General features: G+C 34.8%; 3 protein-coding genes and 1 pseudogene across 3 annotated transcripts; 2 read left to right on the top strand and 2 right to left on the bottom strand.

Moving 5' to 3' along the window:
* Positions 1-60,474: 60,474 nt before the first annotated feature.
* LOC125837663 (myosin-15) lies at positions 60,475-110,425 on the top strand. The gene is made up of 38 exons (XM_049516744.1): positions 60,475-60,839; positions 60,927-61,070; positions 61,983-62,128; positions 62,217-62,373; positions 64,221-64,279; positions 64,578-64,734; positions 64,958-65,107; positions 65,211-65,347; positions 66,166-66,312; positions 66,406-66,507; positions 77,124-77,181; positions 77,333-77,434; positions 82,208-82,245; positions 82,339-82,465; positions 82,560-82,733; positions 83,561-83,692; positions 84,542-84,651; positions 87,480-87,540; positions 87,662-87,839; positions 91,586-91,791; positions 91,983-92,102; positions 93,270-93,368; positions 93,490-93,711; positions 94,986-95,125; positions 95,367-95,478; positions 95,582-95,632; positions 95,723-95,812; positions 96,169-96,339; positions 97,489-97,641; positions 98,906-99,082; positions 105,638-105,775; positions 108,623-108,693; positions 108,789-108,888; positions 108,974-109,030; positions 109,116-109,172; positions 109,255-109,335; positions 109,417-109,499; positions 109,913-110,425. Exons 1-38 carry the CDS (start codon positions 60,720-60,722, stop codon positions 110,034-110,036), a joined length of 4,551 nt encoding a protein of 1,516 aa, XP_049372701.1. The 5' UTR covers positions 60,475-60,719; the 3' UTR covers positions 110,037-110,425.
* On the top strand, positions 99,621-100,742 carry LOC125837671 (transcription factor MYB10-like; annotated as a pseudogene).
* Positions 110,426-110,949: 524 nt separating the features above from the next.
* Positions 110,950-111,909, bottom strand: LOC125837682 (protein OXIDATIVE STRESS 3 LIKE 2-like). Its single transcript, XM_049516764.1, has 2 exons — positions 111,429-111,909; positions 110,950-111,295 (listed from the first exon to the last, which is right to left on the bottom strand). The coding sequence occupies exons 1-2, from the start codon at positions 111,695-111,697 to the stop codon at positions 110,962-110,964; spliced, it is 603 nt and encodes a 200-aa protein (XP_049372721.1). The 5' UTR covers positions 111,698-111,909; the 3' UTR covers positions 110,950-110,961.
* Positions 111,910-128,869: 16,960 nt separating this feature from the next.
* On the bottom strand, positions 128,870-134,974 carry LOC125837670 (fatty-acid-binding protein 2). The gene is made up of 10 exons (XM_049516754.1): positions 134,412-134,974; positions 133,999-134,221; positions 132,100-132,175; positions 131,905-132,007; positions 130,630-130,698; positions 129,912-129,948; positions 129,730-129,804; positions 129,587-129,638; positions 129,440-129,484; positions 128,870-129,285 (listed from the first exon to the last, which is right to left on the bottom strand). Exons 1-10 carry the CDS (start codon positions 134,906-134,908, stop codon positions 129,188-129,190), a joined length of 1,275 nt encoding a protein of 424 aa, XP_049372711.1. The 5' UTR covers positions 134,909-134,974; the 3' UTR covers positions 128,870-129,187.
* Positions 134,975-144,179: the final 9,205 nt, after the last annotated feature.

The raw sequence follows: 144,179 nt of genomic DNA, 5'->3' as shown, positions 1-144,179 counted from the left end.
TTGTTGCTAACTTTAGAGGGCCACCGATAGGTTCGGCCTTCTGTATATATATATATATATATATGTGCTTACTATGTTGTGATTGATCGTTGTATATTGTGCTTATGGGAGTAGTCGTGTGATCCTACCAGTACAGTGTGAATGTGTACTGATACTACACTTACTTTTTCTTTGTTGAGTACAGGGAATCTTCAAGCGGCTACTGACATACCTCAGATCGAGATCGAATTCAAGGGTGAGCCAGTTCTTCTAGGCTGCCATGAGTTCTCATTCTGGTTAGTCCATTTCCTTCGAACTTAGATTAGTACTTTAGATATTTGTTTGTTAGTTTCGCGGTTGTTCACTTGTTCTTAGACTTATTGTTAGTAGAGTTTTGGTACATTGACTTTCAGGTTCTAGGCGTTGTTTACCACAAATGTTTTGGTAATTGTTTTGTTAAACTTCAGAGTTTATGGTAACTCTATGTTTCTTTAGACATTTAAACATGTTTCCATATCTTTAAATGCCTATCTTTTCGTTAAGTTGTGTAGTTGTGTTGTAGTAGTGGTTCTCCCATCGGAGGATTAGTATGCGTGTCAATCACAACGGTCTGGGTCATGACAAAGTTGGTATCAGAGCCCTAGATTCATTGATCTCGATGTACCAAAATGAGTCTAGTAGAGTCTTTCAGAACGGTACAAAGACGTCTGTACTTTCTTTGAGAGGCTATAGGACTTTAGGAAATCTCTTTATTTTCGCTTGTCTCCTTTCGTGCAATAACTTAATTTCAATTGGTAACTGGTGATCCAAATTGGTGTCTAATCTCCTTCACTATTTTGTCCTCAGATAGTTTACACTAGATTCAATGGCGTTAGGCTTGTAACCCCCACCAATGAGCCAACAGAGGGGTCCACAGCCAGTAGTCGTGGTCGACGTAGGGTACGGGAAGAGCAAGAGGCAAGGGCAGAGGAAGAGTGTCACCCACCAGGGGTGGACCCCAGCTGAGAATGTTCCAAGGGAAAAGGCCCCTCATACACCGCAATAAGAGGTAGAAAAGAATGTGGAGATTAAGGATGAGGAGGATGTTGGAAAGGAAGAGAATGCACCGACTGGGAATACCGATGTTCCTCCCTTAGACCAAGTGTTAACTAAGCAGATCATGTATTTCTTGAATGGGTTGGTCATCCCTGGAGTCCTATCCGCAGTGCAAACTGCTCAACCTCCTATCAACCGCCTCGTTATTGCTACTATTCCCAAGGTAGATAGAGTGTTCGGCACTGATGCCTTCTTCCGTCCCTTGTTGGGCCCCGTGATGACTGATAATGAGCATAAGATATTGACTAAATTTCTGAAATTGAAGCCGCATGTGTTTCATGGTTCTGAGAGTGAGGACGCCTATGAGTTCATCTTGGATTGTTATGAGAGGCTTCATAAGTTTGGTATTGTACATCAGCATAGGGTAGAGTTTGTGACCTTCCAGCTTCAAGGTGAGGCTAAGCAGTGGTGGAGGGCCTATGTGGAATGTAGATCATCAGCCATTCCCCCACTCACTTGGACGTAATTTCATGTTTTGTTTCTGGAAAAGTATATGCCCCGGACTTTGAAGGATCCAAAGAATGATGAGTTCATGGCTTTGGAATAGGGTGGTATGTATGTAGCTACTTATGAGGCTAAGTTTCATGCTTTATCTAGATATGCTACATAATTGGTGACTACTAAGGAAGAGAGGATTCATCTATTCGTCAAGGGACTGAGCCCCGAACTACAGGTATTGTCTGTTCACATGACCTCTAAAAGGAAAAGTTTTAATGAGGTGACAGATTTTGTGAAAAAAGTGGAAGGAGTTATATGTAATGGGCAGGCCAAAGCTTTGCCTACCTCCATAGGTTCAGGTAAGTCGACACTTGTAGCCCAGCCAATTCAGTCAGTCTTGCCCGTGTCTATAGGTAGTTACTCGGGAACTCCACAGCAGAATTTTATTCAGGATAGCCAGGGAGTCTCCCTTTCAGTGGGCAGCAGGCCATCTTTTGACCGCACTTGTTATAATTATGGAGAAGATGGGCATATAAGGAGATATTGTCCCCACCCATGCATGTTTGAATTCGCGCAGCAGCAGACTAGAACAGTGGTACCCATGGGCAACGGTAATAATGGTAGAGGGCATCCACAAGATGGGCGACGAGGAAATCAGCAAGGTTCATGAAGGTCGGGAAAATGGTAATATAGGTAGAGGAGCAGTGTAACCAGGCAAGGAGGTTGCCCGTTAAGATGACAGGGCTTTTCGGGCAAGACCAAGGTTGAGGCGTCTGATGTAGTGATCACAAGTACTATTCTTATCTGTGACCGGATGGCTACTGTCTTGTTTGATCCAGGTTCTACTTATTTATATGTGTTAGTTCATTTTGCCTTGGGATTCGATATGGTTTGTGATATACTTGATGCCTCCATCCATGTTTCTACCCCAGTTCGAGAGTTTGTCATAGTCACCCATGTGTATCATGTTTGCCCTGTCTTGTTTATTGGTTTTTAGACTTGGGCTGATTTGGTTATGTTGGATATGACTGACTTTCATATAATCTTAGGCATGACTTGGTTGTCCCCCCTATTATGTTGTGTTAAATTATAATGCTAAGGTTGTGACTCTAGAGATCTCGGGTAGGGAAAAATTAGCGTGGGAAGAGGTGTACAAGCCTAAGCCAGGTAAAGTCATATCTTTCATTTGAGCTAGGAAACTGGTGGGGCAGGAATGTTTGTCTTATTTGGCTCATATTCGGGATGTTGAGGTGGAGTCTCCCTCTATTAAGTCTATTTTTGTAGTGTCTAAATTTAAGGAAGTGTTTCCTATCGATTTGCCTGGTATGTCTCCGGATAGAGATATAGATTTCTGCATTGATTTGGAACCGGGTACTCGCCGTATTTTCATCCCTCTGTATCACATGGCTTTGGTAGAATTGAGAGAGCCTAAGACTCAAACCCAGGAGCTTCTTGATAAAGGGTTCATTCGTCCTAGTGCTTTCCTATAGGGTGATCATGTCTTGTTTGTTAAGAAAAAGAATGGTAGTATGAGAATGTGTATAGACTACCGGCAGTTGAATAGGGTCACCATTCGAAATAAGTATTTGTTGTCTCGAATAGATGATAATTTTAACCAGTTGCAGGGTGTGTCAGTTTTCTCTAAGATTGATCTGAGGTTTGGTTACCATCAGTTAAAGATTAGGCTTGAGGATATACCCAAAACGGCATTCAGGACCCGTTATGGGAACTATGAGTTTTTAGTGATGTCGTTTGGATTGACCAATGCGTCTGCAGCTTTCATGAGTTTGATGAATGGTGTGTTCAAACCATTTCTGGATTCTTTTGTTAGTGTCTTCATTGATGACATTTTGGTGTATTCAAAGAGTAAGGAAGAGCATGTTGACCATCTTCGCATTGTTTTGGGTGTCCTTGGGAAACAAAAGTTGTATGCCAAATTTTCTAAGTGTGAGTTCTGGTTGGATTCAGTTGCCTTTTTGGGGCATGTATTTTCAATGGAAGGGGTAATGGTAGATCCCTAAAATATTGAAGCGGTTAAGAATTGGATTTAGCCTAGCTCTGTAACTAAGATTATAAGTTTTGTAGGGCTCGCTAGTTACTATCGTCAATTTGTGAAAAACTTTAATTCTATTGCTACGTATCTGACAAGACTGACCAAAAAGGATGTACCTTTCGAATGGAGAGAAAAATGTGAAGAGAGCTTTCAAAAGCTCAAGACTCTCCTGACCACAGCACATATTCTAGCACTGCCGGTGGAAGGTAAAGACTTTATCATTTCTTGTGATGTTTCACATTCGGGTTTGGGTGATGGGTTAATGAAGGATAAGAATGTCATCGCCTATGCATCGCGGTAGCTGAAGTTGCATGAGAGAAATTACCCAATGAATGATTTGGAGTTGGCAGCGGTAGTGTTTGCTCTCAAGATCTGGTGGCATTACCTTTATGGTGTCAAGTGTGATATGTTTAGTGATCATCATAGTCTACAACATGTATTCACTCAAAAGGACCTAAATTTGAGACAACGAAGGTGGATGGAGTTACTTAAGGATTATGATGTCACCATCCAGTATCATCTGGGTAAGGCTAATGTGGTGGCAGACGCACTAAATCGAAAGGCGGTAAGCATGGGTAGTATATCTTGTTTGGGTGTATCCAACCGACCTTTGGCCAAAGAGACTCAAACCTTGGAGTCTAACTTCATAGAGTTGGGCATCTCAAAGAAAGGTGGGGTGTTAGCTAGCATTGAGGTTAGACCCACGTTCATTGAGGAGATCAAGGCCAAACAGTTTGAGGATGAGAAATTGAATGAGCTTAGAAAGAAGATAGTGTCTAGTAAGGCACAAGATATGGTTCTTGATGCGGAAGGTGTGCTTAGTTTTAATGGGAGAATTTGTGTTCCCTAAGTGGATGACTTGATTCAAAAAATGTAGACAGAACCCCATGGTTCGCGGTATTCCATTCATCTGGGTGTGACCAAGATGTACCAAGATTTGAAACGGCTTTATTGGTGGTCTGTCATGAAGAAAGACATAGCCGAGTTTGTTGCTAAGTATCAAAACTGTCAACAGGTAAAGTATGAGCATCAAAGGCCTGCAAGTCTTCTTCAGAGAATGCCAATTCTGGAATGGAAGTGGGAATGGATAGCTATGGATTTTGTGGTTGGTGTCCCCAAGACTTTAGGGATGTTTGATTCTATTTGGGTAGTGGTTGACAGATTGACTAAGTCAGCCCATTTTATTCCAGTGAAAATAGACTATAATGCTCAACAGTTGGCTAAGGTTTATGTGAAAGAGATAAAGAGGCAGCATGAGGTGCCCCTTTCTATCATCTCAGACAGTGGTACGCAGTTCACATCCAAGTTCTGGAGGAAATTACATGATGAGTTGGGCAGTCAACTCACTTTTAGTATAGCTTTCCATCCACAGACGGATGGGCACTCAGAGAGAACAATTCAATTGTTAGAGGACATATTAAGGGCATATATGATTGATTTTGGGGGACATTGGGATAAATTCCTACCGTTGTGTGAGTTCTCATATAATAATAGTTACCACTCCAGCATTGACATGGCACCGTTCGAGGCACTTTATAGGAGTGGATTAGATCACTCATAGGGTGGTTTGAGGCAGGAGATGTGAAACCTTTAGGGGTTGATTTGGTGAAGGATGCTCAGGATAAAGTGAGAAGTATACAAGCTAAGCTTCTAGCAGCACAGAGTTGATAGAAAAAGTATGCGGACCGTAATGTAAGGGACATGGCATTTCAGGCTGGTGAGCAAGTTCTTCTAAAAGTGTCACCCATAAACGAAGTAATAATATTCGGTAATAAGGGCAAGCTTAGTCCTCGATACATTGGTCCATTTGAGATTCTTGATTTTGTAGGGCCAGTGGCATATAGATTGGCCTTACCCCCTAGCTTATCTGGAGTTCATCCAGTGTTTCATGTGTCCATGTTGAAGAAGTGTCATGGTGACGGAGATTACATCATTAAGTAAGACTAAGTTTTGTTAAACAATGATCTTCAGTATAAAGAGGAACCGATTGCAATTCTTGATCGTGATGTCGAGAAGCTGAGGACCAAGGAGATAAAGTCTATGAAAGTTAAATGGAAGCATCGTCCGGTTGAGGAAGCTACTTGGGAAACCAAGAAAGACATCAGAGACAAGTATCCCCAGTTGTTCGACGACTCAGGTACTAATCTCCTCTTACTTTAGTCAGTTTTCCTAGTTTATCACCCGGGGACGAGTGATGGGTAAATTAGTATCTATTGTAACGACATGTTCCCGTCGTAATGGAAAAGCCAATGGAGAAAGAAATTGGGTCAGAAAAACTTTTAAGTAGTGACTTGAAAAATTGTAGCCTAGTCCAGATTTGGACGAAATCTGAGTCAGTTGAGGTCTAGGGAAATCTGTAATGAATGGGGGTATAATTATTAATTTGATCACATTAGTAGATAGCTAAGATGTTAAGTATCATGTACGACTTTACGGAATCGAATTCGGGTGAGATCTTAGCTTGAAAGGGTAGTTTTCAAACGTCAAGGGTTGAAGGTGTGCTATGAAATAGGGATTTGGAACTCAAATTTGAAATCTCTATCTCCGTGCAAGCCGCCAGGGTGGGCCACGCGACTTAAGTTGGTGAAAAATCCCAATTTCGTTATTTTTCTCCAAACTTCATTCTTAAGAGTTAGGAGACAACCCAGGGCAATTTCTTGACAGTTTTCCATGACTTTTGGTGCTAAAGGAAAGGATTTTACTCTCGTAATCCATTTTTTGATCCGTAGAACTTAGATTCATGGGTAATTATCAATGGGGGAGGGTTTTGGCCTGAAGTTAATGGTGGGAAAAAGCACTAGCTACACATTAGGATCATAGGTTGGTCTTCGGTTATTGAGTTTGTTATAATCTGGATAAATTAGACCTTAATTATTTATCTGTGCATTAAATTACTTATTTGTAGACCACGAACAACCGGAAAGAATCCGTAAAGGGAAGGCTCAAGTGTCTTAGGAGGATTCAAGCTTGGTTTCGAGGTAGGTGATGCTTTGACTTCCAATTTGTGTGATATATGTCGGTTAATTGCTTCGTTGTATGCATGCTTGTATGTGGATAGGGAAATGTGAATCGAAACTAATGCAAATGAGTATATGTCTATAAATAATTACATGCCATGAACCATTGCTTGATTGTATGACTATGAGCATTGTTGATTATGGGTCTGATTGTGATTGTGATTGTGATTGTGATTGTGATTGTGGTTGTGGTGACTGGATCGGGTGTCACATTCCGATACACGAACAGTTTGGGTATGGTTTCTTTGAGAGAATTACTTGTGATGGTTATGTTTATGTCTAGTTGTCATTGATAATGGAAGAATGTATGTTGCTATGAAATGATAACTAAACTGTATTTTGTATATGTGTGCTTACTATGCTATTATTGACCATTGTATATTATGCTTATGGGAGTAGTCGTGTGATCCTACCAGTACATTGTGGTTGTGTACTGATACTGCACTTGCTCTTTCTTTGTTGAGTACAAGGTATCTTCAGGCGGCTACTGACAGACCTCATTTAGGAAATAACTCATCGAGATCGAATTCAAGGGTGAGCCAGTTCTTCCAGGCTGCCATGAGTTCTCAGTTTGTTTAGTCCATTTCCTTCGGACTTAGACTAGTACTTTAGATATTCGTTTGTTAGTTTCGGGGTTGTACCCCTTATTTTTATACTTGTCGTTAGTAGAGTTTTGGTACCTTGACTTTCAGATTCTAGGTGTTGTTTTTCGCAAATGTTTTGGTAATTTTTTTGTTAAACTTCGAAGTTTATGGGAACTCTATGTTTCTTTACACATTTAAACCTTCTCTCGTATCTTTAAGTGCCTATTTTTTCGTTAAGTTGTGTAGTTGGATTGTAGTAGTGGTTCTCCCACCGGAGGGTTAGTATGGGTGTCAATCACGACAGTCTGAGTCGTGACAAAAAATCAACGAGTCACATTGAAGGGTGGACCATTCAAATTTTAAAAATGCGAAAAAAATCTTCTTTTAATGGAATGTAAAAGAAATAAAATCAAAAATATACAATGAATATAATATCATGTACAAAAAATGAATGCAATGGTTGAAACCAACTCGGAGTGATGCCATATAAATCTAAGTCTGAGTACAACTTGGGTGAAATTTTTTAGGGCATTTCTTAGAAATTTTGCCCCTATTTCAGCTTTAACAACCTCTGTTATTCAATCTTGTAGCAACTATCTCCTTTGTGAATATTTTGGAGACTTCCTCAAAAAAATTTACTCCAGTTTACGCTGTAAAAATATGGAAATCTTACGGAGAACATGACCGAGCCGTTATGGCGCCTACGTATCCCGTAGAAGCAGGAATCAGGTCAAACGTAGTTCCAACAGATTGTGACTTGAATGGAAAATGAACTCAGACTATGAATGCTCTAGTGAGAGGTGACTAAGAGTGGATATTAGAGGCGAGGGTGAGTATTTGGCCTCCTAGATCAGCCAGCCATCTTATGTAGATATGTTAACTTTTCATTTACCTTTGAGACGGCTTGTTGTGGTCCACTTTTGGGACTTGTATTTGTTCATCTTAGACAACTTTATACTCGTTGCGCTATGCAGGTTCTAGTACCAGCTACCAGCGATGACCGTTCGTGCCATCTTTTGCAGCTTGTGGATATCGGAGGTGAAGTGAGCCTTTGTCCTCCTAGATCAACCTATCATCTTAAGTATATATGTTAGCTTCAATATTGCCTTTGAGACGGCTTGTTGTTGTCTACTTTTGGGACTTGTATTTTATCATCTTAGATAACTCAATACTCGTCAATTCTAGGTTCTAAGAGGGTTTCTATCGTATATAATTTTGGTTAGCTTTAATTTATGCATTTTCTTATTATTCGTATGATTTTTTATTTGGTTCCACTATTGTACTCACTACTTGTCGTTCTGAGTACGGGTTGGCTTACCTACTATTGGGTTTTAATAGGTACCATCATGACTCATGAAGTCGGGTAATGACACTTTCATAGTATTTTGGCTTGTTCTTGGTCAAAAATAAGCAAATGCAAACAATAATCAATCATGAATGGCCTATTTATTTACCTTGATTACTAACAAATCTCAAACCCGACCAAAATGTGATCATCTTCCCCAACTTAGCCCTCCTTCCCATCATGAATTTTTGCTCAAAACTTTCCCCCAATGTTAATTTCAATCCCCGAGCCTACACCCTGGGCGAGACTGGCACTCGAAAACCATTGTTGGCCCCAAGCGAACCCTTGGCCTAGCTTAACACTTAGTGGAAGACTTACTCACAATAAAAGCTTTTTAAAAGTAAATTGTAACACAAAGATAACTCATAATGTTTTATAAATAAGCATTCAACTTAGCTGAAGTGGCAACTCAACCCTCAACATAGCAATTGAAAATGAAAGACTATTGAACTATAACTATTCGTCTATGAAGCCTCTAAAACTAAAAAGGATGTCGGGAAAAGACCCATGATCATCCTAACAACTGAAATAATAAAACAATATAAAAAGGGATCCTCCTGAAAGTTAAAAGGCTCACCAACTGACTCTGAATGCTCAATTGGATCAACAAAGCACTGGATGCTGATCATGGATACCTGTATCTGCATCATAAAACAATGCAGGCTAAATGGCATCAGTACATTGAATGTACGAGCATGCGAGGGGAATTCTAAGAAACACATAAGCTTGAATTGGAATCTGAAAGAAGCACTTACATTAGCTTTACTCAACTCATAATAGATACTCAACTCAATACATAAATAAACATCAGTAAAGATGCAGTTTACACAAAGCATTTAAAGCACTAGATAACATCTCAAAGTATTGAAAATACAATAATATCTCGGTTGTATATAAGAATACAAAAATAAACTCTGTTTGGGAGATTCTCTAACCGACAATCATCACTATGAGTTATGTTATGATACAGCATCTCGCCCACGCTACCAGAACTATCCTATAACTTGTCGGGATGTAGAACACCTCAACTAAGTGGATCTACTAGTCTATGCTAAAAAGCATTAAGGAATCATCTAAAAAGTATGACCCTTTCTACCCCGTTAGCTACATGATTTATGGAGATTGATGTGTCGTGAAATCGTGGCACATTTAACACTTAACAACTATGAACTAACACTGGAATTAAGTGAAATTTTGTATTATTTGATAGGTTTGTTAAATGTGTAGGCAAAGTTTGGTTGGTATAGAAAATGGAAAAGAAGCTGCAAAATGATGATGATTCAAAGTAAAGTTCACGGTCAACTTCACGAACTGTGACCTTCATTACGGTCCGTGGTTGAGCTCGTCAAAGTGAAATAGTGTTGGCATTGAGAAGATGAAGAGGAGTAATAACTAAGTGACAACCACGGAGGGTTCCACGGGTCGTAGCTCTTACCACGGACCATGGTACCTACCGTGGAGTTGAACCATTGTGAAAGCAAGAAAGAGTTGGAAGAATGCTGGAATCAAGTGAAGACCACGGATGCCATCACGGGCCATGGTCATCACTACGAACCGTGGTGCAGTCCGTAGTCCTTGTTCCAGTAGGTAGCATTGAAGACCCAAACTTTGGGAAGTCCAAGGGAAGACCACGGAGGGCTTCACGGATCGTGAAGCCCTTGACGGGTCGTGGTAGTGGTCGTGAAAAGTCCTGACAATTCAGTCATAGTTCAATTAGGACTCACTTTTAACATTGTATTTTGAACTACTTTAGGTCATTTTTGAATGATCATTCAGGATCTGACATTTTACGACTAAGAACAAGAGTATTACTGGAAGTTTTCGATTGTTAGATTTTAGGGATTATTGTTGTTAGTTTGAAACTTGGATTCAGACTAACAGGTTATCAAAGTGATTGTTGATTTGCTAATTATTTTCGTAAGTCTTTCTCAATATGTCTTCATTCCTAATTACAGATTGTTTATGTGAAAGCGTGAGTGGCTAAATACCACGACTGGGGTTGTGGGATCTATGACGATATTCTAGTTGCGATTCCATAAAACGAGTTAAAGGCAGTATGTGTTTACAACCTGTAGTTTTTAGCTTTCAATATCATTTTTGTCTAGTGAGTGCACACATTAGACGAACCTATATTTGGTATTTGTTCGAGAGAAAAATACATGTTAGGAAAAAGCTAAATCAAATTAACAAATTGGAGTTAAAGCTTGAGTTCGAGAGAAAAGATCTTTAACACCATATCATTTTAAGTGAGGTTCAATGTTGGTAACACTCTAAGGTCGAGAGAATATGAGTAGTCATTATCTGATTAGGCTGAGAAGCATTAGATAAATTTAACTCGCAAAGATTTTGTAAACATTGATTTGCCTGACACTCAAATTACGGGGGAATACAAGCACTAATGTTATGGTGAACATAATCTTGGTTTCTCTTAATTAACTGAATTAACTTTACAACGAGATAGTCTGTTAACCGTAATTCTGGATTTTGAGGGCAAGTGTTGGTAATTAGAATAATTCAACCAAACCCAATTTACTTTCTGTTGTTATTTATTTAGGAGATAATAACAACATTCGGATAATTGAGACAGTAAAACCTAATCTACAATGAAATTCTCTGTGGGATCGACCTTAACTCTAGTTGAGTTCTCTAAATTAACAATGACGTTTACACTTCTTGTTCGAAGTGTAAGTTTGGACGTATCAAATTTTGGCGCCGCTGCCGGGGAATATCAATTCAGAAATGTTTTACTAGCTTTTATTCAATTGTAGTTATATTTCCTAATTTTAATTTTTGTTTGGTGCTTGTGTCTTTTTCAGGAGAGTCAGACTGTGCATGCCCAACACTAGAAGCAAATGAGCCCCATTACTTCCTTACGACCCTGAATTTCATAGAACTCTTCGAAAGATAGTTAATACACAAGAACTAGAGTCTCAGAGACACAGACTGGGACTAAAAGCTGAGATTGATGTTGCAAGGAATATACATCAAACCGCAAGAATCATTCAACCTAGGCCAGGTTTCCAGCAAAATGCTGGAATCAATCAACCTAAGGTAATATAGAAGAATAAAGGGGAGGAAGGAGTAGTCCATCCCCAGCGCCAACCAATATCCCCAAGGGGTAGAGCTCAGCATCCAAATCATACGATGTATGAAGAAGATGATGTTGACTTGGATGGAGCTGGAGCCACCGGAGACATAGTGTTACCTGTACTACCCCTAGGTGTTAAGTTCATAATCACCAGCACCATGATCCAATTGTTGAACTTGAAAGGTATGTTTAGAGGTGCAGCTGGTGATGATGCAAATCAGCACTTGATGAATTTTGTGGCAATCTGTAAGGCACAAGATATTCCTTGGGTCAACCAAACAACAATGAGATTGAGGTTGTTTCCATTGTCTCTTACTGTAGAGGCAACTAACTGGTTGAATGAGATGTCAAATGACTCCATCAGAACTTGGAATGAGCTGAAGGAAGCTTTCCTAGAACGATTCTTCCCAAAATCAAAAGAGCTACAAATGAAGGACGAGATTAGTACACACAAGAACCTACCAGGAGAGGCAATGCATGATACTTGGTGGAGGTTCAGCCAAAAGCTGAAGAAATTCCCCAACCATGATCTTACCGAAAGGCATCTTAAACAGGGCTTTTATAGTGCTCTCAATTTGCATAAAGCATGCAGCTATTGGACGAGGTCTCAAAGAACAACAGAGCATGGAACACTAGAGATGCAGAGGTAGGAGAGCTTGGGTATACATTTGAGATTTTGGCTGAACAGATGAAGAGAGAAGAAGAAAGGGACCAAGACATGGCACATATGAGAACTCAAATAGATCTACTCACAAAGCACATTGTCGCCAATTCTGAAAAGGTGAACGTTGTGGGACAGCAAAAAAGGTATGAGGATCAGGATCTTGACCATGATGAGGAAGTTAACTACTTGGGGAACCAAGGGGGTTTTCAGAATTATTACTCTGGAAATCAGGGTTACAATTCTGCAAAACGCATATTAGAACTATGCTAGCGATGGTCAGTATGATAGGCCATCAAAATAGAGATCAAGGAAACTGGAAAAACATAGATGAGTATAGGAATGACTGCAGTGGTGTTTATGTGCCCCCAGGCAATAGAGATCGGGCAGGTGGTAATTCCAGTGGATCTAAGCTGGAAGATATGATGGCAAAAGTACCCTAGAAGGTTGAATCAACTGATGCAGGGGTGAGAGAAATGAGAGGTCATTTCTCAAGCATGAGTCAGTTGGTGGACTCTCACACCACCTCTATAAAACAAATTGAGCAACAGTCGGGGCAACCCTCAGCCTCACCAAATCAGAGGAAGAATGGATCACTACCAAGTGACACCATTCAGAATCCCAAGAAGGACGAACACTGCATGGCCATCGCCACTAGGAGTGGTAAAGTTCTTTCTGACCCTATGTCTACAGGTACCAAACATGAACATGTAGTGGAGCAAGTTGGCAGAGATGAAGATGAAATCGTATAGGTAGATGACTCGAAGGAGGTTCAGCACAAATCATAACCCCCGAGAGGAAAATAGAAAGAGGTCGAGGAAAACTTGCCTCTACAGCAGATTCCCAGACCACCTCCTCCTTTCCCTCAAAGGCTTAGAAAGAAAGCTGAAGATGGGAAGTTTACAAAATTCATTACCATGTTGAAGCAGCTTTTAGTAAACATTCCACTGGTGGAAGCTCTGGAGCAGATGCCAGGATATGCCAAGTTTATGAATGACTTGGTTACAAAGAAAAGAGTTTTAAGTCTTGATTTTACTAATGATGTTCACCATTGCAGCGCCATTGCTACCAGATCTCTGGTTCAAAAAAAAGACCTAGGTGCATTCACTATTCCATACACCATCGGGTCAATCAGCTTTGCAAAACCATTGTGTGATCTAGGAGCCAGCATCAACTTGATGCCACTAGCCATCTACAAGAAACTGGGATTGGGAGTTCCAAGACCCACAACAATGAGGTTGATGATGGCTGACAGGTCAGTTAAGCGGCCTGTGGGAGTCGTATGTGATGTACTTGTGAAGGTGGATACCTTCATTTTTTCGATTGACTTCGTGATCTTGGATTGCGAGGTGGACTTTAAGGTCCCCATCATTTAGGGAAGACCATTTTGGCAATAGGGAGAGCCTTGGTAGATGTTGAGAGAGGTGAGCTGAAGTTCAAACATAAGAAGGATGAGGTAAAGTTCAATATTTGCAGGTCAATGAAGCAACCCAATGATATGAATGTGGTATCTGCAATAGAGGTGGTTGCTAAATGAAGACATGAGGGTACCCATAGAAGAGAGGATGGTTGTTGAAACCTTAGCAGCAGTGCTAATTAACTTTGTTGTAGATTTCTGGTTTGACTATGTAGAGACCGTGAATACTCTGCAGGGTATGGGAGAACACTCATATGCTCCAAAGAAATTGGACCTGGACTTGAAAAACAGGCCAAGCCCTCCAGCAAAACCATCCAACAAGGATCCACCGGTGCTGGAACTGAAACAGTTACCCAGTCACCTCAAGTATGTATTTTTGGGCTCTAATAACACTTCACCTGTGATCTTGGCTGCAGATTTAAACAAAGAGCAAGTGAAGGAGGTGATCACGGTGTTGAGAAGGTACAAAAAGACCATAGGGTGGCCATTGCTGATAAAATTGGAATACCTCCGGGTATATGCACCCACAAGATTCAGCTTGAGGAGGATTGCAGGCCAAGCATTGAACACCAGCAGAGGCTAAACCCGCATATGCAAGAGGTGGTTAAGAAGGAGATAATTAAGTGGTTATATGTTGGGGTGTTGTATCCCATTTATGACATTCAGTGGGTCAGTCCAATGCAATGTATGCCTAAAAAGGGGGTATGACTGTGGTGACAAATGCAAAAAATGAATTAGTCCCACAAAGACCAGTCACTAGATGGAGAGTGTGTATGGACTACAGGAAGCTCAACAAGTGGACTTTGACGGATCATTTCCCAATGTCTTTCATAGATCAGATGCTTGATAGGTTGGCAGGTAAATGGTGGTATTATTTCTTAGATGGATAGTCTGGCTACAACCAGATATCCATCCTCGTAAAGATCATGAAAAGACCACATTCACATGTCCTTATGGCACATTTGCGTTTAAACGCATGCCATTTGGATTGTGTAACGCACCAGCAACATTCCAAAGGTGTATGATGTCCTTTTTCTCTGACATGGTGGAAAACACTTTAGAGGTATTTATGGACAATTTCTCTGTAGTAGGTGATACTTTCGATAATTGTTTGTTGAATCTTAGTAGGGTTTTACAGAGATGTGAAGAGGCAAACCTGGTGTTGAATTGGGAGATGTGTCATTCCATGGTGAAAGAGGGAATAGTTCTTGGACACAAGGTATCACAGAAAGGGATCGAGGTCGACAAGGCCAAGATTGAAGTAATTGAAAGGTTACCTCCGCCGATCTGTGTGAAGGTTGTTCGAAGCTTCCTAGGATATGTTGGATTCTATAGGCATTTCATCAAGGACTACTCCAAAATTGCACACCCTATGTGCAAGCTTTTGGAGAATGAGGTGAAATTTGTCTTTGATGGCTGATTTCTGTACCAGTGATTATTGGCCCAGACTGGGCGGAGCCATTTGAGGTGATGTGTGATGCTAGCAGGACTACGTTAAGAGTTGTGTTGGGACAGAAGTGCAATAAGATGTTCCATCCGATTTACTATGCTAGTAAGTCGTTGAATGGGGCACAGCAAAACTACACAGTCACTAAGCAGGAACTATTGGCTGTAGTGTATGCGTTTGAAAAGTTCAGAGCTTACCTGTTTGACACTAAGGTGATAGTTCATACAGATCATGTTGCCTTGAGATATCTCATGGCAAAGAAAGATGTCAAACCCAGGCTAATCCTATGGGTACTGCCTATCCAAGAGTTTGACTTTGAAGTGAATGACAGGAGAGGTTGTGAGAACCAAGTAGCTGATCACATGTCTATGTTCGAGGCTGCAAAGAAGGAAGAAATTGAGCTTGAGATAGATGATACATTCCCGGATGAACATGTATTAGCTGCTACTCTTACCTTATTCCTTGGTTTGCTGACTATGCTAATTTTCTGGTTAGCGATGTGTTGCATGAGGGGCAGACATATCAGCAAAGGAAAAGGTTCTTGCATGATGTGGGCAATTACTTTTAAGATGAACCATATATGTACAGGGTTTGCGCTGACAACATAATTAGGCAATGTATTCCAGAAGCTGAAATATTGCACATTTTGGAGGCCTATCACTCATCCCCAGTTGGTGGTCCTCATGGAGGTGCTAGAACAGCCCACAAGATACTTCATTGTGGGTACTATTGGCAAACAATGCATCAAGATGTAGTGGACATAGTAAAGAGTTATGATGTGTGCCAGCGGTAATGAGCCATCTCTCGGTGCCATGAGTTACCCATGACACCTATCCTAGAGGTGGAATTGTTTGATGTGTGGGGTATTGATTTCATGGGCCCCTTTGTGAGTTCATATGGGCAGAAATACATACTTGTTGTGGTTGACTATGTGTCCAAATGGGTTGAAGTTGTTGCTTTACCTGAGAACGATGGAAAGAGTGTTGTTGGTTTCCCGAAAAAGAACATTTTCTCAAGGTTTAGAACACCCAGAGCCATTATCAGTAATTGTGGTTCTCACTTCTGCAACAAGGTATTCAGTGCGCTTCTGACCAAGTATGGGGTAACATAACACAAGGTGGCAACCCCTTATAACCCACAAACCAGTGGACAAGTTGAGGTTTCCAACATAGAGATTAAAGCAATCTTGACCAAGACAGTTAATACCAATAGGATAGTTTGGGCAAGGAAGCTGGATGATACTCTATGGGCATATCGGACAGCTTTCAAGACACTTATTGGTATGTCTCCATATCAACTGGTGTTTGGTAAGGCATGCCATTTTCCAGTTAAACTTGGGCATAGAGCACTCTAGGCATTGAAAAAGCTAAACCTAAGTTGGAGCGAAACTGCGAACTTGAGGTTGGACCAGATCAATGAGATGGATGAGTTTCGTCGGAGAGCTTATGAAAGATCAGCACTGTATAAGGAGAGGATGAAGCTATATCACGACAAGCATATTGAGAAAATAAGCTTCACTCCTGGTGACTTGGTGTTACTTTTCAACTCCATACTTCGTCTGTTCCCAGGAAAGCTGAGATCTAAATGGTCTAGACCTTTTAAGGTCACACAAGTTTTTCAATCTGGTGCTATTGAACTGGAAAATGAGAAAGGCGAGAAGTTCAAGGCTAATGTTCAACGAGTCAAGGCATATCTGGGTGCTCCTGAGGATGTTAAGATTGTATAGGAATACAAACTTGATAAAGTCTGAGTAATCAAGTAACATGTGTCGCGCCGCGACGTTAAATTGTGCGTTACTTTGGAGGCAACCCAAAATATAATTATATTAGGTATGTTCCATTTTGCCTTATTTTTCTTTGTTTTTATAGAGTCACTCTATGCTGATGTGTGCATGAGAGAATAGGTGGAAAATGCAAGACCTGGTGCAAACTGAACTTCACAGACCGTGGTGCTCTTCACAAGCACTTTCACGGTACGCCAAATTGAAAACCAAGTTTGAAAGCTACTGGAAATTACATAAACTATGGTTCACGGAAGGGTTCACGGTCCGTTAAGGTGTGTATGGACCGTCTAGCCTCTCATGAACCTCAGGTATGAATGTTAAGTTTCAAGTCGCAGACACGGACAGGTTCACGGACCGTGATTCCCTTCACGAGTAACTTCACGATCTGTGGTCTTCCGTAGTCTAGTGTTAGATCTAAGTTAGAATCACAGATGGTCTTACAGACCGTGACACTCTTCACAGGTAACTTCACGGTCCATAGTCTACAACCCAGTGTTACCCATACCTGACCCGACCCGTGCGTAACCCAACTTACAATGAAATGTATTTATTCGATTCCAAAGGCATAATAGTTAGTATCTTCCTATTTTTCTCCTCCATAACGGCTAACTAAGGGTCGAATCGATTAACATTCATCAACAAATCCTATATCCACCCAAGAATCGAAATCCTAAGTGTTCAGTTCCACAAGTGTGTCAAGTTACTTCCAGATTTCGATTGTGGCACTATTTCCAAGTAAGTTAATTTTCAATAGCCTGCAACGTTAATCTTGTCTACGCCAATGTATGATGACTTCGATTTTCTTCACTTCAGGATGCCTTTGTGATGATTAATTGATAACTGATACTGAATTGTAGTAGGTAAGTCGAATTGGGAAGTTTTAGTTGTTCTTGTGTGTTGGTCTATCACAGAGGATCAAATTTATTGGTAGGTGATAAACTTTAGGTTAATTAATTTAGTTGAGTAAGGAGTAGGGTAAAGCTTAGGTTATAGGAAGATCTTGTATTTGTACAAAAATGGGGGTTAAATGCTAAAATTCAAGGTTGGGAAGAAGGTGACTGCATATTGCCCAAAGTGTCAGACTACGACAAGTTGTACGGACCGTGGAAGATATCACGGGTCGTGCAATTTGTCGTAGACCACACTTGAAATCAAACCAGCCCTCAGTTAAAGTTCACGGGCAGTACCACGGACCATGGTGCACTTCACGGGCCGTGAACATCCCTTGATAAAATGGTCAAAGACACTTTGTGCACATGCTCTTGTTTCAACTCCACGAGGGATTTCACGATCCGTGGTTCATACCACGGCCCGTAAAAGCTCTTGTAGAGTTTCTTTTTTTGTAATTTTTATTTTTATTTTGTACTTAATTTGTGTTCGTCTTTTGATTCTGTGGCCTTTCTCGATGATAGATTGGGTGACGGCATTCGTAAAGCAAGGCGTCACGATGATATTACACAGGGGAAGTCTGAGTACCCGATAGTGCGTCATTTGATTGTGTTGATTACTAATGTGCTCTCTATTTCTCAGGTACAATGGGTCTTAGAAGAAAAAATGCTAACAAACGTGCCCCCGTCACCACTTCACAATCAGGAGGTCATGACGACTCCGAAGAGAGTGGGTATGAGGTACAAATAAATTTTACACCTAAAGATCACTCGCATCGGGCTACTAGATCACTGGCTAGAAGAGTTATTCTCCAGGACTCTCCTACTCAGTCTGAAGAAGGAGGTAGTAGTTTTGATAAATGGGAAAGCTCGAGAAGTCCATCTGATGATGTTGTTGGTAGCCAATCTACGGATGACTCATGGGGCAGTGTTGAATCTGAAAGCGGTTCTCAGAACAACACAAATACCTCTCCACATGTGGCTAATAAAGAAGTTAAAACTGGAGTACGAGAGGAAGCAGTTAATAGAAAGGATGAGGAGGAAATCACCGATGATGATACCTTGGTGATGTATGTGAACGCTCAGGAACCTAACCCTGCATTGAGACCACAGTTGATTGCCCGTTAACGTTCCATGTGGACTGTCAACCGATCTAAAGAGTTCTTCGACAATTGCATTGTGAACAAAATTGGAGGTTTCAAAAATCAAGCAATCATGCCTGAGACTAGGGTGGTGGTAGCTGATATCAAAGCATTCTCGGACATCTATCAGATATTTCAACTCCATCAGTTCTACTGGATGGACAATGCACCTAGCGAATACTCTAGCCACCTTACTAGAGAATTTTATTCCTCTTATGCAACTACATTGATGAATTTTGTTGTGGATACAAAGACCACGAAACGTGGACAGAAAGACATGGCTATTACATGGGGTCCACTCAACTCAATCATAGTTAGGGCAAATTCACTAGATATTTCTGAGGCTTCGATTAACAGAATGTTGTACGGCCCAGAATACTCTAAACCAGCTTCAATTGGCCTTTTCGAAGGCAAACATCATGAGATCACCAGTGATCCTACGATGGAAGATCAGACTTCTCAAGAAAGGGTTTTATGCTGGATTGCGATGCCGATTGCCGTAGATGGGGAAAATTCAGTTTGGGTCACCACAACTCCAACACTCATCACTAAAGCTTCGCTGTCTTTTCCAGCCAAGATTTGATGGGCTGTTGTCCGAGCACAATTGCGACCAACAGCCAATGATAACACTTTGTCACTTTCCCTGGCCTCGTTGGTAGCATGTCGTATGGTTAGTTACCCGATTAATGCGGGACGGATAATAGCAATCAAGATGAGAGACAGGGGGCTAAATGAGAGAGTTGCACTTCATTTTCCCTGTCTGATAGGGAAATTATATTGAGAAGCGAACATTCCTCCGAACAACTTGGTTGACAGATGGGGTGAGGCATTCAGACTAACCCTGCTTTCTAAAATCAAGGATGTCACGAACCATCTATTTGGCGCGAAGTCTGCCACTGTGAGTACTTTAGTTGTTGTTCCACATGTCCAAATTGATACTCCACATACAGATAAAGGTCGAGAACATAGAGAGTCATCACAGCCTTCCACAGAGGCACCACCACCTCCAGCTTTGGCCTCCCAGGTTCCAGGTACCTTTATCACTATCCCTGTGCTATTTCTTGAGAAATTGGTTGCAGATAAGCGCCAGACCAGGACATTGGTTGACCAAATTGTGATCCGGATGCCTCAGCTGATAGAGACAAAGGTGTTAGCTGCGAAAAAAGATATCAAAGATGAGATGAGGACAGAGCTATCGATCTTAAAGGACAAAATGGATGGTTTGGAGAACCTTGTTCAGGATCGATTTCAGGCTGCCGATTCAGCAGATACTGAAGAATTCAGAGCCCAGTTGAATAAGATGTGCACTCAGATTGCTAAGCTGGCTGAAAAGCCAGTACATGTGCCCACTCTGGGAATGTCAGAATCATTGATGCAAATGTTAAATCAGGCACCCTCCACTCAATCAATTGATGATCTTTGGGGAGAACCCCCCACAAGTAAGTCCGACAAAAGAAAACACAAACCTGGATAACTTGATGAGGAAACCCCTACTAACCCAGCCAGAGAGGCAAGAAGGCAAGAAAAGAGAGCTCGTCAAGCATCAAAGAGGGAAGCTCGGGAAAAGGAAGCCCTTGAACAGCAACAGCGCGATGCAACTTTAGTTGGAGCTTCTAGTAGTGGAGCACTTGCTCCGACTAGTGACGACCAAACTAATCAGGTCCCGAGTTTTGAGAGTGCACCCAATGATAAGGGTGCCAATGCTGATCCGATGACCGGCGCCTAGAGCGCCGTAGGTAAGACCCCTCCTCATACCCTATGTGTTTCATTTTTCTGTAACGACTTTATGGGCAAAGTCCTTTTTATTTGGGGAGGGGGTGATCAGCAACCTGTCATAGCTGTTAGAAAAATGGAGGTTGTCTCTGTGTATTACTGTTTTAGGTGTTTTGTGTGTTGAGTTGTGCAACAAATAATCTATGAAAACTGAGGACCTAAATTTGAGTTTGACTATTAGGATCTTTAGATGACATCTTAGATACTGATATGTTGACCATGGCTAATCTAACCAATTAATTGGTGAACCAAGAAACTAAAAAATGCAATCATGTGTAGTGTGTGTAAGTTTTGATTGAAGTCAAACACTAGGAGCAGAAACTAGGACTTTCCTAAGTAGTTTTGCTTGAATCTGAGAATAATCGATAAGAAAGGATCAGTAGGCCATTTTTGTTTAACCAGTAAAAAAAGCCAAAAATAAAAGAACCAAATGAAAAGCTTATCACTTGAACCCAATTTAAGCCCTAAATCAGTCTTTGTTCTTACCCAACATATATCATATCCTCGGTTCTCCGATGGTACACGATATCACAACTCAGGCCAAAAGCCAAAGTTGAGGGTGATTGCAATTTGAACAGAAAGAAAAAGGAAAAAAGAAGGTTCAACCAGTGAGCTGAGTGCATATCAAAATTGCATATAAAAAAAATAGAAAAATAAGAAAAGAAAAAATAAAAAGAAAACAATAGCTACTGGGTCATGCTGAAATAAAGAAAAGAGGGAATCACTCAAAAAAGAGTATTTGAAAACGAAAATTTGGGAAACTAATGGATTAGTCACTCACAAAACCAAATATCCATTCCCTAGCCCCGAGCCTATGTTACAAGCCAATAAAGTCCTACAGTGATCCTATTCCAGGTGTTTGAAAGATAAAGCGTAGAAAGCAAGGGCAAGCCTATGGTAGTTTGTTGTTAGTGTTAGAAGTTCATTGAGAGCGTGAACGTAGTACTCAGTCCCTACCATTAAGAGCGAGGGACAAGTCTTTGGTGTTAGGACACAGTAGTTGCATTTGAAAGTAGATTGTGTGAGCTGATAATTTGCAGGTATAAGCATGATTGACTGAGAGTAATGAGATGTCATGTATTGATCCTTACATGTTAGATTCAGAGGTTTGGGATACAAATTGTGCTTGAAATAGTTGTTGCGTAGTGTCATAAGTATGTAAATGATTTTAGGGTTGATTGTATTTGTTTTGCTCATCACTGAGGACAAGTAATGGTTCTAAGTTGAGGGTGTTGATGTGCCGTGAAATCGTGGCACATTTGACGCTTAAGAAATATGAACTAACACTAGAATTAAGTGAAATTTTGTATTATTTGATAGGTTTGTTGAATGTGTAGGCAAAATCTGGTTGGTATAGAAAATGGAAAAGAACCTGCAAAATGATGATGATTCAAAGTAAAGTTCACGGTCAACTTCACGGACCGTGACCTTAATTACGGTATGTAGTTAATTTTGTGAAAGTGAAGCAGTGGTGGCCTTGAGAAGATGAAGAGGAGTAATACCTAAGTGACAACCACGGAGGGTTCCACGGGCCGTAGGTCTTACCACAAACCGTGGTACCTACCGTGGAGTTGAACCAGTGTGAAAGAAAGGAAGAGTTGGGAGAATGTTGGAATTAAGTGAAGACCACGGACGCCATCATGGGTCGTGGTCCTCAATATGAACCGTGGTGCAGTCCCTAGTCCTTGTTCCTATGGGTGGCATTGAAGACAAAAACTTTGGCAAGTCAACGGGAAGACCACGGAGGGCTTTACAGACCGTGAAGCCCTTACCGGGTAGTGGTAGTGGCCGTGAAAAGGCCCGACAATTCAGTCCTAGTTCAATTAGGACTAACTTTTAACATTCTATTTTGAACTAATTTAGGTCGTTTTTGAATGATCATTCAGGATCTGACATTTTACGACTAAGAACAAGAGTATTACTGGTAGCTTTCGATTGTTAGATTTTGGGGATTATTGTTATCAGTTTGAAACTCAGATTCAAACTAACAGGTTATCAAAGTGATTGTTGATTGGCTAATTATTTTTGTAAGTTTTTCTCAATATGTCTTCATTCCTAATTACAGATTGTTTATGTGAAAGCATGAGTGGCTAAAAACCACGACTGGGGTTGTGGGATCTATGACGATATTCTAGTTGTGATTCTGTAAAATGAGTTAAAGGTAGTCTGTGTTTATAACCTATAGTATTTAGCTTTTAATATCATTTTAGTTTAGTGAGTGCATGCATTAGACAAACCTGTATCTGGTATTTGTTCGAGAGTAAAATACCAGTTAGGAAAAAGCTAAATGAAATTAACAAATTGGAGTTAAAGCTTGAGTTCGAGAGAAAAGATCTTTAACACCACATCATTTTAAGCGAGGTTCAATGTTGGTAACACTCTAAGGTCGAGATAATATGAGTAGTCATTATCTGATTAGGCTGAGAAGCATTAGATAAATTTAACTCACAAAGATTTTGTAAACATTGATTTGCCTGACAATCAAATTAGGGGGGAATACTAGAGCTAATGTTATGGTGAACACAATCCTGGTTTCTCTTAATTAACTGAATTAACTTTACAACGAGGTAGTCTGTTAATCGTAATTCTGGATTTTGACGGCAAGTGTTGGTAATTAGAACAATTCAACCAAACCCAATTTACTTTCTGTTGTTATTTGTTTAGGAGATAATAACAACATTTGGATAATCTAGATAGTAAAACCTTATCTATAAAGAAATTCTCAGTGGGATCGACTTCAACTCTAGTTGAGCTCTCTAAATTGACAACGACTGTTTACACTTCATGTTCGAAGTGTAAGTTTGGACGTATCAGAGACTTGAGTTTTCTGAACTCGTTCCCATATCGTTACTCAATACTACTCCCAAATATACTCAGCTCATATGTTTAAAAACATAACTCTTTCTGTGGTTTGAGATTTTTACTCAAAAACTAGCTCAAAACTCTCTTCGAAATCGATGTTTCCTTTCTTCTTTAAATGTGAAAACATTTGCTCTTTGGGAATACTTAGTTCCCATATAATATTTTAAAGAAAAGGAACTTCGCTCTTACTCTTACTCTTACTCAACTCGATGATCAAGTTTTAAAACATTTGTAAAAGTCTTTCTGAAAAGACTCTAAGAACTCTCTAGACTTGGCTCTTAACTTTCCTTAAATTTGAATTTATGGATTCAAGGTTATGATTTATAAATGATTTCCAGATGTTTAGAAGTCATTTCGAGTAGTTTGAATCGATAGAAATGTTAGTACTCATTAGAAAGATTCAGACGAGCTAAACGATAAAAAATGGGTGGGGGCAGGCGACCCTGACGCACTACTGGCACGGCGCGCCATCCCCCAAAGTTCAGAGATTGGTTTCTGGCGCACTGCTGATGCGCCGCCCCAGCCTCCTTGGCGCATCTGGGGTGCACCGAGCAAGCCCCTTCCCAAGTGACCCCGACGAATTTTTCAACTCATTTTCTGATCTCGATTCGATTAAATTCGATTTCTTTTCTCAACATCACCTTAGATTCAGATACCCAAAACATGTACACAAGAATCTACTCATAAACGACTCAAAAATCCACACCAACTCCTCAAGAAACTCAAACATCCCATTACATCTCAAGAACGAAAGCCAATTTCAAGAACACAATCCAAGATCATCAACTTTCAACTTTCTAGAACGAATTTCACTTAAATAAACATAGTTGGCGCGTGGGTGAACGACCTCAATGCTATGAAAGTCTCACATACCTCGTAGGGATTAACCCATGGTGAAATTTGCAACCAAAATCGCAAGAACTTGACGAATCTTGACCTTCCTCCTCTTTTCTCCTCTTGAGTTCTTTCTCTAAAAACCCTAGCATGAAATTTGAGTGCATAAACTGAACCAATTCAGTTTAAACCCGAAATAACTTACTAAAAATGAATTAAGCTAATTAGGTAATGAAAAGACCAAAATAAACCACTAAAATCCGGGTGACTTTCCTTATTCAGACAGCCCAACTTCAAACGGGTATATCTCCCTCATACGAACTCAAAAGTTAGCAAACTCGATGGCGTCAGAAATATAATTCAAAGACCTTTCATTTGATATCTTGTAGCTCACCTAAATCATCACATACTAAGAGTTATGGTTGTGTGAAGTTGACCCAAAACTCATACTTAACATAACTTGCCAAATTTCAGATTTTCATTATTTCCAAAAATGGTACTTTCTAATTCTAGCTCTTTCAAATAGTGGGATGTTACAGTTAACCACCTAGTTTCTAAGGCTTAACAGACTATTAAAAAGACCAGGGAGTAAAATTCTTACAATTACATGTGATTTTCATGGGAAAACAAATACAAGATGCCCAAAAATGCCCCTATGTGCTTTCAAGAACTCAAATACAGAAAAAGAGGTTTTGGGCCATTTTATGCATAAAATTCCGATGGGAATTTCATCAGTGCGGTTGGCTCTAGAATGTTGAGTTTCGCCTAGAACGACCCTTCATTTGGATCCCAAGGTTTCCTGGTTAATTCTGAGTCTCCTAGTGAATTTTCACTCAAATGAAGTTTTGTTGTGGGACCTAATTTTTACCGAGATGATCTTGTATGGGAATTTTGACTACTTCACAAAGTCCGGATTATTGAATTTAGTAAGGTTGTATATCTTGTGTGAGTGCATGGGGTTTTGACCGAATTTGGAACACCCTATTGGAGATTCCCAACTTACCAAAACCAACAGATGTGCATCAGCTGGTGCAGAATGATTTTTTCTTCGCGGTCGTGTGCCCCTTGGTCGAGATCGTGAAGGCCTAGGCCTAAGTTGTCACAACTCAAGCCTACACCTTGGACGTGGCCAGCAATCAAGAACCATTGATGGCCCTCAAAAAAACCCTCATCCTGACTGACTACAAACGGAAGACTAACTCAAGCATACATAAGCATCAAATTGAAAGAAAAGTTTAAAAACAGTTACTGAATCTCACAACTTCGCTGAATATACTGAGTATGAAACATAAGTTTTAAATAAAATATCTAAAACTGAAAAACTCTCCAAAATGATCTATCTATGAAGCCTCTACTATGTATAAACGGGTGTCGGGACAAGACCCACGCCTACTCAAAATGTTACTAATACTAACAACTTATAAAACTGGAGTCATCTGAAAGAAATGAGGTCTTACTCAAAAGCAGACGAGCGGATAAAGTGATCTCAACATACTCTTGTTGAGAATCCTAAGAACCTGTATATGCATTATTAAAAGATGCATGTCGAATAACATCAGTACATTAAATGTGCCTTTCTTTCATATTTCCTTGACCTCTGTTTGTGTCTAGATTATATATTATCATATTGTTTTTACCTTTCTTTCTCGTTCGGCCTATGATGCCTATTGAGTACCTTTGCTTTGGTACTTATGCTACACTCTACATCTCTTCGTGATGAAGGTCCTAGTACCAACTACCAACGGTAATTTCTCGGTTGTCTTTTGCAACTTATGGATATCGGAGACGAGAGTGAGCACTTGGCATCGTGGATTAGCATGTCTCTTTTTGTATATATGTTAGCTTGTATTTTGCCTATGAGACGGCTTGTTCTCATCCACTTTTAGGACTTGTATTTCTTCTTGTTAGACAAATATGTACTCGTGAGTTCCAGGTTCTAGGAAGGTTTCCTTTTTGTAGTGTTTTTAGTTTGCTTCCGTTCCTATATTTTCTTATTGCTAGTGTTATGTTCTGTATAGTTCTACCCTTGTACTCATTACCTGTCGTTCTAGGTCGTGATACTTGTTGGGAAGAATGATCACGGGGATGGCATGGGAGTTTGGATTTTGATATATTCAGGGTTTAGTTAGGCCATTATTCATTGATTATTCTATTTCATTACTTTTTTTACTTAAATAAGTAAAAATTTATAACAAGGGGAAATATATGTTCTTAAGAGCATTCATGCATATTTTGAGATAGGTGATAGGTGATAGTTGTTGTTTCAGATTTATGATATATGTTCTTCTTAAAAGATTCGTTAGTAATGCATGCATAATGTATGATTAGATAACTTGGAAAGATATAATATTTAATGAATGTTGTTGTTAATCGCATGCAATGGATATTTTGCATGAATATACATGTGTGATTGTGATTAATTATGTTGTGATTGTGCTATGTGTTGATGATTATAATCAGGTACCACGCTGATATAATGACATTTGGAACGAATGTCACGTCTGTACACTAACATCTGGAATGGGTACCACACTGGTACAATGGGAACGGGTACCACGTTTGTACCCTAACTTTCTTACAAAATACTATGCTGATACATGAAGTTAGGAATAGACACCATGTTGGTACACTCAAAGTTTATATATGTGGGTACCAAGAGAGACCCAAACTAAATTGTTGTGTTTTGAAGATTCACAATGTTATGCATATTATTTAAGGGTCAGGACTGTAAGTTTAGGCTATGTTCTACTTATGTTTGTAATTGGTTATTATGTTCTTTACTAAGTTATGGTTGCCTGTTCATATTTCATATACTGGAACTAGATGATGATCCTATCAGTACATTGTGATTGTGTATTGGTATAACACTTTCTCAGTTTGATGCTTGTGTATGTTTTAGTTAGTCTGCCACTTGTTGTCAGCTAGGTGAGGCTTCTCCTGGGGCCAACAATGATTCTTGATTATCGGTCATGTCCAGTCTATAGGCTCCGGTCATCAGACAATCAAATAACTTTTAAATGCTCTTAATGAAAAGCAGTGTAACTTTATAAATTTTTCCTTTTATTTTTTTCCTTTCGATTATATATACATATGTGATAAAAAAAATTCAATGAAGCCATGTCATATAACAGCCTAAGCCTAATATAAATCAGCCACACAAAAAGAATAATAAGTGCAAAAACTCAAACATAGATGTAAACTCACTTATTTAATGAAATAATATTATTTTTCTAATGCGGCTTTATACAAGATGACATCTCTGCTCTCTTTCTTGGCTCACCATCACGACACCTTAATTTTTTTTAAGGAGATCTTGAGAAACCACACCGAGCTTCCAAAATTAAGGACCTCCACATTTGCGTAAATTTATTGCGAAAAAACATTGAATACAAAATGATGAGTCATAATATATATATATATATATATATATATATATATATAGTATTAAATATTATTGTAAAATGCAAAAATTGAAAATATTAACCAAAAAGACCAATGGTAACTAATTTTGCTATATTATTTATCATAATGATAAATCATGCGCAAATGATAGCTCAATTATGAGTCTTTGAAATGATAGTAATTTTTCGCCTCTTAAATAATGATTTCTAAGTGTATACAATTCTACATATTAATTTTTATAGATGACATAAAGAAGAATAAAAAAACCCAAATAAACTAGAAAAAAGATAAATGTGAAAGTTTACCATTGAGAGGTGTTGCATCACCCTTTTATATATATATATATGCTTACTTTTTCTGATTTAACAATTCTTGATTTATTTTATTTTATATTCAATATATGTTTCTAGTGTCTGTACTAATAATCATAAGGTTTTGTTAGCATTCATAATAGTACAAAAATTATAATTATTTATTTACAATTACACAAATATCAAATAACAAAATATATATTATAATAATATTAATAAAATATAATTAAGCAACCTCAATTTTATTGAATGCATATGTCTATGACTTTATTACATCTTATGAAGTTTTTCTTTCAAAAGCTAACTCTTTGTTGCATTGAATTTGAGTGTAGCGAATGTATTTGAGGTATTTTGAGAATCTGGAGGGGTAACATTGTGCAGTGGATTTGAACCTGTAGGAACTGTGCACATGGATTGAAAAGTTTTTAACTTCATTAAAGATCAAAAAATCTCTTTGACTTTTAAGGATTTGGTTGAAATGTTTTCAATTCTGATAGCTGCAACTTCTACTGATGTAATTTAGAAGGAGAAGAACAACAATAGATACAAAAAGAATGAAGTTACTCATGATGAAACTAAAATTAATATGTTTTTACTTTTCATGCGTTAATTGCTTTTATGCTTCATTCTTTATATAGTATTTCAAACTTTATTTATGGTCTCAATAGAATAATTGACATATATTTTCTAACAAAAAAGTATCAAATATGGTTAGTTACCTTAGTAAAGAGATTTATGTTATCTTCAATAGAATAAATTGACATAGATTACTTACCACAAAGGTATCAAGCATGGTTAGTTTTCTTAGTTAAAATATTTATGTTATCTCAAATCAAAATTATCACGTTAATGTATACATTTGATAAATAATTGATTAAGAGGGTGTTCGGATTGGCTTAAACGTTGGTTAAACCTACTTTTATGTCAGTTTTTGACTTTTGGAAGTGTTTGACAAATATAAAAAACTAAAACTTAAAATAAGTCAAGAATAACTTAAAATATGTTAGGAAGTGTTTGACAAAGTAAAAAATTCCTTAAAATTAGTTTTAAATGACTTAAAATAAGTCAAAAACCAAAAGTAGGTCTCCCCCTACTTTTATTTTTTGACTTAAAAGTCATTTCAGTTTGACTTTTAATTTTTGACTTAAAAGCTACTTTTTTAAGTCAATCCAAACATACTCTAAATCTATATTATGATTTCTCATAATATTTATGTGAACATTCCAACTTGAATATTAAATTGTTATAATACCCCTAACTAGAAAAATCTTATTCCATATATCTTCTATATTTTATATTTATATTATATTATATTAAAAGTAGGTTCATTTTTAAGGATTGTGACCTTTCTGACAAGTTGTGATTTTTTCGAAGGGTTGTGATTTTTATGAAGGATAATGAGTGGTAGATTCACATTCATTTGAGACATTTTAAGTTCAACATTGAGTATCTTCAATTCCTAATTATGTCTTATCCTAATGATATTTTGGTGATTTAGAGCTATGAGGGAAAAGGGGAAGGCAAGGACGAATATTTGAAAGAAAGGCAAAAAACACTAAAAAGAGTAGAAAGCACCAACCTAATATTTGCCTTATCAAAAGGGTGAGTCACCCAAATGGTTGAATCTCGCAAAAATGGAAAGTTTTTAATGTCCAAGTGTCAAAGTAAATTGGACAAGAAGAGTTGCATCACGATCCCCCCAAATTACTAAAGCGGAAACCAAATGCATCACCAAAAGTGACAGTCTGAAGAGTATAATTGACGATTATCTTAGGAGAGCAAGGTGATATTTGGCGATTCACGGATCATGAAGGTTGTATTCCATCCGCCCATTCGAGTTCAAACGCCTTAAGCCTGAAGCAAGTAAAAGGCGAGTTGAATGCTACAGGTACCGACATATGTCGCCTAACGGAATGCGAAATAATCTTTTTTGAAAGTATAAATATTTGGGAAGAGATAGAAAATAGATTTATCTTATCTTTTATCAATTTTTACTTTTTGAACTTTTAGAGAGAGAAACTATAGAGTATTGTTCTTATTTGTGGGGTTTACAATTTAGCTCTTGTAACCAACAATTGGAAGTTGAATCCAAAGTTGGTGTTGATTATAATTGCTTAATTTCAATGTATCAATAGATGCTATCATGATAGGTATCATCTCTGTACTTTTTGTGATGAGTGGCAAAAACCCCAATTTCTAGGGATTTGATTATGGGGTTGGGTGTTGATTTAATATAGTGGGTATGTTTTATGCTCTGTTTTGCTGTTGTTCATACATGAATTTGGGATAATTAGAATGGGGTTAACTTATAGATTAAGGTTTCAAACTTAATTCCTTCTTTCGATCTCCGATCGATGCTCGAAAGGGATTGATTTGATGGGTAATTTGTCTGATACTAGCAATTTAGGTTTTGATGTCTGTAACTTGCTTGAAAATAGAGGTTATGGGTATGATCTAATTGCCCTACTTCTGCATCGAAAGAGAGAGTAAAGTAAGGTATTGGGTTGTTTAGTATAGTATAAAGATGAGACCGAAAGGAGATTATATGCCATAATGGTATGAGATAGAAAGAAGAATAGTATCATTGAAGATGACCTAGCCTATTTATTAAAGTTCATCAGTATAGAGCAACACAATTACCCTTATGTGATATTGATTTCTAATCCCTGCACCCATAGATTGCTTGTTAACTCTTGAATTCTTTAAAACCTCAGTTTAATTGTAAAAATGGATAACCAAATCTTTTTGTTAAATTAGTAGAATCATCCACCCACTTGATTTACTATTACAAATGAATGAGTTTACAATCCAAGTTTCTTGATAGAATACCGGACGATATATCATTCTTTATTAGATTCGACCCTGACTCTTCATTGTGTATGTTTATTAACTACGACTATGACTACTGTCCCTTTTAATTTGTTTTAAAGAGGACATTTAAGCGCCAGTGGCGGAGCCACCATATCTTTAGGGGGTTCATCCGAACCCCCTTCGGCGGAAAATTATATTATATTTACATGATTAAAATAATTTTTTAAGTATATATAGTAGACGTCGAACCCCCTTAGGCTACTTCGTGTGTCTATTTTTTCAAATTTTGAACCCCCTAATTAAAAATTCTGGCTCCGCCACTGTTGAGCGCTATCAAAAATGGCACCACTTCCAAGGAGTGGTGGTTGAGAATTGTACTTGAGAAATTAGATTTTTAATTTGGTTTATTTCTAGTAAAGTTGTTGTTTTACGTTGTTGTTGGCTAATTTGCAAGTTGACAAAATGAGTGATCGTGGGAGTGCTAATAATAGTCACTATGGTCAAAATGACATCATGGGTGACTTGAATGACATGCTCATTGATGTCATTCAAACCACGGGAGCAATCTGGATACCTCCTTCAACGGGGAGGACTATGTTACACCTCACCGGGACTGTAATCCAATTGCTCCAGATGAAAGGAATTTTTTGGGTCTAGCTCATAAGGATGCCCATGAAAAATTTCAGGAATTTCAAGGAGGTGTGTGGGCCCTTTGTGTTCAAGAATATCTCCCAACAATCAGTAAGGTTGAGGTTGTTCCCATTCTATTTGACAGGAGAGGCCACAAGATGGTTGGCAGAATTTTCAAATGATTCAATCAATTCGTGCGAAGATATAATTGATGTCTTTTTGGAGAGATTATTTTCACCCTCAAAGATTGTTAAACTTCGTCTCCAAATCCAAAATTTCAAGCGTATTGGAGGTGAGCCTTTGCATGAAACATGGTTGAGGTTCAGGAAGTTACTGTTGCAATTTCTAACGCATAGCATCCCGGACAATTTGTTGCTGCAATACTTCTATTGTAGCCTTGATTCGATCAACAAATGTGTGGTTGATTAGTTAGTCCAATGTGGACTAATGAGACAACCGTATGATGTGGTTGCATTGTTGTTAGATGATATGACTAATGTCAACCGAGCTTGGCACACTAGGGAGGACCAAGTGCCCCTTCTACAAGTGGGTTTGAGTAAAGAACAAGTTGAGAAGGACCATTAAAGTGATGAAAACATGGCATACATGATAACCCAAATCGATTTGTTGTCCTAACATATCATGGCAGGTTGAACCAAGTCACTAAATGTAGTTAGAACCAATAGTGGGCAGTGCCCGGATGATGCCCAATTCATGGCATAATACAATGAAGAAGTTCAATACTTTGGAAATCAAGTGGGGAGGGGGGGGGTCTCACACAAATTATTAACATCAACACGGGAACCAAGATTGGAACAAGGATACAGATGATGGTTGGATAAACTGGCAAGGTGTAAATTGGAGAGATAGAAAGATAGACAATAGATATGTACCTCCCCATAATCGTGCACGCTCAAAAGAACCAGCTAGGCTAGAAGAAAGTTGGACTGAGGACAAGCTTGTAAGGATCTACAAAAAGGTTAAATGGTCTAATAAGGTGTTGAAGGATTTGAAGAAAGATTGTTGACATCCTTTGCGAGGGCACAACGTCACGGTGACTAACCAGAAAAAAATTATCAATTTTAAAAGAATAAAAGAATTTAAAAGGAAAGGGGGGTAAAAAAGAGTCACCACCTAATTTTAGGAAAAACTAGAAAATCAATTAATTAGTTAACTTAAAAGAATGTCTCCGAAACCAATAGATTCTAAGTAAGGGATTCAAGTTATCCCGAAGAGAAGGTATTAGGCATCCTTCAAAATCCACAAATGTGGATCCCGACTGAATTTATTTTTTTCAAATTGAGGCCTAAGGTTTTCCTAGCGTCAATAATATATACATAATAATAAATAAAGAATATAATTCGAACTTCACTCGAATAACTTCAATGAGAAGTAACTATGGGTACCTGTAAAGACACTTAGTAAAAGTGTTAATAATAAATAAATATGAATAAAAATAAATGAATCAATAATAATTTAAAAATAAAAATTCGTCTTATTAACATCGGATGCCTTGAAAAGCGAAGATAATTTCTTCATTGGCCAATTTTAACATACAATGAATATGAACTTAAACTAAATTTTCATCTTTTCAAATGAGAAGGGCCTAGAAAACCAACAAAAAGATTTTTTTTCATTGACCAATTGAGCTTAGCATCTATTCAACAACAATTAAAATAACTATAAATGATAAAATTTATCTAACAATATAATAAGAATAACGAACGAAAAATAATAGAATGGACACTAAAAACTAACCAAAACAAATACCACTTCAATATAATGACAACAACACTCAACAAGGATATTAATCATTAATAAATTATTAAATTAATATAATAACCAGAAGAAAACTATATAAACAATATTGAATAATAATAAAAAATTAATAAAGTAATCTTAATTAAGTAAAGAAAACAAACTAATAGTAAAACAAATAATAACAAGTAAGAACCACTGGCAAAACCATTGAAGAACAAAATCAACGAATAAAAAAAAAATAACAAGAATTGATCAACAATAAAAATGAGAAAAAATAATAAATTAAACTAATCATAAAATCAGCCAAAACATAAATAAATACTAGCAAAAATAGAACAACAATCTATAAACAAACACAAATATCCATAGTAATGAAGAAAAATTAAACATCTAAATAATGCGAACTTCAACAGATAACAACACAACCATAATAAAGATAGCAAATTTGAAAGCCAAAAACAAATAAGAACAATCCAGTAATGTAGAAATCATAACACTTAGTGTGAAAAAATGGTAAAGCAACAGTCAATAAATAATCAACAACAACAGAAAAAAATAGCAAATAAATTCCAAACAGTGTAGTAAACATGAATAATAATAATAATAATAATAATAAATAAATAACCAAAAGGAAAAAATCTAAAATGCCATTAATGTTTTTTCTAGTGACCGTGGGAGCTCAGATTTGGGGTTTGTTTAGAGTTGTTTCGACGGAGTTCAGAGCTACTGTTGTTTGTCGAAGTTGGCGGTGGTCGGGTTGGAATTTAGATCTTCGAGCTCGTTGTTCGACGGAGTTTTGAGTTCACTGGTGACAGCATTTAGCCGGAGTTTGCGACGGTTTTGAGGCTATCAGGTATCGCCTAAGTTATCGTTTGTCGGAGGTGATGTTGGCATCACTACTTCGTTGGAGCTTCGAGCTCGCTGTAGAGTCTATTAGGTTTCTCGTAGGTCGCTAGTTTCTGTTCGGAACTTGGTAAGTTGTAGTTGGTTGTGCGAGCTTCGAGCTCGCTGGTCCACTACAGTTTCGCCGGAAAAAATGATGGAGGTTTTGGTCTGTCTGGGGTGGGGTCTGGCGGAGGTTGCTTGGTGATGGGGTGGTTGGTTTCTGGTTTTTTGGTGGCTGAGAACCGGGGAATGGGTGGTGATTTGGTAGCTGGTTCGCTTCTCCAGTTCATTGGAACTTGAAACTCCTCGCTGGAGTCACGAACGGCTTAGTAAAGCTGTTGGTTTTAGGTTGTTTTTCAGAGGTTTAAGTGTGGAGGTCTGGTGGGTCTGAGATGGTGGCAGCAAGGTCATTTCTGGTGACGCCATTTTGGTTCGGTGTAGCTGTTTGGGGTTTTCGCCGGAGGTCTAGAGCTGTTTGGAGGTGGTTTGGTTTGACTGTTGTTATTGTTGTTGCTGGCAGTAAACAAAGAGAGAGGGGAAAGAGGCTACGGTTTGGTCGAAAAAATGATAGTTTCACTGGAAAAATGGAAAGAACAAAAGGGGGTTTTAGGTGGTGGACTCGCCGAATTCCGGCGAAGCTCCGATGAGTTGTCGGAATAAATAAGAACAATGAAAGAGAACTTTTTGAGGGCTAAAAAAACTGAAATTACCCCTAAAATCTTATCCACCAGCCCTAATTTAATGACCAAACTATTGCTTAAATAGAAAATTGAAAACCACAAATAGTACAATATCACTATCTTAAACTGTGGGCCAAAACCATCGATTAATAAAATATTTATGTATGAAATTTTATCCATATTTGAATGAATTTTTGGACTGTGCAAAACATCAAAATGAATATTAACAAATGTAACGAATAAAATGAATATTAAAAATGTAACAAACATAATCAATCGCATGTAAAAAATGCAATTTAATAGAAATAATGATTTAATAAAAAATGAAAAAATATTTGAATGTATTCAATCGACTGTGACGAAAATAATATAAATAGAATTAACCGATAAAAATTCAAATATTTTGAGAAATAAGGATAATTATCAACGAATTACATTAAAATTGCAAAACATGTATTTTGAACTATTTAACGAATGAAATATTTAAATGCATTAACTTTAAAAATAGCATACCAAAATTTGATGTCAACAACTTACCCCTTTGTTTGATTATGATTGATGAAAGAGATCCTGGTCAAACAAAGTTGACGAACCCAAATTTGGTTTGATAAACTTCGAACAAATCAATATCAGACGTTAGTAAAGCTTTTGAACAATATACTACATCGATCAATGGGGCTGAAAATAATAAACAAAAGGCAAGGATTGATCGTAAACTTAAAACATTCACATACCTTCTATGTTACTTCCAAAATTGCACAGCGAAAGTAGCGTATCTCTTTGAGAGGAAGACGATGTGAATGACATGTTGTTGACACCAAATTTTGTCCCTCCTTTTTTTTAATCTATTTCGTTGAGCTTCTAAATTGGTAATAAGGTGAATAGTTTATAATTCACTATTATTTTTCATTTATCACTATTTCTATCGTAATTATCTATATTACTTTAACTTTTATGATTTTTATGTTTATCATCTTTTTATTATCATTTCACTATTTCAAAATTATATTATTTTTTTTATCAATGTTACTATTAGTACTTTATTGTCCTCTTCTCTAAAATAGATTATCGTTACTTTATTTCAACTTTCTTACTTACTTAACTATTTTACGTGATATATATTATATTAGTTACTAAATTAGAAGCTCAAAAGAATTAATTTAAGAAAGAAAAAGACTATAAAATTGGGCCTAATTATATTTCAAATCGATCAAATATTCAGCCTCTTATTCAATATTGAATCCGTCCAAAAAATAGGCCCAATTCGCCAGCACATTTGAAACATATCAGAAAACCTCCTAAACCTATTCTAACTCATCAGCTGCACTTCTCTCCCAAAAAACATCACTTTCTCAACTTTACATTTACGTGCAAAGTTCCGTTTAGCTTTGAATTTAGACAGACTTTGGTCTCTCCATTTTGGTGCAACTTCACCTCTTTCTCTTGAAGATGTCTAACATTGCTTTCCTTTCTTCTCATCTCTCCTCTTTAATTTGGTCAACACAAAAGGCCAAAGAACTTTTGGATTTTGATTCTTTGTGGCAGAGATGACAGATTCACAACAACTTTATTTGATCAATATTAAAAATTCAAATTCAAAGATCCCGCTCAAACTCTAAGCGCTGAGCTTTAATTTTTTCTATAAATACTCCCATATATCTTCAATTGAAAGGGGGGAATTCGAGGGGGCTTGCAAAAAGAATTAGCTAACATGTATTTTCACACTCACTAGAAGCACTACCCTCTTACATTTTGATATTGCTTACAAAGAATTTTCGAATCTTCTCTCTATTGTGCTTGACTTTATTGAAAAATGAGGGTAGATTCGAGGCCGACAACTCCTAGTTCACTGCCCCACAATAGGTAAATCCTTCTCCATTCTATTTAAATTCGTTGTTAAAATGTTGTAGAGATCATGTTTGAGGAATGCTTTAAGATCTTTGTATAGCTGAATATTTATTGTGTTTATTGGTTTATTTCTACTGGAAATCTTAAGTTGCATGACATAAAACGAATATGTTGGACTCCTCTATTTGTTTGTTTTATTTTTATGTAAAATATTGATTTGTTAAAGTTGGTACCTTTCTCTAAGAAGTTTAGATTATATGTGTTTGTGAGCTTTATGATGTAAATATGTAGTGGAAACCATGTTTATAAGTCTATCTAGCTATTCTATATCTTTACAATAAAATAAAAAAAACAACCAACTAGTTTTGTCGTGTGAGAAAACATTATTTCCAGGAGGTCGACTTCTATGTTAATAAATGAGCTTCATGTAGTGTATATTTGTTTATTCTAAGTTAAGTTCTAAATGAGTGCATAGCTGTGTATTACATTATATATATAGATCTTTTGCCAAATGGAAGTTCTGTGTGATGCAATGTGACAATATTTTTTAATTTATGAAATGTTAGAATTTAAAGTTTCAATGTATTTCTTTTTATTTGGCATTACATTTTTCATATACTGTTAAGGAGCAGATTACCCTTCCTAACAAATATCTTTTTCTTTTCTTTGTTTTGACATGTACACACCGGAGTCGAAGAGTCTTACTTTAGGACTCGACGTCACCGCGAGACCTTAAATGTGCATCTATACATTTGTTCACGTCTCCCGCTCTCAAAATACATCCGAACAGAATGAATGAGGGATTAGGAGAAAGTAGCGGATTTTCCCATTCTCTATATTCGCTATTTCGTTTTACATATCTCTTATGTGTTTTATCTACTCTTTAACCATTGTTTTGTCTTTTACATTTTAATTACTTGTTATGTATGACATTTTTGTGTAGTATGCTAGTAATAACTTATTTTATCGGGTAGACTAGAGTTTAAATACCTCAACATGAAAGAATAGTAGTCATATTTTTTAAAAAACTTAAAATCTATCCCATTCTTTAATCAACCCCTTTTATGATTAATAAGTTCTCTAAAATCAATCGACTTCGCTAGGTTTTCTTTACTACTTCTAATGCTTTATTTTTTATAAAAGTTCTTTTCCTTATCAACTCAAATGGAGGCATTATTTATTTTCCAACAAACAAGTTCAAATGTCTAAAAAACTATTTTTCCTTTGTATGTTTTCAACAAGACAATTTTCCACATAGTGTTTCCAAGAAATGACTTTAAAGTTATTTGACATTTAGCATTTCAACATTTTTTACATCTTCACACCTTAGCCTAATTAAGTAATCAAGTTCGGTCGATTAACCATTTTTAATGGGTCTTAAAGGATGCCTCACCCCTTCCCTTTAGATTAATTGAACCCTTACCTAGAATCTCATGTTTAGTAGACCTTAAAATGAAGTTAACTTTAGACAATGACTTTAATCAATTTAGGTGCCCTAATTCACCATAAATAATTGGGTGGCGACTTCTTAAGTTAGTTAATAATTTAGAAATCACCAAAATGTTGTACACTATTTTGACCCGGTTAAAATGGGGTATAACACATGTCACTTTGAACGAGGTGATGACTTGACTTGTTTCTTGAAAGGCAGACGACAACCTAACTTGAACTTAACATGCCACTTAGAGGAAGGTCACAACCCAAAATGTCTCTTTGAAGGCGAACGACCTAATTTCAACATAACATGTCACTTTGAACGAGGTGACAATCCAACGTTTCTCTTTAAAGGCGGACGACCCAACTTGAAAATAACATGTCACTTTGAAGGAGGTGACAACCCAACGTGTCTCTTTAAAGGTGGACGACCCAACTTGAACTTAACGTGTCACTTTGAACGAGGTGAAAATTCAACGTGTCGCTTTAAAGGAGGACAACCCAATAATGAACTTAATGTGCCACTTAAAGGGAGGTGACAACCCAACATGTCTCTTTGAAGTCGGACGATCTAACTTGAACATAACATCTAACTTTGAATGAGGTGACAACCCAACATATCTCTTTAAAGGTGGATGACCTAACTTGAACATAACATGTCACTTAGAGGGAGGTGACAACCCAATGTGTCTCTTTGAAGGCGGACGGCATAACTTGAATATAACATGTCACTTTGAACGAGGTGACAACCCAATATATCTTTTTAAAGGCGGATGACCTAACTTGAACATAACATGCCACATAGAGGGAGGTGACAACCCAACGTGTCTCTTTGAAGGCGGACGACCTAACTTGAATATAACATGTCACTTTGAACGAGGTGACAACCAAACATGTCTCTTTGAAGGCGGAGGACCCAACTTGAATATAACATGTCACTTTGAACGAGTTGACAACCCAACATATATCTTTAAATGCGCATGACCTAACTTGAACATAACATGCCACTTGGAGGGAGGTGACAACCCAACGTGTCTCTTTGAAGGGGGATGACATAACTTGAATATAGCATGTCACACTGAACTAGGTGACAACCCAACATATCTCTTTAAAGGCGGATGACCTAACTTGAACATAGCATGCCACTTAGAGAGAGGTGACAACCCAAAGTGTCCCTCTGAAGGTGGACGATCTAACTTAAATATAAAACATGCCACTTTGAACGAGGTGAAAACCCAACATATCTCTTTGAAGGCGGATGATTCAATCTTAAACTTAACATGTCACTTTGAACGAGGTGACAACCCAATATATCTCTTTTAAAGGCAAACAACCCAATTTGAATATAACATGTCACTTGAATGGAGGTGACAACCCAACATGTCTATTGAAAGGAAGACGACCCAATTTGAACTTAACATGACTTGTGTACCACAAAATCTGCAATAATAATGTTAGTAATTGATAACGCTCAACTACACTTCATTCAATTCTAAGTGTAGACAATCACGATCTAGTATAAATACAACAAAGAGTTGGGGTCAATCCCACAAGGAGTGATACGATAGAGAATCAATTACAAAGTGATAGGCATATTCTAATCGGTTGTAGGAATAAAAATTATCGAAACTTTTACTCTAAAATTAAGGGGGTGACAACTAGTGTCAAATGGGGGGACTAGATTTGTCAACTAACAACTACGAAAACAGAGGAGTAATCAAGTAGAGAGGGATTCTTGGGGATGTGATTGATTAATTGCCAATTTCGCTAAATGAGAGATTACTAATTACCAATAGTCGCTAAACGGATGATCACTTATAAACAACCTAAAACCTCAATTTACCTACTCTATCAACCTAGATAGGTAGGATCGAATTAAGATTCACTCTCTCGAGCTGAATCCACAACAACCCAATCACTACAATCATCAATTGATAACCTTAATTCTAAAACTTCTTTCTCAAGCAAACATAAAATACTAGACTAGAACTGCATGTGCAACTACAATTCATGAATTAAAACTCAACTATCAATCGAACCCACTTCAAAACAATAATTAAATCAATAATTACTAACACCCATAAGCTAATTGAGGCAATTAATCACATAATCACACCCCCAAAAATGAGGGTTTTAGCCACACATTATAAAAAGCAGGAAAATATTACCAACTATGTTCTCCATCAGTTGGGGACCAAAATTCAAGTCTTTACAATGCTTCAAATCAACTTAAAAACTATAAGTACAGTGTTTGGAATCAGAAGCTCAGAGTCTAACAATGTCAAGATCCTCTTTTCTTTTTTAAAAAACTCAATTTATATGCTAACAGATTTGTGCCTTCGGGGTCATTTGGCGGTATAAGTCGAGTGTCGCCGACCAAGTCGGTGATGCGCGTAATGCTCCTCTCCATTGCCTTTTTAGCTTGAATCTTCACCATTGGACTTCTATAACTTTAGGCGATCTCGTTCTTTGTCGCCGATCCATTTGGCGATTCGCCGAAGTTTCATTTCCATCACCAAGTTGGCTTTTCCCCAGGGCTGGCACACTGTAACTTTTGCGAGCTAAAGTACCACACGGCGAGTCGTCAAGTGGTCTTGGCTCGGGGTGTAGAAGTTAAATCGTAAAGTCAATCTGAACCAACGAATCAAATCAAACCGAAAAAAAAAATGATTTGTGGTTTGGTTTGGTTGGTTTGGCGATTGAAAAAAAAAACGACCACTCTTGATTTGGTTTGGTATTAAAAGGAAAAAAGTCAAACTAAACCCAAACCAAACCAGTATAATATATATATATATATATATATAATTTTATTTCATTTATAAATAAAAAATATTATTTATAATCTACTTTGTTGATATATTTTTAGTTAGTTTATAGTTTTCAATGTTTATATATTTTATTTCAAAATTGGGCTTGTAAAATTTTGTAATATATATATATATATATATATATATATATATATATATATATATAAAAATTATTTTATTTTTAGATAAAAAATATTATCTATAATCTACTTTGTTAATATATTTTTAATTAGTTTATAGTTTTCAATGTTTATATATTTTATTTCAAATTTGGGCTTGTACAATTTGTAAAATATTTTATTTTGTATTAAGATCCAAAGTTACAATTATATTGTTATAGTTTTTCAAATTAGAAATTAACAATTTACTTTGTAAATATTTTGTTTTGTATTCAGTTTGCCTCTAGCCTTTAATCTTATTAATTTAACATAATGAACGTTGATATTTCAAAAAAAATATTTTGTACACATGTGAATTTTACCGTCTTTTTGAAAATTTCTATTCATTTAACATTTTTTAAGTTTAGCTTATCACACAGGTAAGTGAAAATATATTTGATCTCTTTTTCAAATACCGTATAGTTGTAAAAAACTACAAAAATGAAAAAACCCAAAAGAACCGACTAAAACCAAAACCGAAAAAACCGACTTTATGTGGTTTGATTTGGTTTTTAGATTTAATAAACCGACATAATTGGTTCAGGATTTTTTAATGAAAAACCAAACCAAACCGACCTATGTACACCCCTAGTCTTGGCAACCATCAGCTTTTATTATCTTCAGCTTTTTTAGCTTTTCTGCTCCTTTTTGCCCGGTAATGTCCTTGTCTTGCTCTTTTGTCTTCATAGTTGCAAATTAGCATTTAAACATCAATTTAGAGCACAAAATAGGCATCGAGGGCACTAATACTATGAATAATAAGCCCTAAATGAGTTGAAATCTCAGACTCATCAACACCCCCAACTTCTAAGTGTAGGCGATCGCAATCTAGTATAAACCCAACGAAGAGTTGGGGTCGATCCCATAGGGAGTGATACGATAGAGAATTCAATTACAAAGTGATAGGCATATTCTAATCGGTTGTAGGAATAAAAATTATCAAAACTTTTACTATAAATTTAAAGGGGTGACAACTAGTGTCAAATGGGGGGATTAGATTTGTCAACTAACAACTACGAAAATAGGGGAGTAATCAAGTAGAGAGGGATTCTTGGGGATGTGATCGATTAATTTCCAATTTCGCTATACGAGTAATCACTAATTACCAAAAGTCGCTAAATCTTAGTGGGTAGGCAAGGATTTAGATGTAATAGTCATCTCTTGATCAACTATCACCATTCAAGCGAGTTCTCTCGATCCTCGACAAGCATCACACTTATAAACAACCCAAAACCTCAATTTACCTATTTTCTCGAGCTAGATAGGTAGGATCGAATTAAGATTCACTCTCTCAAGTTGAATCTACAACGACCCAATCACTACAATCTTCAATTGAAAACCTTAATTCTAAAACCTCTTTCTCAAGCAAGCATAAAATACTAGACTAGAACTGCATTTGCAACTACATTTCATGAGTTCAAATTCAATTATCAATCGAACCCACTTCAAAACAACAATTAAATCAGTAATTACTGACACCCATAAGCTAATTGAGACAATTGATCACATAATCACACCCCCAAGAATGGGGGTTCAAGCCACACATTATAAAAAGCAGAAAAATATTACCAACTATGTTCTCCATCTGTTGGGTAACAAAATCCAAGTCTTTACAATTCTTTAAATCAACTTAAAATCAAAACTCAACTTAAAATTCTACTTAAAAACTCTAAGAACAGTGTTTGGAATCAGAAGCTCAGAGTCTAACAATGTCAAGATCCTCCTTTCTTTTTAAAAAAAATCAATGTATACGCTACCAGATTTGTGCATTCGGGGTCATTCGGCGGTATAAGTCGAGCGTCGCCGACCAAGTCGGCGATGCGCCTAATGCTCCTCTCCATCAACTTTTTCGCTTGAATCTTCACCATTAGACTTCTATAACTTTAGGTGATCTAGTTCTTTATTGCCGATCCATTCGACAGTTTGCCGAAGGTTCATTTCCATGCACAAATTGGTTTTTCCCTAGGGCTGGCGCATTATAACTTTTGGCGAGCTGAAGTACCACACAACGAGTCGTTGAGTGGTCTTGGCGATCATCAACTTTCATTATCTTCAGTTTTTTCAGCTTTTCCGCTCTTTTTTGCTTGATAATGTCCTTGCCTTGCTCTTTTGCCTCCATAGCTGCAAATTAGCATTTAAACATCACTTTAGAGCACAAAATAGGCATCGAGGACACTAATACTATGAATAATAAGCCCTAAATCAATCGAAATCCTAGACTCATCAATAACAAATACAACATAAGGTATGTAAACTTGGCCTCACATGAACAATGAACATGGTAATTAACTAATGCAACACTTCAAACTTAACAACATCATTAATATGAAAAAGAAAAAAATGTCAATTTAAATGGAATAACAAATTAAAAGGTGTCATATTGAATGGCATGACAAACCAATTTTAAAAAGCATCATTTTATTTGAGATAACAAATTAATTTTTAAATGATGTCATTTTGAAAGGTATGACAACCTAAATTTAAAAAAGATGTCATTTTGAAGGGTATGACCACCCAAATATAAAAATATGTCATTTTGAAGGGTATGATGACCCAAAAATACAATTTCAACAATTAAACGGCTCACAAAGTTGGTTTGGACAAGTATCGGCAATGAAACGGTCCAAAAATTTTGTTTGGATAACTACTGAAAAGTGGGTATCCACACATTTTTTATTTTCTGGGCAATGAAACATATTTTAACTTGGTTAGCACCAATAATTAATATTGTACAAAAATTTCTCACAATTCTTTCTCTTTCAACTGAGATTAACTTCGAGGTAATTCCTATAGATTCTAGTGGTACCTCAAATGTGCTTAAGTAACGACAAGATTTGTTCATATTTCTTCAAAAAAAGGCTTTGAACTAGACCTAACATCATGTTTTAAGTGCCCTCACCACAAAGAAAGTCCCAATTTGCACACATTTAAAGTATTTTGATTTGGGAACACTTAACAAAATCCACTCACACTTGGAAAAATATTCAACTCATGCAATTGTGATACCATAAGCTTGATGTAACACCCCGTAGCCTTAAGAGGGAAGTTTAGCATGTTTAGAGGTTCTAAGTGTCACCCACGAGGCCACCCACGCCTCGTAGGTAGGCAACATGGGTGGGCACCAAGAGAAAACTGCATAAGGCAGTGATCTACGGCAGGACCCACGCCTCATGGATGGGTCCACGCCATGTAGGTGTGTTCCATATGTCAAGGGCTAACTTCCAGTGTCACAGACCCCAAACCACACCCAACCACGATGGGCAGTAGGTCAACCTACGCCCCGTGGTCGGGATCTCGTGGATGGGGCAGTAAGGTCGGTTAGTTGAGGACTAATGAGTCTTTTCTAATTTAATTAAGAATTAAGTGATGTCATTTTACCCTAGTTTAGACCACCTATATAAAGACTTTAAACCCCTAAATTAAGTCATTTTAAGTCATTATTTCAAGACCCCAAAAGAAATCCAACTCCCTCTCATGTTCTCTCTCTAGAAAGTGAAGAAGAAAAAGAAGAATAGAATAAAGCTAGGTCAAGCCAAGTCTCCATTGTTTCAAGCTTTGAGGGCATTGTAATCAAGGTATGATGGCTTATTCATTCATGGATTCTTTTCATCCATGAAGCCCCCGTATTTTCCCCAATTGAGAAGATGAAATCCCCAATTCTTGTTAGGGTTTCTTCTAATGTTGTGGGTATTGATGTATGTTGATTCAATTGAGTAGATAATGATTGTTTATAATTGAATTGGTAGTAAATCATGTTATTAAGATGAAAATTCATGTTTACATACCCTAACCTATGTTTAGAAAGATGAAATTGAAGTAAGTGGATTGTGTGCCTTGAAAGGGGAAATTGAGGATTTAGAGATAATCCTTTAGGATTGATGATATGTATTGTAGATTGCTTGAGATTAGGGCTCATATATATGAATTGAACGAGGTTAAATTATACATGTTGAACCATGATGAGTAAATGTTGGCTTTAAGCCTATATGAAGATATATGATTAGAATTGTTTAAGAATGAAGCATATGGGTAGAATACCTTGAGACTTAGGTCTATGAGATGCTTATGAGAAGAATTGCTTGAGAATAAAGCTTGTAGTCATAAATGATGAATTTTAGGGCTTTGAGAGTAAGGCTAATGTGTTGAATTATGAATGTTAAGGCTTTGAGAGTGAAGCTTATATGATAATGGTAGACTATTAGATAGAATTGTTGTTGAAGGACTTTACCCACCTAATCTACCTCATGAATGTTTGAATGCATGAAGTGATAGAATCACATGAGTTAGGATGATATCCATGTCTAGTGCTTGAATCCTAGATGTGTTGATTGAAAGTAAGTTTTGAACCACAAGGAGGTGAAGTATGAGATTATGCATGTTTTATGAAGTTTTATGTAAATGCTTTAAGAACACTTTGAGAGTGAAGGTTAATGATTATGATATTGTTGTTGTGTTGATTGAAAGTCTTTTCTCATGAAAACATAATGAACATGATGTGAAAGGTTTTCTCACATAATGAAAATTCTAAGGTTGAAAGGCTTTTTCTCACCTAATAGAATCTAAGTATAAAAGTGATCACGGATAGTGATAGTTGCTCACGCATGGTCTAAAGAGTTATTCTAATGAATTAACTTGTATTGATTGTCAAGGACATCTTTCCATGAGACTTGAGTTAAGCAAGACTTGATAACTATCTTGAGTTGGAGAGAAAGTGCTCCAACACTTGGAAGTTGTAGAGAAGGTGCTCCAACACAACCAAGAAAAAAAATGAGAATTGAAGAGAAGTACTCCAACAATTGAAAGATCGAAGAGAAGTACTCCAACAATTGAAGATTGAATATAAGTACTCCAATACAACAACAATAACAATAACAAAAAGAAAAAGGCAAGAGTATACAATTTTGAATCACGGGAGAATGTTGGAAATAATACTTCAAAGATGGAGTAGGAATCCTAAATTGATTAGGATTTGTTATTTATGGTATTTTTACTTATTTATGTTTAATTAGGATTTTTTAGTTATAGTGGTTCCTAGTCCTAGTTTAATTTGATTTCTTTCTTTTATAAATAGGGATATTGCTAGTTATTCTCAATATACAGAAAAATATTGAAATATACAGAATAGATAGAACTTGAAGTAAGAATCAAGAACCTTTCCGTTTATGAATAAAATATTTTCCTTCACCCTTCCTTCTGTACTTTTTGACTTCTTTTGAAGATTTGGTTGTCTGATTTTTTCTCCTTTTCATCATCTTTTGAACTTTCTTCTTCTTCTTTTTTTGAGTGTTTTTTTTCTTTTGTTGCAATTAGCTTGCTTGAACTACTGGGGAATTTTTTATTCTTTCTTTTTTTTCTTTTGAAGTATTTTTGTATTCTTGATTTTCATGGACTTTGTTACTTTTGTCTTTGACAAATTTAAACTTTGAATCTTCTTTTGTGACATTGCACGTCTTCGGTGCGCTCAAGAAAGTCAGGCCAAAAGAAGGATAGTGCATATAAGCAGTCAAAAATGGTATAGGCTAAAATGTAGTAGTCCAAATAAGCAGCTTAAGGCTCAAAGTGGGGACATACTAAGGATTAATGTCATTTGATGGGCTTTGAAAGGCTCAAGCGGGTCAAAAAAGACCTACAACCATTTCTCAAATCAAACGTTACTCAGGATTTCGCCTCAACAAACATTTACGTCAAGTTCTAGATCAAGAAAGCAACACAATTGAACTTCATTAAAAACTCACCACACAATGCACATTAAACAATGAATAGGGTTTTGTTATAATCTTGAATGAATCAAGAGATTATTTTTAAGTGTAACAAGAATAAGAACGAGAGGTACCAAAAGAATCTAGGATTTAACAAGAAGTCAATCTTCTCCATTGTAACAATCATTTTTTATCTGCACACTTGAATTGTGTTTGCACCAACCAAGTCAAAATTTGGTTTAAAAATTATTAACATTTTTAAAAAAATAAAAAATCTTTTTAATAAAGAATACCGAACCCTAAAAGGATTGCCTATGTATCTTATTAATGAGAATCAGGTTTGCGTAGTTCATTCAGATGTGGCATAAAAATATGTTTTGAACAACAAGTGATTTATTTATTTATTTTAAAGAAAAATAATATAAATGAAAAACCAATGAACCACATTGAAGGGCAGGCAACCCAAATTTAACAAAAAATATTTTTATTAGTTAAAGAAAACTTAACAAGAATGAAAAAATCAACGAGTCACATTGAGGGGAGGCTGTCTGGGAATAACTCCATCAGACATAGAAGAAAGGAGTGTAGGATTGGTAAGTTTTGCCGGAGGACCACCCAAATTTTAAAAATGTCAAACAAAATCTATTTTTAATGGAATGTAAGAGAAATAAAATCAAAAATATACAATGAATATAACATCATGTACAAAAAATGAATGCAAAGGTACAAACCAACTCGGAGTGATGCCTTATAAATCTAAGTCTGAGTACAACCTTCGTGTAATTTTTTAGGGCGTTCCTTACAAAATTTGCTCAGCTTTAACAACCTCCGTTATTCAATCTATCTCCTTTGTGAAATTTTTGGAGACCTACTCAAAAATTTTACTCTAGTTTACGCTGTAAAAATATAGAAATCTTACGGGGAACATGACCGAACCATTATGGAGAATGAACTCAAACTATGAATGCTCTAGTGAGAGGTGACTAAGAGTGGATATCAGAGGCGAGGGTGAGCTTTTGGCCTCCTAGATCAGCCTATCATCTTATGTATTTATGTTAGCTTTTCTTTTGCCTTTAAGAACGGCTTGTTGTGGTCTAATTTTGGGACTTGTATCTTAGATAACTCCATACTCATTGCGCGATGCAGGTCCTACTACCAGCTACCAGTGGTGACCGTTCGTTCCATCTTTTGCAGCTCGTGGATATCAGAGGTGAGGTGAGCCTTTGGCCTCGTAGATCAACCTATCATCTTATGTATATATGTTAGCTTTTCTTTTCCCTTTGACACAACTTGTTGTGGTCCACTTTTGGGACTGGTATTTGTTCATCTTAGATAATTTTGTACTTGTGACTTCTAGGTTCTGAAAGGGTTTCTATCTTATATAATTTTGGTTTGCTTCAATTTCTGCATTTTCTTATTGTTCGTATGATTTTTTTTTATTTGGTTCCACCATTGTACTCACTACTTGTCATTTTGAGTACGGGTTGGATTACCTACTAGTGGGTTTTAGTAGGTTCCATCATAACTCGGGAAGTCGGGTGGTGACACTTTCATAGTGTCTTGGCATGTTCTTGGTCAATAATAAGCAATGCAAACAATAATCAATCATTAATGGCTTATTTATTTACCCGGATCACTAACAAATCTCAACCCCGGCCAATTTGTGATCATCTTCCCCAACTTAGCGCTCCTTCCCATCATGAATTCATGCTCAAAACTTTCCCCCAATGTTAACCACCTAGTTTCTAAGGCTTCACAAACTATTAACAAGATCGGGGAGTCAAATTCTTACAATTACATGTTATTTTCATGGGAAAACTGATGTAGGATGCCCAAAATTACCGCTATGTGTTTTCAAGAACTCAAATACAAAAAAAAAGGTTTTGGGCCATTTTCTGCTAATAATCTCGATGGGAATTTCATCAGGGCGGTTGGCTCTAAAATGTTGAGATTGGTCTAGAATGATCATTTGTTCGGATCCCGCAGCTTCCAGGTTAATTCTGAACCTCCTTGTGGATTTTCACTCAAATGAAGTTTGGTTGTGGGACCAACTTTTTGCCGAGATGATCTTCTGTGGGAATTTTGACTATTTCACAGAGTCTGGAATATTGAATTTAGTAGGGTTGCATTTCTTGTGTGAGTGCATGGGGTTTTGAACGAATTTGAAACACCCTATCAGAGATTCCCAACTTACCAAAACCAGTTAATATGCATCACCTGGTGCAGGGTGATTGGCCATTCGCGGTTGCGTGCCACTTGGTCGCGATCTTGAAGACCTGGGCCTAAGTGCTTCGTGACCGCGTGATCCATTTCTGCGATTATGATGAAGGGTTGACCCTCTTTGGTCATCGCAACCACGAGGCAGTGTCTGCGCGATCGTGATGGTCAGATCATAATGACTCACGATCGCGACCCTTCTTCTCCCGACCGCGATGAAGAGCTGAGGCATGTCTTTATAAATAAAGCCAGATGCGCTCAACAACTATTTTGAGAGTTGTTATTGCAATCTCTTGGTCTTTTTGAATCAAAATTTGGTGATTCGAAGTCCTACGTGTCCATGACCTTTGAGGCTACGTGGTGAAGTAATTATGAGCTTTTGAGGGACCTTTGTTTGAGGTGAATTTTTTGATTGAGCTGCTGACCCTTCTCTTTTTGATGATTAAATTTATGATTTGGTGCACAATTGTTGTTCCTCTATTTTAGGCCATGAATTATGTTAAATTTGTGAACGCAAGTTCGGTGCGTAGTAGGACTTCTTGATAGAGTCAATTCTAGCGCGATCCCACAATACTCCTTTGACTCCAAATTTTTTCTGTCTTTGTTTTATAATTTTTAGTGTCCTAACGACCGTATTTATGTTGTGATCCCATTTTTTTATAGCGCTGCAGTATTTGGAGGCCGTTCAGAAAGAAAAAGATTCGACCTTGTGATTTGGAGCGCGTGCGGTCAGCCTACAAGTAAGCTATACCTTTTTTTCTTTCTAGAATGAGCATGAATGTGTAAACTCATGATGGTTAGTGTGAATTGGAGGTGGGTACCTAGTTATTGTTGTTTTCCTTTTGTAGACCATATGTTAGGATTGATTAGCTTTATTTCAATTATAGTACCATGCTAGATCGGGGTTGTATATGTGTTGCAGCATGCTATGTGAATTACTTGTAAAATTATGTGTGTTTTGAAGCATATTTTTTCTTAACCTAAGATAGATTGGTGATGCCTTTTACTCTTCTTTGCTTTTCAACTATGTTTTTGACGTCGTTTCGGACGGAATAGGTCCTTGTAGACTGGAATAGAAGGCTTGAGTCTGACAGTATGAGCCTTAGTTTAGGCATTTGCGTAGCTTATTAGACCTTCTATTCTCACTCCCTATCGTTGGGTCTCATATGCGTTACCGGAGGTTTGTGCTATTGCGAGGATTGGAGATTAAGTTATATGATACTAGGAGTCTTTTATTGATAACTTTGAGTGGATGGCATTCCACGATGGCTTAGCTTGGTATTGAAATTCTTTTTGCAGTTGACACGCTTTCATGCTCCTGTTTGTGGGGCTATGAGGTTGTGTGTTATGGTGATTATATTTTATTTAAGGTCGATGTACTACAGCTCAAGGCCGTTATTTCTAGTCTGAGATTGACATTTTACTATTCGAGGCCATTATTTCCAGCTTGAGACTGTTACTATGTGGTTCAAGGATGTTACTCCTTAGGGATACTATCACATTTGGGTTCGAGTCTTGATTGAATCTTATTGGACTTGGGATTGAATACTTTATCTTTATAGTCTTAGTTATTCTTTGTACTCGTCGGGCTTATAGGGTCCATTCAAGTTTCTATTTCAACTTGCGCACGAGTATACCTTCTGGCTTATGGGTAACTGTTAGGTTTAGTTTAGTTGAACTTAGATCTACTTTCAGTATGCTCGTGTGCCTTCTTTTCATATTTCCTTGACCTCTGTTTGTGTCTAAATTCTATCTTATCAGATTGTTTTTACCTTTCTTGCTCGGTTGGCCTATGATGCCTAATGAGTACCTTTGCTTTGGTACTTATGCTACACTCTATATCTCTTTGTGATGAAGGTCCTAGTACCAGCTACCAATGGTAATTTCTTGTGCTGTCTTTTGCAAATTATGGATATCAGAGACGAGGGTGAGCACTTGGCATCGTGGATCAGCCTGTCTCTTTCGGTATATATGTTAACTTGTCTTTTGCCTATGAGACGGCTTGTTCTCATCCACTTTTAGGACTTATATTTATTCTTGTTAGACAAATCTGTACTCGTGGCTTCCAGATTCCAGGAAGGTTTTCTTTGTATAGAGTTTTTAGTTTGCTTCCGTTTCTATCTTTTCTTATTGTTAGTGTTATGTTCTGTATAGTTCTACCCTTGTACTCATTACTTGTCGTTCTATGTCGTGACATTTGTTGGGTAGAATGATCATAGGGTGACCTGGGGTTAGGATTTGATATATTCAGGGTTTAGTTAGGCCATTGTTTGTTGATTATTGTATTTCAATACTTTTTTGACTTAAATAAGCAAAAATTCATAACAAGGGGAAATATATGTTCCTTAGGGCATTCAGGCATACTTCGAGATAGGTGATAGTTATTGTTTCACATTTATGATATATGTGTTTGTTAACAGTGTCGTTAGTAATGCATGCATGATATATGATTAGATAACTTGGTAAGATATAATATTTAATGAATGTTGTTGTTAAGCGCATGCAATGGACATTTTGCATGAATCTACATATGTGATTGTGATTAATTGTGTTATGATTGTGCTATGTGTTGATGATTGAAAATAGGTACCACTCTAATACACTGACATTTGGAACGAGTGTTACGTCTGTACACTAACATCTGGAATAGGTACCACACTGGTACAATGGGAACGGGTACCACGTTTGTACCCTAGCTTGCATACAAAATACTATGTTGATACATGAAGTTGGGAATGGGCACTATGTTGGTACACTAACAGTTTATATCTGTGGGTTCCAAGAGAGACCCGAACTAAATTGTTGTGTTTTGAAGATACACGACGTTATGCATATTAATTAGGGGTCAGGACTGTAAGTTTAGGCTATGTTCTACTTATGTTTGTAATTGGATATTATGTTCTTTACTGAGTTATGGTTGCATGTTCATATTTCATATACTAGAACTAGATGATGATCCTACCAGTACATTGTGGTTGTGTATTGGTATAACACTTTCTCAGTTTGATGCTTTTGTATGCTTGAGTTAGTCTGCCGTTTGTAGTCAACCAGAATGAGGGTTCTCATGGGGACCAACAATGATTCTTGATTGTCGGCCATATCCAGGGTGTAGGCTCCGGTTAGGGGTGTACAAGTCAAACTGTAAAGTCAAACCGAACCGACGAACCAAATCAAACCGAAAAAAAAAATGATTTGTGGTTTGGTTTGGTTTGGTTTGTTTGGCGGTTGAAAAAATAAACCGACCACTCTTGATTTGGTTTGGTTTGGTTTGGTATTAATAGAAAAAAAGTCAAACCAAACCGACAAAATATATATATATATATATATATATATATATATATATATATATATATAATTTTATTTATAGATAAAAAATATTATTTATTATCTACTTTGTTAATATATTTTTAGTTAGTTTATAGTTTTCAATGTTTATATATTTTATTTCAAATTTGGGCTTGTAAAATTTTGTAAATATATATATATAATTTTATTTTATTTATAGATAAAAAATGTTATTTATAATCTACTTTGTTAATATATTTTTAGTTAGTTTATAGTTTTCAATGTTTATATATTTTATTTCAAATTTGGGCTTGTAAAATTTGTAAATATTTTATTTTGTATTAAGATCGGAAGTTACAATTATATTGTTATAGTTTTTCAAATTCGAAGTTGACAATTTACTTTGTAAATATTTTGTTTTGTATTCAGTTTGATTGTACCCTTTAATCTTATTAATTTAACATAATGAACGTTGATATTTCAAAACAAATATTTTTTACTCATGTGAATTTTACCGTTTTTACGAAAATTTCTATTGATTTAACATTTCTTAAGTTTAGCTTATCACACAGGTAAGTGAAAATATATTTGATCACATTTTCAAACATCGTATAGTTGTAAAAAATCGAAAAACCAAAAAAAAAAATCGAAAGAACCGACTAAAACTGAAACCGAAAAAAACCGACTTTGCGTGGTTTGATTTGGTTTTTAGATTTAATAAACCGACATAATTGGTTTAGGTTTTTTTTTAATGAAAAAACAAACCAAACCGACTTATGTACACCCCTAGCTCCGGTCATGAGACAATCAAATAACTTGCAATGCTCTTGATGAAAAGCAATGTAACTTTATAAATTTTTCCTTTTATTTTTTTCCTTTCGATTATATATACATATTTGATAAAAAAAAATTCAACGAAGCCATGTCATGTGACAGCCTAAGTCTAATGTAAATTAGCCACACACGAAAGAATAATTTCATGAAAAAAGTGCAAAAAATCAAACATATATGTAAACTCACTTATTTAATGAAATAATATTAATTTCTGAATGGAGCTTCTTACAAGGACATCTTAATTTTTTTAATCACTTATTCTCGGCTCACCATCACGACACCTTAATTTTTTTAAGAAGATCTTGAGAAGCCACACCGAGCTTTCAAATTAAGGACCTCTACATTTGCGTACATTTATTGCGAAAAATCATTGAATACAAAATGATGAATATATATATATATAGTACTAAATATTATTGTAAAATGCAAAAATTGAAAATAGTAACCAAAACGACCATTGGTAACTAATTTTGTTATATTAGTTATTGTATTGTTAAATCATGCGCAAATGATAGATAAATTATGAGTCTTTGAAATTGATAGTAAATGTTCGCCTCTTAAATAATGATTTCTAAGTGTCTACATATTAATTTTTATAGATGAAATAAAGAAAAACAAAAAAAAACCCAAATAAACTAGAAAAAAAGAAGATAAATGTCAAAATTTGCCACTGAGAGGTGTCGCATGACTCTTATTTATTTATTTATATATATATATATATTTACTTTTTCCTAATTTTACAATTCTTGATTTATTTTTATTTTATATTCAATATATGTTTCTAGTGTCCGTACTAATAATCATAAGGTTTTGTTAGCATTCATAATAGTACAAAAAATATAATTATTTATTTAGAATTACACAAATATCAAATAACAAAATATATTATAATAATATTAATAAAATATAATGAAGCAACCTCAATTTTATTGAATGCATATGTCTATGACTTTATTACATCTTATGAAGTTTTTCTTTCAAAAGCTAACTCTTTGTTGCATTGGGTTTGAGTGTAGCGAATGTATTTGGGGTGTTTTGAGAATCTGGAGGGGTAACATTGTGTAGTGGATTTGGTCCTGTAGGAACTGTGCGCATGGATTGAAAAGTTTTTAACTTTATTAAAGATCGAAAAATCTCTTTGACTTTTAAGGATTTGGTTGAAATGTTTTCAATTCTGATAGCTGCAACTTCTACTGATGTATTTAGAAGGAGAAGAACAACAATAGATACAAAAAGATTGAAGTTACTCATGATGAAACTGAAAATAATATGTTTTTGCTTTTCATGTGTTAATTGCTTTTATGCTTCATTCTTTATATAGTGTTTCAAACTTTTTTTTTTATGGTCTCAATAGAATAAATTGACATAGATTTTCTAACCAAAAAGTATCAAATATGGTTAGTTACCTTAGTAAAGAGATTTATGGTCTTACCTTAGTAAAGAGATTTATGTTATCTTCAATAGAATAAATTGACATAGATTTCTTACCACAAAGGTATCAAATACGGTTAGTTCCCTTAGTTAAAAGATTTATGTTATCTCAAATCAAAATTATCATGTTAATGTATACATTTGTTACACAATTGATTAAATCTTTTTTTATACAATTTGGGCAAAAATTCATTTGTCATTGATTCATTGGTTACTTTTTATTTTTACTCAAAAATCATTATTTAAGAATTGTTTTTTGACACAAATGACAAATGTCATTGTTTAATTTGTCACTTTACACGTCATTCACGAGTGTAACACACACACCTCATATAATTTTGTTGATTGGAAAAAAAAGTGTCAAAATTGCACAACGTGTTCCTACATGAGGTGTCTAAAATGAACATCGTCTAGTTAGGTGTCTAAGTGAAACTTCGTGCCAACTTTAAGGGATTGCCGATGGATTAGCCCATTTATCCGTGATTCGAGGTCCATTAGTGGCGTATTTCCCAAACTTTGATGATTTGGACTTGATTTCTATAATCTGAGGGCCGTTAGTAGCGTATTTCTCAAACTAAGATAATTTGAACTTGATCTTCGTAATTTGAGAGCCGTTAGTGGTGTATTTCTCAAATTAAGATGATTTGGAATTGATGTAAGGATATTTCATGAATTTGCGAAATATTTGAGATTTTGATCTTAAGAGAATTTAGTATCCTTTATATAGGCATGAACTAGGTTTACGGTTGAATATTAGACTCCAAGAATTCTAATTGAAATTAAACATGTGTAAAGTCCCAACTCGAATTAAACGCATCGTAGAGTTCCATAAAATTTCAATGTCTACAACATAATTAGATATAGACATTTTAATTTTCTTACATAAATAATAAAAAAAAAGTATTATCTTCATCATTTTTTTTAAGCAAGCGCCATTGATATTTGAATTACGTCACAGCTGGTTGGCCCCGTAAATTTGACCAAATAATACGTCCCTTTTGTTTCCACAATTTTCTAAATGTCCAAATTTTGAAACTTCACATTTCTCTCTCTAATAATAAAATAAAATATAAAATCAAAAAATTTAAAAGTACTCCCATTTTGTAGTGTAGTGCACAACTTTTGCTAAATTACAAAGGAAAGACAAAAAATAGGTAACGTCTACTCCTACTTATTTGCCATGTCATCACTTTCTTAATAAGCAAGCTATTTATTTTATATAAAAAATACTAATATTTATCTTGTTCATTGACGTGTCACAGACGAAATATTTTAGTCCTAAAAATTTCTATTTATTATAAAATATAAATAAATACTTCATTTGTTCCTATTTAATTATCATCATTTTAGATTTTTACGTTTCTTAAGAAATTAGGTAAATTTATCATTGTACCTAGAGGCGGAGCTATAGTCATCACAAGATGTCCAACTAGACATCCTTCGCTAAAAAAATTACGTTGTATATATATGTCAAATTCTACATTTAAATTATATATATATATATATATATATTTATATATAAAGTTGGACATTCTTGACAAAAGTTACGCCTTTGACGTAATGGTAATGAGTGTCCATTCGAATCAAGAAGTTTTGATTCGAAACCCAAATAACACAATGTTTTTTTGTTTTATTTGACAGTCACAAACAATTATTCTTGCTATTGATAAAAAATATTGGCTCCGCCGCTGATTGTACCCATATTTAGTGTTATCTTGAAGTCAAACTTCCAATAAATAAATATAAATTGATTTATCTTGATTAATTAAATTGACTAATGAAAATAAATTGATTATTTAATTTTCCTATGCTGGTCAAATTTATACTTTCAAAATTATTAACTTTCAAATAATTTTTTTACCATGGATGAGATATACCATGTCATAGTTGTATGAGGGATTTTTTAATAGATTAAGTATATTTTAGGTCTCATGTCTTTGACCCCTTTTTAAAAAAAATTGGGACCCAATAATTCACTTGACAAATTCTAACAAAAACCTTATACAAGTTTTGTCTCCCACATCATATCTATCTCTCATCCATCATAAAAAATTTCAACTTGCTAGGGACAGTAGGGTAAACTAAGAAAAATAACGATATTTATGTATTGATTTGCTAATAACATGTATTAAAAAATATTTATTTTTAGTAAAAATGATATATAAATAGAAACGGAAGAAGTAATTGATTTTGGACAGATTTGTTTTGGTAATTATAAACAAGGGATACCAAGAAATGAGAAAACGAAAAAGGGAGACGCATTTTCTAACAAAACGTCATTTTTCTTCGTAGCAATTGCTATTAATAAGTGATGCTATTTAATTAGAATACTTTTGGCTTTTAGTGATCAAATGCAATGACACGTAATCCTAGTTTTTTTAAAAAAAAAATAAAATAATTATTTATAGTAGATCCACATTTTATGATTAGTTTGAGGGGAAGTATTTAGGTATTTAGGTAAATAAGTTTTTGAGATTTCAATGATAAAATACAAATTTAATACACTGCTGTTCAATCAATTGAAATGGTATTATTGTTTTAAAAAATAAATATTTCGTATTGGATAATGTGAAAATCATGGTTGAATGAAAATATACTAATTGTTTCATTATTAAAATGATGTAATTGAAACACAATATATAATATTAAGCTTGACAAAGAACTCTAGTATTCTAACATTATTGTGGATGGATTTGTTCTTTCCATCTCTATCACCACTTAATTCAACTACTTGAATTCCTTTAAGTCCACGAGTTTGAATGCATACCATATTTCATTAAACATACCTAAATGCTATATGTTACCTGCTATAAAGATAGCTCAAAATTTGAAAGTTAGTTAATATTTTCCTAATAAATAAATTTCCGTGAGAACAATTTAAAAGTGAATATTTCCTCAACACATGTTATAATGTGTTTTTAGTTTCGACACCCCATTAAGAATTTCACTCGTCCTAGAAAGTAAAAGGCGTTTCATTAAGGCCTCATTAAGGCATGAAATGAAGTAGAATTTTTTTATTTGAATATGCAATTTAAATTTTGAGTAAATTCCTTAGATTGCTACATATATTTGAGAATTTGCCTGATAATATCACTCTTGTTTCTTTTAGGACCACAATATCACTCAACTATTCATACTTTCCTCAAAATATACACCTCTCTCCTAATGAGATGTCATATCACATTTTTTAAAACAATATAATAAAAGTTTGTTTAATGTCTCTATAAGCAATTTCTTTTAGGTATGCAATTGAAACATTTACACCATATTTGAATTTTATAAAAGGTAATAAAATTTTAAATTAAAATTAACTATTATTTATTTGTTAATATTTTTAAAAACTAATTATAAAAAGTTATTATCATATTTATTTGAGTACATTAAACTAAATATTATTAGTACACAACCTTTTAGTTATGATATCAAAATATTATTTATATAATTGACATAACAATTTGAAATCCCAAATGTCATTTTTTTAATGAAAATTTAAGATCTGAAATCATAATTCAAAATCACATACTAAACATTAATTTTAAATTACGATCTTGAACCGCAGGTCCAAATGCCTATTAAATTATCCTTATTTAATATGATGTCTTGGTTATTTCCAACCTCATTTATCTAAGGAAGGAAGAATAAATTTGAAAGAGAACAATTAACACTCTCTTATTTAGGCAAAAAATCATTTATTTTGATTATAAATATAAAAGTTAAAAATTTAAAAATACCCTATAGAATGAAGTATAAATATTTAGGTTGTCCCACTAAAATTTCACTAAATTAATAATCGGTAAATTAATAATTTCTCTAAGACAATATTTTCCTCCGGTTCCGACTTGAGTCAATGAAAAAAAATCACTCACTTTAATAAAATAATAAAATAATATATTTTTAGAAGACCTTTATATAAATATATGGTCCCATTAATATTATAAATTAATAATTCTTTAAAATTACAAATATTTCTAAGACAATTTATAGTGAAATATGATTTTATGTGTTTTGTTTTTGTTAAAATTTAAATCTAATTAAAACTCATCTCTAACTTTTCTTATTGCATCCAAAAATTTTGGTATTGCCACAACTGCAAATCTTTTTGAGTGCACGTGGAATGATCTCTTTTATACTCACATGATGCTTTACTCATTTGATATGCCATTGTTGATTTTGTCACCTTTTAAATGAGAAACCATGTTTAGCTATAGTTTCAAGAAATTTTCTATATTGCTTATATAGTTATTCTCTCACCATATGTTTTTAATAAAGATACAATGAATAATATATGATTATTCAGAAACAATGAATATTATGTATAATGAATTTACTTTTACAATGAATCGTTGAATTCTTGAATTTATTTTACAATGAATCATTTAACAAAAAAATATATTACAATGAATTATACACACATTGTACTTTTTTCAGGGATAAAGATACACATACATTGTATTTTATGTATAATGAATTTATTTTTTATATGAATTTAAAATATATGATACATAATTTAGTAAGATACAATGATTTTGATGTATTCATTGTACTTTATGCATAATAAATTATTTTTATGTGAATTAAATAAATCAGTAAGATACAATTATTTTGATGATGTAATCTAAATTGCCTTCATCGAATATCAAAACATTCTTTAAATTAATCAATATTAATTTATCGATTAAATAATACCTTTACAAAATAATAATATTTCATGGTCCCATTTATATTAATTTAGCGAGGTTTTACCACTCCCGAATCGCATGTCCCTTACTTATTTAAGGGTCCGTTTGGCCATGTGATATAAAATCACGATTTGAAATTATGATATGAAATTATGAGATGGAGTTGAAGTTTTTCCTGGACATGCAGTTTAGACTTTTTATATTGTATGTTTTTTCATAAACATAAAAAATAATAAGTTGTAAAACTATTAAAATTGTCCCAATTCTTTATACAATCTTACCAAACAAATAAAAATTTATAAAATCGCACAATACATTATCACAAGGCTATTCTAAAAAATACAACATTTATTAATCAAATCTTAATTTAAAAATAAAATAAAATTGAACATAAGTTTTAGTGTTTAAGTTGTTAGTAGCTAAGAAAAATATTTTTTAAATTAACGCCACTATAACTAGTCTTGTCCACTTAATATAATGATGACTTGTTATTATTATTATTAAGTATTGATTTGAATGAGGTAGTAATAAATATGATTAAAACTAATGATTTTGGTGAATATAAATGGTAAATGAAGAATTGATTTGAAGTAATTTTTTTAATATTGACAAGAATAATCGTTATATGAGATATAAACGATTTAAAAAGTAATGACCTAAATAATAAATTTCATTTACATATGAAATGAATGACTAATATATATATATATATATATAAATTAATTGTGGGTTTTCTTTTTACAAAATATAAATTTTGTGGATCAATTTTGATATTTGGAAAATCTCAAATCATGAATTTTTGGAGAATTTAGAATTTCATCTCATTATATGAAATAATAAAATGGAATCATCACATGTCCAAAACCAAACGCCTACCTAATATGATGTCTTAGTTATGCCCAAAGCCATTTATCTAAAGAAAGATAAATAAATTTGAAAGAGAACAATTAATACTTTCTTAATTAGTCAAAAAATTATTTTGATTAAATATAAAAGTTAAAATACCCTAGAGAATGAAGTATGATTTAGGTTGCTATCCCACTATTAACAAGATTCACAAGTACGGTCATAAACTCATAATAGGTGCTTAAATCCACATGCAATTCAATCACAAAATAAGAAAGTTTTGAAAAAGTAGTACTTCAAAGTGTAAATGTGGAGCTCTAAGTTCCCCATTTAGTAAATATTCTTAAGATAACGCTGGGGAACTGAAGGCCAAAAATTTGGACTCTGTCAGATTCTCCATTTTTGGTTTTAGGGCGGGAAGCTGAAAAAATCAACTTCTTCTTCTCTGTTGTTATCGTCCTTATTTCTTCTCTCTCTAGGGTTTTGCTTATTGCTGAAACCAATTTAAATTTCAAATCCGAAAAATCCCCAAATTTTCACTGAAACCAGTTGTTGTTCTTCTTTCATGCCACTCTAAGCTAATCCAAACCCATAATATGACACTGCGAAAGGGTTCTAATGTATGGGTCGACGACAAAAGTTCCGCTTGGGTTGCTGCTCAAGTGACTGATTTTATCGGTAAACAAGTCCAAGTTGTTACTGAATATGGCAAGAAAGTGAGACGAACACTTCGTTTTGATTTTTCTTTGTTAATTTTGGTCAAATGGGCTGATGGAAAATGTGAGTAAATTTTGTTTTTTTAGGTATTGTCATTACCGGAGAAGCTGTATCCAAGGGATGAAGAGGCAGACCATGGAGGAGTTGATGATATGACCAAATTGACTTATTTGAATGAGCCTGGAGTTTTAGACAATCTTCAGAGACGATATGGTCTTAATGAAATTTATGTGAGTTGTGAATTTATAATCCTTGGTATTTCTTTTTATATACACACTATCTTCCAACTATATAAATTAAGAAAAAGCTAGGATCTTTTTATTGATAAGAGTGTTCATGTCTACACATAGTTAAGATGCCACTTCTAGCATTAATTACTGTTTTAAGAAGGATGCTTTGGACGTGGAGCAGGGGGACTGGTGTAGTCTCCTGATAGAGGCAGAAGTATGGGGGGGGGGGCAGGGGCGGCTGCCGCAACTGATTGTATAGTGTTTAGTTTGAAGGAGGAAGGAAAACAAAAATGCATCACAATTAAAATAAAGGTTCCTTATCTTATTTCTTGAAGCATTGTGATTCTTTGTGATGAAGTAAATAAAGTTTCCTTTTATGATCCATGTAGAGTTCTAGCAATAAGATAATTAAATTCCAGTATCAACCAGCGCCAATTTTGGTATAGTTCCGGGTTCTACGTTGGCTCCGATAGATGAATAGTAAATCTACCTTGTTCTGAATGTCACTTTGTTATTCGACTAAAATGGGTATTAAGACACTTTATTGACTTTTATTCACTATAGCAGATTGATTTTCCCCTACACCACTGCAGTGTGTTTGCAATATTTGCTAAAAGTATATCCTTGATAATATTTTGGTGAGGAAAGAATGAAAGCTTTCCTGTGACTGCTTCTAAAATATCTTGATCATGGATTTTGACATATGTTGTGCTTACCTAAATGTTGAACCAAAAGCTACTGTCATCAAATTATGTGCGTTATTTAAGAATCATCGTTCGCCTGGTTGGGTTTCATCAGGTGCATTTTTTTGTCTTCATTAGCTTAAATAACCATTTTCTCATATGCTCTAACACCATCATCCTACAGGGTGCGTTGCAACATAATTGATTTCCCCCTTTTTTCCTTAAATAGACATATACAGGAAGCATCTTAATAGCTGTCAATCCATTCACTAAACTTCCACATCTGTACAATGTACACATGATGGAGCAATATAAAGGAGCTCCGTTTGGTGAGCTTAGCCCTCATGTGTTTGCTGTGGCTGATGCATCATACAGGTTTGTTGACTTGTCATTTGGGGATTGGTGACGTTTACCTAAAGTGAATCAATTAGTGATTTGTTTTTGCTCAAATTTTCCTTGTTAGGGCTATGATGTCTGAGAACCAAAGCCAATCTATATTGGTTAGCGGCGAAAGTGGAGCAGGGAAAACAGAGACCACAAAGTTGATAATGCAATACCTTACCTATGTTGGTGGTCGTGCTGCTGCTGATGACCGAACAGTTGAACAACAAGTTCTCGAGGTACTGCTGCTTACTGGTTTTATAGGCAAAACATCAAATGGTGATTCTGTTTGCAACTTTAGGAATTTCAATTATTAGGGTCCTTTCTATTATTTTCTTCGAAGGGTGTCAATTTTTGTTCAGCATGTCAACATAGAGCGTCTCCCACTAAGACTGATTGCTTGGTGATCTATTAGCTTCATTAGAATGCCTTTTTCAATTACTTCATCTCGTATACTATTTTTTCAAGGACTATTGTTGTCTCCATTAGTGAGAGCAACTTTTATTTTTAATATTAAAAAAGAACTTGAAAGTAGCAGTCAGGTATGACTTATTATTCACCAAACACCAAGAAAGTGCAGCTTTCAATTGGGTCAGAGTACAGATAATATTCTTCTTTATGAGCTATGGAGGAAACTAGCTATAGTTTTTTCTTCAACTTCACACATATGACATCTATTTTACAGTAAAATACTCCACTTCATTAGGTTATCCTGTGAGAGGCAAATTTTGTTGATTGCAATCCACCAAAAGTGTGCCACCTTAGGAGGTGCCTTACTTTCCCAGATTGCCTTATACATTCACCTCTCCCTGTTGTATAGAAAATAATATTTTATAGCTAGATTTGGCAGTATAAATACCTTTATTATCATTTATTGACTCTAACATGTCATTGCGTTCATTAATCCATTCCTTCTCCAAATTGAGACCGTCCTATTTCCAATTTGACAAGTTTCTTCTTCTTATTGTAAATAAATTCCTTTCTCAGATCGGCTATAGTTGCGTGCAGTGCACTACCAAGTAGAATCTATTGGGGTTTTTTTCTCTCACTATGAATCACTCAATAACTTGTTTTCTATGCCCATTTTCAATTTTGAATTGTTTGAGAGGTTTGACTTCTGGCTAAAGGCTTGTTATATACTTTCACAGTATCCATCTTCATGAGGGGTTTGTGCCTCCTTAGTATGTGATATTATAAAAAAATCACGTACTTCGCAGAACCACATTAAGCGAGGAAAAATGTTACAATACGTTTTGAGCCTCGCCTTAGGGCTTACACGCGCTTAAAGAGCACTGATAAGGAGAAATAAAGAGACATATCCTCTATGGTTTTTGCTCTCATCTGACTGAGATTGGATCATGGTTCAGTTTTAGATAATTCCCATTAGTCCATCTATTGTTACTTTGGAGGATGTTTTAGTCCAGACTTCTATGCATCTCAATTGCACCCGAGGTAACATCTCCAGAAACTTATTGGATGGCGGTTGAGTCTAACAGTTTGCCGAATGCACCCACGAAAGAAAAGAATAGAGGTCAAAGCATTTCACATATGGTGTTGGGGGATGTCATATGAGAGAAACCTGTTGGTCGCTTCATGATAGATCTTCATGATAGATCTGCATGCAATAATGAATGTTCCCGTCAGGAAGCTAATGTGGCTCAGACTGGGAGGGACGGCATCCTTCCTTTTCCAGATGTAAAGAACCAAACATCTTATTCCATTACCATACCAAAAATCCACTTTCCTCTTACACGTGAATTAACTGCATTCTTTCTTCATCCAATATGCATATGACACTCTAAAGCTCGTTGAATAAATTGTACTGTCCTTTACTTTCATTGCTACAATTAGTTTCTTGCCTAGTCTTCTGTCATCATCAAATCAAGTTCTAATGTGAATTCGGTCGTGATCGCTACCTCAATTCTTGTTGCTTGGAGATCATCCTCATGGTTCTTTTTTCAGTGTCCCCCCCACCCCCCATTTTTTTTTTTTGCAAGTTCCATTGATGGTTGAATTTGGGTTGATTATTTTGCAGTTCAAAAAGTTTATGTTGCTAATTCTTAATCCTTTTTCATTTTTGGTCTAGTCTAACCCATTGCTGGAGGCCTTTGGCAATGCACGTACTATTAGGAATGACAATTCAAGGTGTGTTTTCAACTACTAATGGTGGTCTTGCTAACATGTATCATTTGATGCAATCAGCGCTGTTCATTATTTTAGCAGTGAAGGTGGTTTTGTTGTCTTTTTTAAGAGCATTGTTTTGTCCTTTATATGGAATCTCTGCTTGTCTTGTCTTTCACCTTCTTACAATGAAACTGGTTATTTATAGTTTGTTGGAATCTTTGAACTCATACTTATTCAGTAAAGTGATATCGAACATAGGGAAATTGTTCTTGAGGTCTATTGAATTATGATTAATGCCTCTTATCCTTGTTTCTTGCAGTCGTTTTGGCAAGTTTGTTGAGATCCAATTTGATGCAAGTGGCAGAATATCTGGAGCTGCAATTAGGACTTATCTTCTGGAGAGATCTCGTGTTGTTCAGCTAACAGATCCAGAGAGGAATTATCACTGCTTTTATCAATTATGTGCATCTGGAATGGTATTTTCTACCCTCCGTGTGCTCAGTTATGATGTTTAATTCATGATATTCTTTATGTCCGAGGTGAAATGTGTGTTCTAATATTCTTTTCCCTGTGAGTGTATTAACTTCAATGTGGTGACATTGATGTGCACATTTAAATTGTTCTAAGTGGCCAAGTTATGCGATTTGACCATCAGAGAAAGTTTAAGGTTATTTCCTTTCTATGTTCTTACTTCTTCAGGATGCTGAGAAATACAAGCTGGGTCATCCTAGTGACTTTCACTACTTGAACCAGAGCAAAACCTATGAGCTAGATGGAGTTAGCAATGCTGAGGAGTATACCAAGACAAGGAGAGCTATGGATATTGTTGGAATTAGTCAGGAGGAACAGGTTCTGCAACTGTTGTTTGTTATCCTAATCAGTATTTCTGTATTTAGTAGCATTCCTATTCTACTTCACTAATTACTACATTGCATCGTTCTTTTAATAACAGGAAGCAATATTTCGTACCTTGGCAGCCATTCTACATCTAGGAAACATAGAATTCTCTCCGGGCAAAGAACATGATTCATCAGTTATAAAAGATGAAAAGTCTAGGTCTCATTTACAGATGGCTGCTAAGCTTTTTAAGTAAGTGGTTCTTCTTCTCCTCCTCCTCTTCCTGGCAACACATTTAAGCTTTTTGTTTCTCTGATTTGCTGATGATTTTGCTGGTTGATGAATGATTATCATGTCCTTTATCATCTCTTTGATGATCTTTCTCCCTTGACAAATAATTATATATTGCCCGCTCTCTTAAGCTTCTTCGGCTCTCAGCGAACGATGCTTTTTTCTCTCTTAGAATAATGTTCATTACTCAATTTTGATTTGTACAGTTTGTATCGGTGAAATGGTTGTGGTACACTCAATGTCTCTCTGTTTTATGTAGTTGGCAATTCGTTATAATGAATATGCCATCTTCAATAGTTATTGCAATAGTTCTTCATTTTTTTTCTTGCTTTTCTGTTCTGTATTGGCATTATTCCTGATTTTAAGACATCTTAGAAAAAATATTTAGGAAAGGATAGCACTGTGTATGTTGTCTTATAGGATAGGACTAATTTATGGGTTTTTATTTTAACTTTTGCTTGATAAAAATTTAATTTTTCAAAAAATGTAGCCTAGGGGACGTGAAGATTCAAACTCAGAACTTTCAAAAAGAGGGTAGGTAACTGGAGTTTTGTTGCCTTATTCACCATGCTTGGATTTAGTGGTATTTGTATCGCCTTGAGGGATTGCTGACTTCTGTTTATCTTTACCTTCTTTACATTTCTTGTCTTGGGACTTCAGTATTGATATTATTTGAAACCTTTCAAGCTCTGTCGTATTGCTTTATAAGGGTGTTAAGTTTCCTGTTTTACTTAACGTCTTGACAGTCCAACTGATCCCCAATTCCTCTTTCTCTAAAGGTGTGAGGTACAACTGTTGGTGACCACACTTTGTACAAGATCAATTCAAACTTACGAAGGAATCATCATTAAGGCTCTTGATTGTGGTGCTGCTGTTGCAGGACGTGATACTTTAGCGAAGACTGTTTATGCCCAATTATTTGATTGGTAACCCAAAATCCTTTACGGCATCCAATAGTCAATGTTCTACTTATATAAGTTGATTATATAAGAGTATTGTACATCGCTTGCTTGTTTCAGGTTAGTTGAAAAAATCAACAGATCTGTTGGGCAAGATCCTGATTCCCTGATACAAATTGGAGTTTTGGATATATATGGATTTGAATGCTTTAAGCAGAACAGGTTAGTTACATGTTATTGTTTTTGCCTATTGTATTCTTTTGAAACATAATGTAATATAGCGAACATAACAGATTGCTGCGTTACTTAAAGGTGGAAATAAAGGTTATTTGGAGCCCTTCTAGAATCAGATTCGTAAATAGACACCCAGAAGCCGTAGATCAATTATTTCTCTCAAGCCTCACTTTTCAACATTGCATCCTCTTTACTGCTGTTATTGTGAAATTTGAGCCTTCTGTAGTTGTGCAATGTCAACTTAAATTAATCATTGGGTAAAAGATAAGAGCTCAAGATTGTAGACATATGCTTCTTCACAGCTGGTAAAGGACATGCACATATTTTCGGGAAAAACATGTTATGAAATATATGGAAGGCAATCCATTGTTGAGCTTGGTTGATGTTTAGCACCTAAGAGAAGTGATTTGTATTTTAGATGTGAGCTCACAAGCCTTTATTGGAATGCTATAAATGCTTTACTGGAGGCTTAATTGAATTTTGATAAGTACACTAGCTTCCTGACAATGATTGAAATTGTTCTACAAATAATGTTTTAGAATAGCATGATAGTTGGCTATGAAAAATCTTTAATTAATCTGGTATTACATAAACATTTCTCAGCGTAAATTGGAGATGAGAGGTTGAGAAGTTATTGGATGTTCATAAATGGCAAAGTCTTGGAGTTATTTTGGAAATATCTAATCACTTTAGCCTCTGAGTATTGTCTTCCTGTTTGGTCCACAATATAGTGGCTTGTTTGTTGAGTTGGTTCTTTCCACAAGCTACGAGTTTGAAACCAATTAGCTTATCATGTGCAGTCAATATGTGTTTAAAGTTGGAGAATTTTTGCATTTCGCATCAAAACCCATATGGGTTATGTCTTTTGCTTCATTTTAGGCTCTATGGACTAAATGTTTGAGTGACCCAAAAAAAAGAGAAGAAAAAACAGTTTCTGGCGTCTTTACTAACATATAAGATTGTCGTGAAAATTCAGTGCTTTTTGATTATTTATCACACTTGTAGAATCCACAAAAATCATGGTGGTAAAGGGCTAAAGGCCTCCAATTTTTGAAGAAGAAAGGAATCCAAAGAGAATTTTGGCTAAATGGAGTTACAAATTATAGAAGCTAGGAAACTTAAGAATAAGGAAATCAGAAACTGGAGCCATGAGGGTTGAAGCTTTGATTAACTATTTGTGCTCTCTTTCACCAAGGATGAGCTGCATCCTTACGGTTTGAGGATCAACTTCGTACCCTCTTTCAGATAGTTAGCGCTTTGCATGAGATGAGAAAGTGTTGGTAGATTTGGATAAGAAGGCAAAAATCACATTCCAACCTCAATAAGGTGGATAAGGTGCAAGAACCTAAAAAGCAGACTAAGATAAGTTATTCAACTAGGTAATGCGTTTAAAAGCCGTTATGTAGCACTTGAGAACAAGAAAGCAGACATGCACACAAACAGACTTGCAAGATTAAGACAAGGCTTGACTTTATTAGTCTTATCCCTACGACCCTTATTCTTCTAAGGGGATAGACAAGCCTTCTTTCAAAGTCTTTCATTTTCTTAGAAATGCCAATGCGGGTAAACTATTCTCCAACTCCTTACTTAATGCCGCAATGGAGTCCCAGGACTTCAATACGCTTAAAAATTAGGTAGAAGAATAAGGTTTGTAGCATTAGAATTTCACACTTTTACATGTCCCTTTACAAAATGAAGTGATCAACAAGATGGGTGGTTATGGTTGTCTTAAACAAGATGACTTTATTCATTAATGTTTTGGATCATTTCCTGGGGACAAATTTGTAAAAACCTGTTTGGAATTCCATTGTTTAAGCTAATCTTTTTATTTGACTAAACATAATGGAGTGTCACCCAAATTCTTTCTTTTTTGGCCCGATAAAGAGGAAATGCCAGTTCATTGCATTAAAGATGAAATAATAAGAAACTGGAGACAAAAATCACTATGTGATTCTTCCTATCTATCCCATCATTGGTGGACAAAGTTGCCTTGAACATGTTGCTGGTGGTAGGGATCACATAGAATTAGTGAGGTGCACGAAAACTAGCCCGAACACCACAGTCATAAAAAAGATGAAATAAAAAGAAATACACAAATGAATATTTACTATTTTGAACTTGTATTTGACGTAAAATAATAGAGCGCTAAATTTTGATTTGCAGATATTTCTCGAAAAAGAAAAAGTACACAGTTGTAATAAATATTTTTTGCATCTAAATATGAAATAAAAAGAAAAATAAGTTGAATCTCCATTATTTTGGGTAAAACCTTTTTAGATGGCTAAAAACACGCGGTCTAGCCAAGTTTCTTTTCTATAGATTTGGCTAGATAAAGAAAAATATACACAATTAGAATAAATATGCATTGTATCTAAAGAAGAAACAAAACAAATACACACTTGGAATTCCATTAGTTAGGCTAAAACTTTTTATTTGACTAAAGATAATAGAGTTTCAATTAATTCTTTTTAATTAAATTTAGCTTGTAAAAGAAGAAACACACAATTAGAACAAATATCCACTGCACATTAAATGAAAAAATATAAAAAAAACTAATTGAGGTAAAATATGCTTGGTGTATTAAGAAGTGAAGAAACATACAATTGTCACAAATAAATAGTTCCAACTAAATTATTGTATATGGCTGTGACAACTAACGATTCTCTCCAGTAGAGTAAAGTTCTCTTTAGACTCTTGAGGGACACGAAAACTTCCAAGTGCTTGATTGGAAAGCAACCATTTTTTTCCTCTTCATTGCAAAACTGGCGAAACTATGTCTCCTAAAATCTCTCGGCCCAATTAAGAGAATATCACCCTATGTCCTTGTTAGCACTTGGGTGTCGAATTAATTTGTCCATTCACCAAAAGCTTCAGGTTAGCTATTCTATCTCTAGCTCAAACTATTATATGGAGATTGAAAACTCCAAATCCCTATTAATGATCCTTTTTCCTAACCTTAATTTCTTTTGTCAAGCAAGTCAAATTACATGCAAGTTCTTAATGTTTGCAACCATTTAAAAACAATCTTTACGAAAGTACCTTAATACACAAGGATCAACCCTTCTTGAGAAGATTTTAGTGTAAAGAATCTATTATCGTCATTCCTACTCTAAATTCCATAAGCCTAGTTATGAGTTTAGCTACTCATATCTAGCTGTAAATAATAACTATTATAATTTTAACTACTGAAGAACATTAATGTAAAAGAAAGTAAACAACACCTTTGATTAATGCAACTCTTGCCAGAGTATCATGTTCATTCCACAACAATCTATTAAGACACTATAATTAAATCCTAAAAACTGAAGAATAATGAATCTTCTATGCTACGAGTAATCCCTAACTTCTACTGACAACATCTAATTCTTAGGATTAATTTGTAACCCTTAAAACATTGTCTTAATGACATATATATAACAATAAGGTTGAAATCCTAATCTCGATTGAACTTTACTTTGACTTGGTCAACTTCAGTCCGGTTAATAGAGTGGTTGCGGTGTGGATCCCATTGTGTGGCTCACGGGGTTGCAATGCGGAGTCTATCTCGAACTCCTGCCTCCTTCGTGCATTGCAAAATCATCGCAAGAAAATCAAGTCTTTGAATCTTCGCTTTGAACAGGTGGGGTGAGGCCCAATGCGCGGTAGGCAGCCTCGCCCCACTAACTCCTCTGTTGTAGTCCAATTGGCTACATTTTAGTCCGAGACACTTTGCTTTGCACTCCAATCCATCTTTTGGGTCTTTCTTGTTGTTTTTGGCCTGAAATCATCCTAATCATATGTGAGAAATATAGAAAAAGAATATTATTGAATTGTTGTCTCTACATTATTATAGAGAGACCCCTATTTATAAACACTACAATAGACACCTTTTCCAAGTATGACACTACAATACAATCCTTTCTAAGTAAGACACTATATACTGATCCTATTCCTATTCTAAGTAGAATTGTATATACCTATTACTATTCTAATACTCCCCCTCAAGCTAGTGCATACAAATCATATGTATCTAGCTTGTTACAAATGTAATTAATATGAGGACCGATGAAGAGTTTGGTGATCACTCGACTTCACAAAATTGATAGTCAATATCAATGTGCTTAGTCGTCTCATGAAATCCTAAATTTGATGCATAATGTCAGTCTATCTCAATGTACTTGCAAAGACTGTTTCAGACCATAGAGTGACTTACGTAATCGACATATAAGGCTACTTAACTCATCCTGAGCAACAAAATTAGGTGGTTGCTCCATATAGATTTCTTCACAATGCAGTGGTTGTCGGAAGTGCTCAGAATCTAAACATGCTCATGTTCCGAAGTATTAGATTTGATGGCGGGAAGTGGTCACAATTTGAGAAATAAAATTATACGGGTAGGGTTGGAATGATGGCACGATCTAACTGAGAAAGAGAGTTATACGGGTAAGATTAGAATGATGGCACAACCCTACGCAAACCAGATTTGAGGAGTCACTAGAAAAACGAATGGAACTACGCAAATCAAATCTGAGGAGTCACTGAAAAGACACAGTGCTATGCAACTTAGATATGAGAAAGTGGTTCGGAAAAATCCCATGGTACTACACAAATCAGTAATGAAATAAAGTAGCCCATGGTACTATGCAAATTAAATATGAAAAGTAGTCCGGAAAGATGCACAGTGCTACGCAAATTAGATATGAAATAAAGTAGTCACCAGAAAGATGGCACGGTGCTACACAAATTAAATATGAAAAAGTAGTCACCGGAAGGATGGCACGGTGCTACACATAAGATATGAGAAAGTAGTTACCAGAATGATGGCACGGTGCTACACAAATTAGATATGAGAAAGTAGTCACCGGAATGATGGCATGGTGCTACACAAATTGATTGTGAAAAAGTAGTCACCGGAAAGATGGCACGGTGCTACACAAATTAAATATGAAAATGTAGTTACCGGCAAGATGGTGCGGTGCTACACAAATTAGATATAAAAAAGTAGGCACCAAAAAGATGGCATGGTGCTACACAAATATCGACGGATATGAACCGTAGAAAGTCACCAAAAATTGACGCATGGTGACCTGTTTGATTGAGTTTTCTTCCCCTGAATACGGGGTTCATACATATATCATTGACCCTACTTTTGTAAACATAATCATTGGCCAGATGGGTGACATGTATGGGTAATAGCCACTCGTCAGTAGCAGAAGCTCTTTGGTTCTCTACCAACATCGTTGAGGCTCTGATATCATGTGAGAAATATTGAAAAAGAATATTATTGAATTTGTTGTCTCTACATTATTACATGGAGACCCTATTTATAAACACTACAAAGACACCTTTTCCAACTAGGACACTACAATACAATCCTTTTCTAAGTAGGACGCTATATACTTTTCCTATTACTATTCCTATTTTAAGTAGGATTGTATATACCTATTACTATTATAACATCATATCTATTAGCTCATCATAAGGAATTTTCAATAAACACGTGAATATTCATAAGATTATCTCAGAACTTGGCTAAATCATGAGTAAAATATGGCGTTTGAATGCGTGAATATACCCCATATTAGCGTGCACCAAATAAACAATGTCAAGTTCGTGCATGTGTGTGAGGGGGTGGGTGTTCTGAGATATTATGTCAAGATAAATCCCCAGGACCTGACTGTTTCACCATGGGCTTTTACATTAAATGCTGGGAGATTGTAGAACATGACATAATGAAGGGATTCCAAGATTGTAAAACATGACATATTGAAGGGATTCCAAAATTTCCATGAGCAAGAAGTGTTGGAAAGAAGCTTCAATGCTACTTTCATTGCTCTCATTCCCAAGAAGAAATGTGCCACTGAGTCGAGATATTTCAGATCCATAAGCCTGATAGGAAGCATCTATAAAATCTTCTCCAAAGTCCTAACAGAGAGATTGAAAGAGAGATTGAAAGGGGTGATGGAAAAATTGGTAGATTCTCATCAAATGACATTTATTAAAGGTAGACAAATTATGGACACAGTCCTAGTGGCAAATGAAGCTGTAGGCTCAAGAATGAAGTAGAAGAAAGCAGGAATATTGTGTAAGCTTGATATTGAAAAAGCTTATGACCAAGTTAACTGAGGATACTTGCTGAATGTTCTGGAGAAGATGGGATTTGGGCTGAAGTGGATCAAGTGGATAAAATTTTGTATATCTTTAGTGAAATTCTCTGTTTTGATTAATGGTGCACCAATAGGATTCTTTGGAGCTCAAAGGGGCCTCAGGCAGGGGATCCTCTGTCCCCTTTCCTATTTTTGCTAGTGACGGAGGGACTTAACAACATGCTCAAAGCAGCTAACACAAATGACTGGTTGAGAGGTTTTGATGTGGCCAGCGATGGAAGGGAAAGTTTGGAGGTGACTCATTTGCAATATGCAGTGACACACTCATCTTTTGTGGGGCAAAAGAAGAACAACTTAGATATCTGAGAGTAATATTGGTCCTGTTTGACGTAATCTTTGGGTTGCATATTAATTGGAGAAAGAGTTTTCTTTATCCCATTAATGAAGTAAATAACATGGAGGCACTGAACATAATCCTAGGTGGACAAGTTGGGGTTCTCCCAACTACGGTGCTAAATCAATGTCTAAAGAGATCTAGAGCAGTGTAATAGTGAAGTGTGAGAAAAAACTGGCTAGATGGAAGGGGCAATACTTGTCTCTTGAAGGAAGAGTTACTCTAAATAACTCAGTCCTAGATGCTATGCCTACTTACATGATGTCTTTATTTCCCATTCCAGTAGAGGTCACAGACAGATTGTACAGAATCAGAAGGAAGTTCCTATGGCAGGGAAACAAGGACAAGAAAGCTCACAATCTGGTAAAGTGGAATGATCGGATAATAGAAAAAAATATGGGGGTTTGGGTATTAAAAATCTGTAGAATCATAGCAAAGCCCTCGGAATGAAATGGTTGTGGAAATATGCTAATGACAAACATCCATTATGGAGAAAAGTCATTAAAGCCAAGTATGAGGAAGAGAATAGGTGGATGACAAAGGAAGTAATTTCCCCATATGGAGTGAATCTGTGGAGATCTATAAGGGCCTTGTGGGATGATTTCAAGATCAAAACCAAGGTTAAGGTTAGAAATGGGGAAAAGACAAGCTTCTAGGGAGATGACTGGCATGAGATGGGGATTCTAAGGAATATCTACTCAGACATCCACATCTTAATGTTAAATTAGCAAAGAACAATTGCACGAATGTGGACACCTGATGGGTGGGAAATCAGTTTCAGAAGACAAGTAAATGACTGGGAAATCACAAGAGTTGCAGATTTCCTTAACACTATTGGCCAATTTAAAGGAACACAAGAAGGGGAAGATGTGCTTTGGTGGCAGGGCAGTGACAGAGGAACCTTCAGGGTTGGCAAAGCATACAAATGGTTGAATAATCACAATCAACAGAATGTCAACTGGCCCTGGAAAACTATATGGAAAGTGAATATACCCTACAAGGTATCATATTTTATTTGGTGCCTATCCGAGGAAGCTGTCCTTACACAAGACAATCTGTAGGGGATAATTTTATGTTCGAGATGTGTTTTCTGTCGAGAACAAGCAGAAACTGTTCGACATTTGTTCCTTCACTGCAAGACACATGTCAGCTTTGGAGGCTATTCATAAACCTTAAAGGTTTCTCCTAGACTACGCCAGGAAAGGTTACAGAGGCCCTTCAAAGTTGGGAAGAAGCTGGGGTTCTGGCAAGAAGCATAAGTAGGTGGAGAGTCATACCAGCTAGCATATGGTGGACATTCTGGAAAGAGAGAAATGCTAGGTGTTTTGAGAACATAGAAAATAGTATAGAACAAATCAAATTGAATTGTATGTTGATTCTATGTTTTTGGTGTAATCAGATTCGGTCTAATGATCCTGTATCTATTACTGATGTGTTAGATTCATTATAGACACGGGATCATAGGATCTGGATTTACTTGTAAATATGGCCTTAGTACAGCCCATGTACTGATGTGTTTCTATCAATAGACACAAAGTTACCAGTTTCACAAAAAAAAAAAACTATTCTCGTGTGGCACAAAGTGATTTTAAGCAATCATGGGTTTTTAAAATATAATTGGAAGATGTGATATTTCAAAAAACAGGCTTTGTTTAGACCCATGGAATTCATTTTCCAGGTGTTCCTCTCTTTTCATCTCTCAATTCTCAATTAGACAATAGACCACTAGTTTCTTCATGCAAGTCACGTGGATTTACAATTTTCTTGTGAACTTATTCATGGCTTTCCAACTTTCTTTTAGGGATTTGTTCATTTGCCTGGAATTTCCATTTCTTTTGGATTGCTGAGGTGAAAAATCACTCAACTTCTGCTTGCCTTTGTAATTACTATGACCCTTTTGTGTTATCAGGAGACTGATGATTGGAACTGAACTTCCAATCCTTTATTTGGAAGACCTCGGCTCTGTTGAATATTGGTGCTCCTTTTTTTAGGGGGGAGGGTTGGAGATAAATGAGTGATTTTTTCTGAACTTAGGATAAATTCCGTCAGACGCATCGCCTAGCAGAAGATAGCCTATCTATCACCAAAAGCTGACAATAGTTACTACGGTGTTTTAAAAATCTATCTTTCTTCCATCTGGAGAGAGTTCATGAAAACCAGGCCATGAGTCCAACTGAATTTTTTAGACTAGGCAAATGTGAATAGCTTCCCAGATTTTCGATTTTCAATTTTCTTCCGTTGTATAAAAACCAACCTAGCAGCAAGCAATTGACAGTCTTGTGCATTGTCTATTGAATGTGACCACTACTACAATAAAGAAATAAATAAATTAAGAAGGGTGCTGGGAATTGTTTGGCCATTGTTTTTGAGTTTGTGACATGCTTGACATGAATCACTTGATACAGTTGAAAAAGACCATACCACCCTAAAACCTTGGTGCATCATTTACGAGAATTTAAGGAGCCGCAATTCCATCTATCCTTTTTGCAAGAGGTTTCTAGCTGGAGCAGTGTGGATTTCCCAGGGGAGCTTACTGGTTCTATCTTCACTTGACTAGGTTCTAGTTGTTAAACATATGGGATTAGGTAATAGTGTATAGCGTTAGGAATGTCAATGTTTTCCAGACATGTGCTCCATTTGCCTTGTTATTGGGTACTTGGGTGAATATTTGGGACATTCGAAAATCAAATTACTTTTTGTGCACCACGTGTGAAGGGAGTCTTTTCTGATCTCCTGCATGGTGCAAGGCCATAGCTCTTGTAGTGAATTCAATCCTTACTAGTCTCAAAGGACATCGAAAAATCTTCGTTTTTGCAACTTTCTATCATTTAGGGGTCGTTTGGTGGGATATATTAGGAAAAATAATACTCCCTCCATCCCATTTTATGTGACACCCTTTCCTTTTTAGTCCGTCCCAAAAAGAATGTCATGTTACTACAATTAGAAATAATTGAACTTTAAAATTCCCTTTTATCCTTAATGAAATGATTTACAACCACACAAGTATCTAAGGATTGTTTTAGACCACAAGTTTCAAATGTCTTCCTTTTTTTTTTTCAAACACCGTGCCTAGTCAAACAGTGCCACATAAAATGATATGAAGGGAGTACATGCATTAGTCATGGTACTATTTAATTCTTTATTTGATAGGATTTTCAGCCTATGTATAACTAATACATGTATTACTTATACACTCTATAACTGAATAGGGTGTATAACTAATACATACCAAACCATGATATGAGCAATACAAGGGTTATTAATATAAGTATAAGCATGGGGTTAAAGACAAACCTATCCTTGATACACCAAACCAAACAATGGATAAGAAATAATCCCAACATTACAAATACACCTCATTCAATACTATTCTTATACACTCTACCGAACGTCCCCTAGTTTTAGTAGATCGTTCTCTACCTTCTCATTAGTAGAGTCTTCTTTCTTATGGAAGAAGAATGTTTGGGCTATGCTCCACAGCAGTTGTTCCAATTTTCAGACTGTTTTCACCGTTGTGATATTTTTTTTGTTTTGACAAAGAATGTTATTTGATTAAGAATGGGAAAATCTCCCGTATATAAGCAGTATGCGAAGACGTAGAGATTCACAGCATAATATGATTCTCTACAAATGACACTCAATCACCTAATCTTTGCTGTTGTGAGATTACCAAGCAGAAATACCAATTTTGTTTTGAACACTGTCATCAAATATGATATGAACACTCTGTTCACATCGTGACCCTGATTTTCTGTATGAACATTGAAACCAGTGCATCTCCAGTAAAAAGTCGGGTTGACTTCATAAACTTGGACTTGGTGATGATATTCAGTTATCCTGAGGCTATTCTGCTGCAAGTTTCTATACTGTCATCTTACCAACTCAATTAGCAGTAATATTCAGTCTTTTATGTTACCAAATGCATCTCGTGGGCAATTCATGTTTGTGTTTTAAACTCAATGTTTTAGATTCCTGTGAGTTGTTATAACTTTTGATTGGGATATCTGGGATGCTTCTCATAGCTTTACTTTTGAGAAGGATCTTGGTCTCCAAACATTGCGATAACTGGAAATTGGTACCTGAACATTCCAATAACTGATTTATCTGCACTATGCAATGTACAGCTTTGAGCAATTCTGCATCAATTTTGCAAATGAAAAGCTTCAGCAACATTTTAATGAGGTAAGTTGTACTTGTCTAGGATGAATTATCCTTCTAATAAAAGAACTGGAGATCTTATGAATCTTAGTACAAGCTTGCTATTCTGCCTTGTTGATTTCAGTTTTTCTTCTTTCACCCTTTACTTATTTATATCTATCCTGTTAAATCTTAGCATGTATTCAAGATGGAGCAAGAAGAATATCAGAAAGAGGCGATCAATTGGAGTTACATTGAATTTATAGACAACCAAGATGTTTTGGATCTAATAGAAAAGGTTCCACACTTTTCTCCTCATGATCTGTTTTACAGAAAATTTCATGCATGCTATTTCTTACTTATACAGTAGACTCTACTATCAATTTGGTGATGTGACAAATGGAACAACGTATGCAACTCTATCAGAATGTTTTGGTATACAAGTAGATTGATCTTGTCATGTGGTTGAGAACTTCAAATTGATTTGCGTAATCTTAAGTTGCAACCTACTGCAAGGACAACGAGTTTTTGTGTAAAGTTGTCAGCTGACACTGTACGTTAAACGTTTTTTACCACATATTCATGTAAGAAAGCATGCAAACTTGGATGTGCTAAATTTCTTTGGTTTGTTATGAATTTGTATTACTCGATTATCACAGTGTATACGTCTTATCACTCACCGGAAATTTTAAGCTAAATAAGATTTTGTTGAAGAGGATACAACCATGATACTTTGTGTTTGTATCTCCCACAATATGTCATTTGCCACTTGGTGTGTTACTTAGTTTGGATGGTGAACTTCAAAACTAACTATTCATTAATTGGGATTTTCTTGTAGTTTCTTGTCCTATAGTTTTTGTTATTACCGATTGTTCTTGTGCTGTGGTTATTGAATTATTTGGCTATTGTTACTGGTTCTTATTTTCTGAATGCTATGTAATGCTTTCCCTATGATTTACTATGCCCTCTTTACTTTTGTACTTTTCTTTTTCAAACTGCTTTGATATGCCTTACTTGAGCCGAGGGTCTTTCGGAAATAACATGTTACCTGGCTACCTTCATGAGGTAAGGGTAATGTTTGTGTACACTCTACCCTGCCTAGATCATACTTGTGGAATTACACTCAATATGTTGTTGTTGCTTGCTAGTATCACATGTATTTATTAACGTGAAGGTTCACTATGTTCAAATTCTAACAGATATATGGGAATAATTTACTTCTGAATATGCGTCTTTTCCTGATGTACAAGCATAATTTACCAGGAGCTGACTTTATATGTCGCAAAATACGAACAATTTCATCCCAATGACTATCACAAGGGGAAGTCATGAACTGACTTACAACACTCAGAGGAAAAGAGATCAGGTCTAGTCACTGTGAGATAATTCAACTTTCCAACAAGCCGTCTATACCTTTGAAGATTACTGAGTGGCTGCCCCTGTCCGGGAGGGAGTTTAACATTTGGATCCATAGGAGTGTCAATGGGTCTACATCCCATCATTCCTGTCTCCTCAAGAATATCTAAGGCACACTTGCGTTGAGAAATAACAATACCTGATCTAGATTGAGCAACCTCAATGCCTAGAAAATACTTCAATATGCCTAGGTCTTTATTCTTGAAATGCTTAAAGAGATGTTGCTTCAAATTAGTGATACCATCTGAATCATTGCTCGTGATAACAATATCATCAACGTAAACAACCAAATAAATACATTGATTCAGTACAAAATGTCGATAAAACACAGAGTGATCAGCTGCTCTACGAGTCATGCTAAACTGCTGAATGAACTTCCCAAACTAGGCTCGAGGAGTCTGCTCCAGACCATAGAGTGGCCTGCGCAATTAACAAATAAGGCTACTAGACTCTCCCTAAGCAACAAAACCATATAGACTTCTTCCTCAAGATCACCATGAAGTAAAGCATTCTTAATGTCCAACTAAGAAGAGGCCAATGACGAATGTCAACCATAGATAGAGAAAGACTGACAAATACTATTTTAGCCATGGGAGCAAAAGTGTCACTATAATCTAGCCCAACTATCTTAGTATACCCTTTGCAACAAGGCGAGCCTTAAGTCGATCAACCTGACCATAAACCCAACGGCAACCAACAGTAGATTTACCTGCAGGAAGGGAGACAAACTCCCAAGTACCGCTCGTATGCAAAATAGACATCTTATCAACCATGGACTGCCTCCATCTAGAATGAAAAAGTGCTTCACCGGTAATCTTAGGAATGGAAATAGAGGACAAAGATGATACAACGACATAATGGGGATTGGGGTATAGACGATGATAACTCAAGGTATAATATGGGTTAGCATTTCGAGTGGATCATAAACCTTTTTTGAAGTGCAAGTGATTGGCTAGAAGGAGGAGAGTCTGCGGTATTCAGCGCATGACATGAATCATCTTGGACTAGTACGGGACGCGGACGATGATGATAAGTCAGGAGTGGTGGCACTACAACAAGAGATGGAAAAGTAATCGTTGATTCTTCAAAAGTCTATACAAGTAAAACCCGAGGTATGGGTTAGACATCAGATCATCAGGATGATCAGAAGATGCATAGTAAGGTTGAGAGTCAAAGAGTGTGACATTGGTGGACATAAGGTATCAATGAAGATCATGTGAAAAACAATTATACCTTATTTTGAACTCGAGAGTAACCAAGAAAGACACATTTGAGGGCACGAAGGGCTAGTTTATCTTTTCCTGGGGATAAGTTGTGAACAAAACATGTACTCTTAAAGACACGAAGGGGGATAGAGTAGAGATGTGATTGATGAAATAGTATGGAATGTGGAACTTGATTCTGAATAGAAGATAAGGGCATTCTATTTATTAACTAACAAGATGTAAGAATTGCATCTCCCCAAAATCGGATTCAAGGAGAAGAGTATAAGCAGTCTCAATGAGATGCCTGTTCGTCCTTTTTGCTATACTGTTCTGTTAGGGGTGTATGGACAAGTAGTCTGGTGAATAATGCCTTGGTGAGTCATAAACTCCTGAAATTAGGAGGACAAGTATTCTAAGGCATTATCACTATGAAAAGTACAAATATAAACGCCAAACTAATTTTGTTTTTCAACAAAGAAGCTTTTTGAATATAGATTAATAACTCATAACGATCTTTCATTAAGAAAACCCAAGTGCATCTTGAATAATCATCAATGGAACTAACAAAATAAATAAAATCCTAAGGTTGAACTGACTCTACTAGGACCCCAAAAATTAGAATGAACTAATGAAAAAATAGACTCTGAACGACCCTCAATACTACGTGAAAATGTAGCACGAGTGTGTTTCCCTAGTTGACACAACTCACAATATAATGTGGATATACTAGACAAATTAGGCACCATCTTTTGGAGTTTAGATAGACTCGGATGTCCCAAACGTTTGTGAATTAGATCTGGGGATCTGTAACAGAGCATGCTTTGAAGGAATTTGAAGATGTATCCTTTTCCAATTAGGACACTATATTATAATCCTTTTTTCAAGTAGGATTCTATATATTATTCCTATTCATATTCCTATTCTAAGTAGGATTGCATATACTTTTCTTGTTCTTATTCATATTCTAACACTAGTAAAAAGAACACCTCTCAACTACCTACTAACCTTCTATCTTGTATACAACCTCCATACCCCTCCTATCTAAGGTCATGCCAATGGTAAGTTGCAGATGCACCATATCCATGTACGAGCATAATTTACTTCTAAAAATGTGTCTTCTACCGCAATGCAACTTTCTTGACTATTGGGAGAAACAAAGGAGAGATTTTTATTATCCTTCGGGGTGGCCCAGTGGTTTGAGCTTGGGACTTTCATGTTGGAGGTCTCAAGTTCAAAACCCCTTGCCAGCGAAAGCAAGGGGTTTGCCTTCTGGGTCAAGCTCGTCGCACCGGGCTTGCCTAGTGCGGGTTACGTCTCCTATGTGGTTTGCGACATAGGAGTGGGGGTTTTACCCTGTGCGCACCCAAAAGGGTAGGGGCTGCGGGTTTCCCTTGTAATCAAAGGAGAGATTATTATTGAATTGTGTTGACTACATTATTACACTAAACCCTTTTTATAAACACTACATTATAATCCTTTTCCATGTTGGAGACTATACAATCCTATTCCTATTCTACCACTCCCTATCAACCTGTTGCATCTTGATAAATGTAACTAATACGAGGGTCAGTGAGGGACTTGGTGAAAATATCTGCAAGCTGATTACTTAACTTTACAAATTTCGTAACAATATCTCCTGAGAGTATCTTTTCTCTAACGAAGTGATAATCAATTTTGATGTACTTAGTCCTCTCCTGAAATATCGGATTTGATGCAATATGAAGGGCCACTCGATTATCACACACAAGTTCCACCTGATTGATTTCTCCAAATTTTAATTCCTTGAGCAACTGTTTGATCCAAACTAGCTCACAAGTTGCTACGAGTCGATGTTTTGCTTCTGCACTAGATTGAACAACCACATTTTGTTTCTTACTCTTTCATGTAACTAAATTACCTCCTTCTAAAACACAATATGTAGATGTAGAGCATGATTGATATCAGAAATGTGAATTGAATCACCATTAGAAGATTTTCTGGTTTATTTCATTTTGATTTGTCTTCTATCCAGCATTATTAAAAGCCGTCACTCAGTCACTTGAAGTGATGAAAGAATGCAAAGCCAGCTTCATGGTTGAAACCATGTGCTGTAGAGAAGTGCGCGCTTTAAATTATGACGTTCTAAGTGATCTCAATGTGAAGCAGTTGGTTCATTGAATCACAACTATGAGAAGTTAGATTACTAATGACATTATTTTATATTGAATGCTGAAATTATTTTTAATTGCAATTTGATTATTATATTACTATATTCACGTGTTTGGTAGTTTCTGATTTTCTGTAATTTGTGTGCTTCACTCACACATTGAGCTTCAAGTCGCAGGAACCTAATTGTGTTTTGTGCTTTTAGCGTTTTGCTTTTTTGCGCAATTCACTTTAAGAACTGCTCTATCTACACTGTGAAGCTGGGCTTTTTCGTTTGACCTACTCAATGTTGAAATGTTTTGCAGAAGCCTATTGGGGTTATTGCTCTTCTGGATGAAGCTTGGTATAAAATACGTCGATGCAATTTCTGACATTTATTCTCTTTTAGAAATCATGGGTGTAACATCTCCTTATCTTGATGTATTCACCATTGCAGCATGTTTCCAAAGTCTACACACGAAACTTTCACAAACAAGTTGTTCCAGAATTTTCCAGGGCATCCACGATTAGAGAAGGCAAAATTTTATGAAACAGATTTTACCATCTCCCATTATGCTGGCAAGGCATGTCAAACTAAGAGACATTTGTAACCTCAGTTTATGTTCACGAAGAGAATGATTGCTATTGTTACTCATATTTAAGTGCTTTTTTTTGTAGGTCACATACAAGACAGAAACATTTTTGGATAAAAATCGTGATTATGTTGTGGTAGAGCACCGTAATCTGTTATCTTCTTCGGAGTGTCCTTTTATTGCTGATCTTTTTCCTTCCCTTGGAGAAGAATCTTCTAGGTCATCATACAAGTTCTCTTCAGTAGCTTCTCGGTTTAAGGTATGAAGCTTATTCTATTGTGCAATTGTTTTCTTGCACATCAATTAACATCACAAGCTAAGAGATTACAAATTTTCTTGTCATCATTTGGCGGAACTAACACAAATCGATTGCTCGCATTGATGCTGGGCGTTTGGACATCTTTTTAGCCTAAATGTGCCATAATTTCTCCCCAATATGGTTGATACACTCTGGTGTTAAGTATCACCTCTTTATTTAAAAATTAAAGAGTAAAACGATTGTGATAGGTCGGATGGTGTTTATTTAAATTTCTGGCCAGTCAAATCTTTCAGGGAGTGGATTTTGTAGCCTTTAGGATTAAGAGTGCTGAAACAAATGGAGCATGTGTTGCTAAAGTAGAGGGTAATATGAATATTGTGTTGATTCCTAGTAAATTGATAGAGTGCCTATGTAAGTGTACATTGGTGGGGGCATACATCTTGTATATTCTGTATTGTTGTATACATCTATAGAATGTGATATTTGTTTCAGCTTTATAGATGAGAGCACATGCATTTACTTGTAAAGTGTCATTGTCATACTCTGGTTTGTAAAAAGCTTTAGGGTTTGAACTTTGTCTTCCACAATTCATTCAATCTTGGCCTTGCGATGTGCATTTTTTCTGAATTTCTGGTGCATTGGTTTGTAATCATCTTCTGCTTAAAGTCACAACTAAATGATTATGTGTGAAGGCTGGTTCTAGGTTGTGCATAAGTACCACCTTGAGCAGCTGTTGTTGCAAAAGGTTAGATTAGATTATATATATATATCTATGTATATAGTGTGTTTGTTAGATTATGTTTTCCCTCACTTCTTCTTCTCTGTAGCAACAACTTCAAGCTCTGATGGAGACACTCAGCACAACAGAACCACACTATATTCGTTGTGTGAAGCCAAACTCTCTGAATCGACCTCAAAAATTTGAGAATGTCAGCATCCTGCACCAACTGCGTTGCGGGGTCAGTTGATTTAGAATTTGTTTATTGCCATATGTCAAATATTTTGGTTCTCCAGAGTTCAGTCATCTTACTGATAAGATATGATTTTTGATTTTTTCAAGGGGGTTGCTTTATGCTATTTAATCTTGGTTTCTTGCATATGTTATTATATAGTGGAATGCGTGGCAGCACAACTGACCTTGTTTCATGCTTGCTTCTTTGTTTACTTCACATGCTTAATTTTCTTTCATTGTTCTTCATGATTTGCCTATTATTCTCTGATTCTATTTTGGAATGATATTGGATAGGTGGATTGTTTTCTCTATCATTTACCTGCCTGTTTTCTTTTTAGTAGGGCTTCTTGTTTTAATATCTGCTTGCAATTTTTCCCGCGTGGTTATCTTTTTTCATTTAACTCATTTCAATTCTTGAACTGTTGGTTAGTAGTGCAGTTTGCTTTTATTTTCTCTTTCGATACTATTGTTTCCTTGGCACTTTAAATTAGTCTCCTCAGCTTCTTTACTTTCCTTGTTTCAAAATGAGAAGCCAAGTTCCTTCAAAGAAAAAGCTTCAATGAACATATGTATGTTTGTTATGCTTCTTGTTACACATGTCATTCACTTTGACCAGAGTGTGATAGAGTGAATTAAGGTCTCTTTATCGTATTGGTTTCTTTAATCGATTTTGTTTCTAACATTGGGTCGCGCAGTGATGTGTCGAACTTCTATGGAACTGACTTTATATATTGCTTTCTTCTGCAGCCTTCATTCCCCAAAGTCCATTTCTTAACCATTTGAAAATGAAAAGGCCGTGCATGTGCCTTCTATTGAATGCAATGTTCTCATTTAACGGTAATTTGATACATTGCAGGGTGTTCTTGAGGCTGTGCGCATAAGTTTGGCGGGTTATCCCACACGCAGAACTTACCATGAATTTATTGATCGATTTGGACTGATTGTTTTAGACATGTTGGATGGAAGGTGGGATTGCTTTAGTCATTATTATAACTTCATTTGGTGAAATTATTTGACCCCCTCTTTTGTTTTGTATTTTTCTGTTTTCTTGCATTGGATTTGTAATGGGATGCTTGGAAACATCAACTATGACCAACAAGCATCTACATGCATATTAATTCATTGGTTAGTTTAGCAGAGCTACCAACTTAATTTTTTTTGCTAGTTGGTTTGGTTCTGTGACAATGTTAAAATGCAGATAAATATGGCAGTTGTTCATCCTAGTGTGATTTGCGATGTCGGCTTATGTAAGGAGGAACTTTTGTGTGGCTTGTTCTTTTTGCTTGGCATAGTTATCAAAGTTATTGCAGTTAACCTGAAGGAGGGTTATGGTATCCAGTTGAATCTCCATTCAGCTGAAAGTTCAGATTCAAATGGGAGTCTGTTTATCCAAAGTAGGATTTCCTATGTCTGAGAAGGATATCATTTTGCAGCTTCCACTTTTTGGTAGGCATAGTTATCATACACATTGCAGTTAACCTGGCAAAGGGGCGTGACTTAGGGTCAATTGTTTTGACTATTGGAGGAAATAATTAACTAGATGAGGGGAAAAAGCAAAAGGTGGAAAAACAAGAAACGTAGGTACAAAATATTACTTCCTCTAGAAGTTGAACACCATCAAACATAGAAAATGTATGAAAAGTTTAGGATAGAAGTTTCATGTGTTGAATCTTTTGAAAAGACCTGAAAGTGCTTAGTATCAAAATTTTCTTACATTGCTGATTTACAAGCAGTACAGTAGACGTTTAATATAGCTTTTACATTGGTAATGTTGCTGTTATGGATCATATGAAATATGAGCGGGAAGCTGAACCTTTTTGAGTTTGGTTTATCTTGCGTATTGCTGTATCCCAACCAAAAATGAAGAAAAAACATACTTGCTCAGGTACAAAGTGGAAGTAGGTTGCTGATAATGCTCGGATCAATATGTCAGTGGTTCACTCAACTTTTGTGTAAAGCTTGTTTTAACATAGTGCATGTGTTTCTATCCTTTTCTGCCGGATGACTATGTAGGTATTGAGCGTATCTAGGTATAGGCCTTTATGTTACTGGCTCAATCCCCTACTCTACAGAACACTAGCTGCTTCTGTTATGAACTTGTGTTTGTTCCACAATCCTTGTGCAGTGAAACAATTGAAATCTTTCTGCTTTCCAGGTTAACCACTTTGACTGGCTTGGACCAATTTTTTTATGATTTGTACTCCCTTTGTCTAAACTCGTTGTTTTTTTATATCCTAAAATATGTAATACCATTTCAGTTATAATGTTATTCTTTACTAGTTTCATATGTTTCTGGAAGATTCAAATTCATTTAAGTAGTAAAATAAACTTTTGATGTAACGTTTTACCTATTAAGCTACCTTCTCAAGTTATGTTAAACAAAAAAATTAAATTGTCAGTTTCCCTTCAATGAGTGACTGATAAAAGGACCTCTTTATATAAGTTATAACCTTTGCTGTTTATTTTCTCTACCACGACTTATATAAAATTAATAGCTAAAACTCTAAGCTGAGTCAAACACTAATGAGATGGATGAACTAATTTGTTATAGACTAAGAACCCATATATGCATTAATAGAAACTTAATCAAACAATGACTTCCCACAAAGTGTTACCAATCATCTATACACCTTAGAATTTCATGTGTGCTCGTAAACCGAGCAACAAATATGTATTGAAATTTGGTTTTGTGTTTGGGCAATCTTCTAACATTGGCTTGGCACCTACTTTAATATTTGTCACTTACTAAGAGCATTTTACTGCTGAACTGGACAGTGTTATGGTCTGCCTTAGTTTGTCAAGATTGAAGCATGCAATAGTTGGTGTTTTGGTAATTTAGTTATCTGGTTTTCTATTCGAAAATAAAGCGTGTTGTCACCTTCAACGTAGGACAGAAAGGACCCTGTTTGGATTCTTTTAAAGGCTGGTATAAAGCATGAAAGTAGATTTGATTAATACTCCTTTTGTCCCTAATTACTTGTCCATTTTTCCTTTTTTAGTTGTCCCTAATTACTTGTCCATTTTGACAAATCAAGAAAGGACAAATTATTTTTACCTATTATACCCTCAATTAATTACTATGAATAAGGTAGAACTTCTTGAAAATCTTAAGTTTTTAATTCACCACTTCATAATAAATAGGGGTAAAATGGTAAACTCTCTATGTCAATTATTGTTTTCTTAATAGGTGTGCCAATTCAAAAGTGGACAAGTAATTAGGGACAGAGGGACAGAGGGAGTAGTAACTAGGTCAACATAAAATTTCTTAAGAATAATGTGGGATGATGAGATTTAGCTTATTAACATCTGTTGGTGCAGCATATGGCTACTCAACTTTGTTCAGCTGTTGTATGTCCATACATGATCAATATGTAGCTGATTTTGCAATCTGCAGTATATCAATATCTTGAAATTTCCCTTTTTGGTCATGAGATATGGCTGTCGTCCTTCGGGTTTATATTGTGAAGTACCCTTTTCCATATTCAGTTCTTTCTGGCAGATGTTTTGGTGTGATAGCCTCTATTTTCAAAGATCTGTACAGGTGGCATTATATATTTGTCCTAATCAATGCCGTTAAAAGAAGGAAATATTTGATTGTTGTTATTATGCTGGGCTAAGTTGTTTTCTTAAAGTAAATCTAAAGTTAAAGATGCACAAGAATGTCAGCTAAATGTCTTAGTAACAATATCCTTCATTATAAACAACAATCTTGTTTTGGTCCCCTCCGGCACTGTATGCCAATTTTGAATCTTATTACACTTCATTTGATCTGTAACTTTTTTTCTGTGGTCCAGTAATGATGAAAAAACCATCACAGAGAAAATACTGCAGAAACTCAAGCTTGGGAATTATCAGGTTGCTGTGATAAGCTTTAGCACAAACTTTCAAAGTTTGATGCTCTAGCAGTTGCAAATTTAAGTTTGTTATTTTCTGCTGTGAGTTTTTTGAAGTAATGTCATGGTTTTCATTTCTGCAGTTGGGTAAAACAAAAGTATTCCTTCGGGCTGGCCAGATTGGTATTTTAGACTCACGAAGAGCTGAGATTTTGGACTTATCTGCCAAGCAAATACAAAGTCGGCTACGAACATTTCTTGCGCGCAGGGACTTCCTCTCAAATCGAATGGCTGCAATTCATCTACAGTCTTGCTGCAGAGGTCCGTTCTCTCAGTATAAAGTCTTACCACAAAATTATACTTTGTCCAGAATAGTGCATAGCTGTCTGATTTCCACAATAGAAATTTGCGTGCCTACTACTGCTGCAATACTTTGCTTTGCTTGTGTGCTTCTGCACATATCTGTAGATCAGATAGGAATGATGTTACTCTCTACCTATTCCTAGTTTGAACTTGCTATTTTTGATTGAACGAGATAACATCTCTTTATATGAAGACCTTATGTGAAGGTGTTTGACTAGGCACAGAGTTAAAGAAATAAATGAAGACTTTTGAAATTGATTGTCTTGAATAAACCATAAATATTTGTGTGGCTAACTGGCATCTCATTAAGGGTAAAATATGTATTTTAAAGTTAAATTGTTAATATACAGAAGTTTCAATTCTTTCTGGGACCAACTAAAACGGAAAGAGCGTCACATAAATTGGGACGGAGGAAGTATATTGTTAATTTCTGGTCTAGTAAAGTTGTGGTTTTGGTCTTCCCTTATCCACTTCTTCTTGGTTCTTTTTTTCCGGGGAGCAAAAGTCTGTTTAGAGGTAATCTTTGATGTATTTTTGGTTCTATATTATGAGTCTTGATATTCATCTAGTTTGACATGTACCTTAGGCTTTGCCACCTCTTAGGATTCTCATAACTTTTTGGTTTAACTCTTTTTGTTAACAGGATCATTAAATAAAAAACTGCGGTGTATACTGTGAACATTTTGCTTGATGCTAGTATATCTGGAATTCTAGAAGGAGGAAATTCAAATCTCTGTTTTGTTCTCGCAGAAATTTAATTTGGTTGCAAGACCTTTTCTTGCTCTCTTGATTTCCTACATTTGTTATACGGACTGTTTTTTGGCAAAACCATGCAAAAAAATGCAAATGTAATTGGAATAAGCAAACAAGAGTAATCTTCCTAGGTGATATAATTAGCCTGCAGAGGTCCTTTCTCTCAGTATAATATCTCTCAGACAGATTTCTGGATTAGCATATCTTGCATCTCCCAATATTCTACAGTTTGTTAAGTTGGAAACTGATGGTGTCCTTGTTAGAATAGTAATAGGTATATACAATCCTACTTAGAATAGGAATAGTATATAGTGTCCTACTTAGAAAAGGATTGTATTGCAGTGTCCTAGTTGGAAAAGGTGTCTATTGTAGTGTCTAGAAATAGAATCTCTCCGTAATAATGTAGACAACAAGAATTCAATAGTATTGTTTTCCTATATTTCTCACATGGTATCAGAGCATCTACGATCTTGGTAAACAATCAAATTGCTTCTGTTGCCGGCGGGCAACTATTAACCATATATGTTGCCCGTCTGGCCAATGATTATGTTAGCAAAAGTTGGGTCACCGTGTATCTTTCCGATGACTACTTATTCATATCTGGTTTGCGTAGCACCGTGCCATCTCTTCGGTGACTATTTTTTCATATTTAATTTGTGTAGAACCGTGCCATCCTTCTGGTGACTACCTTTTTTGCATATCTTATTTGTGTAGCACCGTGCATATCTCCGGACTACTTTTCATATTTAATTTGCGTAACCGTTGATTTTTCGGAACTACTTTCTCATAACTGAGTTGCATAGCACCGTGTGTCTTTTCGGTGACTCCTCAGATTTGATTTGCGTAGTTCCATTCGTCTTTCCGGTGACTCCTCAAATCTGATTTGCGTAGGTTTGTGCCATCATTCCGACCCTACCCATATAATTTCTCTTTTTCAGTTGGGTCATGCCATTATTCTGACCCTACCCATATAATTTTATTTCTTAGATTGTGGTCACTTTCAACTATCAATTCTAATACTCCTGCGTATGACCATGTTTCAACCAGTTTTTCGGTGACTTTCTTGTTTAATAATGACTCGTCTATTGATTCCAACATGATCCATATACTTTATACTAGATTTTGAGCACTTTTCGCGACCGTTGCATTGTGAAGAAGTCTATATGGAACAACCACCTAATTTTGTTGCTCGGGGGGGGATTTAGTAGCCTTGTATGTCGATTGTGTTAGTCACTCTATGGTTTGAAACAGTCTGTGCATGCTTGGTTTGGGAAGTTTAGCACTGTAATTTATCACTCTGTGTTTTATCAGCATTATGCATCAAATCCAGTATTTCATGAGAAGACTAAGCACATTGAGATTAATTGTCAATTTTGTGAAGTCGAGTAATCAACACGCAGATATCTCACCAAGCTCCTCATCGATCCTCATATTAATTTCATTTGTAACAAGCTAGGTACATATGATTTGTACGCACTAGCTTGAGGGAGAGTGTTAGAATAGTAATAGGTATATACCATCCAACTTAGAATAGGAATAGTAATAGGAATAGTATGTAGTGTCCTACTTAGAAAATGATTGTATTGTAGTGTCCTAGTTGGAAAAGGTGTCTATTGTAGTGGCTAGAAATAGGGTCTCTCTGTAATAATGTAGACAACAACAATTCAATAATGTTGTTTTCCTATATTTCTCACAGTCCTTATGATCATACTGTAAAGTGAAGCCACATGCAGCCAAAGGGCTGAGTCGTTTTCTAGTCAACCTGATTTGTTTTTCCGCTTTCCCTTTGAAGTGAAATTCAGTCATTGTAGCTTGAGTATGGGCATCATTTACCAGTCACAACCTGATTTGTTTCTCCACGCTTGTTCAGTGTCCTGTTTAAGGAGAACACATGCAACAATTAGTATCATATTTCCTCCTGGATAAAGATGAAGTGATGTGCTCTGATATTTTTAATTGAAGCAGCTTTATTAAAAAGCAGAAAAGGGTCAAAAATGCCCTTAAACTATGTGAAATTGAACAAAAATGCTCTCAGTTAATAGTTTGGTCGAAAAATGCCCTTGTTGTCAATAGTTTGGTCCAAAAATGCCCCTATTGTTACTTGAGGGGTTAAAAATGCCCTTTTTCCAAAGAAATATTTTGTTTTCTTTTTAGACACATTCTTTTTTCTTGTGAGGATTTTTTAATTAGAATATGTTTATCCCACTTCAATTCGAAAAAGATTAAGAAATAAAAATATTTTCTATTTTATTAGGAATTTTTTTATCGTTTTCTAAATGAAAATTAATGATGGGGCTATTATGATATATATATATATATCTGACCTATATTATCAGTTAAAAAGTTACATGGAGTGATTCTATTTTAATTGTTAAAATGAGATTAAGAATAAAAAAAGATTATTTTCTACTTGTTTATTAATTAAAGTGATTTTCAAAAAAAAGAAACGAGAATATGATTTTTTTAAAGTAATATTTTTATTAGGAATAGAATATATTTTAAAAGAAAAAAAAATAATATCTTTATCAGGAAAATAATATTTTTTGACCCATTAAGTAACAATAGAGACATTTTTGGACCAAACTATTAACTGGGGCATTATTGTTCCATTTCACATAGTTTAAGGGCAGTTTTGACCCTTTTCCGTTTTAAAAAAATTAGATTGTCATGATTTTTCTTCAGATCGTGTTTTTATTGTAATTGTTGGTCTAATATATATCTCTTCCTAGTAATTAGTTCTGAGAAAACTATACATCCTACTTATCGTATCTGAAAAAAAGATAAATCTCCAGTCTGGTTCCAACAGTGTGTGATTTGACTTGTGTGTATTTTTTATTTGCTTATAGTTGTATGTTTTATGTGTTTTAATGCTAATGTCAGGTGGCTTTCCCTTCATATTTATTTGGTTTGAGCACTAAATGAGGCTTGAAAACATTACCTTCTTTTTGCAGGTTATATTGCTCGTAGTATATATGCTGCACTGCGGGAAGCATCGGCTGTGATTGTAATCCAAAAATACGTGCGACAGTGGATCATGAGGAATGCTTATCTGCAACTTTATGCTTCTGCACTGATGATACAGTCTTGCACTCGTGGTTTTGCTGCTCGTCAGAAGTTCTTACATAGGAAGGAGAATAAGGCTGCTACTATCATTCAGGTGAGTATATGCCTTTGCCACCTGATACATCTTATACATTCATAAATTTGTGCTTTAAAATTCAAACTAGAACTATTTAGATGGGATGACAGTTGTGTATTTGTCCCCTCACCAAAAGAAAAGGAAAAAGAAAAAAGAAAAATAGAAATTGTTCTAAGATAATGTTTGATATTCTTTCTGCTACTGCATAGGCACATTGGAGAATGTGCAAGATTCGCTCTGCTTTTCGTCATCGTCATTCCAATATTATTGCTATTCAATGTCTTTGGAGGCGAAAAATGGCAACAAGGGAGTTCAGAAGGCTCAAAAAGGTGAGAAGGATGGTACTTCTGTTTTTAATGTCTAGCTTTGTGTTTACCAACAAATCTCTGCTTGAAATATCTCCATTTGATGGAGATATTCTCATTGTTTCAAGGACAAAAATGTGATAAAAGTGGCTAGTAAGCATGTAAAATGTAGTAAGTTGGATGCTCAATGTTTTCATGGAATTAATTAATGTTCTAGTTGATTTTGTGCTGCTTTTGGTCAAAATAAGCTTATGATTGCATCTGCTGAGGATGCAATGTTGTAATACGAAGACATGACAACGTTAGCCTGTCACTATTGGTGACCATGTCAATTAGTCTGTCTGTTTTTATTCAAAAGAAGCTTATTATTGCATCTGCTGAAAATGCAATGCTGTAATACGAAGAATTGACAACGATTAGCCTTCTGCTTTTAGTGATCATGCCAATTAGTCTGTTCATGAAATTTAAGTCCAGAGTAATTTTCCCCAACTTTGTGCTAGTATAAGGCATTAGAAAAATGCCAGATTATGTCTAGCCATAGCCTTCTAGGACACAAAATTTCGAGTGATTTAGATGTTAGCTACAAAGTTCTGTGAGTAAGATAAGTGATAAACAGTTGACTTTAGCAGTCAAGTGAGAAGTGCTGTCATCTGTTGCCTTTTATGTATGAGTCAGGTCATCAGATTGTTCACATTTAAAAGGACTGCCATATCAGGGTTGTAGTTTTCTTTTGTCAGATCATCTTTATTTTGTTGCATAATATTCTGCTTATAACATAAAGTACATCTATGCCAAATCTATGCTTCCCAAGAAAACACAAGTACACTTTTGCACAAGGATATTTCAATTTGCATCTTATTTTTGCTTACAGCAACTTTAGGATATTGATGCTCTTTCTTTTACTGTTGCTTGAGATTCTATATATTTCTCTTGCTCTATCAGAAAAGAGACACAAGAACTAATGTTACAGAGAGATATAAGCAAATTCCTTTTATATGCTTTAGTTGAATATTGCCACTATAGGATCTTCTCAATATTGATTCAATCCTGTGGGTTTGCTATTCCTTACAGATAATTAAGAAAATTGATGTTCCAAGTTTCTGTGGATGAAGTTCTATTCCCCTAAGTTTCATGTAGTTCAGCTGTTATTTTTATTGAAAAGCTTGACACTTTATTTTCCCCCCTGTATAGGAAGCTAACGAAGCTGGTGCTCTCCGTTTAGCAAAAACCAAGCTTGAAAGGCAGTTGGAGGATCTTACTTGGAGGTTGCAATTAGAAAAAAAATTACGGGTACTGGTCCAGTGGTTAACTTATATGTAAATAATTTATTGGTTCAGTAGTGATTTTTTCTCAAATTCACCATATTTTGCTAGCTAATTGAAGGAAATATTGTTTGAACATTGTGATGCAGCTATCAAATGAGGAGGCTAAATTAGTGGAAATTTCAAAACTTAACAAGACTGTAGAATCTTTAATCCTCGAGTTAGATGCAGCGAAGCTGGCTGCAGTCAATGAGGTCAATAAGAATGCTGTGCTCCAGAGACAACTGGAATTATACATGAAGGAAAAAGCTGCTTTGGAAAGAGAAATTTTCTCGGTGACCGAGTTGAGAAATGAAAATACATTTCTGAAGGTCATATCACTGTGATTTTCTCTATCTGTTTGCATTCAACTCTGATTACACTCATTTTTGAAATTGATGATTGATTCCCTTGTGTAAATTTAGTTCTAGATGTTGAGAGCATCTTTTATGCACCCCTCTTTTTTGAACTTCATAAAGCATCTTGACCTAGTAGTCTCACGCTCGCTCTCTAGAATGAGAAGTGTAAAGATATGACACCTGGGCCTAACTTAACCTCAAAAGCTAGCTCATGAGGAGAGGTTTGTCCAAGTCCATATAAGGAGACCAAATTCCCTTCCCTCTACCGATGTGGGACTTCTTAACACCCCACCGCACGCCCAGACTTCAACTAGAGCATGAACACTTCTAAATGGGTGCCCACTATCGGTGAACAACAAATTGGGATGGGCCTGACTCTGATACCATGTAAAGATATGACACCTGAGCCTAACTCAACCCCAAAAGCTATAACAACAATTACAACATAGAACCAGCAATTTCCATGTAGGTCTAACTGATTTCAAGTATCACCAAACATATACAATTCATAATTTTTTTTTTTTAATCTTTTCTCAACCTGAAGAATCTGAATTAAGTACAAGATACGATATTGATACAATGTAAAAAATCGAACCAGTTCTAAGGTGAATGGTTTGGAGGACGAACAGAGATTTGAACTGGAATTGGGCGACCCGTACCTGTACCTCCACAGCGCAATGCATGATGTGTGGATTAGGATTTAGGCGCATGCCATAGGTTCGAACCTTGCAGTAGACAAAAGCTTAGCATTTAAGTGGAGAATGATATAGTAACAGGCTGATTATCCAGCAAGTTTCAAACCATGTGACACTGGCCTTGAGGATTTCTTTGTTATCAAGAAAAAATATTTGCATTTATTCTTTCTTCTCAGTTATTTTCTCTGGGGCAGGGGTATCTGGATTTGGGTGGGTGGATGTTTTAGGGTTTCTATGGCCACAAGTAATTTTTCTTTAATTACTAGTAGATCAGATTATCATATGTTTCCTGATTAGTTGACATTTGACATTATTTATACACTACCCTCACTAGACCTCTCTTGTGGGATTACATTGGGTATGCTGTTGTTAGCTGATTAAATAAGTTAACAAAATACTGCTTCTAGACTACTTGCTTGTTTTGGTATACTATGACTTTAAAGGTTGACATACTTGCTTTTTCTTTAGAGCAGAAAGGATGCTCTTTAACAATTTTAAGCTTATAAGAAGGCCCAAAGACTTGACACTGATACTTATTTTGGTGGCTTGCAGAGTTCTTTGAGCGCCTTGGAGGAGAAGAACTCCGCATTGGAGCATGAGCTAATAAAGGGTAAAGAAGAGTCTACTGACACAATTGCCAAGTTGAGAGCTGTTGAAGAGACATGTTCACAACTCCAACAGAACTTAAAAAGGTAATTTTAGATATATCAAAGAGGAGTTGTTTGGCAATCTCATCACATAGTTAGTCTTCTGCTTCTTTTTAGTGGTAAAACTTTATACATATTTTAGGAAATGAAACGATATCTGTTTAAGTTTTAGAAATGTAGATTTTCAGTCTCTATTTACATATATTTCTTGTGGTGCTATCATCTACTTTTTTATAACTGGCTGATTTCCAGTTGTTTTAAAACTTGTGTATCTTTTCTATGTTAGTATGGAGGAGAAGCTCTCAATTTCAGAGGATGAAAATCATATCCTCCGACAGAAAGCATTGAGTGCAACTCCGAGAAGCAATCGTCCAGGTTTTGCCAAGTCTTTTAGCGATGTAAGCTGTAATTTCTTAACTTGCAATGTATAACCCATGGTGGAGAATTCTTCCTCGCTTCCCGTTCCTCTAGATCTAATAAACTTTTGTCCCCTTTGTACAGAAATTCTCTGGTGCACTCGCTCTGCCTTCTGCTGATCGTAAAACTTCATTTGTATGTATCCTTTTTTAGCTGTGTTAGCTTAAGAACATAGTTCTATTTTTATATTTTTTGATCTCTAACAGTCTTGTTTTGTTTGTTTAGGAGTCTCCCACCCCAACAAAAATGATAGCGCCTCTTGCTCAAGGATTTTCTGATTCACGTAGAGCTAAGTTGACCAGTGAAAGGCAGCAGGTTGCTTTCCATATCCAACTAGTGATGATTTATAATCTTATTTGCCATGATTGCTTGCTTATCACTGTTGCGGAGGGTGGGTGCAAAGTGTCAGAAATCAGGAACATGAGTGATGAAGGATACTAACATTGGGGTAGTAGACGAGGGTTATAGAGGATGAAATCTCATTTACTTTCCTTAAAGTTGTAAACAACTCAAATAAAAGAATGAATTTCCCTTGTGAGGGAATAGTGATGAGTCCCCTTGATTTACTTATCATCCACCCACAACTGTAATTTTGGTGGATAACTAGTGCAAAAGGTTTAAGTAATGGTGGCTCTAGTGTATGCTACTTTAAAATGAAGTCTCTCTTGCAGGAGAACTGTGAAATTCTTTCAAGGTGTATCAAGGAGAATTTGGGATTTAAAGATGGAAAGCCAGTTGCTGCTTGTGTCATCTATAGGTGCCTTATTCATTGGCATGCCTTTGAGTCAGAGAGGACTGCTATTTTTGACTTTATCATTGCCGAAATCAATGAAGTTTTGAAGGTAATCTATGTAATGTCCTTGGTTGTAAAGGATGTCTGGATTTTAAACTCTACTTGGTCTTTGTCGAACTCCTTGATTCTTTCATTATGTAGTTCTTAGCTAGGTTTTGCGTAAGTACATTTTCCAGATTATAGAAGATACATGATTAAATTATATATTATTTGTTTGTTTTTGCTCTTGTAGTTACCATATTATGAGTAAATTCCTAGACCAACTTGTATTTCTGTGGACATTTATCTTTGATTTGTCCAAGTTTGATAAGCCATGGTGCAATCTTGAGCAATTGAGTGCTAAATAACCAGTGAATTGACGTGTTTGTCAGATTTGACTACTGCAAGGTTAAGCAACATATGTGGAACTTTTTGAAGGCCTACCAAGAAGTTGGAGAGTTGGAGTTGCGGTCCTAGTCCTAAATCCATTGTGTTGCAGACCTAAAATAAACAAAAGTGTTCCTTAACATCGTGAGCTTTTAGAAGAGGTGGTTCATATACTTTAAAAGGTCCTGCATTAGGCTCTTGGCTGTTTACCAACAAAATATTTCATATGCTTGGACCTTGAAAACAAATGGGCCCCACAAATTAATGTGCTTCATCTCTTAATATTTTAAATTTTAGATGAAGTGGTCTACACAATCTTTTTTGTTATGGTAAACCACCCCTGTACCCCACCTATGAGCCCAACAATTGCTCTTTCCCTGCTTCGCTACCCGTGTGACTCAAACTCTCATGGTTAGACAGTGAGGTCCTTACCGCAAGGCTATACATCCCTTGTCAGTGGAGGCTAACTGGATACACAAACTTGTCAGAACTTTTTGCACATGTGGCCTATGATTACTACCATGATATGCAGCTGCATATCTGGGTTGGCTTGCTAACCCAGTTTTAAATCACCTTGCTAATTATCTTACCATAATATGTAGCTAAACATTCAGGTGGCTTCCTAACCTAGTGTGTAATCACCTTGCTAACTATTACACTAAATGTGCTCATTGAACAAATGACAGTTTTATTCTAAATGAGTGCATAGTTTTTTTCCTTTTGGGTTTATTGCAATTCTCAAGTAGATGTAACTAGTTCTAGACTAGCTAATGTCTTAAGTATCATTCATCTTTAACCAAGTTTTCTTCTTTCTATTTTCTTGGGGTGTCAGGTTGGAGATGAGGATGTCACTTTGCCATATTGGTTATCTAATGCATCTGCACTTCTCTGCCTTCTGCAAAGAAATTTGAGGGCTAATGGCTTCTTCAGTACGTCTTCTCAGCGTTCTGGAGGTGTTTCTGCACTAAATGGGAGGGTTGCCCAAGTAAGTTGTGTAGCTATAGAGGTCATAAATTACAAATCCTGGTATTTGTAATAGTGTAACCACGTTCCATTGTTATTACTAATAAACAATAATATTTGATCATGATAGTAGTTGGAAATCTTTTGATAAAGTAGTAAGGTAAATTAACATACACCCCTCTATTTTTAACTATTATGTTTTATATTGTTTCTTTATTAACTTGCATTTTAAGAAAATTATGAAATTGTGTTAAGTACTCATAAAAATTGGAGCCGCAGGGGTTAGCCTAGCTGCAAAGATCTCTGAGGGATTGTGTCTTTGCGCATAAGTTCGAGCCTTGTGCCGAGCGAACTAACTCCAATATTTAAGTGGAGAAGAGTAGAAGGGAGAGCACATCGTCCTGGAGTTTCGAAGACTGATTGGCCCAAAGGGTTGGCTTCGGATGGATTTCTCAGTCATAAAAAAATGGATGATTTGACAATATTGCAAGCCACACAGCAGTTGGAGTATTCTTGTAGGATAACCAAGAAATCCTCGAGGATCAGTGGTGCACGATTTGGAACTCGGTGGATAATGGGCCTGCCACTTTACCCTCATCCACTTAAGATACCAAACTTTTTTCTCTGTAAAGTTTGAACCCGTGTGCACCAAAAGCACACATCACATGATGCACTCTTACTACTAGAGCAAAGCCCTGGGGCAATGGTTGGAGTACCTTTTTATCAGCCTAGTGTTATTCCAGCCTGCATAGATCTCATCAGTTTCACGTCTTCTTGCCCACAACTCTATGCTAGAACTTCTTTGATGGCATATTTTTTTCTTCTCTGGTTGGAAAAAACTATATCAATGTGGCCAACCAATCATGTTTTGTTGTCTATGGCCTCAGTACTTGATTTCTGTTCCTCTTTAACAAGTCTTCCTTTAAGTTCACCTTGATCTACTCATTCTTTTCCCCTTTACTTTTGGGGGTCCCTGAAGAAGGGAGAAGGTTACTGTGCATTCATTTGAAATATTTCTATATGTTGTTTCTGGGGTTATCATGGTTTGATGCAATTACATCTGTAGTTAAGGGGTGCCAGAAAAGTTTAAAACAGACCGAACTGAGTTACCAGCCAAGTATGTGTACCTATAATGTGTGCATGGTGTATATATTTTTCATTCAATGGATTGTGCTTTATCCTTATCAAACCTGGATTGTCGTCGTCTCTTTTGCATTTATCATCATTTAAATTTCTGAATAATGATAGAAGTCTTAAACAAGTTTTTGTATTTTCACACTCTTCAGAGTTTAAAGTCCCCCTTGAAATTTATTGGATTGGAGGATGGAATGTCGCATATGGAAGCAAGATATCCAGCTTTACTGTTTAAACAACAACTAACTGCATGCGTGGAGAAGATATTTGGTCTGATTCGTGATAATTTGAAAAAGGAAATATCCCCATTGCTGGGTCTGTGCATTCAGGTGTGCTCCTCCTGCTTCTAAATAGTATTCTATGCATGTGCATGTCATCAAATTCAGCTGTTGAACATTGTCTTTCAGTACTTAATGCCTTTTATAGAACTTATTACCCAAGTCAGCATTGTTTTTTTGTTGAAATCTAGTGATTCTGCAATCACTAGTTAGTTAAGTCGTGAGAAGACCTACCTACCTACCTACTGCTTTAATTCCTTGCTTTTTGGAGTTAATAAGAGGTAAGTAGTGATAATATGTAAGAGACACCCTTGTATTGGAGCTAACCTTTTTGTAACTATGCATCTTCTTAATGCCTTATTAATGATATTAACTTACTTCAAAAGAATATAATAGGAATATAGTACAGTTAAGTAAACAATAATCTATTGAAATAGGAAGTAGTTGAAGTGAAAGGTTAGACCAATGTTTTACAAGGTGGGGGCACGAGGCGAGGCGTTTTATGCATCACGGGGTGAGGTGCGTATATCTCATGTATCATCAATTTTATAATTTTATTACTAAGAAAATAAGTAAAAGTGCCTCTTCATTTTGTAATAATGGGAAGAACACCTTGTTGTGAAAAAGTAGGTATCAAGAGAGGCAGATGGACTGCAGAAGAAGATCAAATTCTCACTAATTATATTCTTTCTAATGGAGAAGGCTCTTGGAGGTCATTACCCAAAAATGCTGGATTACTGAGATGTGGAAAGAGTTGTAGACTAAGATGGATTAATTATTTGAGGTCTGATCTCAAGAGAGGGAACATTACTTCACAAGAGGAAGATATAATCATAAAGTTACATGCAACTTTGGGTAACAGGTGGTCTCTAATAGCGGGACATTTATCAGGTAGAACAGATAATGAGATTAAAAATTATTGGAACTCTCATCTAAGTCGAAAAGTTGATAGCTTAAGGATACCATCGATGAGAAGTTGCCTAAAGCTGTAGTTGATTTGGCTAAAAAGGGTACATTGAAGCCAATTAAACATTGTAGAAAATCATCGATTAGTCAATTGAAAAATAAAAAGTCAAACTTATTAGAAGCTAAAGAAAATAGTACTAGTGAGGCTTTGATTGGAATTGTTCCTATGCCTTCAACACCAAACATAGAAAAAGAAGCATTGTGTTGTACAAATATGCCAGCTTGTGATAGTGCCATGGCATTAATGCAAGAAGATGTAGCAAAGGTAGAGGTACCAAATTCTTGGGCAGGGTCTATAGAGGCCAAGGGAAGCCTTAGTTCAGATAGTGGTATGGAATGGCCAAAGCTCGAGGAGATTATGCCAGACGTGGTGATTGATGATGAAGATATGAACCCAAATTTCATTTTGAATTGTTTAGAAGAAGAAGTAATGAGCAATAGTGCAGGGAATAATTATTCATGTATCGACGAAGAAAATAAAAACGTATCAAGTGATGATGAAAAAAGCAAATTATTAATGGATTGGCAAGATGGTAATGAATTAGTATGGCCAACGCCACCATGGGAATTAGAAACAGACATAATTCGTAGTTGGCCACAATGGGACGATACTGACACTGATTTACTTCAAAATTGCACCAATAATAATTATGAAGAAGCAACAACAATGGAAATTAATAACCAAAATCATAGTGCCATTGTCTCTTGGCTTTTGTCTTAGAAATATAATAATATGACATTGTATTGCTTTTGAATATATTACTCAAAAAAAAAAAAAAAAAAAGTAAAAGTAGAACTTTCAATAATTCTGCAAATAAATTTAAATAAATCACCAATAATATAGAAAAAAAATATAATTATTATTTGAGAAAGGTAACAACACAAAAAATGATAATACCGAGATAATATTAAGTATGAAATCATCATCTATCTCCAAATGGGACGATACTGACACTGATTTACTTCAAAATTGCACCAATAATAATTATGAAGAAGCAACAACAATGGAAATTAATAACCAAAATCATAGTGCCATTGTCTCTTGGCTTTTGTCTTAGAAATATAATAATATGACATTGTATTGCTTTTGAATATATTACTCAAAAAAAAAAAAAAAAAAAAAGTAAAAGTAGAACTTTCAATAATTCTGCAAATAAATTTAAATAAATCACCAATAATATAGAAAAAAAATATAATTATTATTTGAGAAAGGTAACAACACAAAAAATGATAATACCGAGATAATATTAAGTATGAAATCATCATCTATCTCCAAATCTACTAGTCCTTCTCAATATCTCATGTATCATCAATTTTATAATTTTATTACTAAGAAAATAAGTAAAAGTAGAACTTTCAATAATTCTGCAAATAAATTTAAACAAATCACCAATAATATAGAAAACAAAATTATAATTATTATTTGAGAAAGGTAACAACACAAAAAATGATAATACTGAGATAATCTTAAAAATGAAATCATCATCTATCTCCAAATCTACTAGTCCTTCTCAGTTCTAACCCTCAACTAATATTTCCTTACCCCACCCCCTACTAATTTTTCCACTGATTGTTGTTTATATATTTCAAAGAAGGAGAAGGATGAAAAGTGCAAGTGTAATGATAAAAAATGGATAAAATTTTCTTAGGAACATAGTGCTTTGAAATTTATATCCTATCAATTTCAAGCATAATTATCTAATTTTTTTTATGGTAGTATCATCTTTTACGAGAGTTTTTTTCTTTATTCATATAGAAAAAATCGGCGCAACCTAAAAAACACGATAGCATAAAATATTAATATCATTACACCTACAATAAAAATATTTATGATTTATAGCAAAAATACTTTTAAAATAATAAAATCAAAATTAACGCCGGGGGCATACCGCATACGTTTTTACGCACGAGGCTTATGCTTTTATGCACGGTGCTTATGCTTCAACTTCTAAAGTGTTACTCCCTATGGATCTACGCCTTTAATTTGCACCTCATAGCATTTTTAATACGTCCGCCTCGAAATGTGCCCCATAAACGCTTTGATAACATGGGTTTGACACAAAAGTTGGTGTTCCATTTTATATATCACACTTCCCATTTTGGTCCTTCTCAGAAAGAATGTCACCTTGTTCCTTAGTGACATACACTTATAGTCATAGAAATGTCATATCTTGATCATGAGCACAAGTTCCAATGGTACTTATGATAAGTGCCAAACGTCTTTCCATTTTTCTAAAACTCTGTGTCCAGTCAAATATTGCTATACAAAATGAAATGTAAGGAGTAAATGGACCAGGAGGAAGTTAATTTAGGTTACTTGGTGTTATTGAATAAGTTAACATCTCATTTGTGGAAGAACATCATTATTTGTAGAACATGGTACAAAGGAAGTGGGTAAATGATGATGAAGGGAGAATGAGTCCTTTATCAGATTAAGTTATTCTTTTTTGTTTTCCTCTTTTTGGATTGTTATTTTGATTGAAGGTACTACAAAGGGATGGGTAGACCTAAAATAATATGTTGAGATATTGTCTTAGAAATTGGTGTATTAATACATTGACAGTCCCTTAAACTTGTTAGTAAATTTCATTTAGACACTCGAACTACGGTTTGTTCCATATGGGCGCTTGAACATAAGATAAAGTGTTCTTATTTGACACTTCGATTCAAATTTTGATTTTTTTTTTTGCGTGTGTTCTCAAATGTTTACTAGGTAGTTGAGCTGACCGCATAAAATATGTCATCTGTTTTAGTTATACACATCAGGCTGAATTGGAACATGCCCAAGATTTTACAACTTATTGAGACTAATACATATTTAAAGGAGGTGACATATTCTAAGTGGTTCACTTACCTACGTAACAGGCACTTACGAATATGCGGAAAAGTGTTTCCTAAGTGTGTAATAAGAACACTTTATCATATTCAGGTGCTCAATTGGAACAAGTTGTAGTTCGAGCGTATAAATGAAATTTACTCACAAATTTAAGGGGTTGTCGATGTATTAATCCAAAACTGAATCTCCTTGAATGAATACACATTCAATTAAGAGCATGAGACAATAAAAACAAAGGGTCCATATAGATGATACCAACTACCTCTTGTTACATTGCATGCCTCTTCATGCTTTGGTGGTTTGTTCAGGGTGTAAGGGGTGATGTCAGGTATAAAGAATAATGTGTTGCATAGATGGACTGCTACAAGGAAGAGAAGACGCATGGCATGAGACTATGCTCCACTAGCCATCTCATATGTATTATGAAATGAGAGAAATAAGAGCTTTTAAGGGATTAAAAAAAGTGATTTTGTATATTTGAAGAATAACCCCTTATTTTTAGTTAGTCTTTGGTGTGCCTGTTAAAATCGTGTCCATATTGGAGATTGGGTGACATTTGTATAGCACCATATTATTGTGTACCTCTCTACATTTCGGTATGCGGTTTGTATATGAGAGCATTTTTCCTACACTAATAAAATTATTTACCTTATTAATAAAGGGTGATATCTTGATACCAACTAGTTGAGAGTAAGTCTTAGTTGTTATGACACTTAGGGGTCGTTTGGTACAAATATTAATAACGCAGGGATTAGTAATGCAGGAATTAATAGTGCAGAGATTGGTAATGCAGGGTTTATTTTTATAAAGTGTTTGGTTCATTGTTTCCCACCTCATCTTGTGATTGGATTAAAACACTATAAAAAGCTTCTTTCCAATTATACTCTTGAATTATTATGTAATTGGGTCAAGGTAGATAATTGACAAACAATATTAATTTTTTATGGCCTTTTAACTAGCTAGGAGAAGAACAATTTTGTTGTCATGTTTGCTATTTTTTCACTTGAATTATTTGAGGATAAATAAATTGTCATCTTAAATTGGTCACTCACAAAATGTCAATTTTCATTTTATTTTTTTAAAAAAAGCATCTACTTTTAAAACCGAAAGACGGTAAACAATAGTAAAATTGAATAAACCATCTACATTTACACATAAAAATTGTAAGTTGTAGTTTTAATATGTATGCAATTTTATAAATTGTAAGTTGTAGTTTTAATATGTATGCAATTTTAGAAAACGATATATATATATCAACAAATAATACATTCAATTAAGATCATAAACGTCATGTGGTGATATATTTGCCTTTTTAATTAGTAAATGTTAAACAATGCACATTTCAAATATTGTATTGCTTTGTATTGGATTTATTTAGTAATAAATAACACTCTCTAAATAATCTATAAGCTAATTTATTTAAATAAATTCTTATACAAATATAAAACATAAAATCAAGAACGTAAACAAATTAATTAAAATGATTTGAGGATATATTTTGTCTTTACATAGACTTATCCCATGGTATTAAATCCTATGTATTACTAATACCTCCAAATGGAAGGTATTAGTAATACATCCTATAATACCATGTAGGATGTATAACTAATCCTTGGATTATAAGCCCAAATTCCTACCAAGCATAGAACTAAATAATACCATACATGTTGAGTATGGTGTATAAGTAATGCTTGCATTAGTTATCTTGAGATTTTCTTATGTAGTGGTTGGTTTGGTGTATTAAAAATAACATACATTGCAAAATTTCTAATTTATTTTTACATAAATACCCTCCACAAATAGGGTGGAAAGGATGTGAAAAAGGTTGAGGGGAAATTGTTTCTTTAATCATACTAATACATGCATTAAAATCCTTTGCATAACTAATACCATGGATTTCCATGTATTAATATTACATACCTCAATACATAGTAGCTATTCATAGGCTGAAAAAGTGTACCAAACAAGGTACTAGTAATACACAAAACTAATGCTTGCATTATTTTTTCTAATAACTTTACCAAACGACCACTTATATTATGTCTGATGTTTATCAACAATGTCTTTGGTTTATCTAGATCCTTGTACATTAATATATGGGCAAGTATGGAATTTAAAGAACATCTAGTTATTAATAAACCCTAATATGTTTTTTCAAAAGACATGCTCCTGCTGCCCAGTTTATGTGTCGGTGTCTGATTGAGCACAAAGTGTAAGAAATTAAACAAGATTTTTGACTTGTAAGTCAAATATATGCAAAGTATCAAAATTATCCTTTTAAATGTGCATGCAAAAGTTTCACATTTTTTTTTCCCTTTAAATGACTGGTGGTGATAGTCCCTACAGGCTACAAGTGATGTCATTAGGGAGAAAAAACGGGAATCCTGAAATTAAGCAGTTCCCAAAAAGAGAAGGTATCATTATTTTTGGGATAGACTAAGAAGAGAAGTGTCACATAAATTGGGACAAGGACTATATATATTATTAGTATATAATAATAATAATAATTAAAAAAAAGTATGTAAATGCACCTAGAAAGTGCGAAATTGATATAGAGTCATTGTCAATCCCAACAAACTTGTTTAGGGTTAAGATGATTTTCACTGATACTTGATTGGCCATTGGTATATGGGTAACTCTGTTGAATTTATAAATAGGCATTTGCTACTAAATTGGGAAATTTCTAAATGTTGATGGTTTCATGTTCTTCCCGTAGTTAAGCATGATACTTGCATCACCTGATAAGCTTCCTTTTTCTCCAAGACTGCAAGTTTAATTTTTCATAATTGTGATCATGTGTGAAGGCACCAAAAATCCAGCGGGTGCATGGAGGGAAATCAACGAGATCACCTGGTGGTATTCCTCAGCAGGCACCAAGCAGCCAATGGGATAGCATCATCAAATTCCTGGATTCTTTCTTGAGTCGCTTACGTGGAAATCATGTATGCATATAATTCTCATCGTCTTGGCTGTATCTTTCTGTCCCTCTTCATTTGAGGTTGCTATTGCATTGATGAAGAATTTCTTTGATGCAATTTTCATATGCAGAGTTTGTAGTTGCATTTTAATGATGCAAACTTCTTTCTATTGTCGTTACATTTATGTTGTTTACTGTTAACTAGCCTTAGAATAAACTGCTTATATTTATATCTATTGCAATAACTGTTTTTCCCTCAAGTGTGTTTTTTCTTACTCTTCTTTTTAAGATGACTATTATGGTTATGAATAATGACAAAGGAGAGATAGCCTAGTGGAAGGGGTCCTCAACCTCAAACATGAAGACTTGAAGTTCGTGATTCAAGTCACCAAGGAAGCAAAATGGGTATAGCCACTTTGGGGGGCTTTGGGGTTTGTCATATCTCGGGAAAAAAATCTGGTCCTGAATAGTCTGGTTAGTTGGAGGCTTAAGTTTGTGATTTTCATTATTGTGGTTGTTCTAAGTGTAGGGTAGTGGTTAGTTTTTGGCTTTTAAGATTGTGGATGTGTAAATGGAACCCATTAAACGTTTATGTGTACTCTTCATTTGCAATGTGAGTGCTCTATTATGTGGGCACGGAAGTTAAGATGCTAGTTGTATTTCGTTCTTTCTAAATAGAATTCCAGAACTAAGGATTTCTTTTTTGGAAAATTTGAACTTTCTAGAACAGCCTGTCTTTAAGAATGATGACTAAATTAGAAGGCTGTAAGAGTTAGTTTCCCTGTGAATAATTTTAAAAAGTATGACAGTCTAGTAATGAGTCAAATGGAGAATGTACTACTCCCTCCGTCTCAACTTATATAGTGTAGCTTGACTTCGCGTGGAGTTTAAGAGAGAAAGAAAGACTTTTGAAACTTGTGCTCTAATATAAGTCATAGATGTTTGTGTGGCTATAAATCATTTCATTAAAGGTAATTTTAAAGCTAAATTGTTACTAAATATAGAAATGTATTATTCTTTTTGGCCTAACTAAAAAAGAAAGTGAGTCATATAAATTGGGACAAATGGAGTAGTAAACTATTCCATTTTGGAAAAATGCTATTTTGGTAGTGTGTGAAAAAGAGTGACAAACTCATTTCTATTCGGTCATAGGTTGATCCAAAGAACAAGAGTCAACTTCCAACATTAAGTTTGTTGCTCCTCAGTAGCTCAGTGGTAGAGCAGTCGGTTGTTAACTGTCAGATGAGTTAGTAGGAATCATGTGGCATGGTACGATTTGAAAAATATATAGTATGCTTCACCAAGGACATGCAGCGCAATTGGACTTCTGTAAAAAGAAGAAGATGATGCAGGGCATGGGATGTACCCTCATTAGCTCTCATGTTGGATTCTTTTAGAGAGGACTAAGAGCTTTTGAAGTGGTGGAAAATGACTTTGTATATATGTGGAATAACTTAGGGGTCGTTTGGTTGGGAACAAGTTATCCCAGGATTAGTTATCCTGGGGTTAACTAATCCCACCATGTATATGGGATAACTTATCCCATCACTATGATATAAATGGTGGGATAACTTATCCCAAACATGGCAACCAAACAAGATACAACAATTTTTTCCCATCACTATTTTCTTATCCCATCACTATTTATTTTTATCCCTCACACCAAACGACCCCTTAACAGTTTTTTATTAATGTTGGTCCGTCCACACACTTCCTGTTCTTGTAGATGGTTGGGCTCTTTCATTGGAAACCACAATTTTGTGTAGCTTCTCTACTTGTTTTATACTACTTGTATACGATGCATTGTCCCACAACACTGAAATTATTGTTTATCCCAAAAAATTTACTCTGCTCCAAATGTTAATGGTGAGATTTCAGAATCTAAAATGCTGTTGACAACTCAGCAATGAGGAAATCCGTAAGTGTCTTTGTTTTTGTCCCCTGGATATCATAAACCCTACTCCCAAACCTCTACCCAAGAGGCGATTTCCACTGTGGTGCTTCCTTGGTGTTGGAGGAGGAGTGTCTTTTTCACTTAGTTATTCCTCCCTTCTCATGAGGATATTCATAGGGTTCTCCACAGGACTAGATTGTTGGCTAAATAAAGTTGCCAGTTAACTTATCAAATTGAGAGAGTAGATCCTTGTGTAAAATGACATTCTACAAATGCTATGTTTCACATGTATCGCAGTATCAGATATTTGTGGTCAGGTTATTTAGTTAGCAATGTGTGCATGCTGCTTCTGATCTTTATCTCAGTGTTTCATGAGGATACATAATGATCACCTTTAGTGGTGTATTAGTTTGCATGTGCATATGCCTTATTTCGGCTTGCCTCAGGTCTATATCAGTGCTGCCTGAGGATTCCTGATCACCTTAATGATGAATCAGTTACTTGGTTTTAATTTTTCCTTTTCTTCTATTTTGTATAGCTTAATAGCCTCCAAAACATCCTATGAGAGGTGACATTTTATTTTGTTGGTATTGCTTAGAAAAAGCCCATATTATGGTTTTTTTGATAACTGAAAAATCTCCAAGAACCTCTGTGCATGGTTCAAAACTCGGTGGATAATGGGACCACCTCTACCTTTCTCCACTTAAATACCAGGCTTTTGGCTGCGGTTGAACCTGGAGACGTGCCTAACCCACACATGACAAGGTGCACTCTTATCACTAGACCAAAGACCTAGAGGCAAGCTTGTATTATGTTTTTGTGACACTTGCACATACATAATTGATAATTAACTGCAAAACATTAGTGTGATGATAGGAGGATGTCTTCTTTTTCCTAGTTTCTTCCTTGTTACTTCAAAACTTTTAATTTTCTTTTCTTGTCGATTTATGGTATATGAATGTATTGATGAATTCCCAGGTGCCTTCATTTTTCATCCGCAAGCTGACTACCCAGGTTTTCTCCTTCATCAATATATCGCTTTTTAACAGGTATCGTGATCTTATAAATTTCTTTTTTCTTAATTCTTGTCCTTTCTCTTGTGTGGAAATAAAGTTTATGATTCTTTGGTCTTAAAATCTGCAAGTCTTTTACTCCGACGAGAGTGTTGCACATTTTCAAATGGAGAATATGTGAAGTCTGGTTTGGCAGAACTAGAAAAATGGATAGTCAATGCGAAAGAAGAGGTATTAAGAAATACAGTTTTTTCTCCTGTGTGTTCTCCAATGTAGATGTTGAACTGAGAAAGAACTACATGGGTGCTGAATGTAGTTTGCAGGTACATCTTGGCATGAACTAAACTATATCAGACAAGCTGTTGGATTTCTGGTAGAAGCCATATCCTTGCTAATAGCTCTTTGATATCTGAAAGTCTTACTGTGAGCTATAAGTTTTATTCGCTGTGACTATCTAGGTAATACATCAAAAGAGGAAGAAATCATTGGAAGAGATAAGACAGGACCTTTGCCCGGTAAGAAATAAACCCCAAAATGTCATTGAGATGTCAATCTTCTTTGCTGACTGAATATTCTTAAATACATCATCTTGGACAGGCATTAACAACCAGACAAATTTATCGAATTAGTACCATGTATTGGGATGACAAGTATGGAACTCAAAGCGTATCTAATGAAGTAAGTGTTCTGCTGCATTTCTCCCAAGTCTGTTTTCTCGGTATGTTTTTGTTCATAGGCATATGACTGTATAATCTGTAGGTTGTCGCACAGATGAGGGAGATTTTAAACAAGGATTCTCAGAATCTAACATCTAACTCATTTTTGTTGGATGATGATCTGAGGTAAAAGCTTGCTGTACTTCTATCCCAGCATTTCTTCCGTTTGATATTTGTTTTTCCTAAAATATCTAGTTAATTGTTCTGTCAAAGTTAAAATACTCGATTGTCGTACTGTTCAGTGATGTTGGTATCCTTGAGATATAGCAATATTTTAATCATTAGAAATGATTTCTTTTCTCTATAGCAGCATTTCATAAATGCTTGAAAACATTAAGCATACTCAATATTCAGACATTGCATAATAATCAGATTACAGTCCCATCAATTTAAAAATTCCATTCTGTTGACATTGATCATGCATTTTTCTTATTTAATGAGTCCATAAGGTGCAAGCTTCATATCAGCTGCTTGGTGTATGGAGAATTCATTTCATCATTTCCTGGTTGCCTTAAGTAATTATTTCTTGCTGCTTGCAGTATTCCGTTCTTAACAGAAGACATATATATGGCACTTCCGGAGTTAGATCCTTCTCTTATGGAGCTGCCAAAGTTCCTATCTGAATATCCATCAGCATTGCTTATGATACAGCACACAAAGTGAACTTTTTATGTGCATGTTTGGAATATTCTTGTCTTGTACAACTCCAGTCTCCACTCGCGATGTGCAACATCTACCAATTCTTGCTTGGGAAAAGCTGCATGTCAAGATAGCAAACTGATTCCCGGCAATGCAGGACAAGTTGTCTCCCAAAAAAAAAAAATCCCTTCAGTTTGCTTACACGACAGTCTAGATCTAGGTAGAATCTGTACAGCACTAGGCGTAGGTTACTGGAAAGGCTTCCTTGTTTTTTCGGAATGCCGGCTCTTTTGAGCTCTGTATATTTGTCATGTTGGTTACTTCATTGTTGCATGCTTCCCCCATCTTAGAAGTTTTCAAGGCACTTGCCCTGTTAGAAATGTAGCCCCATCTCCTTTAGCTCATTTTAACCATCTCTATTCCATATACTAATTTTAGGCTTGTATTTGTTGATATAATTAATGTGAATACCCCTTTTTTTTGTGGAAACTTCATGTTGTAGCAAATATTCAAACCTGTTTCTGACAGCCATCCAAACTTCTTTCCTTCCAATTTTACTGAAAGTTGGAAGTGTTAACAGATTTCAAGATTAATGATTTTAGTTAGATGTTCGATCTGTGTGGTTCGTTTTTCTATTGTCATGCATTTATTTCTTGGAACATAATATGGTAGCTAATCTCTAAACCAACGATAATGATTCTGCAAACAAAGAAGAAAACTATCTTGTGTAGTTTTTTATTTTTTGCTTTGCTTGCTGACTTGTTGGTTAACATTGGCAGTAACATGTTAGTGATAACAACATTCATAGCCTCTAGATGGTTAACTAGTTGAGAGGCTGTTGGCCACATCTAGTCACAAAAAAGAATGTGTTGGCACATTGCTAAAAGTACAAACAAGAATCTTTTTTGCTAAATGAAGAGAAGAACGAGTTAATTAATCATCCAAATGCTCAATTAGTTGGTTTCTTTTCAGCTTGTTGTAATGTAGTAGGAGTTGTTGTAACAGAAACAAATTGTAAATCAGCCAAGGAAAATGATCTCCAACTTGTGGAGTTGTCACAAAGACCAGAATTCATAGCCAATATGCCAATATGTTTCTTCTTTGAGATGCCAGTGTGGTTCTTCTTGTTGGGTAAACGACATGCCAATATGTTTCTTCTTTTCTTGTTGATATAGGAAGCATTTTCTGGCTTTGCTAATTCTTTCACAGAAGATGAAGTTGAAGCTTCTCTTAAACTTGTGAATGATTTTGACTTTCCATTATAGAACCTTGACATACCCTTTCTGCAAACAGGATAAACAATTCAATTCATGCCCACAAAAAACATTTTCTTTTAAACGAAAATACAACAGATCCAGTGAAATGAAGTCAGGATAGGATAGGATAGAGTGTACGCAGAATTCAAAAGAAAAATACCTAATTGGTAAAACTTGGTGTAGAGGTTGGATGGAAGTGAAAGGACTCTCAACTTCTTGAAAATCATCATCCATTGATTCTTCATGTGATATAGTATCACTATTTTCCCCAATAGATGATGAAGAACTACAAGTGCATGCCTTCTCCTCATTAATAAACACTTGTTTATTACCACCAAAAAATGCCTCTTGTGGATCACATGATAATGCATCCATAAATCCACATGAACCTTCAACTTCCCTTTTATCCATAATCATACTTATAGACATTTTTATAATTTGTTTTCCCTTATGCTTGCAACAAATAAATATTAAAATTAAAATCAAAAACCAAGAAATGGTGTTTCAAAGAAAAGGCTAGAAAGAAAGACAAATCTTCACCATAGGAAAATTCTTGGATCTTGGAAACAACAAGGAGATATAAGATGATGAGTTATCATTATCATTGTATTTAAAATGAAAAGATAAAACAAGATAATTAAGTAACAGAAGATTGAATTGAATAATGGGGTATGGATATATATTATACATAAAAAAAGAAAGGGTAGGTCTTATCTTGAATCCTAATCCACTGGTTGTCCTTTGTTAGAAAAAGAAATAAAATTAATTTGAAATTAATAATTAATGGTAGCCACTAAGCAATGTCATTATGACATGTAAATTCATTGGTTAATCCAAAGCAGGGATATGAATCTAGTCAGCTTTACAGCTATTTATTGTTAAGGATAAACCTAATCCTATAGTTTATATCTCATCCAATAATTTCTTTACCATTTTAACTAAAGTTTTGACTTTTTGTTCAAAGAAAATATTTATGCAAATTAACTTAACTTTAAAGATAACAAGTAAACATTAATTCATACTCACTTCGTCCATTTTTAATTGTCACAGTTTTCTTTTATAGAATCAAACTATAAGAACTTTGACTAACATTTAATGATGTATTTTTTCATCATATTGATATGCAAAAAATTGTAATTTATAGTATTTTTCGTATAATTTTTGAATATCTAATTTATTTTTTTAAAATATCAAAGTAATGTAATCTAATTTAAATTTGAAAATTAGTCAAATTGACTTTCAAAAAGTGCAACATGACAAACAAAAATGGACGGAGGGAGTATTTCATAATAAATGGTAAGTAATATACTGTAGAATTAAATTATTTACTCCCTCAGTTTGATTTTATTTGACCCTTTTCTTAAAAATAAAATTTTGTTTTCACTTGTTCATTTTAATAAATCAAGATAAATTTATTGATTTTATCCAATATTACCCTTATTATTAATAAATTAAAAATACGTTTTAACCATAATTAAGATATAGATATTTTATACTATTTACTCCCAAAAATATAAGTCAATTACACAATTCTAGCCGCTTTATATATATATAAGAGAAATAAGAGAAGTTTGAAGGCTTAAAATATGTATCTTCAATTATTCTTTATTATATAAATATTTATTTTGTCAAATTCAAATATTTAATTGTTGCATTATTTACAATATCTGTCCGACAAAAGAAAAATTACACTAAATTCTAGTGATATATTTTTTAAAGTAGGAGGATCCAAATTTGTCTTCTCTTTGAACACTGCAATTCTTCTTGGGGAATTTTCGCTTATAGCCACTCAAAAATAACTTAATTATGTTTTCTAGCTATAATTTACGATTCGTAACTACATGTTAGAGGGAGGAGAGAGGCGAGCGAGAGAGGGTAGAGAGTGGAGAGAGGTGAATTGTATTTGTATATTTGTCATATAATTGTATATGTATAAAAAAGGCGAGAGAGATGACGTAATTATAGCTAAAATTAAGCTGTGAGCCATAATTAATTAAACTATAGCTATGTTAGCTAATTAACTAGTATCTTTGCTTCTCTGCATAATTTTCCCATTCTTATTTTTCAAAACATCCAAATTAGACTAAAATAATTTGGGATGAAAAAAAATAATCAAAAGCAAGTACCAATTTTTTTTTACTCAAGGCAAATAAGATTATAAAAAAAATATATTTAGGAAAAATATTATGTACTAAACTGTGGGATTGAAATATATTTTAAAAATAAATATATGAAAGTACATAATTACTTATATCAATTTTGATTAAACAATATCTTTAATTATCAATTTTTAATCATTAATTTAAATCTATGATATATGTCTTCATACAAATAAAAACAAAGACAAAATGAAGAGGAAAAATAAAGTCAAATCCGAACTTTATAAACGTGCCTATTGGTTAGTTAGTCGTCCTAATAGTAATAATAATTCAAACTAGTGTTGGTATTATACTATAGCTATAAATTATCGTAATCTTTATTTCGATATAAATTATGCTAGGATTTGAAGGTTGGTGGTTCCTCTCTTGACGTGTAGTTGCCTAAAACTAAATATTAAAATTAAGAGGATGAAAATCATCATCAACAACCTATCAATATATAATTTTGATAAGTGTAGGCTTTTAAAAAATAATTTCTTTAAATGTTATTTCTATCATTATAGAGTAGATCTTCGATTAAGAAAAAAAAAACAGAAAAGTAAGAGAGAAGAATGTACAAAATAACAATACACAAAATAAGTGTAGTAACAAATATCAATACATATTGGAGAACAAACCACGTGAGATCTAAAATCATACTATGAAAAGACAATACTTGACTATCTACTATCCTTCTATCCTAATTATTAACATTCATGACTTTCGATCTAGGATCACCTCCATGATCAATTGAAATTATGTCATGTTTTGTTTAACCACCCCAACTCTTCTCCAAGTGAAGAAATTTAACAACTTTTGAAAAAAAAATTATACAAAAATTCCTGAATGCGGCAGAATACCGTCTGTTATTGAGAGGGAAACATAAGGTTGGTAGGATAGTGATTGCATAATATATATAATGGCCTTTAGATAAAATTGCATTATGAGGAATTAAGAGAATTTGTGAAGGATTTCCCTTAAAAGGAGACATATATATATATATATATATATATGTTTGATACTCATATTGAAATTTGATTAATTTTGATTGCGCATTGTAGGGCCTCATTCAGGGGAGAATGCTTCCTACAAAGAATTTTTTTAATACTCAAAGCTTAAACCTTAGAACTTTAATGAATGAGCTATCTCATTCATTGTGCTATATTTTTTTTTATGGCTAAGAAAGACCTTATTATATATATAATTTGGACAAAATAAAATGTGGCTACTTTTGGTTTTTGTCCTCCTAATTTCACTAACAATTCAATTTTGATTCAAATTGAAGAAAATTGACAAGACCAAAACTAAATAATAAAGAAAAAATCTTTATATGATTTTGATACTCTCGCCGTTTCATATTGGTTCACATTATTAAAAATAATTGTACTAATTTTTTTTGATGTCATATTAATGTTCCGCCTTATTATAAATAGTTATCCCAAATTAGTTATTCATTTATAAAATTTAGCTACAATTAATTAATTTTTTCTCATTTCACCTTTATAATTAGTTTATTTTTAAAAAAAAGATTATATAAACAAGTTTGTAAAATTTAAAAAAAGTTTTTGAAGGAGTAAATTAGTAAAATTATCATTTTTATTGATAATTAAAGTGAAAAGTGAACAGTTAATATGAAATGAAGGAAATATTTATAACTTACAAAACTAAAATAGAATCAATTGCGCCCTTACAATTAATTTATTTTTGAAAGTGTTGTGAATTCATAAAATTTAAAGTCTTTTTTCGCCAAAAAGAAATAAAAAATGAAGAGGAAGTCAGAGTTAAAAAATGTTGATGTGTTGATGAGCAAGGACTAGGTAGCCATAATAGGCTTATCCAAATCCACATCTCATTATCTTAAGATAAGATTTTAGAACAACTTTCACATATATCAAACATAAAAATACAAATGATTTGTATGTTATAGCTATAGTTTGCATAATTGCGCTTCATAACAAGTTTTATGTTTGCTAGGGAGCTTTTGATTTGTATAATTCGCTACAAACATCCAATTTTATATAAATTGTTCAGTTTTGTATAAATTCATTTATACATTGTAATTTGTATAATAATATCTGTATTTATATAATTATAAGTGCATAAGACGAAAATATATGTATTTGTATTTGTATATACACTTTTCTCTCGCTTTATACAAACACAAACACATTTTATATTGAAATGTATAAAATGACTAATTGTATACCCAAAATGACTAATTGTATATCGAATCAGATGGCAAAAAAAGGGGATGTTTGCTGCGAATTACAATTAAAATAAACTATGGCTATAACATTTAATTTGAATTAATAATTTTCTATTTCATATAATTTTCCCAAAATTTTATTAGATTTGTGTCTTTAACTTCTCTCTCCTCCATGATTTACTCTCAACCATTTTCTTGTGCTTCTAAATATCACCTCAAATTGATACTCCTTTCGTTTCATTAGTTAATCGATTTTTATTTATATGCTGCTTAAGAAATCGTACATAAAAAAATGGTTTTACTAAAAATTTTTTTGAAAATTTTACAAATAAATGTAAACACTTTAAAAAGAATTAATTACAAGGGTAATATAGAAAAATAATAATTAATGTTTTCTTAATTTAGTAAGGTGATAACTAATATAAAATAACTTTATTTAGTATAATAATCAACTAATATGAAACGGATAAAGTATATACATATGAAGGAATCATTATCTAGAAACAAGTGATAATCAGTACAATGTACATGAACGACAAAAAAAATTCTATCTATTTTTTGGTATTCAATATTCATTTTATGGCTCAGTTAATTTAAATTTATATTGAAAATCTTATTTGAAGTAAAATGTTCTAACCAATAATGATTATATTTGCAGAGCTCAAATCGAAGCCTCTAATTAAAAATGCTGGAACACTTGCCAATTAATCACAATATTTGATAATGATTTTTTTTGTATAAACAAATCGAAGAAATAAATCTTGAGATTTAGGTAGAATATTTTGATTACTTAATTACTAAGCTCTACTTATTTTAATTAAGATTAGAACAATTCAATGAAATTCAATTTGTCACGTCCCAAATTCTTTGTGAGACAAATTGGCATCCAATGTCTTAATTCTAACCAAGCAAACCAACCTAATATGTATTTATAAATAAGACAAATACGTAATTGTTGAAGAGAAAGTATTTACAAAGTCATTTGATTTTTTTGATAAGCATGAAATCATAAATCAAATGAATAGTATTCATAAAAAATCATTCTACATTTGAAATGATCAAAACGAAACATAACACAATAATTGTACATTTATGGAGTGGAGTCTCTATGAATCGCGATCCAATTTAGGACCTCGATAAGTGCTAAGGAATAGAATTTAAAAGATTATGAAAATTTACAAAAAATCGGATAAAATTTCTCTTATTTTTAGATTTATCTAAAAAAAATCTCTCTTAAAAAATCAACAACATAGCCAACATAATATCGCCTATATATGTCATAATATTTATCAACTATCTATTGGAAATGTAATACTAATAATAAAGTCTAACTCCAAATACAAAAAGAAGGTGAGATTTTTTAACTCAATATAATCTGACCAACATCACATTTGGATGGCAGGTGTCCATCCTGGGCAGATTTGACTTTTGCGTAATGATGACACCGATAGATAAGTCAATCCATAGTCTGGAACGACAAGTAACAATCTCTAGTGGGTATAAATCTTAAAATCAGTGGAAACAACAACATAAAAGGAAAAATAAACAGTGGAAAAGAAAAAATGACATAAATATATACGACAATACATGATCCAATCCCACAATTTGGTGGACAATGGTACAAAACTACTAAACAATCAAGTATAGACTCCAAAATATGCACAAACTTGTCTCTGTTACGATCCAGATCGTCGTAATTGGCAGCCACACAAACCCTCCGATGGGAGAACCATTACTACAACTCAAACAAATAAATTCTATGAAAACTAAAACATTTAAAAATACGGACGCAGGTTTAAATGACTATAACAATGGAGTCACCATAAACTCCAAGGTTTTAACAGACAACTAACAAACTAATGTGGAAGAACAACCCCTAGAACCTGAAAGTCATTGTACCAAAACTCTACTAACGACAAGCCTAAGAACAAGGGGTAAACTAAACAAACACCTTAAACAAATAGTCTGAGTCCGAAAAGAGTGGACTTAAACAGGAAATATTCATGGCAACCTGAAAGAAATGGCTCACCCTTTAATCCGGTCACGCTCAAAAGTCACCTAACTAAGGTCTATCAATAACCGCCTGAAGATGCCCTGTACTCAACAAAGAACAAGCAAGTGCAGTATCAGTACACAACCACAGTGTACTAGTGGGATCACACAATTAGCTCAATAAGTGAAACACATACAAGTAACCACAACATTATAAAACATGCATATACCAAACATATACAGTATTAGTCATCTTTTCAGGATCAATATAGCATTCCACGTTCTCAATAAGACACATTGGTTATCAATTTAAAGCAACATACAGTCTTCCAATATCAATCATCATTAGATATGAAAGTAATCATCACAAGTAGATACACAATACAATTCAATGGTCCTCTCATGGAACCCAATTCATTGGTCCTCTCATGGAACACACACCCAAACTATTAGCATACCAGAACGTGGTACTCGATCCCATGTTTATGTCGGAACATGGCAACCGATCCTATATTTATGCCGAAACGTGGAAATCGATCCCATGCTTATGCCGAAACATGACAACCGATCCAAGTTAGTGTGTCGGAACGCAACACCCGATCCATTCAACAAACCACAATCACAATGTATATTCTCACAATCATACAACAAGAGGTAATTCATGACATACAATTATTCAATTATCCTCATTTACGATTAGGGTGATCAATAATGCAACATTCGCATACATACATGTATTATAATGAGCAATTACAAACATACATCACACCAACATGAAATCACAACCATCACCTACCTCGAATCCAAGCTTGAATCCCCTAAGGCACTTGAGTCTTCCCTTTCACGGAACCAGTAAGATATTTTAATAATTTCAAGACCCCCATTTCACAACACACCTTTAACCAACGACGCTCAGAAAACACAGTTCATGCTAAGATCGATTCCGAGAGTTCTACTCACCCGAATTCAATTCCGTAAAGTCGTACGGATTCCTTAACGTCTTAGCTATCTATTCATGTAATCAAATTCATAATTAGATCTCTCATTTGTTACCAAATTTCCCTAGACCTCACTGAATCCGATTTCGTCCAAAACTAGACTAGGCTAGGAAATCCCAAGCTACTACCAAAAAAAGGTTTTTGAACCCAATTCTTTCCCTATTAGCTTTTCCCTAATGACGGAATTGAGTCGTTACAATAGATACCAATTTACCCATCACTTGTCCCCGAGTGATCAACTAGGAAAAACTGGCTAAAGTAAGGGTAAAGTAGTATCTGAATCGTCAAATTACTGGGGATACTTGTCTCGCATGGCTTTCTTACAGAATCTCATTACCCCCTAAGGGTTTCACATCTCCAACCTTAAACTAACCAATTGAATACCTACACATTCTCCCTTACAATGCCTCAATGAAGTCATCTCAATACTCGAGTGATAAATATTGTTGTATGTAAATGTAACTAATCAACAAAACGATTCTCAATAACCACCAAAGTTGATCGTACACATGTCTGCCACATGTTATCAAGTATCTTGACACAATCATCAGGACTAATCATTTCTCACATAAGCATGATAGCATTCTAAATCAATACTCACTACAATTAGAAGTGATCCTGAACCAACCAACACACTCATAATGCCCAACAATCACAGTTCTCAACAACATCTCCATCCCACAACATAAATTCCTATGAGCTTAAGTTATAACCAATTTGATCTTTAGAAATCAGATACTCATCGAGGGATATGTCCAATCATACAACCTTCCAACAACACTATTGAAATGCTAGATTTAGTAATTGTAGATTACCTCTTAAGAACAGTAGAATTGGACCCAATGATCCCCACATTCAACCATACATAATCGATACATGACCTCGACGACTAGAGGAATATTAAGATTGTCGGACAACCACAAATATGCATGGTAGCTCTTCTATAAATTCTCATAAGCAAGGTGGTACATGTAGAACTACTAAAATACTTTAACAACTCTAAGACAACACCAATTATGTCATTCGAAATAACCAAATCTTTCCAATCTTTCCATTAAACCAAGAGAACATCACATGATTTAGTACCCCTGATCCACCACTAGGGATCCACCCACAAAAGTGAAAACACACTAGAGCATAGCTAGTGAATCATACTCACAACACTAACAACCATCATAAACACTCCGACCTGTTACCTAATTATAAATCAACACTTTTAAAAATGAAACCTTACTTAGGTACTTAACAATCAATAGTAGTAAACTTACGACTCAACCCAAGTGTAAGTCCTTTCAAATGCTCAATACCGGATACAATTGATCATTTCTCACATTTCCAATTCATACCTTGACAAAATATATCACCACGAATGTAGATTTGCAATGAAAACTCTGAATTGTAAACTCGATCGTTTAACACAATCCCTTTATCTATCAACATTAATGTATATCTTGAAGATTTATTTTATGAATTCATGGATCCTCGCTTATCATGGATCGCCTCTCCATCGATCTTACAATTATTTCGCTAAAAATTCAATCGTACACATTACTAAACTCAAAAACAAAAACAAAGCACTTATCATCACACTCAAGCTAATGTCTGCACAATCGTTTCTCAAGTCTTTTTTCAGTAGTTTCTTAACTCATCTGATGGACCCATGACACTATTACCATAGCCACAACAAAACAATGAAATCACGTGTCACTGAACCCAATTATCTACCCCTCTGAGGATACCTCTTTAGCCTTTGCAATCAAATAAAATATTCTTGCTCTGGCCTCTCTCTAAAGGTTGTACTACATCCCACTATATTTTCCTTTATTATAACTCTATCTCTTTAACATTCTATTCGAGTGGTGTCCCACCATCTCTTAAAACTTTCCATACAACCACGTTACTCACCCAATATTAGAAAACCACGACCTTAGATACTCGCAAATCGTACTTACTATACAAAATTTGATTTACCAACAATCTTAGTATATAGTTACATCCCATCACAATCCATCACGAACTCATACCACCATTACACTCAGTTAGCCCTGGCTATCACTACGAAGTCAACCTTTTCATCGACATGACACCTCAAACTCAGGTATACCTATCAAATTCAAAGGGCTAACCCAATTTTATACACATTTACTTACTAAACTGTTCAATTACCTTCACCTAAGAATGCTCAATGGGACTTTCTTTATCCATAAGCTTGTCATTCCGGTATCAATCCACTCATTTATGACATAAGATAAAATCACCAGTCCTCATACTACCCTCATTCTTTTTAACAAACAAGACAGGAGCACCCCACGTGGAAACACTAGGACGATAAACCTTAATCAAGAAGCTCTTGGATTTGAGCTTTAAGCTCTCTCAATTCTGCCAGAGCCATGCGATAAGGAGGAGTGCCAATTTCCAAATCAATGCAGAAATCTATATCTCTATCCGAAGGCATACCAGACAAATCAATAGAAAACACTCATCTAAATTCAGTCACTACAGGATTAGACTCAATAGAGGGAGACTCGACCTCAACATCCCGAATATGTGCCAAATAAGCCAAACACCCTGCCCCACCAGTTTTCTAGCCCGAATGAAGGATATGATCTTAGCTAGCTTAGGCTTGTACACCCCTTCCAACTCTAATCTTTCCCTACTGGAGATAGCTAGAGTAACCGACTTAATATTACAATTAAGCCCGGTATAATAGGGGGACAATCAAGTCATGCCTAAGATTATATCAAGTCAGTCATATCCAGCATAACCAAATCAACCCAAGTTTGAAAATCCATAACCACAACAAGACAAAGATACACATGGGTGACTATGACTGACTCTTCAACTGGGGTAGAAACATGGATGGGGGCATCAAGTATATCACAAACCACATCAAATCCCAAGGCAATTGAACTGACACATACGAATAAGTAGAACCCAGATCACATAAAACAATATCCATCCGGGCACATACAAGAGTAGCACTAGTGACCACTACATCACACACCTCAAATTCGATCTTGCCCGAAAAAGTATATAATTGAGCCCTATCGTCTTGATGGGTAACCTCCTCGCCTGGCTACACTACTCCTCTACCTGCATTACCATTTCCCCGGCCCCACGACCTCGCTGATTTCCTCCTCATATGTGCAGGTTTTCCACAATTTTAACACACCTTATAACTTATATTCGATTGTTGAACACTGAATTAGATCGCGGGAGTTAGTTCGAGTATGATTCAGGGTCCATAATTGTGACTAGGGGAAAATATGGGAGACAGAGTTGGGATTTTCGCCCTGTCCCGCTCTGGCGGGAGAAATCCTGCACTGGCGATCTCGCCGTGGCGGGGGAAATCGCCGTGGCGGGGGAAATCCCACCTGACAGAAACAGAACCCCTGCCAATAATTTATGGGTTCCTCTCTTTTCTATATTTCCCCTAGATTTCCCGGCTATAACTAGGCATTTAAGAAAATCCTTTTATCTAGGACAATCATTGTCTACCCTCCGGTCAACCTAACGAAGTACACACTTTAGAGTCCTTTTACATTGTTTCAACACTACCACACACATATCCCCAAGATATACCGAAACTCTCACAGGGTTATTAGTTGGTTGCAATGCACGTCCAGATTTCTCGCTTATGAACCACATCGTAATTTATCTAGACCCTTGCACGTAATCTCGTGATGACTTTCTTTTCACAACAAATTTCACGACACTCAAACAGTTACAACTTGCAGATAAGTCCAAATTCCTTAATTAGTTCGTTCCATAGACGACCATTACTGATCATCTATGCCTTATACGACCGCTAAGGCCAGATACCAATTGGAACCTTCTCAGTTCCAATTAACTTTCTTGTGTCCCTTCAGCCGGGACTATGACGTCCAGTTCACTTCGTTGAGATACCAATTGGAATTAGGAGATACCAATTGGACTCAAATCATACCACAAGCAACAATAGTAGCTAGCGAGCTCCATAAAACTACTAATTTCAATCATAGAACTTGGTCGAACCCAATTCTTAACCGCCTCAATCTTTAACTGATGGTAACCAAACCTTAAATCAATCTTAGAGAAAACTGATGCACCTTGCAATTGGTCAAAAATGCCATATATCCGAGGCAATTGATACTTATTCTGAATGGTGACCCTATTCAGCTGTCTGTAGTCTATACACATCCTCTCTTACTAGTAATGGTATTACCAATTTTGTTGCTCTAGTTCGGACCATAGAGTGAAGGAGGAAAGATATCAATTTGCATTACCCAGATACCAATTGGATTCAAGTCATAGCACGAAGGAGTAGCAATAAGTGAATTTTTCCTAAAGTCCTATAGTCTCTCGAAGAAAAGTACAAACGTTATCATACCGTTCCGCAAGATTCTACTAGACTTGTTTTGGTACAATGAGATCAACGAACCTAGGGCTCTGATACCAACTTTGTCACGACCCAAACCGTTGTGATTGGCACCCACACAAACCCTCCGGTGGGAGAACCATTACTACAACTCAAACAAACAAATTCTATGAAAACTAAGGCATTTAAAAATATAGAAGCAGGTTTAAATAACTATAAAAATGGAGTCCCCATAAACTCCAAGGTTTTAACAAACAACTAACCAAACTAATGCGAAAGAAAAACCCCTAGAACCTGAAAGTCATTGTAAAAAAACTCTTCTAACGACAAGTCTAAGAACAAGAGGTACAACCCCGAAACTAAGCAAACACCTTAAACAAATAGCCTGAGTCCGAAAAGAGTGGACTTAAACAATAAAGATCCATGGCAGCCTGAAAGAACTGCTCACCCTTGAATCCGGTCACGCTCAAAAGTCATCTAGCTGAGTTCTATCAATAGCTGCCTGAAGATGCTCTGCACTCAACAAAGAACAAGCAAGTGCAATATCAGTACACAATCACAGTATACTGGTAAGATCACGCAGCTATCCTAATAAGTAAAACACATGCAAGTAACCACAACATTATAAAACAAGCATATACCAAATATATACAATATTAGTCATCTTTTCAGGATCAATGTAGCATTCCACGTTCTCAATAATACACATTGGTTATCAATTTAGAGCAACATACAGTCTTTCAATATCAATAATCATTAGATATGAACGTAATAATCACAAGTAGATACACAACACAATTCAATGGTCCTCTCATGGAACACACACCCAAACTATTAGCATACCAAAACGTGGTACTCGATCCCATGTTTTTGTCGGAACGTGGCAACCGATCCTATATTAATGCCGAAACGTGGAAACCGATCCCATGCTTATGCCGAAACGTGGAAACCGATCCAAGTTAGTGTGTCGGAACGCAACACCCGTTCCATTCAACAAACCACAATCACAATCACAATGTATATTCTCACAATCATACAACAAGAGGTGATTCATGACATACAATTATTCAATTATCCTCATTTACGATTAGAGTGATCAATAACGCAACATTCACATACATACATGTATTATAATGAGCAATTACAAACATATATTACACCAACATGAAATCACAACCATCACCTACCTCGAATCCAAGCTTGAATCCCTTAAGACACTTGAATCTTCCCTTTCTGGATTCTTCCCGCTTGTTCGTGATCTTTAGCCTAAAAAATAGTGGAAAATTGTCATGAAATCACCTGGGGTCGTTCCTTAGCTCTAAAAATCGAAAAGTGCAGAATAAAGATGTTTTGGGATTTATTTACGACCTTAAGTCGTGTCGAACCCGCCACAGTGGTCCTCACCCCGCTACAACGGCCCCGCTTTGGCTGCAGAAATCCTGCCCAGCCGCTTGCACAAAATCAGTAAGCTATTTTAATAATTCCAAGACCCCCATTTCACAACACACCTTTAACCAACGATGCTTAGAAAATATCGTTCACGCTAAAATCGATTTCGGGAGTTCTACTCACCCGAACTCAATTTTGTAAAGTCGTACGGGTTACTTAACGTCTTAACTATCTACTCATATAATCAAATTCATAATTAGATCTCTCATTTGTTACCAGTTTTTCCTAGATCTCATTGACTTCGATTTCATCCAAAATTGGACTAGGCTAGGAAATTTCAAGCTACTACCAAAAAGTTTTTTGACCCCAATTATTTTCCCATTGGCTTTTTCCTAACAACGGAATCATGTCGTTACAGTCTCGAACACAACAGACTAACCAAAAGCTATAAATAGATGGAGATGAGACAAATTAGAACGCCATTAGTTCACCCTCAATCATCGAATGTCCCAACAACTGCACAAGATCATTGTCGTTGACTCAGATCTACATCAAGGAAAACAGATGCATAGTGTTGCATGAGTTCCAAAACAGCAGATACCTAGTAGGCATCATAAGTCAACTGAGCGTAGAAAGTAGATACATAAGTAAGAAGTAAAACAGTAACTAGGAGGCAAAAGGAAGGAACAATATCGATAAGTCTAACCATGCGCCTCAGTAATCTAACACGTAGCGGAGAGGTAGAGTAAAACAACTAACTATAACTTAATTGGACCGCCATATGCTAGAAGGTACACTCATGCACAATTGAAAGGAAAATATCTCAAATGGACCCCCATAAGTCTGATGAATACACGAAAGAGCTAATGATATCTCTAACTAAGACTAAATATATTCTAGAACTGAAACGGCCGACCCAAAACTCGAATCACGGCGAAGGCACTCTAAAGAATCTAATAGAACAATTTTGTCTAGACTCAAACCCATCTAATAATGCTGCGTCGAACTCGAACCATGACTAATAGATCGGTAGGCCTCGAACCCAACAAAGTGACAAGCTAGAGCTCGAACCATAACTAAGAGAACGGTCATGAGTCGAACTCGACTAAAAGCGCTCCAGAAAGTACCATATCGACCAATTTATCCTCATCATAAGGATATCATGGCACGATGGATTCACAAAGTGACTCAATCTAGCTTGAAATCCCAGCCCAATCCCAAATAATCTAGTATAACTTACATAAATCTCATAGTGTAAGACCTAAATTACATCATATCCCTACTCTTTTCTATTTTACAAAAATCCCTTAAAATATCAGCCATCCGGATACATAAGTTTCATCCAGATACATTATGTGATACATTATAAAACTTGCCTGTTGCGCTTAATATGGAATATTAACATTAAATTGATTTTCTTTCCCATAAATCACGCATATTTGATTGATATCAATCAATTCCAATATGTAACAGCTTCACAAAAATTAAAATTCAGATTTTTATCTTCTCCATCAATTCGAAATCGTAAAAGTTTCACAGGAGGAATTTTCCTTCTTTGTGTTGTTGCTCAACAACCTGTCAATGTTAACATCGATGGAACGATTGCTGATTTTCAATTGTATAGAGGGGTACTCTTATCTGTTACTCCTTTTTACACATTTCTTTGCCCTTTCTTCTCTCAAGAATATAAAAAATGACGTGCATTTTGTTCTCTCAAGAAAAATGAAGCAAAAAACAGTTTTAATATGGAAGAGAAGAAAGATGATAGGTCTGTGAGGTGTTCACTCAAGATTGAAGTAATTGATGATACAACAATGATTGATATTTCTCAAGTTAGAAAAAGTTGCTCAATTGATAAAAAAAATCACGGGTTTTGATGTAAAATCAAGAAAAAATAGGAAGAAAAAGAATGCAAATCAAATGATTGTGATAAAATCAAAAGTTAGAAATATGATGACTACCGGATAATCAAGAAATCATGGGGTACATCATGGGGAGTGGAGAGGTATGAATATATAAGAAGAAATAGTGATTTGCCATATGGTGTTTGTGCCATTAATTCACTGGCTTCTTATTCGATGAAGGAATTATCTTTTGTATTATCTCCTTATCCATCTTCGACCGTTCAACCACCTCCTCTACCATTCCCTCTGCTCTCTCCACTATTGGTGTATAGTTTTTTTTTAAATGTATCATTGTTATAGTTTTGTTTTGTCGTTTTGATGTGAATATGTAAGTCATAATACATTAGTGGTAAACGACCCGCGTGTATTGTAATTTTGTATCTATAGATTATGATGTGGCCATTATTTTGTATTCGAATGCGATTTGTATAAAAATGTATCATCATAACATATTGTATATGATACATGTGTATCACATATTTGTATAATGTATCAAGTCATTATTGTGTATATTGTACATATAAATAGTGTAACAATTAAGATATGTAAATTACTTGTTTTGATCAAGACAAATGTGGATGATACATTAATATATATCAATCTTGAGTTTTTGTGAATGGTTGTATCATTGATAATTTTAATGTACCTAGTACATGTTATAAGATGGTTATAAAATTGTATCGATATGTGTTAGTTTGTTGTTAGATAGGTCTTGCTTTGAAAATTGAAAAAAAATGTATTTCATATAATGTATCACTGAATTTTTTTAATGTTTGCAGATTGTTCCATGTCGTCTGAGTTTTTATGTATCAAGATTATTATTGGGTAACATGTACATATACATCACATTCTAAGCTGGATAAAACTGAACAAATATTAAAGAGTGCAGATATATAACACACAACTGATTTGTTATTGTCTATATAACCTTTTTAATTTGAATAAGACTGATGATACATTGAAAAACTTGATACATGCAAATAATACATTAGGTAGTGTTTATGTATCAAGTACATTTATATTGAACATGATAAAACTAATTGAAGATTCAACAACATTAGGGTTATGTATCAACATCTTAAATATGAATATGATATTTGCATAAAACAAGGATGAACGGAGAATCATATATATCAGGAAAAAAGGGTAAAAAAATTTTTTTGAAAAAAATGACAATGGAGAATATGAAAAGTACCTAATTCAGTGGTTTAAATTTGATTGACTAGAGAGAGAATTCTTTTGAAATTCAAATTGAGATGAAAATTCTAACTGATAAGATTGTGGAGTGAAATTAGAATAGATTAATGGAGTAGAAAAAGGAAGGAAAAATGTGGGTTAAGGCTAAAATACTTATGTATCCGGATGATTTGAGAATTGAGTGAAAATAAGAGATTTTAAAAATATTTTAAAATGGTAGGAAATAATGAAAATTATGAAAAATAATGGTGTGTATATTTGTAATTAATCCAATAATCTAACAAGCTCAAATTCACACTTGAATCTCTATTAATTAAAAGCCTTAGTATGTGGTTACAATCACTTCCAACATGAATCAAATGACCAATTGCATTGCGACTTATTTAAATTGTCACATCATTATATATACCCAAATTAAAGAGAAAAAATAATTATCAAAATAATAACAAAGTGTTCAATGAATCAAGGACAGGTAGCCTTTAGTCCAAACGATTACGAAAAAAGGTGTTGACCAAAATTTTATTATGAAACAATTTTGCAGCTCCGTCACCCCCATCCCACCACAATTGTTTTCTCTAAGCATAAGCTCCTTCAATGAAGGTTGAGTTTTTCGATTTAAATATGTTCTTCAATTGTCTCTAAGCATTAACTCCTTCATTGTTAATTAACTTATGAAGCTAGCCAAATATATGAAGAAAATCAAATAAAAAATCAATTTTTGGGATTGGATTGTTCATTGAAGTAGTCACAATTAGTCATAAGTCTAGTTGTAGAAAAGTTGAGTTGTTCATGATATATGATAGTGAGATTTACCTCAAGTACGGTTATTTACCAATCTTTTCCAAATTTATGTTCATGATTTTTGTGGCATAAAGTGTGTTCTTGGTGAAGTTTTTCTCCTTTAAGAGTTAATTATCAAATTTGATTTTTTTATTTTCTTGTACATATATTTTGAGACAATATATTTTCTTCACTTTTTTGTTAGAAGTGATATGGAAAACAAAATTCAAATAAATTTTTCTATAAGAGATAAAGAGATATTGGGAGTATCATTAAAGGGATTTAATTTTTGGGAAAATGGTGGGAGGTAGTGACTGGAAAAATGGGGAAGAGCAGAAAAAAACTTACTAAATAAACCTGCAATTTTGAATTTATTACACTCATCATATCATATCAGCGAAAAGTGTCAAAATAATACAATAAGATGCTACTAAGGGTGTTTACAATATATGTCTCACTAAAAATATCTAAATGAAAAGTGGTGCCAATGGTTCTACCTTTCTCGAATGAATTTGAAGTATATTGGCCTATATATGCAGCCATGTTGCCAATCCTATAATTCTTACTCATTTTAATCTATATCCTATCTAACTAGCAGATTTTTATAATACTACAAATCACTTGACAAGATCAACCAATATTATACAGAATATGAGAGAAGCTTGAGCCCAAAAAATGCAGAACAAGCCCTCTTTTCATTTACAACAGTTGGCAGAGGGGCAGCTCGCCAACAAGGTATTCTAATCGATTTTGAATATAAGAACCCTGCCTAAAATAAATGAATTCTACATATATAAGCCTAACAATCGTTTATCCTCGTGAAACCTATGTTCATTTTGAGATTTATGTCTAGTACTCGAGACGCGATGAACTGCACTATGAAGTCAAGTTCAGAAGAACCTGAGCCATTACCAGCAAATAAGCTCTTGTAGAAGCAGAAGGATAAAACCCCATCTTTTTAACACCCCCTAATGATACTTGCAACATTTTTCCCGATCTCTTCTTTTGTTTCCTCACATATAGGAACATCGCCAATGTACATATCAAAAATTGCCCCTGGAGAAGGCAAGAATAACAAGTGTAAGAATCTATCTTTATCCCATACATTTTCTCCTTCTAGTTAGTTCCCCAAGAATAATCAACATCTTGCCCCACTTGGCATAGTATGTCCAGAAGTGCCTAGTAATAAATTAAAGTACAGTTCACTTACTACACAATTCTCTACTCTGAACTGCTCCAATATGGTTGCCCCCGACTGCGAAGAATAGTAGTCCAAAAGTGAGATGTTTTGCATAATCCCCTTATTAAAAGAATAAGCAAATAGAAGAATATGTGATCTAAAATATATTTAACTTACTCTCAGTAATTAAATGTCCATCAGTTGTTCGTCGAAAATTGATTGTGGTACCCTGAAAATTTCAGTCATGTATATATATTATAATAATGGATGAGGAGGCTTCCTAGAATAAATGGATGGTGGGAAGGTTATAGCTTGCTTACTGCATGTATAGGAATATCTTGAGAGAACATAGAACCAAATGTTTCTAGACAGTGATAATCGGTGTCAGGATTTGCCTGTAAAGGGAAACAAAGAGTGTCAGTATTGAGGGTCTTTTTCTTCTCTGGCAGTAGTAAATACCTAGGAAAAATAACTGTGAGTGGAAGACAACTGTTGGGCTGACCTTGAACAACCGAGCTCGAAGAGATTTCTCAAAAACACTGCAGAAAGTGGCAATTGAAACAGAGTTCAGAATATGAGTCTATGAATGGCAAATTTGAAGGCTTCCATGTGTTTGGAAATTTCACTCAAGAGACTTTTGTAATTAAACTGGGACAAAGTTCGAAACTTGTGGACCTAAATATATCATAACATTTGTGTGGCTATAGAACTTTTGAAACTTATGGTCTTAAACATTTCCATGGCTTCTCAATAAGAAAATATAGGAATGTTCGTTCGTATTGGAAAGGATTAATAATGGAAGTATCAAACTAAGTGGAACAGAGGTATTTTTTTTCCTTTTAACATAATAGTGGATGCAGTTTCAAGGCACTTCTCAATTTGAAATTCAATATCATTAATTGCCTCGATACAATTATCAAGAGGAGCAATGACAGCTCTTACAAATCGATTCTTCAACAGTATTGAGGTCACAAGTAACAATTAAAGGTTTCATTTTTTCTTTTTTGATTGGTTTAAAAGTTGTCACTTTTTCAATATAAGGAAGTGGGAAGTAAGTCATATTTAGCTAATTACTCATAATTTTGAAAACAATTCATGAAATAGTGAACTATTTGATTTTTAAAACAGGATTTTATCTGATGGAAACACAATGTCCAACATGGTAACATGAAAGGGTGAGAGCAAAGCTTTTCAAGATCTGGAGAGAAATTTCAACATACTCTCGAACTGTGTTGATTTTGATTCCATTGCAGCTAACAACAAGCCTTACGGTCATGCTTATGTCTTCCCTGCAGAACGTCCAACAGCACTGGTGTGAGAAAACAATAGCAACACAGCACAACCTCTAATCACTTCATAAACAGAATGGCATATGCTTCTTGAGCTCAAAGGCTAGTGTTGCTTCTCAAGTGTCTAACCCTGAACTCAACATTTCAAAATCTAACCCATTAATCCCCCACGCTAATCCACCCATTTCACTTGTGCGAGTGTATAATTAGGGTGCTTCAAAGATGAACAAATGAACCATACAATACCATTTGTGGGGAAAAGATCCTACACCGCTCAACTTGACACACTTAGGTGTTCCCTTCTTTTTTTTTTGTGTGTGTGGGGGGGGGGGGGGGGGTGGGGGTGGGGGGTGGGGGGAGTCATCATATATGATTACTAAAATTTTGTAGTTTTATAAGCCACTTGCAGTCATGCAATTGGATACAATATTTAAGTACAGGATTGTGTTGGATCACGTGATAAGGCTAATGTTCAAGAATTGGTTGGAATAGCAACACAAGAATGATACTTACAATCTAAATCATTGATGTGCATAGGAGATATGATCATTACCCATGAAGTCACCAGTTGATACTGGTGATGGTAAAAGGTTTCTAGTGAAGCATAGGGGAGAAAAGAAACAGAAAAAACTAGATGAAAAGGAGTAACTTTAACAAGAAGAGAGGAAAAGCTATATAGATGGTGTAGGATGAAGAGAAGGAGTGAAAACATGGACTATCAAAGCAGCAAAAGAAATGAAGAAAGCAGCTTGGTTAGTTCACTAATGGGCATAATTGAGGCCACACGACACAGTTCATTCTCTTTAATAAGATAAGATAAAATTCATCAACAGAGGACCAAGGAGATACTGCAAAAGTACAGAGATACAGAGCATTCCTACTGTATAATACATAACTTCATTTTACCAGCTCAGGAAAACAAAATATATTACCTGGAGATTTGAACATCAATTACTACAACTAGAACCAAAAATCCAAACATCGAAACAGGCAATGTAGATTCAAAAAGTTACTTATCAGAAAGTAAGTGCAAACTTAAGCACTAAACAATTTTAAACTTAACTTCAGAGGCAAAACCTCAAGAACGTTGTGCCAGATTCAAGAATGACAATGTTAAGACCATGGCAAAAGGAAAAGATATGCATAAGAGCAAGTATTTAACTCCAGAGAGGCAGAGACATTGGGATGCTTACAATAAATGCATACCTGAGAAGATCCTGATAAAAATCTTGTTGCTTGTTCAGTTCACAAAAAGGAACTGAGGCATATTTCCAACCCAACTTCCGGCAGACATCAAAAGGATGCACATCTATACATAACAAAAGATAGTTAAGCTCTGAAGATGGAACTTTTCAACTTGCTATAGAGCTCAGGGCAGTCTAGGGAAGAGCTGGAACTTACAGAAGCCAAATGCATAAACCTTTAGAGATTTAATTCTGATAATTTTCATTATTCTGGATCCAGTCCCAACAAGGACCTAAAATTCAAGCAGAAGTCATTTTAAACTTTTATGAACAATTTAAAAAAGTCATTTTGAACTTTTATTGGCTACTAAACTCATAACTACAGCATAACAATGTCTGAACTCTGATTAAGATTTCAGTCAGATAGTATGGGAAATGGAAATCTGGAGAGAGAATTCAAGATTACATTTTCTCAGACCAATGCCATGATCTTACAAAATCAAATAATATCATAGCATCGACTATTGGAAATGTCATGCAAGATCCTAGTCAGTGACTACTTTTTTTATTCTTTTGTTCGAGAAAGGTAATAGTTAGACACTCTACCTTTACCGCTTCAACTTTTCACTAATATCTTATCTATGTAAATAGTGAACTAGGCAAAAGGACATTGATCAGCCAGAAACGAAATAAGGCAATGCAACTAAGATAATGGTGAAATTAACTTTTTCCTCTTAATATTATGATGACATAATTAATACTACCAAATGTTGGAAGGAAAGAATCTAAGAAGTAACTTTTCACATCAAGGCATAGTTGTAGAAAGCATCCAAAGTACCATATTCGCTTAATTGCTTTGGTCATTTTTTTCTTACAATGCGTTCCCTTTCTTCTTCTTTTCCAAGTTTAGTTTCTGGGATAGTGGTGGCTCTTTCTAATTTATTTCTACAAAACCGACTAACATTAACTGCACGTTATTAAAGAATTGTTAATGGGTATAGTAACCAATTTAGCTTTTCCAAGGTTACAGGTAATCTTCTCCCATATTATAGCAGGGATAAAATCGACATGTCTAAATCAGTATCTCCTTTTCTTCTTTCTCCAGTAAGCATTTAGAATTTATGGGGCTTTTTTTCCCTCCTCCTTGTTTCATTCTGAACTTCCCAGTTATTCACTGTCCTCTCCTGAATCACCTATACGCTACCGACCTCAATGATCACTCTCCCTCTCTTAATTATATGGTATATGTATATGTATCTCATTAATGTCTACACTCAATCTATTAGCCCAAACTAGTTTGGATCAGCATATGAATCCTCACAATCCATTTCGCTCTACTTTGACAAAGAGTGCCTAGGTGAGCACGGCCAAATGTATATATGATGAATCATCATTAATAGACTAATTTTATGTTCGCCATAAACTACCAGTATCCTCCTTTATCCAAGTTTGAGACTAGTAATATGAGCAAGTCCATTGTTTAGTCCATAAGAGAAAAGTAGGGGGGAGGTTCCTTACTGTGTTGACTCAAATAATTTTGCAGTCTGGTTATATATTTTTTCCTTTTCCTATTGTTTTCTTTTTGGGATTTCATGTTTGAAACCATGGAATTGATTATATTAATATTTTTCACTGTTGCATTCACTAATGTCTGGTTTGGTAATTGTTATGTTGCAAAGTTAAAATGGATTGCCCTTTTCTCTTCTTCTCTGGGTGTCTACTCTTCTCTTACTTAAATGGCTAGAAGACTGAAGCCTAAAATCAAATAGTCATAACAGAATGCACATATCTTCTTCAGTTTGGAAGCAAACCTAACTTCAGTATCATCAATTTGGCCATTAATTAACAAGATTCAGGAACCACAACACTAAATTAACTGAACCAAATAGCAAGTCAGAAACCAAACAGTCCAATTGGACAGTCCATTTAAGCTGGGATCGCAATATAGAGGAGTAATGATCAAAGTGGTGCAATTACTGCTGAACAAAAAAATAATTGCAGGATAGGACCCTTGTAAAGTATGAATAGCTAAATCTAAGAACTGCATTGAGTATCACAAGAAATATCCATTTCAATTATCAGTTGAATACCAGTAGTTCATGTTTGACATATTTACCTCTGATGTGAAACTGGAATTTCGCTCCCCAGCTATTAGGTTGTCCAAGATAGTAGGAAACTCAATACCTGTTCTGGGCTCAACTGCATGTCTAGACCAATTTAAATTCTGAAAAAACGAATTATCACATCCCCGGTGATCAACCTCACAGGGCCGGTGATCGTCACCACTCTGTGATTCCATAGCACTACTATCCAGTTGAACAGATAGAACATCACCAGAGCTGATAATCATTCATTTGACCAAAAACAATTATAAGAACCTCAACGCAAAAGCAGTAGTCAAAACCTAAATGGGATTCTTTTTCTTTTTCTTTCTGTGAAGGTAATGTATATGGCTTTAAATAAATCCATCTCATAAGAAATCAGAGTTAAAAGAGTTCACAATGAAATTTATTGAGAATAAAAGCTTACAAATTGTCAAATGGAGGTACTAAAGCAGCAGCTAGTGAGAGAATAGGAATTGATTGAAGATGTTTTGCTTCTTTGTACATTTGATTCAGAGTGAACTTTGAAATCTTCCTAAATATCACTGGGATGGTAATTTCCCCTTTGCATCTTGATTGCCAGAAGAGTTCCATAAAATAATGTCTACTTGAAGTTGTTTCTTGTGTTTGAATTGACATTCTAGACCTTGTATTTCTTGAACCTTGATAACCGCCTGATATTTGGTTATTACCTCTGGAGTTCGATCCAGTGGCAAACCAGACTAGCAGCGCGCCAGTATATTTTGAAAAGCACTTAAAAGCTTCTTGAAGTGCCTGACTTCCAGGCACATATAAATTTCTAGAACCATCAACAATCAATGATATATGAGAGAGGAAATTGGCTCCAAATCCATACGGCATGAGAGGATCAATTGGGAACATTTCTGATGAACTCCAATCGCCATCCATGAAATTGTTCCGCATATTTAGTGATCAGTTCCTACAAGGGCCTTTTAGCCCCCTATCACTACCGATACGGGCAGAAATCACCTACTCAAACAATGATTCAAATTAGAAAATATTGATCCACATACAATGAATTAAAAGAATGATGCAGCAGGCAAACTAGGAAAAACAGCATTAGCTACCATCAACATTCAACACCATACATTTCATAAACACAATATTGAGGCAAGTAATTCAAAATAGTGACTAAAATAAACACAAAAGCTTAAGCAATTAAAACATAGATATATCATATGCAATGATGAAGGAAATTAAGAGGCATTTCAACATATTATGAAAAAAAAACACATTACATTAATAAATTTCACATCAGGTAAAATCATAACATAAATTGCAATCAAAACCCATAACAAAAAGATAGAAAAACTAACCTGAAAAATGTGGGTGGATCAAGAAAAAAAGATTCTTGGATTGAGAATAAAAGTGCATTAGGGTTTATGAATGAGTTTGTTAATTATCCCCTTAAAGGAAAGAATATGCTTTATGGTTCTAGAAAAGAAACGAAAAAAAAGGTATCTTTTTCAATTATTTGTTTTTCTGTTTGTTCCACCTTTTTATTAAATTGAATGAATCATAGGAAGAATTGGAAATTTAAAGAAAAAAGGGAAAACCGCAAGTTGAATTAGAGGTGAAATTTGTTCAACATTCAACCTTTCGCCCAACATTTGTGTTCATATTCATTCACTATTGGAATTTAGTCTATCACCGACCCTTCTCTCCTCTTTCCTCTTTTTCCTTCAAAAGTAAAAAATGTGACTCCCCTTCCTACTTGCCTCATAGCTTACAAGTTTGTTGGGTTGTGGTGACAAAGTGAGACGGTTTAATTTTTAATCAAAAGTTTAAGATTTGAATTTTTGGTATGGAGAAAATTATATTGATGAGCCTTGCAGTATGCAATTTAAATTTAAGTGGACTCCAATACAAATTTTGAACATAAGTCGAAAAATAAAAAAAAAGGTTTAAAATGTCAAAATCAAGAAAAGTATCAAGTGTAGGAGGAGGTGGTCATTTGTCTTTACACCTCCAACAAGTTTGGCTGTTATGGAAAGGTAGTAGGGACACCACAGAGCATTTTATAAACACGGCACTTACGAAGATCGTTTGTTCATTCAACTTCATTTGTTTTTTATTAAGATTAATTTATGTTTAAATATCAAAATGTGCATAATTATTAAGAAGTTCAAAAACAAATATTAAAATATTTATTGAAAATTATTTATTTATTTAAAAGTATAAAATTTATTTTTATTTTTAATTTTTTGTTAAATAAATTACTAAATTAATTTAATATTCTATAATAATAAAATGTTTAAATTTTTTATATAATCATTGGTGGTAGTGATTACTAGTAATGGTGGTTGTAGATGGCATGTGATAGTGATAGACGGCAATAATACTTGTGGTTGATTGTTTAATCGACCGAAGGACATGGCATCTAGGTAGGCATTTGAATATTTAATTATGGATCGTGATTTTAAATTTTAAATTAAAAAAATTGAATTGGAATTTCAAAAAATTTAATGAAGAATTCGATTCATATATTTATATTTTGTAAAAAAACACTATTGTTTTAAAATTTGAAAACACTCAAGCTCGCCGTGAATTTTTTTTATTAAATAATAACTAGTTACTATTATTATTGACTCTTTATAAATTATGTATATTTAAAAGCTTATAATTACTGATATTTATCTATAAAAGGAACATAGAGATACATGATTTATCAATATTGTATTATATCATGTTATCTTATTTATGAACTAGAGAACTTATCCGCACTTCGCGTGGTAAAAAATATCTATAAACTTATGATTTAATATTTATCTAATAGTTTATAATATTATAAACAATCTAAAATTATAGTTTTGATTACTTTTCTTGTTCCAAAAGATTATTCAAGTTTATAATCTCAACTCATATGTTATTGCAAAACTTAATTTGAAAATTAAATCCAACCTACAATTACATTTTAAAAGAAAATAATTACAACAACACAATAAGAAGAAAGTTGAAAACAAAAGTTCTGAATAACTCATTTGTAGTTGAGTATATATATATAGTTTAGTAGAAGAAAAATGAGCAATTTGAAATTTTTTTTTATGTAAAATTTGTGATAAACTTGAATAATGAACTACTTACAAATAATTGAAATAACAATAGGTCTTAAAAGTTTCAGTTAATATGAAATTGTTTTATACTTTAATTTGTAAAAGTGTATTTGGATATTCATACCAACAACTTATAGATATAGTAATAATAAGTTTTTACCTAATTAAGTAAGTAGCTTAAGAATAGTCAAGGAAAAATATAATCAAATAAAGCTTTTACTTCTTAAAAAATCTAATAAATGTTTTACTCATGCTCCCTTAGTCCCCTTTATCCTTTTATAGCAACTTAAATTGTTGCCAAAAATCTCAATAAAAGGTCTAAACATTTTGGCTACATTCTAATACTATTGATGGAAATTTTTTTCGTACAACATTCTATTTATTTTAGCCTCTCCAAAATTGAAGAAGGAGGGATAAAGAATAATAAGTAAAAATAAATTGTGTCTCTCTTCTTCCTTTTTAATTACCCTTTTTGTTTTTCTTGTAATTCTATATATTCTTGTTAGTGTATATTTTACATGTTACAACAAATTTGATTACGGAATTTGTATTAATTATCAAAAAGAGAATATTTCATATATGACCCTTAAAATTTATATAGGAGTATAAGTTTAAGGAAGTTTAATTGTATATTGAAAAAGTAAAGTAATTAAATAGGATTTAAAAATGAGGAAGGAAAATGCCATTCTCTGAATAATTATTTTCGCGGTCCAAGAATTATTAATGTTATGTTACAAATTCATAAAATCTAAAAGGAATTGTTCATTTCATAAAATAAAATTAGGAATACAAACTTGACATGAGAGATTTTTTTTTTCTGTTTTACATGAGAGATTCAAAATGCAACAAAATTAGTTTCAAGCTTCAATTTAATTGAGAATTCTTCTTTGGACAATTGAGAAATTTATCATCAATAATATGTAAATTATTTGATAAAATTTATTTTAAAATAACGTCTTCTTTTATTATTATTGACATATTGTTCAAATTTGAAGCTAACACTTAGCAACAAAAACATGTTCATACTATCTCTAAAAAAAATACTACATAAAGTAAGAAGATAAATTAATTTTAAAGAGAGAAAATGAATGACACAAAAATACTAATAAGATGTAAATTTGAAGCTAACAATTTAATTGAGAATCCCTCTTTGGATAATTGAGAAATTTATCATCTACTAATTTATCACTAATAATATGTAAATTATTTGATAAAATTTATTTTAAATAACATCTTATTTTATTATTATTATTGACATATTATTCAAATTTGAAGCTAACACTAAGCAATAAAAATACTATCTCTAATAAAAATACAAGATAACTTAAGAAGATAAATCATTTTTAAAAAGGAGAAAATAAATGATACCAAAAACACTAATAACATTTAAATTTGAAGCTGACAATTTAATTGAGAATCCTTCTTTAGATAATTGAGAAATTTATCATTAATAAATATGTAAATTATTTGATAAAATTTAGTTTAAAATAATATCTTCTTTTATTATTATTGACATATTGTTCAAATTGAAGCTAACACTAAGCAACAAAAATACTATCTCTAAAAAAATTACAAGATAAAGTAAGAAGATAAATTATTTTTAAGAGAGAGAAAATAAATGACACAAAAACACTAATAACTTGTAAATTTGAAGCTAACAATTTGATTGAGAATACTTCTTAGGACAATTGAGAAATTCATCGTCTACTAATTTATCATTAATAATTTGTTAATTATTGTGATAAAATTTATTTTAAAATAACATCTTTTATTATTATTGACATATTGCTCAAATTTGAAGCTAACACTAAGCAATAAAAATATGCTCATACTACCTCTAAAAAAATACAAGATAAAATAAGAAAATAAATTATTTTTAAAAGAGAGAAAATAAATGACACAAAAACACTAATAACTGGAAAAGTAAACATGATTTTGATTTACGGAAATTTATACATATTGAAGATGAAAAAAGGAAGAAGATATCAACTTACCAAATATGTAAAGTTACATCCATATATAAATTCATTATTTCACCTATTTATAATTTGTAAAATATCATAATCATATATCAAAAGTAATAATATAATTTCATAATAAAAAAAACGCATTCAAAAGAACAAAAGCATCCCGTCTCTTTAAAAATACAAGATAATGTAAGAAGATAAATTATTTTTAAAAGAGAGAAAATAAATGACACCAAAAACACTAATAACTGGGAAGAAAACATGATTTTGATTTATAAAAAATCATACATATTGAAGATGAAAAAAGGAAGAAGATATCAACTTACCAACTATGTAAAATTACATCCACATATAACTTTATTATTTCACCTATTCATATATATTGAAGATGAATAAAGGAAGAAGATATCAACTTACCAAATATGTAAAATTACATCCACATGTAACTTCATTATTTCACCTATTTATAATTTACAAAATATCACAATCATTATACCAAAAATAATAAAATAATTTCATAATTAAAAAAAAAAAAGTATTCAAAAGAACAAATTACATGGCATCAAAAGAAATAATACATAATTGATAGAGAAAGTAACAAAAAAATCTGTTACTTAGTACCTGAAAGATGGAAAATAGTTGAAGAGTACATTTTAGTGCTATTTATATTTATTTTTTACTACAAGCATGTAATTATTATATTAATGAATAATAAAGGTCTTTAATAGGTAATGATAATACTAATAGCCAATCAAGATTAAAAAACTGAAACTTAAATTAACCATTTATGGGTTAATTAAGAGGAACAAATAGCTTGAATGGGATGGATGATGATAACGTAAGAAAAAATTAATTAAATGAGGGACTTTTGAGTTTTTTTTTTTAAAAAAAGAAATAATTTTCTAACACAATTTATGGAGATGTGAGTTATGGAGATAACTTTTTAAAATAATTTAATATTTAATAATAATGAAATAAAAAAAAGAAAAAATATAAATATGATTGTTCACCAAAGAGATATGCCACATCACATCACCTCTTCTATATTCAACTTTATTAGTTATAGATATTTTAAATTAAATAAAAAAGAAAAATAATAAATCTTAGAAAGATATAAATGTAGTACTATATAGAATTAATGAGGGAAGAGAAAATGTAAGTGTGCCTTTTTCTGAAATTTGTAAAACCACAATTTATTTTGAAAAAAAAAAACGGAAAATAGAAAGGCAAAAGGTAATTTAGGAAGATATAAAAGGTGTAATAATAATGAGGAAAGAAAAAATATTTAAGTGTATTTTTAAAAAAAATAATTTATTAAGAAAAAAAGGCAAAAAATTGACAAAAAGGTTAAATGGCAATCCTGCCCAAAGAAGGATGCCACATCAGATTTTTGTTATTCAACTTTATATATATATATATATATATATATATATATATATATATATTATGATTTGCTCATTTGGTAAAATTGTATAGGAGTTGAAAAAAAGAACTTATTAAAAAAATACAATTTAAGAAATTTAAATTGCATGCCCAAAATTCTTTTTAACTTTAAGTAATCTAATCTCAAATCATATCTAAATAGGACTTAAATATACAAAAGAAAAAGGATAAACAACACAAATCTCACTAGTTTAGCACTTTATTATCTCACTTCCCTTCAGTTTGCATAATTACATATTATACCATATTTTTCACCTCGGATACATACATCTGAGATACGTAGTAGTTAGATATATATCATTAAGTCTAACTAATTAAGGGATATAACTGAAAGACATAAATTGAGGTGGAAATCACGCTTGCAATAACTTGGCAATTTCAGGCTCAATCACAGCCTGTAAAAAATATTTTAAATTAAAATTCTTTCATTTTTTGGGAGATTCAACAAATTTTGCACTTCTTCTCCTTAATTCTTCTTCAACAATTACAAGCTTTTTCTTGTTCAACGATGACCTGTATCACTCTTTTATTGAGACATTTCAAAACATGGATTTCTGATGGTATTTATGATGCATATAATATCGATGAAATCATTATCAAGAATAGTACTACTTAAAAATGATCAAGTTTTGGTCATTTTAACACATCTGCAAATCGAACAATATCGAAAAGGTATAAAGATCATATACATGATAAAAGGAAATTCAATTCTAATAGAGCTTGAAAACGAGATGAGTGTGAGATTGTTTATAAAATTTATAAGCTAAAATTCATTCATATACATGCCTGGATACAAAGAATCATATATCTAGTATCTAATGACAACATATACAAGTAAATGATCAGATACTCATGTTCTTGATTGATATAACTGTAACGATCGGTTTTCATCGTTATAGAAAAGCCAATGGGGAAAGAATTGGGGCCAAAAAACATTTGAGTGGTAACTTGGGAATTTCTAGCCTAGTCCAAATTTGGATGAAATCCGAGTCAGTGAGGTCTAGGGAAATCTGGTAATTAATGAGAGATTTAATAATTAATTTGATAACACGAGTAGATAACTAAGACGTTAAGGAACCCGTACGACGTTACGAAATCAAATTCAGGTGAGTGGAACTCCCAAAAATGAAGTTAGCGTGAAATGGTAGTTTTTGAACGTCATGGGTTGAAGGTGTGTGGTGAAATGGGGGTTTGGAACTCTAATTCCGATGTTCCATCTCCGCACAAGCCGCTAGGGTAGGACCGCTGTGGATGGATGGGGTCCGCCGTAGCGGCCCAGTCACGACTTAAGTCAGGATTAAACCCCAAAAATGTTATTTTTCTGCAAGTTTCGTTGTTGAGAGCTAAGAGACGACCCATGGCTATTTCTTGAAGGTTTTCCACCTCTTTTGGCACTAAAGGCAGGGATTTTACTCCCCTAACCCATTTTTCGATCCGTAGAACTTAGATTCTTGGGTAATTATTAGTGGGGGAAGGTTTTGATTGAAATTAATGGTGGAAAAAACCCTAAATTGGGTATTGGGATCTTGGGTTTGGCCTAGGGTTGATAATGTTGATTGTAATCTAGGTAATTAGGACTCTTTTATTGATCCTTGTATTCAATTGTTGTTTTTAGACCACGAACAAGCGAAAAGAATCCAGAAAAGGAAGATTCAAGTGTCTTAGGTGGATTCAAGCTTGATTTCTAGGTAGGTGATGGTTTGATATCATGTTTGCGTGATACATGTTGGTAATTGCTTCATTGTAATGCATGTATGTATGTGAATGAAAACACTATTGACCCAACCAAATGAATTAAGCATTGGTGAACCAATGTGTGCCATGATTCAACATTTGATTGTATGCTTATGAGTAGGTACATTATGAGTGGGATTGTGATTGTGGTTGTGTTGATTAGATTGGGTGTCACATTCTGATACATCTATTGGATCGGGTGTCACGTTCTGGCACATATATTGGATCGGGTGTCACGTTCCGACACACTAATTAGGATCAAATGTCACGTTTCGACACACTAACAGTTTGGGCATGGGTTCCATGAGATGACCATTGAATTGTCATATTTACTTGTATTGAGAATGTGGAATTGTACATTGCTCCTGAAATGATAACCAATGTGTATATATATTATGTACACGTCATGTTTACTATGTTGTGACTGCTTATATATGTTTCTCTTATTAGAATAGTCGCGTGATCCTACTAGTACACTGTGGTTGTGTACTCATACTGCACTTGCTCGTTCTTTGTTGAGTACAGGGCATCTACAAACGGCTATTGGTAGACCTCAGCTAGGAGATCAGTGATCGAGACCGGATTTCAAGGGTGAACCAGTTCTTTCAGGCTGCCATGTATTCTTTCTTAATGTTTAGTCCATTTCCTTCAGACTTAGACTATTTTGATATTTCTTATGTTAGTTGGGGTTGTACACTTTTTTCTTAGACTTGTTGCACTTTAGATGTTTTGGTACGATGACTTTCAGTTTCTAGGGGTTGAACTTCCACAATATTTTGGTTAGTTAATTGTTAGACCTATGGAGTTTATGGGAACTCCATTTTTATTCTTCATTTAAACCTGCTTGCTTCTATATCTTTAAATGTTAAGATTTTAGGTGAGTTTTCTTAGTTGGGGTGTAGTAATGGTTCCCCCATCGGAGGGTTAGTGTGGGTGCCAATCACGACAGTCTGGATCGTAACAAAGTTGGTATCAGAGCCTTAGGTTTTTTGATCTTATTGTACCAAAACGAGTCTAGTATAGTCTTGCAGAACGGTACAGAGACGTCTGTAATTTTCTTCGAGAGGCTATAGGACTTTAGGAAAGCTCTTTGTTTCTACTCTTTCGTGATCTGAATTGATTTCAATGGTATCTGGTGATCCAAATTGGTGTTTAATCTCCTTCATTCTTCTTTCCGTAGATTGTTAACACTCGTTTCAACGGCGTCAGGCCCGTAACTCCCGTCAATAAGCCATTTGAGGACTTGGCAGCAAGAGGCTGTGGTCGAGGCAGGGGTAGAGGAAGAGCAAGAGTTAGAGGCCGATGAAGGGTAGCACCCGCTAAGGGTGGAGCTCCGGTTGAGAATGCTCCTAAAATTGTGGTTCCTCCTGCGCATCACGAAGAGGTAGATGAGAATGTGGAGGTTGAGAATGAGGAGGAGGTTGGACAAGAGGAAGAGGTACAGGCTGAGACTACATGATTCCTTCCTTAGACGCAGTGTTAGCTCAACAGATTATGACTTTTCTGAAAGGACTGGTTGGTCCTGGAGTTCTTCCCACAGTTCAAGCAACTCAAACTCCCGCCAACACCCCTATTGCTGTTACAGTTCCCAATGTGGGTGGAACAGTAGGCACTGATTCCTTTTTCTGTCCCCTATTGTGTCCTGTGATGACTGATAATGAGAATGAGATGTTGACTAAGTTTTTGAAATTAAAGCCGCCTGTGTTTCATGGTTTTGAGAGTGAGGACGCTTATGAGTTCATCTTGTATTGTTATGAGAGAATTCATAAGTTGGGTATTGTCCATCAGCATGGAGTAGAGTTTGTGACTTTCCAGCTTCAGGGTGGGGCTAAACAGTGGTGGAGAGCTTATGTGGAATGCAGATCATCAACTTTACCCCTACTCACTTGGATACAGTTTCATGCTCTGTTTTTGGAAAAGTATGTGCCCTGGACTTTGAGGGATCGTAAGAAGGATGAGTTCATGGCTTTGGAGCAG

This window comes from Solanum verrucosum, unplaced genomic scaffold (assembly GCF_900185275.1).
Source record: "Solanum verrucosum unplaced genomic scaffold, falcon-dt-bn FXZP01000133.1, whole genome shotgun sequence".
Lineage (NCBI taxonomy): Eukaryota > Viridiplantae > Streptophyta > Magnoliopsida > Solanales > Solanaceae > Solanum > Solanum verrucosum.
The sequence above is the reverse complement of the archived record's forward strand: the minus strand, read 5'-3'. Positions and strand labels throughout refer to the sequence as shown.

What these genes read in the sequence shown, in the direction of transcription:
- LOC125837670 (XM_049516754.1), bottom strand. Translation starts at nt 134,908, where the DNA reads ATGCGGAACAATTTCATGGATGGCGATTGGAGTTCATCAGAAATGTTC. An exon ending in AAAATCAACACAGTTCGAGA is followed by an intron (nt 129,949 to 130,629) that starts GTATGTTGAAAT and finishes CACTTTCTGCAG; the next exon opens with TGTTTTTGAGAAATCTCTTC. An exon ending in AAGATATTCCTATACATGCA is followed by an intron (nt 129,639 to 129,729) that starts GTAAGCAAGCTA and finishes TGAAATTTTCAG; the next exon opens with GGTACCACAATCAATTTTCG.
- LOC125837682 (XM_049516764.1), bottom strand. Translation starts at nt 111,697, where the DNA reads ATGTCTATAAGTATGATTATGGATAAAAGGGAAGTTGAAGGTTCATGT. An exon ending in CACCAAGTTTTACCAATTAG is followed by an intron (nt 111,296 to 111,428) that starts GTATTTTTCTTT and finishes TCCTGTTTGCAG; the next exon opens with AAAGGGTATGTCAAGGTTCT.
- LOC125837663 (XM_049516744.1), top strand. Translation starts at nt 60,720, where the DNA reads ATGACACTGCGAAAGGGTTCTAATGTATGGGTCGACGACAAAAGTTCC. An exon ending in ATGGTCTTAATGAAATTTAT is followed by an intron (nt 61,071 to 61,982) that starts GTGAGTTGTGAA and finishes TTCCTTAAATAG; the next exon opens with ACATATACAGGAAGCATCTT. An exon ending in GAATTAGTCAGGAGGAACAG is followed by an intron (nt 65,108 to 65,210) that starts GTTCTGCAACTG and finishes TTTTAATAACAG; the next exon opens with GAAGCAATATTTCGTACCTT.